The following is a 144179-nucleotide window of genomic DNA, read 5'->3' as shown; positions in this document are numbered from 1 at the left end:
TGCTAGGGATGCAGGGCAAGGACGGTGGCGTGCAAGTGGACGACGTCCTTGCGCGTCCAGGGCGTGATCACCACGCCGGCTGGCACGTCCTGGTGCGTTTTGGACACGGGCGTTCTGGGCAGGGCCGTGCAATGGCGATCGATTCAGTGGTACGGGCGTGATCCTTATGTATCATAGATGCTCAAGGACATGGAGAAACGACGAGGGAGTGGCCAGGGAGATGGGTGCCAAAGGTGGCCGGCATGGCATTGTGTAGCATGTTTTAGGGTTTCTCCTCCACTTTAATCAGCCATGCAAGTACTGGGCTAGAGGCAGGGGGTGTAGGGGAGGCTGATGATCACTTTGCCAAAGTGGTTTAGGGTCAAAACTGCTGGATAATAGCATGTATCACTTAGTCTAGAGGCTGCCGCCACTGCTTCGACGAAATGCCCGCAAGAAACTTTCTTTCGAATTTTGCAAATCTTTTTGGTGATTCTCATTTATATAAATATTGTGATGCATTGGTGGTGGTGGCACTCAATTTGGAATTGATTTGCAAGTTTTCAAAATTTGGGGTGATCTTCTTCTCTCTCTCGGGTTCCTTCTTTGCCTTCTTATTCTGGTCAACCTAGTCAACTTTAGGGAGGGTGGTCAACACCAAAGTTACTCACCTTGACATGGTCTTGGATGACCTGGCTTTAGTTGACCTTGCTTGGTTCAAGATTTGAGAAATACAGAGGGGTGAAGAGGTGAAGAAAATATTTTTGTGAGATGTGACCATTATCACATGTGTGGAGAAAATTTGATTTCTTTTGGTTTGATTCTTGATCCAAGGATGCAAAAGGGTTAGTTTATCACATTGAAGTATTTTAGAAGCCATGGGGCAAGCTAACTTGGCCTTGGTTGAGGATTGGTTATTTTACATAGAGGGTATGTGAGTGAGAGAGGGGTTTTTCCCAATTTCTTTATTTCTCCCCAATTTAGGGTTTAGTGAACTTTGTTAGGGTTCACAAAGCAAGGTTTACACATACTAACACTCATCATGGCAATTGCACAAAAGAAATCACTCATATTCATTTATATATATGTGGCCCTATATGCATAGAAAAAGTTTTTGTTAATTGCAAAATTTGAGTTTGGGGAGTTTCTCTTTCTTGTTTATTATTGTTGAAACTTGAGATGTTACACCTTCTTCCCCAACAGTTCCCCACCCTTTAGGAAAGTTCTTGATTACGTTTTTCTCCTCAATTCTTGACCCTCTTGAGTTTCCTATCTCCGCAATCCCTCCATGTTTCTCGAATCTTTTTGAGGGAAAACAGAGAGGAGATCTAGATCTACAATCCTACCAATCAAAATCCCGTTCTTGTGAGGGAATCTTTCTAGATCGAGATCTTGGAGTCTTTTGTGGATTTCATCCCTTGTTCTTCCTCTCTTATTTTCCCGGTAGCTTTAGTAGCTTTGTTGGAATTTGTGAGTGAAGGACTTGAGCATCTTGTGGTGTTTTGCCCTATCATGTGGGTGCATCGGTTTGAGTTCTCTACGGAGATTCGGTCTCATGAGAGTTCATGGGTATTAACTCTTGGGTCTTGGAACCCTAGACGACTTGTAGGCCTTTGTAGTGTTGTTACCTTTGTGGCGTGGTGGCCTTTGTGGTGTTTTTACCATTGTGGTGTGGTATCCTTCCTTGCATGGTATCCTTCGTGGCTTTGTTGCCTTTGTGGTGTGGTAGCCTTCGTTATGGTGTGGCCTTTGTGGTGTTGTTGCCTTTGTGGCGTTGTAGCCTTTGTGGCTTTGTCACTACTTTGGTCATGTGGCCTCTTGTAGCGTGTTCTCTTTTTGGAATTACTTGGGAGCCTCCAATCGTTGTTTAGTTGGCCTCAAGCTTGTGACCTTTGTGTAGTCCACTTGGGAGCCTCCAATTAAGTTGTGGAGCTTGCCCAAGCTTGTACGGGTTTGGTGACCAGCCTCAAACTTCCCTTAGTGTATCGAGGATTTCCCTTTTGGTGGGAAGGCTCGAGGAGAATACGGTGCGCCATCGTGGAATTTGGAGTGCCTTGTGCCTCCACACCGCCCCAACAAAGAGTATCACCTGCAAGGGTGTGAACTTCGAGATACATCATCGTCTCTGTGTTCCTAGGTTACTTCTCAAACCGAGATCCTTTACTCATTCAATTTACTTTGTGATAGTCTTCGTGCTTAATGTTCTATATCTTGCTCTATCACCTTGTTGCTTATCTTGCTACCATAGGTTGTTGGTGCACATAGGCAAACCTTTGTTTATAGGCTTTGTGCTTGACAAGTAAAACATAGTTTTATTCTGCACTTGTTCGAGGCCCCATCGTAGAGGTTTTTAAAACCACCTATCCTCCCCCTCCAGGTGGCATCCCAGGCTTTCAATTGGTATCAGAGCTTGCGCTCTCTTTTTTAGGCCTCAGTGCCTTGAGAGTAAAGATGCCGGCTAGGGGATTAGTGCACAATTACACTTTTTATATTTGATGGCCCAAATTATGATGTTTGGAAATTCTACATGCTTGATTATTTTAGGGGTATACACCCACATATGGTGCAAATTCTTGATATGGGTTTTTCTCCTCCTAAGGATCCACAGAATACATATTTTGAGAAGAAGAAAAACTCTTATCTATATGCTCAAGCTACTAATTAAAGTGCTTTGCCATGTTGTGAGCCATGGAGTTATCTCTTCCATCATGCCTTTCCGGAGTTCTCATGAGTCATAGACAAAGATTTGAGATATATATGATGTGTCCAAGACCATTGAGGATGATTGCACTCCATCCACTTCACCAACATGTGGTAAGACACATGGTAATGCCATGGTGAGTGGTGATGAACATTGCATTGTTGATAGTGAGGTTACTCTTGATGATGCTCCATCTCTATCTCACTGCAATGCTTAATCTTTGGACTTAAACATTTGTAGCACTAAAAATGTTTTACATTCTTATGTTGATAGTCCTTGCATATCTAAATCTCATGATGATATGCTTGATTTTTCTTGTTGCCTTGATATCCTTTTCCTCTAGTATTTTTGTGGTTAACAATGTAGAGGAACCCGAAGATACTATGGGCTAAGAAAATGTTGTAAATGGTGCATCAAGTAGTTCATCATCTTCATCGTCTCACGGTTCTTACACATGCCTTATGGCTAGGGCTTCAAATGTATCTCCTTCTCTGGAACCCTATCTATCTTGTGATGATGAGTATGGTGATATAAAAGAACTTGATGTTGCATCCTTAAACAAAATGGGTCAGTTGGTCTTCCATGCTCTTCATGAGAAGAAAGTTGATTCCTATAAATTTATGAAAATCTTGGGTTTTGCTATTGAGAGCACAAAAATAATTGAGAAAACGGAAGAGCATGAGCGTGAGTATGCCAACGAGATTGCAACTCTCTTGGTGAAACTCTTGAGGAAAAATAAACCACGAAGTAATCTCTTGAGGATACTTTTACTCTAGAGCTATATAGAGTAAAGGAATCCCGTGATAGAGCTCTTGAGGTGGCACATGATTTTTAAATTAAAAATTATGAGCTAGTAGTTTATCATGTTAAACTCCTTGAGGATTTTGAGCTTCTCAAAAATGTCTCTAGGGTCATTGAGAGTGAGCTCATCAAACTCACTGACTCACATGAGCAACATAAGGCTTCCAACCTAAATAAGCTTTCCAATTTGTCTTCTCCTTGTTCTATTATTGATGATGCGTGTGCTAGTAACTCTACTTCTTGTGAAGCATCTATCTTTAAGGATAATGTTGAGCTAAGGGCTCAACTTGCTTTGCTAACAAGCAATTATGAGAAATTTGAAGAAAGTCATGGAAAGCTCTCTATCACCCATGATGATCTTCTAGTCTCCCATGATAGACTAAAGGTAGCTCATGAGGCTATCATGTCAAAGGTAACATCTTGTGAGCTTCATGTGGACACTAGAACTACATCTCAAAATGCTATATTGCCATGTGATAGTCCTAGTAATTCATCCACTCATACTATTGGTATATCTTGTGGTGAATTGCATTTCTTGCCTTGTTTCTCTAGCAATGAAGCTTCTACTTCCTATAGTACTTGTGTTGTTACTAACCATGTAGAGCAAATCAAAGATCTCAAGGCCCAAGTCACTTCTTTGAAGAATTACTTGGTAAAGAGTCATGAAGGGAAGAGAAAATTTGACGCTATGTTGAGTGAGCAAAAATCTTCCAATGACAAGAGTGGACTTGGATTCAACTCCAACAAGAAGAATAAGTCCAAGTTCAACAAGAAGAAGAAGGGCCAAGGACAAGTCTAGGATCCAGCTAAGACTATGTGCTTCATGCATGGTTGAAGAAGAAGAAGCCTCTTAGTGAGAAGCAACAAGGGAAGCGGCCTCAAGGTGAAGTTGAAGGTCTACCTCAAGTTGAAGGAAGGCCGCTACCCAAGAAGGATCGAGCCAATGCTCCCATTGTGGATAAATCAAGTGGGAAGAAGGGGAAGAGAAGAACTTGCTACATATGTCATGAGAAGGGCCACATCTCCTCCTTTTTTGCTAATGGTACCTCATCCAATCATATCTTAGTTGATGGTGCTTATTCTCTGTGTATGGATGAGGTTAGCAATGTGTTTGCCAAATATTTCGGCACTCAAAGTGGTGTCAATAAAAGAACCATTTGGGTTGCCAAACTTATTGTGAATAACTTCTTAGGACCCAACTTGGTTGGGGACCAACAAGTAAAACTTTATCTATATGTGTTGTTGGAGGCCATTAGAGACGTGGCTATCTTATGAAGAATTAAGGTATCTTCATCATTTTAATTGCCACAAGTCAAGTCATTGGAGTATGATCTTTCTCCCATTTTTATCCATGATCCTCGTTCCGGTAACATGTTATAACTCCTTTACACATTGAAAGTTACTTGCTCCCTTTGCATGTGTTGGTTGTGTACTTGCATATGCTTGTATATGGTGTGCTTCCTACTTTCTTATATTGTGTTATCATGCTTATATTTGGTTGTTTGCACACCATGTACAATTGATCTTGTGTTGATCATATTTCATCTTGTTGATATCATAGTTAGCTCTTGTGAGAGACTAATGGACTATCCCATTTGGGGGGAGTGATATGCCTAATGCATTTCACAATCTTAAAAATGTTCATACACGAGGAATTCAAATTCTATAATGTCCATTAATTATCTCTAGTTGGTTCATATTTGCCTCTTGTATGAAAAATGCCTTTATCACATTATGGGGGAGTATTATGCTTTGTGCATAATACAATCCTAGAAAATGTGAACATTTGATGTTGTGTCACATGGAATTGATATTTTATATTATATTGATCCTATGTGACATGTTTGCTCAAACAAGTCCCAATTTGTATAAATGTTTTTTTCTTGTTATTCTTTTGGATCTTGTTTTTGAGAGTTTTTCTTGGCATGGTTTCCCACAATGTGTTCCACAATATCCATTGTGGGTAAACATGTGCTTCAAGTTATGTTATTCATTGCTTTGCATGGTGGTGTAACTAATTTAAGCCATCAAGAATCTCTCTTTGCATGATGGTTAACTATTATCTTCTACCATATGCTTTATTTGTTGTGAAGATGATCTTTGATATATTTCCAAACTCCATCGGGAAATATTTCCTAAATACCTCTTATCCTTGGACAATTGGTAATAGGGATTTCTATTTTCGTGCCCCTGGTTCGTTAGTTGTACTCAGTTTTCCCCAGCCCCTTAGTTTTTCCTCAGTTTTCCCCTCCCTCTAGTTTGAAACCCGTCGCAGACGCTCAGACGGGAGGGTTGCCGTCTGGTCAGAGGCCTTCACCGTTACCGGTGACGGCTAGGGAGCCGCGTTGGTGTTGAATTGACCGTTTCTTTCGAACTGTGTTGACTGTTGACTGGAGGAGCTCACCCAAAGCTTTCCACTCCGCCCGATACTGGAGGAGCTCACACACCGCCCCTCCGCCGCCACGCCGTCCTGCCCTCCTACCTTATGGCGCCGTCCGCCGCCGAGCCGCCCCCGCCCCCACCACCACCACCGGGAGGCGGAGAGGGCTCCGCCTCCACCAGATCTAGATCTACCCCTTTCGCGGAGTTTGTATGTCCATCTGGTGTGCCAAATGTTCGCGTCAGCCGCGGAGAAGATTGGGAATCGGAGGGATCTAACGCATGGATTCCATCTGGGTAAGCATCGTCTGCTTATGTGAATTAATAGTAGGCAGTTTTTGAGCGCCAATCGTTGTTGCTCAACTAACTGCGTTGCTTTTCGAATAGGATTGATCCAGCGCTGGCTTTTCGGCTGGTGGTTAGGCTGGATTCTAGCTTTACGCGTGATTCTAAACGCTATAAGAATGGGTTTTTCTTCCCTGCGGTGGTTGCAACCACCATCTCGTTGAGGAATTTGAAAGCTAACATCTGCGCTCAGTACAGCTGGAGCTCTGACGACGCAGTTCATTTCGAATATTTCAACAAGGAGGGAAGATTTGTTCCACTAATTTCCGACGACGATCTGGGAATTCTTTTTGCTTTGAATGCTTCTTGCCGGTTCGGTAAAACTCGTATCCATGTGGATAGGGGCCGGGCATCATCTCTCTCTGGTGCTGGGGCATCATCAGGTGGTCGAGCATCATGTCTCTCTACTGCTGCTGCCTCTTCTAACAGTGTGCGCGGCGCTCCTTGTAGGTCCACAGCAGCACCATCTGTCCCCAGTGCTAGTGGTAGCCAGATCGTTCGTACGGTCGATGTGGAGGACGATGCAGACATTGAGGATCAGCCTCCTCAAGATGATGAGGATGAGTTGATGTTTCCTGAATTGGTAGATCGATGCAGTAAGCAGGCAATGGAGGATCAATACATGGAAGATATTGCTTTTGGTGCCAGATTTGATGACACTGATGATGAAGAGAAGAACGAGAATGATGACAGCCTCGTTTTAGCCGATTACGAAGGTGAAGACTTGCCAACAATTGAGTGGAACAGGGAGAATCCCCAGCTTGTAGAAGGCACCGTGTTTCAAACGATGATGGACTGCCGTAATGCAATTACTACATATCACATTCTCACTAAGAATAATTTTGAGGTTGTTAAAAGTGAGCCAGGTAGGTTCACAATTAAATGCCCATACCCAAGGTGTAGGTTTAGGCTGCATGCATCCACAATGCGCAGAAGCAGCTTGGTTCAGGTACTACGCCAACCAGTTGTGTATTTAGATCACGGTGTAAAATTTGTTATCTATTACTGACATCCCTTATCATTATGTTTTAGATAAAGAAGAATAAGGAGATCCATAGGTGTCCACCTCTAGGGGGAGAGCCAGAGCTGAAAACAAAGCTAGCGAAGACTAGGTGGTTGGCAGATATAATCCTAGATTGGCTGAGAGAAGATCCTTCACTTGGTCCAACGACACTCGTAAAAAGGTGGTCGAGAAGTATAAAATGAAAGTACCTTACATGAGGATGTTCTATGCAAAGGAAATGGCTCTTGACAAGATCAATGGTCCATGGAATGAAAGCTTTCAGTTGCTTTACACTTTCAAAGCTGAAGTGGAGATGGCTAGTCCAGGCAGTGTTGTAGCGATAGACAAGCATACAGTTCCCTACAAATTGAAAAGCGGGAAGGTAATGCACAAGGAATGTTTCAGAAGGGCTTTTGTTTGTTTCAAATCTTGCTGGAAAGGCTTTTTGGACGGTTGCAGGCCTTATTTGGCCGTGGATGCATCAGCTCTTCATGGCAGGTTTAAAGGACAGCTAGTTGCTGCTACTGCAGTTGATGGACATAATTGGATGTTCCCTGTTGCTTATGGGGTTTTGGAGGTTGAGTCACAGGAAAGTTGGACTTGGTTTCTGCAGAATTTGCGCGATCTTATAGGTCATCCACCAGGACTTGTTATCCACACAGACGCTTGCAAAGGTTTGGAGACTACGGTAGAAGCAGTATTCCCTGGAGTGGAGCATAGGGAATGTATGCGACACTTGGTACAGAATTTTACAAAGAAATTCAAGGGTAAAGTTTTCTTGACAACCTATGGCCAGCTTCATACACATGCAGCTCTAGGAAGCATCTGTTTCATTTGGATGTGTTGTATAAACAAAAACCTGGGGTGAAGGAGTACTTGGATGAACATCATGGTAGGGTGTGGTCAAGAAGCCAATTCAATGAAATTTGCAAGGTAGACTATGTAACAAGTAACCTTGCGGAGAGTTTCAATTCAAAGGTCAAGTCATTGAAAGGGCTTATCTTTGTGGCAAATATTTGATAAGATTAGGCGGATGATCATGATAAAGATCGATCTGCGTCAAAGAATTGCATCCACAAATTATGTTGGCCATCTCATGCTCCCATCTTTGATTAAGTCTTTGCATGAGAGGGCAAAACAATTGAGGATGCAATGCGTCAGAAAAGGAATGGAGGCTGAGGTAACCTACACTGACAGTCAAAACAGGCAGTGGAGGTATCCAGTGAGTTTGGTTGATAGGACATGCCATTGTAGGGGATGGCAGATCCGTGGGATGCCCTGCATACACGCATTGTTTTTCATGAGTGTTATAGGGGGTAAAGATGGTGAAGTTGATCAGTATGTGTCAGAGTATTTCTCTGTTGCCAAATTTAGGGCTGCATATGCTATGAATGTTCCTACCTTGTTGGGAAAAGACCAATGGATGAAAGTCGACCCAGGCTTCAAACTGTACTCTCCAGTATTGACTAGACCGGCAGGTAGGCCGAGGAAGAATAGGATCAGAGCTAGTGCAGAGGGTGGTGCACCGATTCGAAAACGTAAGTGCAAACGTTGTGGAATCCCTGGACACATTGCTAGGATTTGTAAAAATGGAGTTGACCCAGCTTTTGGAATGGAAGATCAGGCGGGAGCAGAAAATGCAGAGGAGAATGAAGCAGCAATTCAACTTGAGATTGAAACAACAATTCAACATGAGGTGATTGAAGCAGCAAATGCAGAGGAGATTGAAGCAGCAGTTCAACATGAGGAGATTGAAGCAGCAAATGCAGAGGAGATTGAAGCAGCAATTGAACATGAGGAGATTGAACCGATGGATCGAGAGCAGAGGGAACAGATGGATGTAGAACGGCTTCAACCGATGAGTCTAGAGGAGAGGGAACAGTATAGTCGAGAATGCCTCGAAAGTAGTAAGGCCATGATAGAAGCTAACTTCGAAGAGTACATGGCAGAAGAAAAAGCACAAGCTTTGCAGAAGAAGAAGAACAAGAAAGAGGGCAAAAGGAAGGTAGACACCGGTAATATCCCTGGTAGGGTTACCCGGAGTAAGGTGGTGGCCCCACGAGTCACACCAGGAGCAAGAGAAAGATTTTATTCTGAACAACTAATTTGAATTTGTATGAACAATTTGTATTGTGGTTCCCTTTGTATTGGGGATCCCTTTGTGTTGAACAATTTGTATTGGGGATGCCTTTGTGTTGAACAATTTGAATTTGTATGAACAATTTGTATTGTGGTTCCCTTTGTATTGGGGATCCCTTTGTGTTGAACAATTTAAATTTGTATGAACAATTTGTATGCCACATTTAAGCCACATTTATCATTTTAGGGTTTTAGGGTTTTAGGGTTTTAGGGTTTTAGGGTTCAATTCAAAATAATTCAAAACATGGTGGAACCTTCCCATGGAGCCTTGTTATGTTACCTACAACCTAGAGAAATAATAATGGAAAAGGAAATATAGAGATATGAAGTTTTTATGCCAAAAGCTTCAAAACCACTTCCTAGTCCATGAGCTACTAGATATGAAGATGCAGGGCTTTCTGCTCAATACACCTCCCAAATACCCACTATGCTTACAAACTTTGTCCAAATGAGTTCAAATTCGTCACACTTGTGTATCTTTGAGTTGCAAACAATATCTAGTCGGCCAAAATGTAATATATTGTTCAAATAACACAATTTTACAATTTTTATGCCAAAAGCTTCAATTTCCCTTAGTCCGTTTATTATTTGGGTGCCCCTGTTTTACTTAGTGTTACTCAGTTTTCCCCTCCGAGCCCACTTGTTTTACTCAGTCATACTCGGTTTGCCCTTCCGATAAACATTTCCTCACTTTTCCCCCTCTTAGTTCTACTCAGTTTTCCTAACTTGTACTCACTGGCTTATCTCTGATTGGTCGAGATGTATGTCACACGGATCTTGGTTACTTGAAAGCTCAACGAACGCTTGCACCGTTCGATCATTTATGATCGGACGGCCTGTATCTCTCTCTCTACCACGATGGACGCATACGGAGACAAGAGCAGAGCACATACCTACCAACCCTGGCGATCGCATATTCCAGTCGCATCCTCCTCTCTCGTATTTCCTCTCTTACTACGGCGGTCGCGGCGGCGCGGATCTAACCGTGCGTGCGGCGGCGTGCGGCGCGCGGATCTAACCGTGTCGTGCGGCGGCGCGGATCTAACCGTGCGTGCGGCGGCGTGCGGCGGCGCGGATCTAACCGTGCGTGCGCCGTGGATCTAAGAGTGCCGGTGAGGATCTAACCGTCAGAAATAGTTGAAATGTCTCTCTCTGTCTCTCTCTCTGTCTCTAACCGGTGAGGATTCTATTCTCAGATCTGTTGAATGATGAAGAACACCAAGACGGCGGCCGTGCCGACAGTGGTCATCGATGCCACGAACATTGAAGCCATCGCCTACAACATCGCTTCGACGGCGCAGACCCAGCCTTCAATGTCGGAGCCTGTTGATGTCTCACTTCCGGTGCCGAGAGTGCGAATCGATGCCAAGACGATTGAAGCCATCGTCTACAACCGCGCTGCAAAGCCGCCGATCCAGCCCTCCGCAGATCCGTCGCTGATGAAGTACACCAAGACAGCGGCGGTTCCGACACTGGTCATCGATGCCACGAACATTGAAGCCATCGCCGATAACATCGCTTCAACGTTTGATGGCGCAGATGACCGTGTTCGACGCCGCAAATTGGGATAAATTATGATAAATTTGTATTTTTCAATTTCCAAATGGGATAAAATTGTTCGAACTACTACCTCCGTCTCAAAAAAAAGCTTCTCCACGTTCTTGATGTGTCCATGTACATCCGTATGTATGATTTGAATTCTATCCCAACTTGATTGGGAAGATATTGATATGTATTTGATCCGGAGGCTGGTACATGCTTTCACTTTTGGGATCCCTTCACTTTTATAAAATGTTCATGCATTCTAAAATTATCGTGCGCATTACTTAGCACAATTAGGAAATTGTACACCAAAATACAGTGCTTAGAGCCACAACAAAATACAGTGGTTAGAGCCATCTCTTGAATAACAATTCTATACTAAATCGTCTACCGAACCACATAAGCGCTAGGACAGGGATGACACCTAATAAAACTGCACGAGATGAATCTACTTTTCTCCTCTCCCATCACTTTAAGTTCATGTTCTAGATTTTCTACCACTTGATCAAATACGGCAAGATCTGTCTCAACTCTCAACTTCTCCTTGCGAATAAGCTCTGAATTCTTCTTTTCTTCCTCCACAATACGCTTCAGCTCGAATATCATCAGGTTTTTACAGGCCAATTCATCACCTAAATTGGCCACCTTCTCCTCCAAATCCATCCTCTGGCTACACCACTGGGTTGATTCATCTTGGTATGCAATGTACCATGGATCATCGGCTTGCACAGCTAATCGTAACAATAATGGAAAAAGAACAACTGAAATCACCCCAACAGGCCATGGAGGAACTTCAAATTCAACGGTAGTACAGAGAGCTGAAGCTAGATACCTGCACTTCCGACGAGGTAGGAGAAGTAGAACGTGGCCACGACATGATCGAATCCCCACCCTCGCCGGTGTACCCGCTACGACCAGACATTGAGGACTATTTCGTAGCTGCAAACTCGACTAAATTACGGGAACCGAATCGATTAGGGGCGGGGAGGCAGAAGCGGAGGTCTTACCAAGCTATACCAATTGGTGCGCGGAACAAATCCCGGTCGTCGTGGGCGGCGGATCTGCTTGCGGCGGACTTTCTGCGGTGGGTACAATGCGTGCGGACGAAACAAGTGCTGGAGCCGTGGTTGACGTGCAGCGCCGCATGATTCGTCCGACGCCGCCGGGGACAGCCGGCGGCGCGACGAGGCGCCGGCGATGGCTGCTCCGTCCGACGGTGGGGAACGAGCTGCCAGCGGTTCTCCGGTCTAGCTTAAGAATAATTAATTAGCGAACTTGTTGCTTCTCTCTATGATATTCTCTAAAGACATATATCAGAGCGGCAATATGTGAGTTTTCCTGAAAAATAGACGACCCACTGGTCATTGGCTGCACAGGCCCCACAGAGCGGCAATATATGATTTTTTCTCTCTAAATAAGTAGACGATCCCACTGGTCATTGGCTGCGGCAGCCACACAGAGCGACAATATGTGTCTTTTCCTGAAAAATAGACGACCCCACTGGTCATTGGCTGCGGAGGCCCCACAGAGCGGCAATATATGATTTTCTCTAAATAAATAGACGACCCCACTGGTCATTGGCTGCGGCAGCCCCACAGAGCGGCAATATATGTCTTTTCCTGAAAAATAGACGACCCCACTGGTCATTGGCTGCGGAGGCCCCACAGAGCGGCAATATATGAGTTTCTCTAAATAAATAGACGACCCCACTGGTCATTGGCTGCGGCAGCCCCACAGAGCGGCAATATATGTCTTTTCCTGAAAAATAGACGACCCCACTGGTCATTGGCTGCGGCAGCCCTATAGAGCGGCCCCATTTGTCATTGGCAGCACCGCGCATAAAATCATGAAATAAAACGGCCCACACGTCAGCGATAGATGGATGGCTGCTCCGACGTGTCTCCTGACCCTACCCGTCAGCACGAGACGGTCAGGGAGGAGCTGCCCCTGTGCGGCCCCACCCGGTCAGACTAACGGTCAAGGCCTCTGACCTGACGGCTACCGGCCGTTCCAGCACTTGTGCGTGTTTCAAACTAGAGGAGGGGAAAACTGAGGAAAAACTAAGGGACTGGGGAAAACTGAGTACAACTAATGAACCAGGGGCACGAAACTAGAAATCCCTTGGTAATATACTATGAGGTATATTTTGGATCATCTTTACATTGGTTCTTGTGCTTGATTTCCTTTTTCTTTGCCAAGAATTTGTCTTGTTGGTTTTACTCCCATGTGTCTTCCTTTGCTTTATATATGGACCCCTTTGTTTTACTTTAAGCTTATTAGTGTTTTAGTAGGTATCAGTAGAGAAATGGTCCCACTTTTTTGACTTTTATATTCAAATGCAAAATGCTAAATAATGCACTAATTTTTTGGGAGCTCTCTTATATTTGTTAGAACACTCTCATGTTTTGAGTATTTGACTTTGGAAGACAAACCTTTCTTTTTGGTACTTTGTGCCATCATGAAAAGTGTGGAGGGTTTGGTTTATTTGTTGAAACCTTGCTTTCTTTGGGAGTTTGTGAATTATCTCATTGCCACTATTCCAAAAATCATCCAATTTAATGATTAATCGCTACTTAGTGGGTCACTAATTAGCCGATTAACTCATTTATCGGCCAATTAATTGCTACTCAGTGGGTCACCGATTAGCCGATTAAATCATTTATTGCGCGATTAATTGGCCGATTTTCCTATTAATCGCTAATCGCCAGTTGGCCGAGTTGAAAAGGATAAACTATTTCCTCAACATTGCTCATTGCTTGATATTTTGTTTTAACTTTTTAAAATGAGATAAGTTTTTGAGCATGTGTGGTTTGTGTATCCTTTTGATCCATGCGTTTTGTATTGTTCATTTGTTGAACTTTGGGGTCAATCTTGTGTTGGTTTGATTCTTTGATATAATTTGGACAACCTTTTGACATGTCATTTTGTGTGCCATATTGTTTTATTTGGTGTTTTTTTCTAAATCATATCTCCATTTGGTTCTTGAGATTCTTCCATGCATATTTACTTTATGTATATCTTATGGCATGCTCGCTTTCGTTTTCCAATATATAGGGTAACTCCACCAAAATCCTAAATTTTCTAAGGTGTCATGAAACTCAATTTCATGTATGTGTGCACATATTTAAGTGGGGTTCGTCATATGTGGTGTAGTTCCTCTTAACTACTTAGGAACCAATTAGTTTGGGGATACTTTGTACTTGAGCTTTGTTTAGGTACAATGGGGACGCATTGGATGTTCGTATCACCCATAAGCAAGAAGTGAAGGCTAAATGATCACTGGAGACGAGCTATGATGTTTGACAAACTCATATCTACTACTCCCTCTGGTCTTTTTTAATTGACTCGAATTTAGTACAAAGTTGTACTAATTAAATCCGAGTCAACTAAAAGAGACCGGAGGGGAGTACATCACACCATTGCTATCTGGATAACAAGTATCTATCCATCATGCATTATTTATGTATATCCATTCTTGTGGTTGTATTTTGTCATGAGTCTCTATGTGAAAGTTTTTTTTTGGTTCTTGCAAAGCTTTTAATTAATGAAACTTCATTATTGCAAATGTGAGAAAGTTGAGATGAGTGCATATGTCGGGGAATAAATAATAATCATGTATATGATTCACCTAATCCCAAATATGTCAACTTAGAAATTGTATTGCATATATTTTCCTCAATATGCTCCACATGTGCAAGAAAGGTGAATTTTGCAAATTTGATTCTTTATCTTGGTATTTATTTTTGTGATACTTGTTACTTTTCTCAAAAAATCCCAACTATCTATTTCCCTTGTTGATAGTTATGATGTCTTTGATTGTTTTTGTGTTTGAAGTTCATCAATGTACAATAAGATAAAATTGAGCCTTTGGCAATTCTATCAAGCAAAGATCCTATTGGTATATTGTATGACTTTGTTTTAGATATCATGTCCGATTTATTTTTTATCTATTTTGTGTGTACATGCTTCTTTGTGGTTGAATATCTTTTTAATGTTGTCTACTTAGAGAAATTTATATAGATGAGAAATGATACTGATGGTGCTGCCGTGAAGTTGGCAATCATGTTGGGGAACCCCAAGTGGAAGGTGTGATGAACACAGCATCAAGTTTTCTCTCAGTAAGAAACCAAGTTTAATCGACCAGTAGGAGACTGGCGTGACTTCTTAAGGTGTTGCTAGCTGACTATTGGCAGGGTGCACTACCGGCGTCAGCAACAACGTGAAACCTGCACACAACACAACCAAAGTACTTTGGCCCAACTAACAGTGAGGTTGTCAATCTCATCGGTTTTGCTGAACACAAAGGATTAGACGTATCGAGTGGAAAGAGATGTTTGCAGTAATTAAAGAGAACAGTGCTTGTAGAAAGTAAATAGAACATGATTGCAGTAGATGAATTTATCAGTGTAAAGGAAAGGATCGGGGTCCACAGTTTACTAGAAGTGTCTCTCCATAAAGATAAATAACATGATGGGTGAACAAATTATAGATGGACAATAGACAGAATAAAGACCATACATGACAAGATGATTACTATGAGATTCATTTGGGCATTACAACATAATACATAGACCGTAATCCAACTGCGTCTATGACTAATAATCTACCTTCCGGTTCTCGTCCGAACCCCTTCCAGTATTAAGTTGCAAGCAACAGATTATCGCATTAAGCAATGTGTGTAAATTAAACAATAGAATTACCCTTGGATAAAACATTGTTTTTTCTCCCTAGTAGCAACATCACATCTACAATCTTAGAAGTTATTGTCACTCTTCCAGAAAACTAGTGGCATGAACCTACTATCGATCATAAATACTCCCTCTTGGAGTCACGAGCATTTACTTGGCCAGAGTATCTACTAGCAACGGAGAGCATGCAAGATCACAAATAACGTATGACAAGTATATATAATCGATCTCAACATAGTATTCAATATTCATCGGATCTCAGCAAACACAACATGTAGAATTCCATAAGGATGATCTTGATCATGTAGGGTAGCTCACAAGATCTAAACATGAGGCAAAAATTAGAGAAGACAACCATCTAGCTACTGCTATGGACCCATAGTCCAGGGATGAACTACTCACGCATCAGTTTGGAGGCGTGCATGGCGATGGAGAGGCCTCCAATGATGATCTCTCCCTCTGGCAGGGTGCCGGGAAGATCTTCAGAACCGTCCCGGGCTAGGGTCTGCATTGGCGGTCGCGACAGAACTTTTTGTGCATGGAGGCTCGGGTGTTTAGGTTTTGCTCGAGATCGTGAATAAATAGGCGGAAGGGCGAGGTCGGTGGAGCCCTGGGGGGCACACCACCCCTTGGCGTGGGCCTAATCCTGGTCGCGCCAAGGCATGGCGTGGCCGCCCTGTGGCTCCTCTTTGACCCCCCCTCTGGACTCTGTCTTTGTTACGTAAAAATATTGACTTCGGCTTTTGTTTCGTCCAATTCCGAGAATATTTTCTGTACAAATTTTCTGAAATACAAAATAGCAGAAAACATGGAATTGGCACTGTGGCATCTTGTTAATAGGTTAGTGCCAGAAAATGTATAAAAGTGCAAAGAAGTATGAGCAAATTAAAACATAAATGAATTAGTGTAAAACAAGCATGGAGCATCAAAAATTATAGATACATTTGAGACGTATCAGATACATCTTCATTTGACATCTCTTTTTATGGTCCATCTCTTTTTTGTTTCCTTCTTTGGTGGCTCCACAAAGAATGTGGTTATGAGTGATTGTTTCATTCTAATGCATCTTCTCGCACTCATATTCAGTTTTGGCACAAGCTTTGATATTTATTTGCTTCTTATTAAGCTTGTGTTCCTTTTTCGGTTTTCATTTAATATCTTATTTGAATCTTGTGTGTTGTATTGCTATGCTTAGCAATATCATTCATTGAAGACTATGATGATGCTCAATGCTCATCCTTGTATTAGTCTTATTATAATATGCTTTCTCATGCCACCCACACATCCTTTTGGTTGAGCCTTCTCTATATATTTTTCCTATTGCTTGTCACTCAACCGTTTTTTTGTTCCAAGTGGTCCTTAATCTCTTATATGTGATCTCTTGCAAATTTATGTGTTTTGAATGATAATGAGGTAGTGAGGATTCTATGGTGTGTACATCGTATTCAAATAAACATTCTAACATGTGCACGTACCTTGGGGAGCTTCCTCATTTTATTTAGAACACTCTTTTGCGGCTATCATAACTCTTTATTTCACTTGGTATCTTTTGCTTTGAATGATATTGTGGGAGTGATGATGCCATGTTTGTGCACCTTATATTTCATTGAAAATTTTCTATTGGTGCATAAACCATGGGGAGCTTCCGCATATTACTTAGATCACTCTTCTTGCTCTTATCATAATATCTTTCATTTGGTTTGTTGGTTCATTTGGTTGCTTGCTTAATTTTTTGAACTTTCTTCACCTCTTTATCATGTTTGAAATATTTGATCCTCCATATAGTTTGATATCCTCCGAGTATTCTTCATTGAATACTTGCATTTGATTCCACTCCCATTATGAGAAATGCACACCTTGTGGAGGAACTCTCACTATATTGGCCTTCTAAATTTTTCACTAATTTCGGTAGTTGGTGCCAACGGGGGAGAAGTTTCAAGGGTTTAAGGGAGTTGGTTTTATGCTTTTGTTTTGTTCTTAAGCATTTTCCTTTCATTTCTTGCATCTTTTTTGCTTTGCATAGTTGAATATTTAAAGGAAACTCCTCTAGGCTTTGATTGCCAATATATGCAAGAAATTTAAGTTAATTCACACGTGCATGTATTATGGGGGAGTTTGTTCTAAATATTCAACATGTTTTGTTCTATAAATTCCTTATATAAACCCTCTCAAATATATTGTCATCAATTACCAAAATGGGGGAGATTAATTGAAAGAACATGGAGCCCCCATGTGTGGTTTTGGTAATTTATGACAATCTCTATGGACTAATGGTTGCATTGAGTTTCTCTTATAGGTTTTGTCCATAGGCGATGCTTGAACATATGTTGGTTCCAAGGTTGCAAGAAGAAGCAAATGAAGAATATCAAGTGACAGGTATGTCTTGAAGAAGAAGAAGAACGAGTGAGATCTCATGCACATCTTCAAGACATCAACAATATGAATAATGAAGACGGTGGAGTGCAATGAAGAAGGTGCATGAAGAAGGAGGCGTGCATCAAAGAAGAGAGATGAAGATGAAGCTTTCCATCCATATGGTGGTCATGGATACATGAATATATGCTGAAGAAGAAGCTCTCCCATAGTGTAGTATGGGGGAGAAATCTGCAAGACTTCATCAAGCAAGTACTATCAAGCAAGAGGTTCCATCTTGAAACGATCAAGATCTTCACCATCTAGCTCAAGTGGAATGCGCAAGGTAAAGGTTTGTTCTTGATAGTCTTTCTCTCTTAACAGTCTATTGTTAGTGTTGGGAGACCCGACGTTTATGATAGTTGGTCGTACTATCAAGAGGGCTCTCGAATGAGTAAATTGGTCGTACCATTCGGAGAGAGATCAAACCCTTGCATGCTTTGAATCATGTTTCTTGGTTGTGCTTGGTTTTTATCCATGTGATGTTTTATATCTTGTTCTCATTCTCATGACAAGCTCTAGCTCATCGGAAACGGAATCTGTATGGAAAGCTTGTTGCATTTTTTAGTTTGAAGGTTTTATCGGTATGTCTTTTACATATATGTTAAACCTCTCTTCATTTGATTTTATCCTACCTTGTTTTACTATGACGTTTCCCTGCATAATCTTTTAGAGCTTGTTGCTAGCTTCAAAATGAGCCCAAGATCATCAAATCGGAGTCCGGATGCTGAAGTTATGGTTTTTTTTAGGTTTGGATGTTCTGCTAGCTTTTTCCGTGGGGGCGGACCATCATGCCCCTACGAAGTAAGTTGTCAACTCTTAGTTACGGTAAGTTCTCGGGTGACCCTTTTAAGGGACCCTTCTTCCCCAATGGTTCCCTACCCTTTAGGCAAGTTATTGAGCATGTTTTTCTCATCCATTCTTGACCCTCTTGTGATTCCTATCTCCTCAATCCCTCCATGTTTCTTGAATCTTTTTGATGTAAAAGAGAGAGGAGATCTGGATCTACAATCATACCAATCAAAATCCCCTTCTTGTGAGGGTATCTTTCTAGAGCTAGATTTTGGAGTCTTTTGTGGATTTCCTCCCTTGTTCTTCCTCTATTATTACCCCAATAGCTTTAGTAGCTTTGTTTGGAATTCATGAGTGAAGGACTTGAGCATCTTGTGGTGTTCTTGCCCTTGCATGTGGTGCATCGGTTTGAGTTGTCTACAACAATTCGGTCTTGTGAGAGTTCGTGGGTATTACCTCTTTGGTTATTGGACCCCTAGATGACTTGTAGGCCTTTGTGGTGTTGTTGCCGTTCTGGCGGGGTAGCCTTCGTCGCTTTGTTGCCTTTGTGGCATTGTGGCCTTTGTGCCGTTGCGGCCTTTGTGGTGTGGTGACCTTTGTGGTGGTGTGTCCTCTTGTGTTGTGTTATCTTAGTGGAATTACTTGGGAGCCTCCAATTGTTGTGGAGTTTGCATCAAGCTTGTGACCTTTGTGGATTTTTCTTGGGAGCCTCCAATTAAGTTGTTAAGCTCGCCCCAAGCTTGTACGGGTTCGGTGACCACCCTCAAGCTAGGGTCCCTTAGTGGATCGATGATTTACCTTTTGGTGGGAAGGCTCGAGGAGAATACTATGCACCATCGTGGAATTTGGAGTGCTTGTGCCTCCACGTCGCTCCAACGGAGAGTAGCACCCGCAAGGGTGTGAACTTCAGGTTACATTGTCGTCTTTGTGTGCCTCGGTTACTTCTCAACTCGAGCTCCTCTACTTATGCACTTTACTTTGTGATAGCCTTCGTGCTTGATGTTCTATATCTTGCTATCACCTTGTTGCTTATCTTTCTTAGCATAGGTTGTTGGTGTACATATGCAAACCCTTGTTTATAGGCTTTGTGCTTGACAAGTGAAACATAGATTTATTCCGCACTTGTTCAAGCCCCCAGCCTAGAAGTTTTTGAGACCGCCTATTCAGCCCCCCTCTAGGCGGCATCCCAGTCTTTCAGCTTTATTATTACCTTTAAGGAATAACTCCTTCACGCTCTTTGATGTCTACGCTCGCTTCTATTCTTGTAGACAGTGTTGGGCCTCCAAGTGCAGAAGTTTGTAGAACATCAGCAAGTTTCCCTTAAGTGGATCACCCAAGGTTTATCGAACTCAGGGAGGTAGAGGTCAAAGGTATCCCTCTCAAGCAACCCTGCAATTACGATACAAGAAGTCTCTTGTGTCCCCAATCCAATACACTTGTCAGGCGTAAAGGTGCACTAGTCCGGAGAAGAGATAGTGAAATACAAGTAATATGGATGATTGTAAGTGGTAATTGCAATCTGAAATAAAAATGGCAGCAAGCAAACATGTAGCATAACTGGTTGTAAACGGTGTTTCAATGCTTGGAAACAAGGCCTAGGGATCATACTTTCACTAGTGGACACTCTCAACAATGATATCATAATTGAATACATAAATATTATCTCTTCACTATGCTACTCTGAACCACTCTCTGGTTGGATAACAAACACAAATTCACTGCGTAGGGCTGCATAAGCCCTCCTTAAAGTTTGCATTCCCAATCTATGGATGCCCCACGCTATCACTTTGAGCATACAAAGATAGTACTAACTAGACACCACAATTCATAAGTATTTCTGTAAATTAAGCTTAAGATACAAACACGGTGTGCACACTATCACCTTCACACCGTGGGACAAGGTGTCCCCGGGGATCACATAATAAAACCACTTGAGTAGCTAGCATAATAGTTGAAGAATAACATCTACTTATTCAACTATATTACAAAGCTCATGATCACATAAAGATCACACCATGGGAGAAAGAGATAGACCACATAGCTACCGGTAAAGCCTTCAACCTCAGGGGAGAACTACTCCCTCCTCATCATGGGAATCGGCAATGACGATGAACATGGCGGTGGAGTCGATGGAGATGGCTCCAGGAGCAATTCCCCGTCCCGGCAGGGTGCCAGAACAGAGACTTCCATCCCCCGAAACTTGTCTGCGACAGCGGTGGAGCTACGAAACTTTTCGTCGATGGAGGCTGGATGATTTAGGATTTTCGCGTGGGAGGCTTCTTATAGGCAGAAGGGCGAGGTCGGTGGGCGCCAGCGGGGCCCACACCACCCCATGGCGTGCCCAGGGCCTAGGTCGCGCGAAGGCATGGTGTGGGCCCTCTCTGGCCCTCCTCCGTCTCTGCTCTGGACTTCGTCTTCGTCCCGGGAAAATTAGGAGGTTTGGCTTTTGTTTCGTCCAATTCCAAGAATATTTCCTGTACAACTTTTCTGAAATACAAAACAGCAGAAAACATGGAACTGGCATTAGGTATCTTGTCAATAGGTTAGTTCTGGAAAATGCATAAAAGTACCACGAAGTGTAAACAAAATATATAGAAATTGGTGTAAAACAAGCATGAAGCATCAAAAATTATAGATACGTTTGCAACGTATCAGCATACCCAAGCTTAACTCCTGCTCGTCCTCGAGTAGGTAAGTGATAGCTAAAATAATTTTTGAGGTGACATGCTGCCAACACAATCTTGATCAAGTTATGGTAAAAGCATTGTGAATTGGGATCAAAGTACTCTAAACATAGACATGATAGATATAATTCTAACAATAGAACTTAGCAACTATGTTACAACATGAGAAGTAACTCAAACAAAAGATCATGAATAATAGTGCACTGAAAGCAACTGTTTGTTTTTGAGCATAGAGAAAACATAGCAAAGTGGTACTCAGCTTGTCCTTTATGAAGTAGCAAAACATAAATGCCATGACACCTTTAAAGTTCAAATGGTGACTAGATACAAGTAATTTGAGAACAAGCAATAGCATAATCATGAATCAATCAATACTAAATTTTGGGACTATGCACATTATACTCAGAATGACAACTATGCTCTCTTAATTGGTGCTTAAAGCAAGAAGATGAAAACTTAGCATAAAAGTAAAAAAAAAAGGCCCCGCGCAGAGGGAAGCAAGATTACTCATGTGCTAGAGCGTTTTATTTTGAATGTAATAGAGGTGTTGAAAATATATTTTGAGAGGTATGTATGTCTATGTCAACAAATGGCATCAAATGATCTATCATCCTTTCATATAGTGACCTCAAGAGCGGCTCCCATGTAGTTCTCCATTTGCGCACCATTATTTAGGATCTCTCCATTACATAATGTGCGGAGCTTTATTTGTTTATTTTATATTTTTGTTTCGGTTGGGCACACAGTTGCCTTGCTCTTTTTGCAATACTAAGGACTTAGCACATTATTCATGCTAGTCACGGAATGAAATCATGAAAAGACAATAGACGATTCAGTACTTCCTCATGAGCTAAAACAAAACACAAAATAGGTAATAATGTTTGAAGGTTTAAAGGTAGCACACAAGTAATTCACTTTGGAGTGGCGGTGAAATACCACATATAGGTATGGATGGTGGAAACAATTGGCACTTTGGTTTTTGGTGGTTGGATGCACGAGTAGAGCTCATACTCAGTACAGGCAAAGGCTAGCAAAAGACTGGGAGCGACCAACTAAGAGAGTAATAATGGCCATAATCATGCATAGCGACAAAACATTATTAATCAAAGCATAAAGTGATATTACAAGTCAACAACTAAATGATCATAGAGGCTTTAGGTGACTGGTTTTTAGTCATAACATGATGTAAACATGTGCCAAGTCAACCCAATAAAGCATCAAAGGAGAATACCACAATATTATGCTTTTTACGATGGAAACAAAACATGGTTCTTTCGATGGCACATTATGCACTCTCAGATATTTGAGACAAGTCATGCTACAACAATAACTACTAAGCATATGATAATAATAACATCCAACATGACATGCCAAAGTCCATGCCACAGTCTAGACAAGCTTCCTTTTGCATCACTATAAAGATGAAACATTTTACTCGTCCCTAACACCAATCAACTTATTTGAAACAACTCTCATAGATAATAATCAATAAAGACCAGAGAGATAATCATAACTTAATAAAGAAAACTAACAAGCTCTGAAATAAATATTAGTGGAAAAATAGAGCTAAACGCAGTACTAGCAAAAGAGAACACTCGCAGAACAATAAGATTGAAAACTAGAGTGTTCTATGCAATGAAAACGAAGTGTGTCTCTCTCCCACACAAGAATGCTAGGATCCAACAATATGATACAGCTAACAAAACAAAATAAAACTAAATAACAAAAATAAAGACGCTCCAAGAAAAACACATAGCATATGAAGCAATAAAAATATAGGCGTCTGGAAAGATGGCCTGATGCTTTGTTGATGAAGAAGAGGATGCCTTGGGCATCCCCAAGCTTTAATGGTTGTACCTCTTGGATATTTCTTGGGGTGACATGGGCATTCCCAAGTTTGAGATTTTGTCCATACTTCATTTCATCGCATCATTCTTCTCTCCCTACACTTGAAAACTTTCTTCATACAAAACTTCACACAATTCTCATTATCAACATTAGTGCAATCAAAATAACAAATCCACTTCGGTTCAGTTCTAACATATATCAAACATTCATTAAAACATTAGCTATTATAGCAACTTCTTCAAAAAGCTCTTTCTCTTAAAAGAACTTCAAAATAAAGAGATTAAGAGGCAAATGCAAATAGTGGCAGAAATTTGTTAAAACAGAACAGCAGATAAAGATCGATTTTTTTGAAAATCTTATGTTGCTCAAATCGAAAAGTGCAAAACTAACAAAAGTTATATAATAACATGGGTCATATTCTAAAAAAATTCCAGCTCAGAATTACGTTCTGTCTGGGAATACGAATGTTTTTGGTGACAACACAAAATCTGTTTCAGGACAGCAACTTCCCCAAATCCTACTTTCTTCCTATTAGAGGCTATTATTGGCACAAAAACGAAACAAAAATGACAAGGAGAGCTTATTAAAGAGGTAATAACTTCCAAGACTCAACAAATGAAAAATTACAGAAATAAAACATGGGTTATCTCCCAAAAGTGTTTATCTTTACCGCCTTTCAGCTAGGCACGGTAGTTTGAGAAGATGCTCACATAAGAAATATGAGCTGAAGTAAAAAAGAGCATCAAGAAGCAAATATAAAACAAACTTAAGTCTAACCCACTTCCTATGCATAGGAATCTTGTATACAAATAAATCCACAAAGAACAAAGTGACAAACATAGGAAGATAAAACAAGAGTAACTTCAAAACTTTCAGCATATAGAGAGGTGTTTTAGTACCATGAAAACTTCTACAACCATATTTTCCTCTCTCATAATAATTTTCAGTAGCATCATGGATAAACTCAACAATATAACTATCACATAAAACATTCTTATCATGAGCCACATGCATAAAATAATTATTACTCCCCTCATAAGCATAGTCATTCTTATTAATTGTAGGGGGAGCAAATTCAACAAAATAGCTATCATTATTATTCTCATCACCATAATCATCAAATATAGGAGGCATATTGTAATCATAATTAATTTTCTCCTCAATAGTAGGTGACTGAAAATAACATAATCATCATTGTAATCATCATATATTGGAGGTATAGTATCATCATAGCAAATTTCCTCCTCTAAAGCTGGAGAACTAAAAAGATCATTTTCATAAAAAATAGCTTCCCCAAGCTTAGACTTTTCCATAGCATTAGCAATAATGGTGTTCAAAGAATTCATACCAATAACATTGCTATTATCATGCAAATAAAGTTCCTTAGATTTTTAAATTTTCTCTTCAAACACCTCATGTCCTAACTCAAGATAAATACTATAAAGATCTCTAAATTTTTTTCCATTAAGCCTAACTAGTGAAAATAAAAACAAGAAATAAAAAGATATAATTGCAGAATCTAAAGGAAATAACTTCGAGCACTCACCAGAAACTAGAAAACTTAGTAGCCAGAGGATGTGAGTACCTTCTACCTTACCTCCTCGACAACGGCGCCAAAAAAGCTTGATGTCTACGCACGCTTCTATTTTTGGAGACAGTGTTGGGCCTCCAAGCGCAGAGGTTTGTACAACAGCATCAAGTTTTCCTTAAGTGGATCACCCAAGGTTTATCGAACTCAGGGAGGTAGAGGTCAAATATATCCCTCTCAAGCAACCCTGCAATTACGATACAAGAAGTCTCTTGTGTCCCCAACCCAATACACTTGTCAGGTGTGTAGGTGCACTAGTTTGGCGAAGAGATAGTGAAATACAAGTAATATGGATGATTGTAAGTTATAATTGCAATCTGAAATAAAAATGGCAGCAAGCAAACATGTAGCAGAACTGGTTGTAAACGGTGTTTCAATGCTTGGAAACAAGGCCTAGGGATCATACTTTCACTAGTGGACACTCTCAACAATGATATCATAATTAAAAACATAAATATTATCTCTTCACTATGATACTCTGAACCACTCTCTGGTTGGATAACAAACACAAATTCACTGCGTAGGGCTGCATAAGCACTCCTTAAAGTTCGCATTCTCAATATATGGATGCCCCACGCTATCACTTTGAGCATACAAAGATGGTACTAACTAGACACCACAATTCATAAGTGTTTCTGTAAATTAAGCTTAAGATACAAACACGTTGTGCACACTATCACCTTCACACCGTGGGACAAGGTGTCCCCGAAGATCACATAATAAAACCGCTTGAGTATCATAATAGTTGAAGAATAAGTGAATAACTTCTACTTATTCAACTAGATTACAAAGATACTTTCACTATGGAACTGTTCGTGGATGGAGGCTAGGTGATTTAGGGTTTTCGCGTCGGGAGGCTTCTTATAGGCGGAAGAGCGAGGTCGGTGGGTGCCAGGGGGCCCCACACCACCCCATGGCACGGCCAGGGCCTGGGCCGCGCCAAGGCATGGTGTGGCCCCTCTCTGGCCCTCCTCCATCTTCGTCCCAGGAAAAATAGGAGGTTTGGCTTTTGTTTCGTTCAATTCCGAGAATATTTCCTGTACAACTTTCTGAAATATAAAACAGCGGAAAACAGGAGCTGACACTGTGGCATCTTGTCAATAGGTTAGTTCCGGAAAATGAATAAAAGTGCCATAAAGTGTAAACACAACATATAGAAATTGGTGTAAAACAAGCATGGAGCATCAAAAATTATAGATACGTTTGCAACGTATCACTCTTCAACATGATGAAAGATGCCATGAACCTCTAAATGTCGCAGTGCAGAATGATCACCTCCCACGAGCGGCAGCGTCGCAACCTTGGCCCACAAATGAGCATGAGATTACTCAAGAGGCGGGTTGTGGAGATCACGAGAGGGAGAAATCGGCATGACCCGACGATACCTATAGTCCCACTCCCGATGGCATGGACAAAGGCAGCCAAGGCACCTTAGAGGATCATGACAATCACGCACGGGATGATGTATCGCAAGGCACCAGAAGCATCTTCCTTGTGCCCACCGCTTGAAGGCAAGGTTGTGCGCGGAAATGGGTGGCCAGCGAGCATGCCCAACACGACACTCTTCCATGGACTCCCCGCTCTCCTCCATTGTCTCGCCCGCGGCATGGGCGATCGAGCTAGTCAAGCGGAAGACCCAAACATCATCGAAATATGAGCCAGGGGAAGTGGCCAACGGCCTTCGCCGTGCTAGCTCATCATCATCATCATCGTCATCAACGAAGCTCAAGGATGCAACCCAAAGCAGGTCGACGTCGCACAATCGGTAGGAAGAGGCCCTTCCTGCGCACACCAACGCAGTGGTAGACGCGTGGCTGCAGCCCACCGGAGGCAAGGGGGCCCTGCAGGCATCAATACCGACGTCGATGGCAGTAAGCTAGAGACAGCACCGGCGAGCACGACAAGGGCGCTGAGCACCTGGTTAGGAGAGGTCGGCGTCGCAGGCATGTGGATGGCCATGGCCGAGACAAATGCGTCGACATTCTCCTTCCAAAACCTCCCTGCCTGGGCCATTCACGGCGATCTAGGAGGGGCCGCCGAAGGGAGAGTATTGCTAGAGAATCATCAAAAGCCAATAAAATGACATAAAACTACCAAATTTGGGACGGTCTCATCACGTAAATACCTTTTTTTTGGGGGAGGGGGTGTGGACACATTAATAACACTTTTGGGGCAGATTGTGTGACAGGTACTAGTGATTTTGCCAATTAGCCATCTTAAACCATTTTCTGTCCATTCGTGCCCACATGTCAGGCCTACGTGACAACTGTAAACCTAACAGATGGTTTAATTTTGCAAAAAAGAAAAAAACCCCAAAAATGTATTATCTTCTCATACAGAAGTCCAACTCAATCTCCTGCATTCTCCACAAGGTCAACGCCGCCCTAAGGGACCATGGACTTTGGGGAGGAATGCCTCGGTAACGGTTTCCTGCTGTTGCGTGTGGCCGCCCCACTTTGCGGCGATGACATGGTTGCTCTTGACCCAACGCATCCATGGAGGAGGTACCATCACTGGACAACTTCCAGGAAATAAAATCCTGGCCGGTTGGCTGCAGCTGGACTTCCGAATCTTGACCTAGAGTCAGCCGAATTCAGAGAGGAAATTGGCATCAGCCTGCATCCTGCAATCGGTGGTTATCCTCCCATTTGAACTAAAATTTTGGGGAAGTCATGGCACTGTACATGCTATATTCTGGGCTTCTTTTTAACTATAATTACTACGAAGTTACATGAGCAAATTATCTCAAAGATCTTCATCCACAAACCGAATAAATTACGGCAGAGGAAGATTGGGGAATCCATCAAATACGGCTCAGCCGACTCTGTTGAGTAAACCGACGAGATGCAAGCTTGATTAATTACTTCATATATCAAAGGGATAATACGGAGTAGTTCATAAGTACGGAAAATGATACAGGTGCACTTTCATGTACAAAACCACTTGGGCATGTTAGTTTGCCATCAAATAGATGGCTTGGAATATTTGCCTAAATAATCCATCATGAAAGATGACCGCCATACTATGGTGGGCTCATGTGTAAGAACTGCTGCCGGGAGAAGCCGCAGTTGGAACTCATCACACTTTGTCATCATGGAACCACCACCTGGTCTCCTTCGGCAGGGGCGTAGCCAACAGGGTGTAAGGGTGTGGTTGGCCCAATAGTCCATAATATACGGTGAAAAAGGCCACGTAGAGTGTACATTGTAGAAAATTCGAATCGTAAATAATAAGAGTCATTGCATCTCTTTTTGGAAACATGTAGCAAAGAAGATTGCATATTCTACCTTGGCTGCTACAAAAGAGCAAATTATATCAGATAAGTAGTATTAGGTAATGCAAATTTTAATCGTGATATTTGAATTGATTATGCCCTTCCAACCTTATGAATATACTTCTAATGATTTTTTGTAAATTCAAAATTTGTACACATTCATGTTATATTTGAAGTATTGAAAAAGATATACTCCCCCGTCTCAAAAAAAGGTTGCTCAACCTTTTCTAGATACGAATGTATCTATAATTAAAATATGTTTATATACCTCTATATCTCTACTATTAAGAGCAAACTGGTGAATGCCTGGTGTCACATTTTCAGGATGGACAATAATACCCCCCACGTCACAAAGAAAACGCAACTAACAAAACAACCCATCCACGCTTACTAATCTCTACTATTAGGCGTGGACGAAGAGCTATCCACGCAAAACAGACTGAGAAAAAAAGGTAGCGAAGTGTTATCCATGCAAAACAGATAGAGAAAAAAGGGAACCATACACAAAACAGATGACTATCAAGTCTAACAAAATGGCCACGATTCTCTCACATATCCTTAGCATCAAAACAACTTATCTCTCGACCATGATGACACCTCTCCTTGCACCTACGGTCTCTCTCTTGTTTTTGTGCAGAGTCAAAGCACCGCCTTCATCTCTCGACCATGACATGGTGACCAGCGCCACGCAATGAAGAAGAAGTCGACCGCACCTCTAGCGGGAAGATCTTGTAGGGTACCAGCCACTCCAGGGACCAACCACGATCACCCAAGCATACACGGGGATCAGGAAGATGAGTGCCGACGCCCATGCCTTGCTCGCGCGGACGACGTCGCAAACGTTCGTGACCTTGATACCGCCGATCAGCACCTACTGCAACCTGATACCAGGAACATGGAGAGAAATGTGGACGCCGCACCGACGGCCCATGGCCACCACAAATTGGAGAGATGCAATCGCCCATGCTGATCGTGCGCAGCAACACCGACGTGTAAATGGCGATCACGCTGGGGAGGAGCATCCGTAGTCCACCACCGACCACCACCAAGGCGTTGTCAACGGCCAGGTCAGTCATCTAGAACGTGATCAAAGTCGTCGGTGTCGCGATTCTTCCGAAGCAGCATCGCACGATCTTTGCTTAGCAAGGCTATTGGCCGTCTAGCCGGAACATGACACTGACGAGTAGGAGGCCAGGAGCCCCCTCAACAATGCTGGGAGGGCTAGCGAGACGCGCCACCCACACCCGTCCCCAGATCTTCTTGGTGCCAAAGTGGATCATGTGGGCTGCCAGTGCCGAGCGAGCTGATGTCGAGGCAGAACTGGAAACTACCGACGAACGCGCCGCGGTGCCGTTCCTCACAGTAGACGTACGGGTGTCACTCACACTGCTACCGCACCCAGAAATCGTTGCCACATAATCCATCAGGCGGGCGACCAGCCCACCAGGCGCATCAAAACAACTTATCTCTCGACCATGATGACACCTCTCCTTGCACCTACGGTCTCTCTCTTGTTTTTGTGCAGAGTCAAAGCACCGCCTTCATCTCTCGACCATGACATGGTGACCAGCGCCACGCAACGAAGAAGAAGTCGACCGCACCTCTAGCGGGAAGATCTTGTAGGGTACCAGCCACTCCAGGGACCAACCACAATCACCCAAGCATACACGGGGATCAGGAAGATTAGTGCCGACGCCCATGCCTTGCTCGCGCCGACGATGTCGCAAACGTTCGTGACCTTGATACCGCCGATCAGCACCTACTGCAACCTGATACCAGGAACATGGAGAGCAATGTGGACGCCGCACCGACGGCCCATGGCCACCACAAATTGGAGAGACGCAATCGCCCATGCTGATCGTGCGCAGCAACACCGACGTGTAAATGTCGATCACGCTGGGGAGGAGCATCCGTAGTCCACCACCGACCACCACCAAGGCGTTGTCAACGGCCAGGTCAGTCATCTAGATCGTGATCAAAGTCGTCGGTGTCGCGATTCTTCCGAAGCAGCATCGCACGATCTTTGCTTAGCAAGGCTATTGGCCGTCTAGCCGGAACATGACACTGACGAGTAGGAGGCCAGGAGCCCCCTCAACAATGCTGGGAGGGCTAGCGAGACGCGCCACCCACACCCGTCCCCAGATCTTCTTGGTGCCAAAGTGGATCATGTGGGCTGCCAGTGCCGAGCGAGCTGATGCCGAGGCAGAACTGGAAACTACCGACGAACGCGCCGCGGTGCCGTTCCTCACAGTAGACGTACGGGTGTCACTCACACTGCTACCGCACCCAGAAATCGTTGCCACATAATCCATCAGGCGGGCGACCAGCCCACCAGGCACCACTAGACCATTGCAGCTCTTGTTCAGGACGACTAAACGCGCAACATATTTCTGCTCCACCTAGGACTCCAAGGCACGGTCGTACATCTAGGACGCAGCGCGTGGAATTGCCACAAGATATTCCCGGTTGAAATCCCCATAGCAGTTCTCAAATCTTTTACCATGAGATATGTCCAGTGTGATCACGGTGGCAAGCACCATCGGATGGGTCGAATGCATGTGCCGCATGCTGATGAAGCAGATCACAGCTACCGACAAGTTATCACCATGGCATCAGCTTCATTAATGGCTGCCTCTGGTTCGTCTGCCTAGAATTCGACGTCGTTGAAATTTGAAATGTATGTACTCCTTTCATTTTTACTTTACTCCCTCCGTTCACAATTACATTGCATATCCTGAGTTTGGGTTTTAATCAAAGTCAAACTATCTGAAGTTTGACCAAATATTTAGCAAAAATAAAAGTATCTACAATGCAAAACATATAGTATTAAAATTGTAATAAGTTATATTTTTATAATATTAGCATTTGGGATGATAAATGTTGATATTTTTTCTATATTACTTGTCAAAATTGAGAAAGTTTGACTATAAAATCCTAGAACGGGAAGTAATACAAAACGGAGGGGTTATATATAAGAAGACATCCCATTGTGTGTTAGAGCTTTGAGTAACAAAATATAAGTTATATGACACCAAAATTATCTTTACTATTAGGTGAAACGTGCAAATGACTGGCGTCACACCTCTAAAAATTACAAACCAAATGCCACCCGTAACTGATAGTCCTTATCCTTCACATCCTTCACTCCCGATAATTTTGCCTCGGTCACATCTACTTACTATCTCAACAAACTCCTTCGTGTAAATTGGTTGCAACTAACAAACCTATCGCAATTGTCCAGTCGCCCCGCTTCCCCATCCTAATCTGTCGTAGAGGGCGTTGCATATCATTTCTTCAGTTCTTCTTGCACCGTGGCCAATCGCCACTGACTATCATCGCCCTAGCCGCCGATTGTCAAGTATCATAAAGATATATTACTATCTTCCTATCTATATTACTGATATATTTATGGAAGATATGAACAAATCAAAGGTCCTTTACTTGTGTGTGCATAGATTGTATACTACATGGCGAGGTATCTGGCACTGCCCTTAGATACATATGAAACATATTAACTGCCATTTTCTCCGTAGCGAAGCACGGGCATTCTGCTAGTCTGGATAAAGTTGCAAAATATTTTTGGAGACGGAGGGAGTATGTATAGTTGCCCCACCCTAACAAAATTCCTAGATCCGCCACTGTCCTTCGGAGACCTCCCGTTGCGGCAGCTCCTCACATAGCGGTCATTATCAGCCGGGCGTTCCTCACTACAGGAATCGCCCGAGACGCCGACGGCCGGCTGCCCTCGGCGTAGCCACGCCTGGCCCTCGGCGTAGGCTACGCCGACGGCAGCCCTCGGCGTATGGCCTCGGCGTCCAGGTCCCTCGGCATAGGTAGGTTCGCCGTCGGCGTACGGCTGGCCCTCGGCGTACGTCACCTACGCCGACGGCCAGGTGAGCCCCTCGGCGTCTCTGCCCTCGGCCTGTCCTGGCGGCGCGTCGTCACCGTTAACGGCGCGTCGGCAGACGCCGACGGCCTGCCCTCGGCGTACGGAAGCGGCCCGGCGACGAACGGGGCGACGTGGCGCGACGTGGTGCAGCCAGCTGGGCGCCTACGCCGAGGGCAACCCCCTCGGCATAGAGGCAGCGGCCCGGCGACGAACGGGCGACGTGGCGCGAGCTGGTGCGTGCAAGGTGGGCATCGACGCCGAGGGCTACCCCCTCGGCATAGAGCCGTGCATGCAATGGCCACGTGGCGGCCATCCAGACGCAAGGCCTACGCCGACGGCATTGCCGTCGGCATAGACCTGACCATATGGTCCATGTCAGTGTCTATGCCGACGGCAATGTCGTCGGCGTAGGCCTTGCACAATTTTTTTCTTTTTCCAGTTCCTTTTTCTGTTCCCTGTTGCAATTCAAATTCAATTCAGCAGGTCCAGTTCATCCAAATTCATCCAAAATCGACCAAATTCGTCATAATTCACATAAATATCATATAATCCACATAATACCATACATGGTGCACATAATAGCATACAAGCGGAGAGCGGAGAGTGCCATGTCATCCAAATACATAGTAGTAGCAAGCAAACCCTAGTTCTAAGCTGACTAGCGGAGGAAGGAACCGGGTGGGGTGTGTCCGCCCACATCGTTGGCGAAACGAGCAGCCCGGGGTTGCGCTCCGGTAGAAGCTGCAGAAGAACCACCTGGAGAAGGACCGGTGTTACGCCCAGGAGAAGTCGACGGAGAGGCACCGGGAGTAGTCCTAGGAGTAGTCGACGGAGAGGGACCAGCAGAACGCCCAGGAGACCGACCACCTTCATGAACCGGTGTGACCTCGCGCCCACCCGGCGATGCCTGGTTCCCGGACCATCCCGTTCCCTACATGTTCCCTACATGTTAGCAACTTGCGAGGCAAAGAAAAGTGGTAACTACCGGTTTGGCAAAGAACTTACCTCCGGTGTGAATCCGTAGTAAGTCGCAGCGAAACCTGCCCTCGATGGCATGATAGGCATGTCCCCCGCCACGGTAACTCGAGCCGGTGGCGGTGTACCAGTAGACATAGAGATCATCATTTCCTGCAAGATAGGTTACAAGTTAGGCTTTGCAGAAATAAAGCATCAAACTGAGACTTGTCATCTACTTGCGCGAGAAGAAAGATTCAGACTTACTCCTATATACGCCATGTAGGCCGTATTCTGCCTATTCCACTGCGCAGCGGCCTGCTGATACGCTTCATTACAGGCTTCGAAGGCCGCCTCAAACTAAGGCTACAATTTCAGAAACAATGAATCTGGTCAACACTTAGCCATGTAGGAAGGAAAACCGGAAAGAGGATGAAAATGAGGAAAACTTACATCGTAGGCGGGTGGACGAGCAGGCCGTGGACGAGGCTGGGGGCTGTCGGCGGTGAGGGTATGCTTGAGACGCGTGTAGCTCGTGGCTGGGGTAGGCTTGACCGCCTTATTCAGAAAGGGGAAACGGCCATGCGGACGCCCGTGCCCCGACAGGACCAACGACTCCTCGTCGACCGGAATGCTCAAGGGGTCATCCACCTCGGGGTGACGAGACTTGACCATGTCGCAGTAGTCCTCCTTGGCGGCCTTGGCATTGCCGTAGTACTGTGGCTGGGATTGGGCTTCTTCTTCGTCCGCATCATGTCATATATCTGGGCATCATGAAGCACCACCCCAGGTGCTGCCTCGGCCACCTGCATCGCGAAAAGAAAAGTTATGCGTACCACAAATGTAACATGACGGGAAATGAAAGAAGGTCGTTCCATGTATATACATACCTTTTTCCCCTTGTAGCGGGTGTAGTCGCGGTTTCCCGCGCAGTGTGTGCCACCGGTGCCTCGGTTCTCCATGTTCCGCCTCGACACGGCTGCAAACTCCTCGTCCTCCCTGAGCCACCTCGCCCTAATCAGCTCCTCCCATGCCTCCCTATGCTACTCGGCCCACTCGGGACAAACCTGAAAACGCAATACTCAACTGAAGATAATCCAATGAAAACTTAGCAGCAATGTAGAATCTCATTGACATTTTACTCACCGACATGTACTCCTCAATGGTCATTGCCCATTCCTCCTTAGGCTGGTTACCCACAAAGTACTCCTTCCTGACCCTCTTACCCTTGTTAGCCCAGAAGGCACTAGCGGAGGTGACCTTTTGGTTGTACCACTGCTGCGGTGTCAACCTCTCGCAAGCGCCACGCAAAGTGAGACGCGCCCGCGCATCATGCTCCGGGTCCACACGGTAGAAGCACTTCAATCATGCATAAAATCAGTTGTGAAAGTCATGAGTTAGCACATTAGGGCCATCAACAATGAACGGTGCTCGAGAAGTATATGTCTTACCCAGAACTTGGTGGTCACAGCCTCAGCAGCTGTCGCGAAGCCTACGGCAGGGGCATCCTCATAGTCCGCCCAAGTAGTGGCTAGCCTCGTCTCGCCACCGGGGACCGTGCTAAGGGGAGTGTATCTGCCCGGCCAGAACTTCTTAATCAGAGCCCCAAGCAAGCTGTTAGGCACGCGGGCTGGCTTGACCTCCCATGTCCAGTTGCTGCAAATAAATCACACATTAGTACAAATGCCAAATTGATTATTATGCCCAAGATGAAAATACATGTTCGAAATTTCTGAAGTAGTACACTTACTCATCGCTCGAAGGAATGATAAGGGCCTTGTCATCATGGGTCTTCGGCTCCTTCCTCGCATCGGGGACTCTAGCTTCTCCACGAATCTTCAAGGGCTTCGGCGCACGCCCACCCTCCATCACCTCCAACTCAGCCCTAGAGTCTGACTCGTGTGTAGACTCCGTCTCCATCTCCACCTCCCCACTAGACGGACCCTCTAGGAACAACTCAGGAGCCACGTCGCCAGAAGCGGAGGGTGGCTCATCAAAGTCCATGTGTACCCCGCCGCCACCTCGTCCTCCACCTCGTCCTCCTCGTCCTCGTCCTCCACCTCGTCCTCCTTGTCCTCGTCCTCCATCGGTACCATCGTCGTAACGCGGATTGGGCACCGGGGCTCGATCACTCCGTCTAGTGGGTCTAGGAATATTCCTCTTCACCTGCGCCAGCGTCTTAAGCAAGCTCTCGGAGTCTGCCTTGCCGCTGCTCATATTGTTCAGTCACCTGCATTGAGAAGAATAAAACAGTTAAGCACAAATACATATTATATGAAGATACTAAGAATAAAAGGCACAATGCAATTAAGAAGCATGTTGACATAATAAAATGAAGATAGTAAGAATAAAAGGCACAATGCAATTAAGAAGCATGTTGACATAATAAAATGTAGATACTAAGAATAAAAGGCACAATGCAATTAAGAAGCATGTTGACAAATAAATACTAAGAATAAAAGACCCTCGCCAGCCATCATCACTCTCACGCTCACTCTCATACTCCGTCTCTTTCTCTTTCTCTTTCTCTTTCTCTTTCTCTTTCTCTTTCTCTTTCTCTTTCTCTTTCTCTGGATCACTATCACTATCACTATCTTGTGAGTACAAAGTTGAAGGGTCGACGGGTGGAGGCTCATCATAATTGTCATTCGCCTCAAGTAACTTCTCCAGCATAGATATGTCCTTTAGATCCACCACTGACTCACCACGAGTTTCTGCATCGTTCCCGAGGTCCTCTTGAACAAACAGTTCTAAAATATATTCCCCAAAGTCCTGTTCCTCTTGATAGAAAATCCCCTCGTATGTCACGGGGTCAGTGTTGTTGTAATCATCCTCAGAGGGAATCGGTAGGTTACCATGTGGCGATACCTGGAAGACGACTTCCCAACCCTTGAGTTCCGCTTTCTGGCATGGGTAGGGCAAATAATAAACTTGCTTGGCTTGGTGAGCCACAACAAAGACATCGGCACCGCTATAGGTGGTTGAAGACTTAACTTCAACTAACCCAATGGACTTATCACTTCTCTGTCCACCTATTGGGTCGAACCAATGACACTTGAACACGACGATATTGAGTTGCACGTTCGTACGATTGAATGTCAACTCGTATACACTTTGTAACCTTCCGTAGTAATCAAAGTTGTTGGCTCCTTTGGTGAAGACCCCAGTATTTATCGTTTTGGGATTCGCCCGGCCCTTCTGGTGCGTCTCTGTGTGGAAGCGAAACCCATTCACATCATACTTCTCGTACTTGGTCACCTCACGGCTACAACCTTGGGAAACACATTTCAACTCATCTATCATATCAACGTTTCTCTCACGGCCCTACAAGAACATTTCAAATTTGTTGTGTGCATTAGTTACGTGTAATAAGAGGGACAAGTCACATGTTGCAATGTAAGAGGAAAGGTTAGAAATTACTTTTTCATCAACCATGTCACAAAGTTTTTATTAATTCCGGGAGCACCCTCTTTCAGTAGAGTGTCCATCTCCGAGGTTTCGGGCAATTCATCATACGGCCACATTTCATCCGTGAATTCGCTGAAAGGAGAAAATAAGCATTAGACCGAGACGAGGTTACTAGCTGCAAAGTAATTTGTTCACCATTTTACCTTACGAATGGGATCACTTCCTCCATGTTCATAAGCACATATAGCATTATACAATCCTTCTCTTCGTTCTCCAATTTATATTTTGTTCCTTTACCAGCCTTGCCACCGGGGAATTGGAATAGTTTTAGCTTGGGGTCATTCTCGGGCACGTCGACATTGTAACGAGTGACCGGGTTATGCTGAGTGGGAACATCATCGGGATAGTACGTTGTCGCGGCATCTGCCATCTCCCGAAGGCATATTGCCTCAGCTATGCATGCTTCAATCTTGGCCTTGTTTCAAGTTATCTTTCGAATATACTTAAACTCTCTCTCAATACAGAACTGCCAACGAAACTGCACCGGACCACCCAAGAGTGCCTCGTTGGCGAGGTGCACAATGAGATGTGCCATCGGAGTAAAGAAGCCTGGCGGAAATATCATCTCCAAATTGCATAGCAACTCCGGCACTGTATATTGTAGCTTTGCAATAACCTTGGGACATATCTGCTTAGCACAGAGCGTGCGGAAGAAATGGCTCAACTGCGCAAGCACTCGCCAGACTTTCTCGGGGATATACCCTCGAAGAATCACCGACATGAGCCGCTGAATCCATATATGATAGTCGTGACTCTTGAGCCCGGTGACTTTTCCCGTCGAAAGATTAACTCCCTTACTCATATTCGAGCAATAACCATCCGGGAACATCACGACGTATTTGAGCCACCTGAGTGCCTCCTTCTTTTGGATGGAATCAAGGCAGAAGTTGGCATGCGGCTTGAACCAATTCTTTTGACGGCCAATAGGACGCTTCATGTGTAATTTTTTCCTATCACAGAGGATCTCAACATCGACTCTAGCCTTGACATTATCCTTTGACTTCCCGGGAATGTTCAGGCATGTGTGAAAGACGGACTCCGCGACATTCTTTACAGTGTGCATCACATCGATGTTATGGGGAAGTTCGAGGTCCTTGTAATACTCGAGCTTCGTTAAGGCCGCCTCATGAGTCCAGTTGTGCGTTACACCATATCCCTCAAATTGATGGCCAGTTGGCGTCGCTGCCGGCACGAGAGCACGTAGCTCGGCTTCAACAAGTGTACCATCAAACTTCGGCACATCTTTTTTTTCATGCACAACTTTGCCCTTCTTGAAGTTCTTTTTGTCTTCTCTAAACGGATGCCTCCTTTTGAGGAACTGTCGATTCGTGTCAAACGCAACATACTTGCGACCCTTCTGTAGCCAAAGGAACTCAAGCCGATGCCTGCACACCGGGCATGGCCACTTACCAGCTGTACACCATCCGCATGTTAGGGCGTACCCGGGCATGTCATGCATGGTATACTGCAACCAAACTTTCATGTAGAAGTTTTTCTTCGATGCTCGGTCGTACGTCAATGTCCCGTGGTGCCAAGAGTGGTTCAAATCTTCCACAATCGGCTGCATGTAGACACTCAAGTTCTTCCCCGGGTAATGAGGGCCTGGAATGATCAGCGACAGAAACATGGTCTTCCTCGTCATTAGGACTCCGGGAGGGAGATTGAGCGGAATAACAAACACGGGCCAGCAACTGTAATTGGCATTCGACATACCATATGGATTGAAGCCATCTGTTGCTATCGCAATTCTGACATTCCGAGCCTCGGCTGCCTTAAGCGGGTGTTTTGTATCGAAGTTCTTCCATGCCGTACCATCGGATGGATGTCCCATCTTCAACTTCTTGTTTTCGTCCACGAATCTCTTCCCATACTTGTGCCACGTCATCTGTTTGGCTATCTCCTCGTGCATGTAAAGCCGCTGGATTCTTTTTATGAATGGGAGATATCGAAGAATCGACTTTGCGGTGCTTGACTGCCTCACCTGACCATCCTTTCCCGTTACCTCTTCATACCTAGATCAAGCTTCTGAGATGGGACAGTACTTGTCCTCCGCATACTGTCTCCAAAATAGAACGCAGCCTTTCGGACAATAGTCTATCCTTTGGTAATCCATGTTGAGGTCCTTCATCATTCTCCTCGTCGCGTGCAGGCTTTGAGGCAGACAATGATCTTTGGGCAACATGTTACCAGTTGTTTTCAGACTTGCTTCAAAGCCCTCACGGGTGGTGTTGTACCGGGTCTTGTCGGCTAGACATTGGGAGATGGCATCGAGCTGAGAAATCGCGGCGCCCTCGTACAGAGGCCTCTTAGCCGTGGCAATCATATCATAGAAGGCCTTCGCGGTTGGCTCTGGTTCCTCCGGTTCTGGCGGCGCCTCCGGTTCTGGCGGCGCCTCCGGTTCTGGAGGTGGCGAATCCGGGACATCGGCATGGACGAGATCATCTAGAAAGTCTCTAATTCCATCGTACGCATTGCCATTGAGCCGCTGCCGCATCACCTCACCTCTGTCACGTTCGCGCTCATCAAAGTCGATTTCCGTGACGTACCCATGCATATACCCATATTGCAGAAGGTGTCTTTACATTTCATCCTTCCCACGACGTTGACGCTTCACGCAGCGAACACAGGGGCAAAGTGCCCGAACCAGCCCCTTTGTACCACGCGCAAACTCATTCACTAGAAAATGGGTCTTCCTTGTCCACTCATCTGTTTTCTCAGTCGCACTAACACGCTCATTGTACATCCATCCATTATCAGCCATCCTCTGCTTTATTGGGAGCCAAACCACAGACATAGCATTTATATCAAATAGAAAATTAAATGCATCATATTTTTATTTATTTTACCGGGCGAAACGCATGCATCAACCTACATCTCTACTAGGTGGGCTCCTAGCAGCCGCCGGATCCGTAGTTGGCTACGTTCTCCATGCTCTACCCCGGTCCAAGTCAGAATTTCGGCAGCACCTCCCCGCTGCTCTCCCGATACACGTCTCGGCAAAAAGCCGAGAGGATGTGCATCCGGAGAACAACGGGGAGGCGCCGCCGAAATCCTGACTCGGACCGGAGTAGAACATGGAAAACGTAGACAACTACGCATCCGCCGACTGTCCCGTAAATGCCGCAAGCGTTACGGTTCAAAATATGCGGACCACTAATGCATATTTATCCGCGTAACGCTCGCGGATGGGAAGTGACACCTAGGTTACGCAACTGGACTTGGAAAATGAATCTAGTGACATAAGAAAATGCGGAGAAGGGGAGGCGATGTTTTATCTCACCCTCGGCAGACGGAGAGAATCGCGTGGCGATATCGAACAACCGCGTGGCGAGGTCGATGGCCGGAGCGAATCGCGTCAAGATCCCGGGTCGTCACGTCGGGGTGCTCACGCCGGTGCCTATTTAAAACAATAAACAAAATACTCAATAAATAACGAACTAACTAACAAACTAAGCTAACTACAAAATAACAATTTATCGTAACTAAGAACTAACCTAACTAAGTGAATTAACCAATTTATCCTAACTAACAACTAACAAACTAACTAACTAAATTAACCAATTTATCCTAACTAACTAACTACCTAAATTAACCAATTTATCCTAACTAATAACTAACTAACTAACTAACTCACCATGCATGGAGCCGGCCGGCTGGTTTTGGTGGAGGAGACGGGGCCGGGGCGGTGAGCAATGGCCGGGCAGGTCGGGCGCGGGCGCGGCGGCGCTGAGCTAGCACGGCGGTGCGGTGAGGGGGGCTGGGGCGGGTGGTGGCGTGGCGGCTGGTGTGGCGGTGGGGCTGGCGACGCGGTGGGCTGCGGGGGGGCGGGCTGGCGGCGCGGCGGGCAGTGGGGCTGGCGGCGCGGTCGGCTGCAGTGGGGGCGGGTGGCGGCGGCGGCGCGGTGAGGTGAGAGGGCCGGGGAGGGCGGCGGCGCTGCGACCGGTGGCGGCGGAGGCGCGGGCAGTGGCGCGGCTCGGGAAGGAGGAAGGGGCACGTGTGGTGGGGGTTGGCTCGAACGGGTCCGGCTCGACCCGTTCAAGTCCTAACCCTAGGGGCTATGCCGAGGGCCAGGGATATGCCGACGGCTACCCTCGGCATAGCCGATTTTTTTGTTTTTTCATTTTATTTTCAATTTTAAATTTTATTAATGTCAATTATATTTATAAAATATATTAATATGGGTCCATTCTAAGTTGTTTCAATCTTCTACATTTCCAAGCTATGCTTATAAATTTTTTTTACCATATCTTAACTTAATATCTCCGGTAGACGAGACCCTAATTCGCGAGCCCCGCAGATCTACCCCTTTGACCGGCCTCCAATAACAGTTGACTCATGGACTTTTCTCTTACTTTGTGTTTTGTTAGGTCATTGTAACATGTAGTATCAATAATTACCCTATCTTACATCAATATTCCCTCCGGTAGACGAAACCCTAATCTGGGAGCCCCGCAGATCTACCCCTTTGACTGCATCCTATCGGGGGTCCCCCGGTGGGCATATGCCTCCATTTGAGCTTGGTTAGGTCATAGGTACATGTGGAAACAAGGATCTTCCCATATGATCTCGAGTTTCTCTCCGGTTCAACTCCGAGGGAGTTCCCACCTATACATGCATAATCTGCCTAAGTGTAGTAACCCCCTGTCCGAGAAGCCGGACACACCTGGGGGGGTAGCCTTGGATATAAAACCATCTCAAATCACTTTTGTGCATTCCATGTGGACACACACAAGTTTTGGGGCCATTCCCTAGATCCGATGCTCGATTTCCGACGAAACCCTAGTTCTGTTGACCGCGCGGTCTACCCCTTTGACTGCATCCAATCGGGGGTCCCCCGGTGGGCATATGCCTCCATTTTAGCTTGGTTAGGTCATATGTACATGTGTAAACAAGTATCATCCCATATGATCTCAAGTTTCTCTCCGGTTCACCTCCGAGGGAGTTCCCCCCCCCTTACATGCATAATCTGCCTAAGTGTAGTAACCCCCTGTCCGAGAAGCCGGACACACCTGGGGGGGCTAGCCTTGGATATAAAACCATCTCAAATCACTTTTGTGCATTCCATGTGGACACACACAAGTTTTGGGGCCATTCCCTAGATCCGATGCTCGATTTCCGATGAAACCCTAGTTCTGTTGACCGCGCGGTCTACCCCTTTGACTGCATCCAATCGGGGGTCCCCCGGTGGGCATATGCCTCCATTTGAGCTTGGTTAGGTCATAGGTACATGTGGAAACAAGGATCATCCCATATGATCTCAAGTTTCTCTCCGGTTCAACTCCGAGGGAGTTCCCCCCTATACATGCATAATCTGCCTAAGTGTAGTAACCCCCTGTCCGAGAAGCCGGACACACCTGGGGGGGTTGCCTTGGATATAAAACCATCTCAAATCACTTTTGTGCATTCCATGTGGACACACACAAGTTTTGGGGCCATTCCCTAGATCCGATGCTCGATTTCCGACGAAACCCTAGTTCTCGTTGACCGCGCGGTCTACCCCTTTGATCGCATCCCATCGGGGGTCCCCGGTGGGCATATGCCTCCATTTGAGCTTGGTTAGGTCATAGGTACATGTGGAAACAAGGATCATCCCATATGATCTCAAGTTTCTCTCCGGTTCAACTCGAGGGAGTGCCGCCCTATACATGCATAAGATGCCTAAGTGTAGTAACCCCCTGTCCGAGAAGCCGGACACACCTGGGGGGGGGTAGCCTTGGATATAAAACCATCTCAAATCACTTTTGTGCATTCCATGTGGACACACACAAGTTTTGGGGCCATTCCCTAGATCCGATGCTCGATTTCCGACGAAACCCTAGTTCTTTTGACCGCGCGGTCTACCCCTTTGACTGCATCCAATCGGGGGTCCCCCGGTGGGCATATGCCTCCATTTGAGCTTGGTTAGGTCATAGGTACATGTGGAAACAAGGATCATCCCATATGATCTCAAGTTTCTCTCCGGTTCAACTCCGAGGGAGTTCCGCCCTATACATGCATAAGATGCCTAAGTGTAGTAACCCCCTGTCCGAGAAGCCGGACACACCTGGGGGGGGGTAGCCTTGGATATAAAACCATCTCAAATCACTTTTGTGCATTCCATGTGGACACACACAAGTTTTGGGGCCATTCCCTAGATCCGATGCTCGATTTCCGACGAAACCCTAGTTCTGTTGACCGCGCGGTCTACCCCTTTGACTGCATCCAATCGGGGGTCCCCCGGTGGGCATATGTCTCCTTTTGAGCTTGGTTAGGTCATAGGTACATGTGGAAACAAGGATCATCCCATATGATCTCAAGTTTCTCTCCGGTTCACCTCCGAGGGAGTTCCCCCCTATACATGCATAATCTGCCTAAGTGTAGTAACCCCCTGTCCGAGAAGCCGGACACAGGTGGGGGTAGCCTTGGATATAAAACCATCTCAAATCACTTTTGTGCATTCCATGTGGACACACACAAGTTTTGGGACCATTCCCTAGATCCGATGCTCGATTTCCGACGAAACCCTAGTTCTGTTGACCGCGCGGTCTACCCCTTTGACTGCATCCAATCGGGGGTCCCCCGGTGGGCATATGCCTCCATTTTAGCTTGGTTAGGTCATATGTACATGTGTAAACAAGTATCATCCCATATGATCTCAAGTTTCTCTCCGGTTCACCTCCGAGGGAGTTAAGCCCCCCTTACATGCATAATCTGCCTAAGTGTAGTAACCCCCTGTCCGAGAAGCCGGACACACCTGGGGGGGCTAGCCTTGGATATAAAACCATCTCAAATCACTTTTGTGCATTCCATGTGGACACACACAAGTTTTGGGGCCATTCCCTAGATCCGATGCTCGATTTCCGACGAAACCCTAGTTCTGTTGACCGCGTGGTCTACCCCTTTGACTGCATCCAATCGGGGGTCCCCCGGTGGGCATATGCCTCCATTTGAGCTTGGTTAGGTCATAGGTACATGTGGAAACAAGGATCATCCCATATGATCTCAAGTTTCTCTCCGGTTCAACTCCGAGGGAGTTCCCCCCTATACATGCATAATCTGCCTAAGTGTAGTAACCCCCTGTCCGAGAAGCCGGACACACCTGGGGGGGTTGCCTTGGATATAAAACCATCTCAAATCACTTTTGTGCATTCCATGTGGACACACACAAGTTTTGGGGCCATTCCCTAGATCCGATGCTCGATTTCCGACGAAACCCTAGTTCTGTTGACCGCGCGGTCTACCCCTTTGACTGCATCCAATCGGGGGTCCCCCGGTGGGCATATGCCTCCATTTGAGCTTGGTTAGGTCATAGGTACATGTGGAAACAAGGATCATCCCATATGATCTCAAGTTTCTCTCCGGTTCAACTCCGAGGGAGTTCCGCCCTATACATGCATAAGATGCCTAAGTGTAGTAACCCCCTGTCCGAGAAGCGGGACACACCTGGGGGGGGTAGCCTTGGATATAAAACCATCTCAAATCACTTTTGTGCATTCCATGTGGACACACACAAGTTTTGGGGCCATTCCCTAGATCCGATGCTCGATTTCCGACGAAACCCTAGTTCTGTTGACCGCGCGGTCTACCCCTTTGATCGCATCCAATCGGGGTCCCCGGTGGGCATATGCCTCCATTTGAGCTTGGTTAGGTCATAGGTACATGTGGAAACAAGGATCATCCCATATGATCTCAAGTTTCTCTCCGGTTCACCTCCGAGGGAGTTCCCCCCTATACATGCATAATCTGCCTAAGTGTAGTAACCCCCTGTCCGAGAAGCCGGACACACCTGGGGAGGGTAGCCTTGGATATAAAACCATCTCAAATCACTTTTGTGCATTCCATGTGGACACACACAAGTTTTGGGGCCATTCCCTAGATCCGATGCTCGATTTCCGACGAAACCCTAGTTCTGTTGACCGCGCGGTCTACCCCTTTGACTGCATCCAATCGGGGATCCCCCGGTGGTAATATGCCTCCATTTGAGCTTGGTTAGGTCATAGGTACATGTGGAAACAAGGATCATCCCATATGATCTCAAGTTTCTCTCCGGTTCACCTCCGAGGGAGTTCCCCCCTATACATGCATAATCTGCCTAAGTGTAGTAACCCCCTGTCCGAGAAGCCGGACACACCTGGGGGTAGCCTTGGATATAAAACCATCTCAAATCACTTTTGTGCATTCCATGTGGACACACACAAGTTTTGGGGCCATTCCCTAGATCCGATGCTCGATTTCCGACGAAACCCTAGTTCTGTTGACCGCGCGGTCTACCCCTTTGACTGCATCCAATCGGGGGTCCCCGGTGGGCATATGCCTCCATTTGAGCTTGGTTAGGTCATATGTACATGTGGAAACAAGGATCATCCCATATGATCTCAAGTTTCTCTCCGGTTCACCTCCGAGGGAGTTCCCCCCTATACATGCATAATCTGCCTAAGTGTAGTAACCCCCTGTCCGAGAAGCCGGACACACGTGGGGGTAGCCTTGGATATAAAACCATCTCAAATCACTTTTGTGCATTACATGTGGACACACACAAGTTTTGGGGCCATTCCCTAGATCCGATGCTCGATTTCCGACGAAACCCTAGTTCATGGACCGCGCGGTCTACCCCTTTGATCGCATCCAATCGGGGTCCCCGGTGGGCATATGCCTCCATTTGAGCTTGGTTAGGTCATAGGTACATGTGGAAACAAGGATCATCCCATATGATCTCAAGTTTCTCTCCGGTTCAACTCCGAGGGAGTTCCCCCCTATACATGCATAATCTGCCTAAGTGTAGTAACCCCCGTCCGAGAAGCCGACACACCTGGGGGGTAGCCTTGGATAAAAAACCATCTCAAATCACTTTTGTGCATTCCATATGGACACACACAAGTTTTGGGGCCATTCCCTAGATCCGATGCTCGATTTCCGACGAAACCCTAGTTCTGTTGACCGCGCGGTCTACCCCTTTGACTGCATCCAATCGGGGGTCCCCCGGTGGGCATATGCCTCCATTTGAGCTTGGTTAGGTCATAGGTACATGTGGAAACAAGGATCATCCCATATGATCTCAAGTTTCTCTCCGGTTCAACTCCGAGGGAGTTCCGCCCTATACATGCATAAGATGCCTAAGTGTAGTAACCCCCGTCCGAGAAGCCGACACACCCTGGGGGGTAGCCTTGGATATAAAACCATCTCAAATCACTTTTGTGCATTCCATGTGGACACACACAAGTTTTGGGGCCATTCCCTAGATCCGATGCTCGATTTCCGACGAAACCCTAGTTCTGTTGACCGCGCGGTCTACCCCTTTGACTGCATCCAATCGGGGGTCCCCCGGTGGGCATATGTCTCCTTTTGAGCTTGGTTAGGTCATAGGTACATGTGGAAACAAGGATCATCCCATATGATCTCAAGTTTCTCTCCGGTTCACCTCCGAGGGAGTTCCCCCCTATACATGCATAATCTGCCTAAGTGTAGTAACCCCCGTCCGAGAAGCCGACACACCTGGGGGTAGCCTTGGATATAAAACCATCTCAAATCACTTTTGTGCATTCCATGTGGACACACACAAGTTTTGGGGCCATTCCCTAGATCCGATGCTCGATTTCCGACGAAACCCTAGTTCTGTTGACCGCGCGGTCTACCCCTTTGACTGCATCCAATCGGGGGTCCCCCGGTGGGCATATGCCTCCATTTTAGCTTGGTTAGGTCATATGTACATGTGTAAACAAGTATCATCCCATATGATCTCAAGTTTCTCTCCGGTTCACCTCCGAGGGAGTTCCCCCCCCCTTACATGCATAATCTGCCTAAGTGTAGTAACCCCCTGTCCGAGAAGCCGGACACACCTGGGGGGGCTAGCCTTGGATATAAAACCATCTCAAATCACTTTTGTGCATTCCATGTGGACACACACAAGTTTTGGGGCCATTCCCTAGATCCGATGCTCGATTTCCGACGAAACCCTAGTTCTGTTGACCGCGCGGTCTACCCCTTTGATCGCATCCAATCGGGGTCCCCCGGTGGGCATATGCCTCCATTTGAGCTTGGTTAGGTCATAGGTACATGTGGAAACAAGGATCATCCCATATGATCTCAAGTTTCTCTCCGGTTCAACTCCGAGGGAGTTCCCCCTATACATGCATAATCTGCCTAAGTGTAGTAACCCCCTGTCCGAGAAGCCGGACACACCTGGGGGGGTTGCCTTGGATATAAAACCATCTCAAATCACTTTTGTGCATTCCATGTGGACACACACAAGTTTTGGGGCCATTCCCTAGATCCGATGCTCGATTTCCGACGAAACCCTAGTTCTGTTGACCGCGCGGTCTACCCCTTTGACTGCATCCCATCGGGGGTCCCCCGGTGGGCATATGCCTCCAATTGAGCTTGGTTAGGTCATAGGTACATGTGGAAACAAGGATCATCCCATATGATCTCAAGTTTCTCTCCGGTTCAACTCCGAGGGAGTTCCGCCCTATACATGCATAAGATGCCTAAGTGTAGTAACCCCCTGTCCGAGAAGCCGGACACACCTGGGGGGGGGGTAGCCTTGGATATAAAACCATCTCAAATCACTTTTGTGCATTCCATGTGGACACACACAAGTTTTGGGGCCATTCCCTAGATCCGATGCTCGATTTCCGACGAAACCCTAGTTCTGTTGACCGCGCGGTCTACCCCTTTGACTGCATCCAATCGGGGGTCCCCCGGTGGGCATATGTCTCCTTTTGAGCTTGGTTAGGTCATAGGTACATGTGGAAACAAGGATCATCCCATATGATCTCAAGTTTCTCTCCGGTTCACCTCCGAGGGAGTTCCCCCCTATACATGCATAATCTGCCTAAGTGTAGTAACCCCCTGTCCGAGAAGCCGACACACTGGGAGGGTAGCCTTGGATATAAAACCATCTCAAATCACTTTTGTGCATTCCATGTGGACACACACAAGTTTTAGGGCCATTCCCTAGATCCGATGCTCGATTTCCGACGAAACCCTAGTTCTGTTGACCGCGCGGTCTACCCCTTTGACTGCATCCAATCGGGGATCCCCCGGTGGTAATATGCCTCCATTTGAGCTTGGTTAGGTCATAGGTACATGTGGAAACAAGGATCATCCCATATGATCTCAAGTTTCTCTCCGGTTCACCTCCGAGGGAGTTCCCCCCTATACATGCATAATCTGCCTAAGTGTAGTAACCCCCTGTCCGAGAAGCCGGACACACCTGGGGGTAGCCTTGGATATAAAACCATCTCAAATCACTTTTGTGCATTCCATGTGGACACACACAAGTTTTGGGGCCATTCCCTAGATCCGATGCTCGATTTCCGACGAAACCCTAGTTCTGTTGACCGCGCGGTCTACCCCTTTGACTGCATCCAATCGGGGGTCCCCGGTGGGCATATGCCTCCATTTGAGCTTGGTTAGATCATATGTACATGTGGAAACAAGGATCATCCCATATGATCTCAAGTTTCTCTCCGGTTCACCTCCGAGGGAGTTCCCCCCTATACATGCATAATCTGCCTAAGTGTAGTAACCCCCTGTCCGAGAAGCCGGACACACCTGGGGGGTAGCCTTGGATATAAAACCATCTCAAATCACTTTTGTGCATTACATGTGGACACACACAAGTTTTGGGGCCATTCCCTAGATCCGATGCTCGATTTCCGACGAAACCCTAGTTCTGTTGACCGCGCGGTCTACCCCTTTGACTGCATCCAATCGGGGGTCCCCCGGTGGGCATATGCCTCCATTTGAGCTTGGTTAGGTCATAGGTACATGTGGAAACAAGGATCATCCCATATGATCTCAAGTTTCTCTCCGGTTCAACTCCGAGGGAGTTCCCCCTATACATGCATAATCTGCCTAAGTGTAGTAACCCCCTGTCCGAGAAGCCGGACACACCTGGGGGGGTAGCCTTGGATAAAAACCCATCTAAAATCACTTTTGTGCATTCCATATGGACACACACAAGTTTTGGGGCCATTCCCTAGATCCGATGCTCGATTTCCGACGAAACCCTAGTTCTGTTGACCGCGCGGTCTACCCCTTTGACTGCATCCAATCGGGGGTCCCCCGGTGGGCATATGCCTCCATTTGAGCTTGGTTAGGTCATAGGTACATGTGGAAACAAGGATCATCCCATATGATCTCAAGTTTCTCTCTAGTTCACCTCCGAGGGAGTTCCCCCCTATACATGCATAATCTGCCTAAGTGTAGTAACCCCCTGTCCGAGAAGCCTACACACACGGGGGGGTAGCCTTGGATGTAAAACCATCTCAAATCACTTTTGTGCATTCCATGTGGACACACACAAGTTTTGGGGCCATTCCCTAGATCCGATGCTCGATTTCCGACGAAACCCTAGTTCTGTTGACCGCGCGATCTACCCCTTTGACTGCATCCAATCGGGGGTCCCCCGGTGGGCATATGCCTCCATTTGAGCTTGGTTAGGTCATAGGTACATGTGGAAACAAGGATCATCCCATATGATCTCAAGTTTCTCTCCGGTTCACGTCCGAGGGAGTTCCCCCCTATACATGCATAATCTGCCTAAGTGTAGTAACCCCCTGTCCGAGAAGCCGGACACACCTGGGGGGTAGCCTTGGATATAAAACCATCTCAAATCACTTTTGTGCATTCCATGTGGAGACACACAAGTTTTGGGGCCATTCCCTAGATCTGATGCTCGATTTCCGACGAAACCCTAGTTCTGTTGACCGCGCGGTCTACCCCTTTGACTGCATCCAATCGAGGGTCCCCCGGTGGGCATATGCCTCCATTTGAGCTTGGTTAGGTCATATGTACATGTGGAAACAAGGATCATCCCATATGGTCTCAAGTTTCTCTCCGGTTCACCTCCGAGGGAGTTCCCCCCTATACATGCATAATCTGGCTAAGTGTAGTAACCCCCTGTCCGAGAAGCCGGACACACCGGGGGGTGGGGTCGCCTTGGATATAAAACCATCTCAAATCACTTTTGTGCATTCCATGTGGACACACACAAGTTTTGGGGCCATTCCCTAGATCCGATGCTCGATTTCCGACGAAACCCTAGTTCTGTTGACCGCGCGGTCTACCCCTTTGACTGCATCCAATCGGGAGTCCCCCGGTGGGAATATGCCTCCATTTGAGCTTGGTTAGGTCATAGGTACATGTTGAAACAAGGATCATCCCATATGATCTCAAGTTTCTCTCCGGTTCAACTCCGAGGGAGTTCCCCCCTATACATGCATAATCTGCCTAAGTGTAGTAACCCCCTGTCCGAGCATCCGGACACACAATGGGGGGGGGTAGCCTTGGATATAAAACCATCTCAAATCACTTTTGTGCATTCCATGTGGACACACACAAGTTTTGGGGCCATTCCCTAGATCCGATGCTCGATTTCCGACGAAACCCTAGTTCTGTTGACCGCGCGGTCTACCCCTTTGACTGCATCCCATCGGGGGTCCCCCGGTGGGCATATGCCTCCATTTGAGCTTTGTTAGGTCATAGGTACATGTGGAAACAAGGATCATCCCATATGATCTCAAGTTTCTCTCCGGTTCAACTCCGAGGGAGTTCCCCCCTATACATGCATAATCTGCCTAAGTGTAGTAACCCCCTGTCCGAGAAGCTGGACACACCTGGGGGGGTAGCCTTGGATAAAAAACCATCTCAAATCACTTTTGTGCATTCCATATGGACACACACAAGTTTTGGGGCCATTCCCTAGATCCGATGCTCGATTTCCGACGAAACCCTAGTTCTGTTGACCGCGCGGTCTACCCCTTTGACTGCATCCAATCGGGGGTCCCCCGGTGGGCATATGCCTCCATTTGAGCTTGGTTAGGTCATAGGTACATGTGGAAACAAGGATCATCCCATATGATCTCAAGTTTCTCTCCGGTTCAACTCCGAGGGAGTTCCGCCCTATACATGCATAAGATGCCTAAGTGTAGTAACCCCCTGTCCGAGAAGCCGGACACACCTGGGGGGGGGGTAGCCTTGGATATAAAACCATCTCAAATCACTTTTGTGCATTCCATGTGGACACACACAAGTTTTGGGGCCATTCCCTAGATCCGATGATCGATTTCCGACGAAACCCTAGTTCTGTTGACCGCGCGGTCTACCCCTTTGACTGCATCCAATCGGGGGTCCCCCGGTGGGCATATGTCTCCTTTTGAGCTTGGTTAGGTCATAGGTACATGTGGAAACAAGGATCATCCCATATGATCTCAAGTTTCTCTCCGGTTCACCTCCGAGGGAGTTCCCCCCTATACATGCATAATCTGCCTAAGTGTAGTAACCCCCTGTCCGAGAAGCCGGACACACCTGGGGAGGGTAGCCTTGGATATAAAACCATCTCAAATCACTTTTGTGCATTCCATGTGGACACACACAAGTTTTGGGGCCATTCCCTAGATCCGATGCTCGATTTCCGACGAAACCCTAGTTCTGTTGACCGCGCGGTCTACCCCTTTGACTGCATCCAATCGGGGATCCCCCGGTGGTAATATGCCTCCATTTGAGCTTGGTTAGGTCATAGGTACATGTGGAAACAAGGATCATCCCATATGATCTCAAGTTTCTCTCCGGTTCACCTCCGAGGAGTTCCCCCTATACATGCATAATCTGCCTAAGTGTAGTAACCCCTGTCCGAGAAGCCGGACACACCTGGGGTAGCCTTGGATATAAAACCATCTCAAATCACTTTTGTGCATTCCATGTGGACACACACAAGTTTTGGGGCCATTCCCTAGATCCGATGCTCGATTTCCGACGAAACCCTAGTTCTGTTGACCGCGCGGTCTACCCCTTTGACTGCATCCAATCGGGGGTCCCCGGTGGGCATATGCCTCCATTTGAGCTTGGTTAGGTCATATGTACATGTGGAAACAAGGATCATCCCATATGATCTCAAGTTTCTCTCCGGTTCACCTCCGAGGGAGTTCCCCCCTATACATGCATAATCTGCCTAAGTGTAGTAACCCCCTGTCCGAGAAGCCGGACACACCTGGGGGGTAATCTTGGATATAAAACCATCTCAAATCACTTTTGTGCATTACATGTGGACACACACAAGTTTTGGGGCCATTCCCTAGATCCGATGCTCGATTTCCGACGAAACCCTAGTTCTGTTGACCGCGCGGTCTACCCCTTTGACTGCATCCAATCGGGGGTCCCCCGGTGGGCATATGCCTCCATTTGAGCTTGGTTAGGTCATAGGTACATGTGGAAACAAGGATCATCCCATATGATCTCAAGTTTCTCTCCGGTTCAACTCCGAGGGAGTTCCCCCCTATACATGCATAATCTGCCTAAGTGTAGTAACCCCCTGTCCGAGAAGCCGGACACACCTGGGGGGGTAGCCTTGGATAAAAACCCATCTAAAATCACTTTTGTGCATTCCATATGGACACACACAAGTTTTGGGGCCATTCCCTAGATCCGATGCTCGATTTCCGACGAAACCCTAGTTCTGTTGACCGCGCGGTCTACCCCTTTGACTGCATCCAATCGGGGGTCCCCCGGTGGGCATATGCCTCCATTTGAGCTTGGTTAGGTCATAGGTACATGTGGAAACAAGGATCATCCCATATGATCTCAAGTTTCTCTCTAGTTCACCTCCGAGGGAGTTCCCCCCTATACATGCATAATCTGCCTAAGTGTAGTAACCCCCTGTCCGAGAAGCCGGACACACCTGGGGGGGGGGGGGTAGCCTTGGATATAAAACCATCTCAAATCACTTTTGTGCATTCCATGTGGACACACACAAGTTTTGGGGCCATTCCCTAGATCCGATGCTCGATTTCCGACGAAACCCTAGTTCTGTTGACCGCGCGATCTACCCATTTTACAGCATCCACTCGGGTGTGCCCCGGTGGGCATATGCCTCCATTTGAGCTTGGTTAGGTCATAGGTACATGTGGAAACAAGGATCATCCCATATGATCTCAAGTTTCTCTCCGGTTCACGTCCGAGGGAGTTCCCCCCTATACATGCATAATCTGCCTAAGTGTAGTAACCCCCTGTCCGAGAAGCCGGACACACCTGGGGGGTAGCCTTGGATATAAAACCATCTCAAATCACTTTTGTGCATTCCATGTGGACACACACAAGTTTTGGGGCCATTCCCTAGATCTGATGCTCGATTTCCGACGAAACCCTAGTTCTGTTGACCGCGCGGTCTACCCCTTTGACTGCATCCAATCGAGGGTCCCCCGGTGGGCATATGCCTCCATTTGAGCTTGGTTAGGTCATATGTACATGTGGAAACAAGGATCATCCCATATGGTCTCAAGTTTCTCTCCGGTTCACCTCCGAGGGAGTTCCCCCCTATACATGCATAATCTGGCTAAGTGTAGTAACCCCCTGTCCGAGAAGCCGGACACACCTGGGGGGGTAGCCTTGGATATAAAACCATCTCAAATCACTTTTGTGCATTCCATGTGGACACACACAAGTTTTGGGGCCATTCCCTAGATCCGATGCTCGATTTCCGACGAAACCCTAGTTCTGTTGACCGCGCGGTCTACCCCTTTGACTGCATCCAATCGGGAGTCCCCCGGTGGGAATATGCCTCCATTTGAGCTTGGTTAGGTCATAGGTACATGTTGAAACAAGGATCATCCCATATGATCTCAAGTTTCTCTCCGGTTCAACTCCGAGGGAGTTCCCCCCTATACATGCATAATCTGCCTAAGTGTAGTAACCCCCTGTCCGAGAAGCCGGACACACCTGGGGGGGTAGCCTTGGATATAAAACCATCTCAAATCACTTTTGTGCATTCCATGTGGACACACACAAGTTTTGGGGCCATTCCCTAGATCCGATGCTCGATTTCTGACGAAACCCTAGTTCTGTTGACCGCGCGGTCTACCCCTTTGACTGCATCCCATCGGGGGTCCCCCGGTGGGCATATGCCTCCATTTGAGCTTGGTTAGGTCATAGGTACATGTGGAAACAAGGATCATCCCATATGATCTCAAGTTTCTCTCCGGTTCAACTCCGAGGGAGTTCCCCCCTATACATGCATAATCTGCCTAAGTGTAGTAACCCCCGTCCGAGAAGCCGACACACCTGGGGGTAGCCTTGGATATAAAACCATCTCAAATCACTTTTGTGCATTCCATGTGGACACACACAAGTTTTGGGGCCATTCCCTAGATCCGATGCTCGATTTCCGACGAAACCCTAGTTCTATTGACCGCGCGGTCTACCCCTTTGACTGCATCCAATCGGGGGTCCCCCGGTGGGCATATGCCTCCGTTTGAGCTTGGTTAGGTCATAGGTACATGTGGAAATAAGGATCATCCCATATGATCTCAAGTTTCTCTCCGGTTCACCTCCGAGGGAGTTCCCCCCTATACATGCATAATCTGCCTAAGTGTAGTAACCCCCTGTCCGAGAAGCCGGACACACCTGGGGGGGTAGCCTTGGATATAAAACCATCTCAAATCACTTTTGTGCATTCCATGTGGACACACACAAGTTTTGGGGCCATTCCCTAGATCCGATGCTCGATTTCCGACGAAACCCTAGTTCTGTTGACCGCGCGGTCTACACCTTTGACTGCATCCAATCGGGGATCCCCCGGTGGGCATATGCCTCCATTTGAGCTTGGTTAGGTCATAGGTACATGTGGAAACAAGGATCATCCCATATGATCTCAAGTTTCTCTCCGGTTCACCTCCGAGGGAGTTCCCCCCTATACATGCATAAGATGCCTAAGTGTAGTAACCCCCTGTCCGAGAAGCCGGACACACCTGGGGAGGGTAGCCTTGGATATAAAACCATCTCAAATCACTTTTGTGCATTCCATGTGGACACACACAAGTTTTGGGGCCATTCCCTAGATCCGATGCTCGATTTCCGACGAAACCCTAGTTCTGTTGACCGCGCGGTCTACCCCTTTGACTGCATCCAATCGGGGGTCCCCCGGTGGGCATATGCCTCCATTTGAGCTTGGTTAGGTCATAGGTACATGTGGAAACAAGGATCATCCCATATGATCTCAAGTTTCTCTCCGGTTCACCTCCGAGGGAGTTCCCCCCTATACATGCATAATCTGCCTAAGTGTAGTAACCCCCTGTCCGAGAAGCCGGACACACCTGGGGAGGGTAGCCTTGGATATAAAACCATCTCAAATCACTTTTGTGCATTCCATGTGGACACACACAAGTTTTGGGGCCATTCCCTAGATCCGATGCTCGATTTCCGACGAAACCCTAGTTACGGTTGGACCGCGCGGTCTACCCCTTTGACTGCATCCAATCGGGGATCCCCCGGTGGTAATATGCCTCCATTTGAGCTTGGTTAGGTCATAGGTACATGTGGAAACAAGGATCATCCCATATGATCTCAAGTTTCTCTCCGGTTCACCTCCGAGGGAGTTCCCCCCTATACATGCATAATCTGCCTAAGTGTAGTAACCCCCTGTCCGAGAAGCCGGACACACCTGGGGGTAGCCTTGGATATAAAACCATCTCAAATCACTTTTGTGCATTCCATGTGGACACACACAAGTTTTGGGGCCATTCCCTAGATCCGATGCTCGATTTCCGACGAAACCCTAGTTCTGTTGACCGCGCGGTCTACCCCTTTGACTGCATCCAATCGGGGGTCCCCGGTGGGCATATGCCTCCATTTGAGCTTGGTTAGGTCATATGTACATGTGGAAACAAGGATCATCCCATATGATCTCAAGTTTCTCTCCGGTTCACCTCCGAGGGAGTTCCCCCCTATACATGCATAATCTGCCTAAGTGTAGTAACCCCCTGTCCGAGAAGCCGGACACACCTGGGGGGTAATCTTGGATATAAAACCATCTCAAATCACTTTTGTGCATTACATGTGGACACACACAAGTTTTGGGGCCATTCCCTAGATCCGATGCTCGATTTCCGACGAAACCCTAGTTCTGTTGACCGCGCGGTCTACCCCTTTGACTGCATCCAATCGGGGGTCCCCGGTGGGCATATGCCTCCATTTGAGCTTGGTTAGGTCATAGGTACATGTGGAAACAAGGATCATCCCATATGATCTCAAGTTTCTCTCCGGTTCAACTCCGAGGGAGTTCCCCCCTATACATGCATAATCTGCCTAAGTGTAGTAACCCCCTGTCCGAGAAGCCGGACACACCTGGGGGGGTAGCCTTGGATAAAAACCCATCTAAAATCACTTTTGTGCATTCCATATGGACACACACAAGTTTTGGGGCCATTCCCTAGATCCGATGCTCGATTTCCGACGAAACCCTAGTTCTGTTGACCGCGCGGTCTACCCCTTTGACTGCATCCAATCGGGGGTCCCCCGGTGGGCATATGCCTCCATTTGAGCTTGGTTAGGTCATAGGTACATGTGGAAACAAGGATCATCCCATATGATCTCAAGTTTCTCTCTAGTTCACCTCCGAGGGAGTTCCCCCCTATACATGCATAATCTGCCTAAGTGTAGTAACCCCCTGTCCGAGAAGCCGGACACACACAGGGGTAGCCTTGGATATAAAACCATCTCAAATCACTTTTGTGCATTCCATGTGGACACACACAAGTTTTGGGGCCATTCCCTAGATCCGATGCTCGATTTCCGACGAAACCCTAGTTCTGTTGACCGCGCGATCTACCCCTTTGACTGCATCCAATCGGGGGTCCCCCGGTGGGCATATGCCTCCATTTGAGCTTGGTTAGGTCATAGGTACATGTGGAAACAAGGATCATCCCATATGATCTCAAGTTTCTCTCCGGTTCACGTCCGAGGGAGTTCCCCCCTATACATGCATAATCTGCCTAAGTGTAGTAACCCCCTGTCCGAGAAGCCGGACACACCTGGGGGGGTAGCCTTGGATATAAAACCATCTCAAATCACTTTTGTGCATTCCATGTGGACACACACAAGTTTTGGGGCCATTCCCTAGATCCGATGCTCGATTTCCGACGAAACCCTAGTTCTGTTGACCGCGCGGTCTACCCCTTTGACTGCATCCAATCGAGGGTCCCCCGGTGGGCATATGCCTCCATTTGAGCTTGGTTAGGTCATATGTACATGTGGAAACAAGGATCATCCCATATGGTCTCAAGTTTCTCTCCGGTTCACCTCCGAGGGAGTTCCCCCCTATACATGCATAATCTGGCTAAGTGTAGTAACCCCCTGTCCGAGAAGCCGGACACACCTGGGGGGGCTAGCCTTGGATATAAAACCATCTCAAATCACTTTTGTGCATTCCATGTGGACACACACAAGTTTTGGGGCCATTCCCTAGATCCGATGCTCGATTTCCGACGAAACCCTAGTTCTGTTGACCGCGCGGTCTACCCCTTTGACTGCATCCAATCGGGAGTCCCCCGGTGGGAATATGCCTCCATTTGAGCTTGGTTAGGTCATAGGTACATGTTGAAACAAGGATCATCCCATATGATCTCAAGTTTCTCTCCGGTTCAACTCCGAGGGAGTTCCCCCCTATACATGCATAATCTGCCTAAGTGTAGTAACCCCCTGTCCGAGAAGCCGGACACACCTGGGGGGGTAGCCTTGGATATAAAACCATCTCAAATCACTTTTGTGCATTCCATGTGGACACACACAAGTTTTGGGGCCATTCCCTAGATCCGATGCTCGATTTACGACGAAACCCTAGTTCTGTTGACCGCGCGGTCTACCCCTTTGACTGCATCCCATCGGGGGTCCCCCGGTGGGCATATGCCTCCATTTGAGCTTGGTTAGGTCATAGGTACATGTGGAAACAAGGATCATCCCATATGATCTCAAGTTTCTCTCCGGTTCAACTCCGAGGGAGTTCCCCCCTATACATGCATAATCTGCCTAAGTGTAGTAACCCCCTGTCCGAGAAGCCGGACACACCTGGGGGGGTAGCCTTGGATATAAAACCATCTCAAATCACTTTTGTGCATTCCATGTGGACACACACAAGTTTTGGGGCCATTCCCTAGATCCGATGCTCGATTTCCGACGAAACCCTAGTTCTATTGACCGCGCGGTCTACCCCTTTGACTGCATCCAATCGGGGGTCCCCCGGTGGGCATATGCCTCCGTTTGAGCTTGGTTAGGTCATAGGTACATGTGGAAATAAGGATCATCCCATATGATCTCAAGTTTCTCTCCGGTTCACCTCCGAGGGAGTCCCCCCCTATACATGCATAATCTGCCTAAGTGTAGTAACCCCCTGTCCGAGAAGCCGGACACACCTGGGGAGGGTAGCCTTGGATATAAAACCATCTCAAATCACTTTTGTGCATTCCATGTGGACACACACAAGTTTTGGGGCCATTCCCTAGATCCGATGCTCGATTTCCGACGAAACCCTAGTTCTGTTGACCGCGCGGTCTACACCTTTGACTGCATCCAATCGGGGATCCCCCGGTGGGAATATGCCTCCATTTGAGCTTGGTTAGGTCATAGGTACATGTGGAAACAAGGATCATCCCATATGATCTCAAGTTTCTCTCCGGTTCACCTCCGAGGGAGTTCCCCCCTATACATGCATAATCTGCCTAAGTGTAGTAACCCCCTGTCCGAGAAGCCGGACACAGCGGGTGGGTAGCCTTGGATATAAAACCATCTCAAATCACTTTTGTGCATTCCATGTGGACACACACAAGTTTTGGGGCCATTCCCTAGATCCGATGCTCGATTTCCGATGAAACCCTAGTTCTGTTGACCGCGCGGTCTACCCCTTTGACTGCATCCAATCAGGGGTCCCCCGGTGGGCATATGCCTCCATTTGAGCTTGGTTAGGTCATAGGTACATGTGGAAACAAGGATCATCCCATATGATCTCAAGTTTCTCTCCGGTTCAACTCCGAGGGAGTTCCCCCCTATACATGCATAATCTGCCTAAGTGTAGTAACCCCCTGTCCGAGAAGCCGGACACACCTGGGGGGGTAGCCTTGGATAAAAAACCATCTCAAATCACTTTTGTGCATTCCATATGGACACACACAAGTTTTGGGGCCATTCCCTAGATCCGATGCTCGATTTCCGACGAAACCCTAGTTCTGTTGACCGCGCGGTCTACCCCTTTGACTGCATCCAATCGGGGGTCCCCCGGTGGGCATATGCCTCCATTTGAGCTTGGTTAGGTCATAGGTACATGTGGAAACAAGGATCATCCCATATGACCTCAAGTTTCTCTCTAGTTCACCTCCGAGGGAGTTCCCCCCTATACATGCATAATCTGCCTAAGTGTAGTAACCCCCTGTCCGAGAAGCCGGACACACCTGGGGGGGGTAGCCTTGGATATAAAACCATCTCAAATCACTTTTGTGCATTCCATGTGGACACACACAAGTTTTGGGGCCATTCCCTAGATCCGATGCTCGATTTCAAACGAAACCCTAGTTCTGTTGACCGGGCGATCTACCCCTTTGACTGCATCCAATCGGGGGTCCCCCGGTGGGCATATGCCTCCATTTGAGCTTGGTTAGGTCATAGGTACATGTGGAAACAAGGATCATCCCATATGATCTCAAGTTTCTCTCCGGTTCACGTCTGAGGGAGTTCCCCCCTATACATGCATAATCTGCCTAAGTGTAGTAACCCCCTGTCCGAGAAGCCGGACACACCTGGGGGGTAGCCTTGGATATAAAACCATCTCAAATCACTTTTGTGCATTCCATGTGGACACACACAAGTTTTGGGGCCATTCCCTAGATCTGATGCTCGATTTCCGACGAAACCCTAGTTCTGTTGACCGCGCGGTCTACCCCTTTGACTGCATCCAATCGGGGGTCCCCCGGTGGGCATATGCCTCCATTTGAGCTTGGTTAGGTCATATGTACATGTGGAAACAAGGATCATCCCATATGATCTCAAGTTTCTCTCCGGTTCACCTCCGAGGGAGTTCCCCCCTATACATGCATAATCTGCCTAAGTGTAGTAACCCCCTGTCCGAGAAGCCGACACACACAGGGGGTAGCCTTGGATATAAAACCATCTCAAATCACTTTTGTGCATTCCATGTGGACACACACAAGTTTTGGGGCCATTCCCTAGATCCGATGCTCGATTTCCGACGAAACCCTAGTTACGTTGACCGCGCGGTCTACCCCTTTGATCGCATCCAATCGGGGGTCCCCGGTGGGAATATGCCTCCATTTGAGCTTGGTTAGGTCATAGGTACATGTTGAAACAAGGATCATCCCATATGATCTCAAGTTTCTCTCCGGTTCAACTCCAGGGAGTTCCCCCTATACATGCATAATCGCCTAAGTGTAGTAACCCCCTGTCCGAGAAGCCGGACACACAGAGGTAGCCTTGGATATAAAACCATCTCAAATCACTTTTGTGCATTCCATGTGGACACACACAAGTTTTGGGGCCATTCCCTAGATCCGATGCTCGATTTCCGACGAAACCCTAGTTCTGTTGACCGCGCGGTCTACCCCTTTGACTGCATCCCATCGGGGGTCCCCCGGTGGGCATATGCCTCCATTTGAGCTTGGTTAGGTCATAGGTACATGTGGAAACAAGGATCATCCCATATGATCTCAAGTTTCTCTCCGGTTCAACTCCGAGGGAGTTCCCCCCTATACATGCATAATCTGCCTAAGTGTAGTAACCCCCTGTCCGAGAAGCCGGACACACCTGGGGGGTAGCCTTGGATATAAAACCATCTAAAATCACTTTTGTGCATTCCATGTGGACACACACAAGTTTTGGGGCCATTCCCTAGATCCGATGCTCGATTTCCGACGAAACCCTAGTTCTGTTGACCGCGCGGTCTACCCCTTTGACTGCATCCAATCGGGGGTCCCCCGGTGGGCATATGCCTCCATTTGAGCTTGGTTAGGTCATAGGTACATGTGGAAACAAGGATCATCCCATATGATCTCAAGTTTCTCTCCGGTTCACCTCCGAGGGAGTTCCCCCCTATACATGCATAATCTGCCTAAGTGTAGTAACCCCCTGTCCGAGAAGCCCGACACCACTGGGAGGGTAGCCTTGGATATAAAACCATCTCAAATCACTTTTGTGCATTCCATGTGGACACACACAAGTTTTGGGGCCATTCCCTAGATCCGATGCTCGATTTCCGACGAAACCCTAGTTCTGTTGACCGCGCGGTCTACACCTTTGACTGCATCCAATCGGGGATCCCCCGGTGGGAATATGCCTCCATTTGAGCTTGGTTAGGTCATAGGTACATGTGGAAACAAGGATCATCCCATATGATCTCAAGTTTCTCTCCGGTTCACCTCCGAGGGAGTTCCCCCCTATACATGCATAATCTGCCTAAGTGTAGTAACCCCCTGTCCGAGAAGCCGGACACACCTGGGGGGTAGCCTTGGATATAAAACCATCTCAAATCACTTTTGTGCATTCCATGTGGACACACACAAGTTTTGGGGCCATTCCCTAGATCCGATGCTCGATTTCCGACGAAACCCTAGTTCTGTTGACCGCGCGGTCTACCCCTTTGACTGCATCCAATCGGGGGTCCCCCGGTGGGCATATGCCTCCATTTGAGCTTGGTTAGGTCATACGTACGTACATGTGGAAACAAGGATCATCCCATATGATCTCAAGTTTTTCTCCGGTTCACCTCCGAGGGAGTTCCATCTATACATGCATAATCTGCCTAAGTGTAGTAACCCCCTGTCCGAGAAGCCGGACACACCTGGGGGGGGTAGCCTTGGATATAAAACCATCTCAAATCACTTTTGTGCATTCCATGTGGACACACACAAGTTTTGGGGCCATTCCCTAGATCCGATGCTCGATTTCCGACGAAACCCTAGTTCTGTTGACCGCGCGGTCTACCCCTTTGACTGCATCCCATCGGGGGTCCCCCGGTGGGCATATGCCTCCATTTGAGCTTGGTTAGGTCATAGGTACATGTGGAAACAAGGATCATTGACATAGGCATCCCCAATGGGCCTGCCGATGATGGTACCCGGGGTTTACTGAAGGCCCATTACCCGAAGAATAAGAAGGTTCGGAAGCCCAAGATATTGTTAAGGAAAGCTAGAGTTGTAATAGGAAGCATTATTTGTAATCTTGCGGGAGGAGTTAGAAACCTACCCGGACTCTGTAACTTGTACAATACGAAACCCTCGGCTCCGCCTCCTATATAAGGGGGAGTCGAGGGACGCAGAAAGCATCGAATCGTTGTCTCTAAAACCCTAGTTTTTACACCGTCGAGTACTTTTCGGCTGAAACCTTCGAGATCTATTTGCCCTCTACATCTAACGAAACCCTAGTCTACAATCCGTAGGCATTGACAAGTTAATCCCTTGTCAATTGGCGCCGTCTGTGGGATCTAGAGGTTGCAAGGAGCTGATCTCGATGGCACGTCCAGAATCGTCGACTTCGTCGGTAGCAAGCAATGCGATGGATCGAGGTAAATAGGAAAAAACTGATCTAGTCGATTTTATTCCTCACCCGCCCTCCCGTTTGGATGCATGTGTGTATCTGGAGGAGGCCATCGTCATGACGTTCGGAGAATTCCGATTTAGCGTCAACAAGGAAGGATCTTATCGTCTCGTAGATCCGATCTCGTCGGAATTTTCAGCGATCGATTCTAACTTTTCGACAAGTGATGAAGAGTTTTCGTCGCCACGTTTCATCGACACCAAGGCAAGCGAAAAACTCGCCAAGATCTTCAGCGACACGTCCTTCGGGTCGACTGCGGACTCCTTTATAAGCAGCGACTCCGACAGCGTCGACAGCTTCATCGACAAATCTGTTGCCATTGGAAAGGTCTTCACCAATCTCAATGATGGTGTCACCAATCCTGATAAACATCAACACCCAAAATATCATCAAGTCTATGCAATCGAGGAGGCAAGTCGAGCAGAACCAGAGACGTCAGAGGCTTTCGACGACTTGGGAAATCCATACGTCGATCCCGCTGATCTCACAAGAGGCTTAGGCACTAAATACGTCGGGTCCTCACCTCGCGAAAGAGTTCAACTCCCGCAAGCAGCGTGGGATAGAACCGCAAGAGCCATGAACGGTACAGAACCAATGACTACAACCGCTACTGTCGAAGAATTACAGGCCTATCAATATAGACTTGCTCGGGTGAGTAGGGAGCTGGAAAAACAAACAGCTTCCCTGAACAGAAGAAAGGAGGCAGCTTCTGCGTCAAGTAGGCGAAGAGCAGAACTAAGCCGACAATCAGGAACAACGGGAGATAGTCATAGAGAAGCTCGAAGGAGAGCAAGATCTCGACCGCAAAATATACCCGAAGCAGAAAGGGAAAATCTGGTTCAAAATCTCGACATGTCCTTCATGACGATTGACACCAGGGGAAATATTATCCCTAAGACACCAGAAGCTGGGTACATGGCTACGCAAGCTTACATCCTCGCGTCCAGACCACCCCCTGGAGATCCGAGAGAAGCGCTATTCAACATGGCAATGGCGGGAGTTGGAGTCATGGGAACAGCATTCACAGCTACACCTCCCGAAGGAACTGTAAGGCAAAATAGTCCACGACCTACCGCAGCAGTTCAAGATCCACCAAGAACAAGTGGGGCAAGAGATACGGCGACTCAAGCAAGGGTAGACAGAGCACAACAAGAAAGAAGAGAACATCGGCATTTACCAGAAGTTGCCGATGAAGATCTGTGCGGGCTTCCGTGCTTTATGAGACGAGTCCGAAAAACTCGAGTACCATCAGGGTTCAAGCTACCGGAAAATTTCAAGAAATTCGACGGTCTACAAGATCCAGAAGATTGGCTTGTGGACTATCTCGAGATGGTGAAGTTAATAGGAGGAACTAGGGCAACAGCCATGCAGAGCATCCAAGTACATCTAAGTGGAGCAGCACGTTCCTGGATAAAGAAACTTCCACCAGGTTCCATCGACAACTGGGATAGTTTCGAGGACGTCTTCGTGAGAAATTTTCGATCTACCTGCAAAAAACCAGCTTCATTGGAAGAGTTGAGGGCGTGCAGACAAAAACATGATGAATCTATGAGAAAATATATACAGAGGTGGAACATCATCGAAAACTCGGCAGAAGATATATCTGACGAGAGAGCAATAGATGCGTTCGTAGCAGGAATTCGACGAGCAGATTTTGTCGAGGACCTAGGAAGAACCAACCCAAGAACAATATCAGCATTGATGGAAATAGCAAACAAGTGGGCAGATGGAGAAGATGCTATACATAACAAACGACACAGGTCGCCAGAGGAGGACCGCAGTCGAAATTTTCAAAATAGAAGGCGATTTTCTCGCCAGTTCTACAATAATGATGCTCCTGGCCATATATCAGCTGGGTTCCGAGGAAACCCTGGAGGAAGCAATCAAGATAATTACCAAAGAGGTAACGAGCAACAAGGTGATAACAGAAGTGACTACCGCGGTAATAGGCAAAATAATGGACCAAGGTTTCAGAGACCATTTGTGTCTCCCGAAGAAATGATGAACGGACCATGTCAGATGCATTTTTTCCTTGATAGTAATGGGAAGAGGCAATCGGGACATCTGCAGAAGGATTGTCGAAATTTTCAAGCAATGCTGCGAGCCGCAGGAATGGCCAATACCCAAGCGATGACTAGAAATCCCCAGGGGCCAAGGAGCGAGATACATCTTCCACCTCCTCCCGCAATTACAGATGAGAATCGGCACCAGCTCAGAATAGCGGCAGCACCACAACCACCTCCGTATGTTGATCCTAATTCTAATGGCGCAGTCTTGATGATTCAGAAAGCTAAGCCATCTAACAGGGCGCAGAAAGTAATTTCGCGGCAAGTATTTATGGCAGAAAAGATGCCTCCACCAACAGTCGAGTATCTAAATTGGTCAGGACAGGATATCGGCTTCACAATTGCGGATCACCCGCAGCAGGTTCCTCGACCAGGGCAATCCGCACTTATCTTACCCGCAGTAATTGCTGGCTTCGACGTGTCGAGAGTCTTCATAGATGGCGGCAGCAGCTTAAACCTTATGTATGCAGATACATTAAGGAAGATGAACATATCCCTGGCAAATTTAGCACCAACTGATACACGCTTTCATGGGATCACGCCAGAGAAACCAAGTTATCCGCTGGGCAAGATTAATCTCGACGTTCAGTTTGGAACCCGAGAAAATTACAGGATAGAGAAATTGGAGTTTGAAGTCGTGGATTTCCCGTCGCAATATCATGCTTTGTTGGGACGACCAGCGTATGCCAGGTTTATGGCAGTACCTCATTACACGTACTTACTGTGGAGGTTGCCCGGACCCAAGGGACCAATCACAGTTAAAGGAAGCTTTGCGTTAGCTGACAAGTGCGACAGAGATTTTCATCAACTATCGGAAACCTTCGGGATGCAAGCAGAATATATGGCGCCAAGGCAAACTGATTACAATGTTTTGCCAGACACAGGGAGGCCGCTCAGGGAACCAACCTTTAACGCAGCGAAGGATTCAAAAGAAGTACAAATCCACCCGACGGACCCGAAGAAAACGACATCCATTGCAACAAATATGGACCTCGCATAGGAAAGCGTGCTCGTCGAGTTCCCCCGTGAGCACTGGAAAATCTTCGCATGGTGTCCAGCTGACATGCCAGGAGTACCCAGGGAACTTGCCGAGCACCACCTCAACTTGGACCCTCTCGCGAGACCAATCAAACAACCCTTGCGGCGTTTTTCGGAACCAAACCGCAAAGCTATGCTATCAGAAATAGATCGACTCAAGGATGCTGGTTTTATCAAAGAGATATCTACAGAAGCCACATGGGTAGCTAACCCAGTGATGGTGCCGAAGAAACACACGAAAGTCCTTCGCATGTGCGTCGACTTTACGTGTCTCAATAAACATTGTCCTAAGGATCACTTTCCCCTCCCAAGGATCGATCAAATCATCGACTCCACGGCAGGATGTGAACGTCTTTCCTTCTTGGATGCATACTCTGGTTATAACCAGATCAGATTAAAAGAAGATGATGAGGCCAAGACAGCGTTCATAACACCTTATGGCGTGTTTTGTTACAAAACAATGCCCTTTGGTTTGAAAAACGCGGGAGCAACATATCAGCGGATGATGCAGAAGTGCCTTGCAACACAGATTGGAAAAAATGTACAAGTCTACATCGACGATGTCGTGATAACATCAATGAAAGGGTCAACACTGATCAAAGATTTGAAGGAAACCTTCGACAACCTTGACAAGTTTTGCCTTAAGTTGAACCCGGCAAAATGTTCCTTTGGCGTTCCTGCAGGAGAACTTCTTGGATTCTTAGTATCAGCAAGAGGGATTGAAGCTAGTCCCGAAAAAATACAGGCCATCGTAACTATGAGGAAGCCAACAAAGTTGAAAGAAATACAACAGCTGACGGGGCGAGTCGCAGCTTTAAGCAGATTCGTCGCCAGGCTAGGAGAAAAGGCGCTGTCGTTCTACGCATTGATCAAACAAGGGGAGAAATTTCAATGGAACGAGGAAGCAGATAGAGCCTTCGAGAACCTCAAGTGCACAATTTCGACACCACCAATTTTGGTAGCGCCTAAAGAGAAAGAACCTCTCCTTCTATACATTGCAGCCACACCCCAAGTGGTTAGCACGGTTTTGGTAGTCGAGAGAGAGGAAGAAGGAAAGCTCCATGGAGTTCAAAGGCCAATATATTTCATCAGTGAAGTACTGTCACCTTCAAAACAGCGGTACCCTCAGTACCAGAAACTGGCGTATGGAGTATTTACGACAGCAAGAAAATTGCGACACTATTTTTCGGCGCACCCGATAATAGTGGTCAATGAAGCCCCTCTGTCAAATATATTGAACAACCCAGAAGCTACGGGTCGTGTCTCCCTTTGGGGAATAGAACTTTCCCCTCGGGACATCACGTATGAAAAAAGAAAGGCAATAAAATCGTAGGTCTTACCGGATTTCATCGCAGAATGGATGGAGCTACAAAATACGGGGCCTCCAGATTTATCGATAACCTGCACTATGAACTTTGACGGGTCCAAAAGGTTAGAAGGCGCTGGAGCAGGCGTGATATTGGTATCACCTGAAGGCGACAAGTTGAAGTATGTCTTGCGAATGATGTTCCCAAACGCGTCTAACAATGAAGCAGAATATGAAGCTCTCATACACGGGATGAAGATGGCAAAGGCTTGCGGTGCAACCCGACTGAAAATTTTCGGCGACTCACAGTTGGTAGCACAGCAAGTTATGAACCAATGTGATGCAGTCAATGAGAGCATGATAGCATACAAGGAGATGTATAATGAGCTGGAAAAACTGTTTGATGGATGCGAGGTAAACCACATCAGCAGATTGAGCAATGATGAAGCCGATGTCCTTGCAAACATCGGGTCACAATGTCTCGCGATCCCTCGAGGCGTGTTTTTTGAAGAAATAAGCGAGAGATCAACAAAGCCAATGAAAACAAAGAAGAAGGAGAAGGAAGAAAAACCTTCAGACGTCACCAAAAAATCACTGGAAGAAGAAGAAGAGGAACAGGAGCTAGTCATGATGGTGCAAATTCCATGGATGCAGGCATACATATCATACATCCTAAGGAAAACAATACCCGACGATCCAGTTGAAGCAAGGCGAATAATTAGGCGATCTAAAGCTTTTACTGTGGTAAAAGGGGAGTTGTATAAGCGAAGTATCTCAGGTGTGCTACAGAGATGTGTCACACCCGAAGAAGGACGGATCATCCTGAAAGATGTACACGAAGGAATATGCGGGCACCACGCAAGCAGCCGCGCTATCGCGGCCAAAGTCTTCAGTTATTGGTTAACAGCAATTGAGGACGCGAAGGAAATAGTGCGAACTTGCGACGCGTGTCAAAGATTCGCCGCCAAACCTCATTCTCCGGAAGCAGAATTGATGCCAATCCCATTGTCTTGGCCCTTTGCTCAGTGGGGTCTCGATATGGTGGGAAAACTACACAAAGCTTCGCCAGGTGGATATGAGTATATGCTCGTTGCTGTCGACAAATTTACTAAATGGATAGAAGCAAAGCCGATAAATTCACCGGACGGCACGTCAGCAATCAAGTTTGTGAAAAGCATCGTTTTTCGATTTGGAGTACCTCACAGCATCGTCACAGACAACGGCAGTAACTTTACTTCCAAGGAGTTCAAAGCATATTGTGCAGAAGTAGGCATCAAACTGAGTTTTGCGTCTGTCGCACATCCACAGACCAATGGTCAAGTCGAGAAGGCCAACGGCATTATCTACAATGGTATCAAGAAGCGCTTGTTGGGACCATTGGAAAATGCTCGACATACTTGGCCAGAGGAGCTGCCAAGTGTGTTGTGGAGTATTCGAACAACACCAAACACGGCGACGCAGGAGACGCCGTTTTTCCTGGTCCACGGAGCTGAAGCAGTATTGCCGATAGAAATAGAACATGATGCTCCAAGAGTTACAGAATACAATGAAGAAACTTCGAGAAAAGCCTTAGAAGATGATGTCGACGCACTTGATGAAGCTCGAGATGAAGTCCTATCACGAGTTGCCAAGTATCAACAAGACCTGAAAAACTACCATAGTCGACGACTGCGACCGAGGTCTTTCCAAGTTGGCGACTTGGTTTTGCGACTAAATCAAAAAAGTCATGAAAAACTCGAGTCACCATGGCTTGGACCTTACATAGTCACAGAGGTAATCGAAGGACGAGCATACAGACTCAAGGACAAGAAGACGGGGACTGCTGAGCCAAATCCTTGGAACGTGGCACAGCTCAGGCGTTTCTACGCCTAGATGCCGAAATATAGTCTCCTCTGTAAACATACAATGTACTGAAACGCTCGCGAGTTTTCATACGCACTCTTTTCCTTTTTCGGGGCACCGAGTGGGGCCGGGAAAGGTTTTTAATGAGGCGGGCTCGCGGTGCTGCAATATAATAAAGATAGTGGAATTATATATCTTTTCGACAGGCTCGGGGGCTCTTACCCAGAAGATACAATATATATATCTCGCTTTGGTATAAAGTACCTCGCCAAATAAAACTACGTCGCAAAATAGCAATCAACAGAAAAGCTCAGGGTTCGCACCCGCAAAAATAGTGTACAAATATAAATTATCTTGCCCTGGGACAACCTCGCATTATAACAAGAGAAAAATATCGCCATCAAAACGCCCGGGGGCTTGGCACTGAAAAACAGAAAAATAGTAACTTTACAATATAGATTATGTTTACTACACACAAGATACAATCCTCGGAGCAACAAAACTTCAAGAGCTACCCAGTATATTATCTATCGTCAGCCGTTCATTATTTACAGCGCGAGTACTATGTTCCGCATAACTGCCTTTTACGAAGAATTCAGCGTCCAGTCGAAGAAGTTCATCCATCATATCTTCGGCAACAGGAGTCACAACGTCATCATATTTGCCGAAGTTCCTTTTTCTCTTCGCCATCTTCGCCAGACATTTCGGAACAATTTGACTCATATCTAATTTCGGACAGCAGATTTTTATCATAATCATGGCGAACCTCGCGCCAGCAGCTAATTGGGCTCGCACAAATCCATGGATTCGAGGAGCATCTCGAAATTGTTCCATCAGAGCGGGAAGCGTCTCTGGCATCTTGTTACGTGGAAACATGGTCCCGTAAACTAAAGACAAGGTCCTCGTGCAAAAGTCGAGAAAATCGCGGACCTGAAGAGCACGATCTTGAAATCTGACGATTTGGCGAGTCCGTTCAGGTGTGCCTCAAAAATTTGAACCATGATCACGTGCAAGCCTCAGAAGAGCATTAGAACGAGCTTCAACACGTTCATCTTCCGTAGTAGCATTCAAAAAGGCACCTATTTCGATAAAATCAGCGGGCAACAAGAATACAAGTAAAAAAGAAAGATAAAGTGTGACAAAGATACCGAAGCATACCTGCCATATCCAAGCTAGCATCTGTTAGCAGTTGAAGCATGAAATTTTCTCGAGACATAGCTGCAGTAGCTTCAGCAATGGCGGCATCTTTCTCGATTATAGCATCTTGAGCTTGTCGGAGTGCTACTTTTTCCCTCTCAGAGGATTTCCGAGATTGTTCCATAAGCATAATTGATTGCTTCTTCATAGACTGGAGCTGTTGTTGAAGCTCTTTCAAATCTTCTGCCGAAGTCTTACTCGCAGAATCTTCGACCAAATTAACAGCGACATGGGTTTTCTTCGAAGGAGGCGAAGGAAAAACCTCGGAAGGACCAGGAGTTGACGTATAGTTGTCAAAAATTAACTGGAAAAAAGAGAAATTTCGACATCAATCATTGAGCAAAGATAGATTTCCATTCATTCCCATAATATATACATGTCTATTACAAAAGAAGGACCTCTAGAGACCTACTGAAGCAGTCATCGCCAACAACACTATGGCAACAGTGCCAAAAGAAGGAGATAAGCTAAAAAAGAAAAAAGCAAAGGGGCATTCAACTAGACCTCCGGCTTTGATGAGCTAGGAGTCGAAGATGGCTTGATCCCGAGATAGGACAAGATTTTCTTCGTATTGGGTTTTGCCGCCTTGATCAGTGATCGCCATTTTGGCTGTTCTATCTGCTCCGTGTCGCCTACTTTCGCCCAGTCGATAGTTTGCTGACTATCAGCAACCAAGGCAACAGTGTTTTCAACAGCGACCTTCATATTTTCCTGGCGCATCTTCAGCCCAAGATCTTCTGGTGGATTAAAGCACTTAGCCAGAGCAAGGAAAGTTGCGGGTTCCTCTTTCTTCGGGAAGAAGTAGGGGAAGAGTCGCGACAACCCTGCTTTAGCTTGATCAATGACCTCGCGTGCTTCTGTTCCATGAAATTCAAGGAACGAAACGGCGTCAAGAAGAGGATCATTGTCGGGGTCTTCCAGTTCAAAGTCTTGACATGTTCTATCTGTCAAGATAAAAACTTAATGATCAATAAACGAGCGAAAGAAAGAAAGTTCAAGGGATATGAAGTGGTTCAGATACTTACTGACAAAGCGACGATTTTGCGTCCTTATGCGCTTAAGGACCGCTTCCTCGCGAGCAGATTGTGCAGCTATATGCTCACTCAGTGAAGTCTCGGCATCATGAAGTCTCTTCCTAAGATCTTCGACACCAGCAGCATCAGTCTTGGCTTTGTCAGCCTCTGCTCTAGCTTGAACAACATCTGATTCGGCCTTCTTACGAGCCTCTTCACTTTGTTCTAATTTTTGAGCAAGAGTATTGGCACGCTCGTTGACCTCTGCCAGTTTTTCTGCCAAGAAAGCAAAATTTAGTTAAAAACATCGACAGCAAAGGAGTAAGAAGGCAGGTGCAAAAAGAAGCAGCAAGGCTTTACCTTCAGTCTTACTGGCATATTCACGGTACCCAATGAATTGGGCACTGATACGAATAAGTTCTTTGATCATAGGCTGTTAAAAAAAGAAAGGGACAAAGAAAGAAAATGTCGGTACAAGAAAAATATAATGGCACACAGAAGCAAACAGAGGAAGTATAGATAGTGACAAGAAAATTAAGAACTCACATCATCCAAGAGAGAGTTAGAGGAGCTACTCAATTGGAGAGTAGGCTCCAGGATTGTTTCAGTCCTTGCCCTTTTCGGTGAAGGAGCAAGGGGATTTGGAGGAGGAGTAGAAGCACCAACGTTTTTGTTGAGGAGGCGAGGATTCCTCTCCTTCAAATGGCGGTTCCGAAACAACTAGAGTATGTGACGTACTCGTTCGAGCAGCCACATCAGCAGCTGGTACTTCTTCCTCATCATCACTACGATAAAATGTTGGTAGCATAAAAAGCAAGATAGACAAAAATCTTCGAGTAAAAAAAAAGAGAAAGAGAGGGGACTTACGAACTGATGAGGCTCTCAAGGTATGGATCATAAGCTGCCTTCTGATGCGAAGGAACAGCTTCTTCGGGTTTGGAGGTACCGGAATCTTCGACATCATTCCTTTTCCTTTTGTTCTTTGGAGAAACAGCAGGAGGAGGAGATTGTGCCGATGCAGTGCCTTCAGAGGCAGCTTCCTTTTCAATAGATCCCGCAGATTTCCGAGAATCTGCGGGTTCATTCACAAAAGAGGGGGCATCTTGGTTGTCGTCGGTAACAACGGCCCTTTCCTCGACTTCTCCATCTTCAGGAAGGGGAGGAAGCGAGACAAGATTTGGATGGTTCTATATAAAACAGGGGAAGATGTCAATAAAAAGGAATTACAGGAAAATAGCAAGGCAATAACAAATCAACCGACAAAAATTACCTCGGGAAGCGCATTGGTGGCGCTGTACGGTTTTACACGACAGGACGAAGGGACAGAATCTTTTTTGCTGAGAGAAGAGATTTTTCGGACAAGCTTTTCTAAATCCTTGACCTCCAAATCCACCGACAGCCGATCTACGTCCTCGTCACCAGCATACTTCCAGAGAGGATTTTTACGAGCACAAGCGGCTGCACTCTAGTCCTAAGAAAATAAGCCGTGATTTGGATACCAGACAGCTCTTTGCCGCGAGTATTTTGCAACTCGTGGATACGAGCCATCAAGGTTTCTGTCGACGCCTTTTCTTCTTCGGTAGCCTCTGCGTCCCAGGAGCGGCGGCGAAGGATTTTTTCGGCGCCATCAAAAGGAGGGATGTTGTCTTCAGCACATCCGTGGTTCTCCTCCTGAATATACAACCACTTCTTGCGCCACCCTTGAACTGAGTCAGGAAGTTTGACGTCGAAGTAGTCGACAGTGGGCCGAACAGAAATTACAACGCCGCCTATATTATAGGCGACATTGGGCGAGCCATTACGGCGGCAGAAGAAAATGCGCTTCCATAACGCCCAGTTAGGCTGGACGCCAAGGAAGGCCTCGCAGAGGGTGATGAAAATGGAGATATGGAGGATTGAATTTGGCGTGAGGTGGTGGAGTTGCAAACCATAGATAAAGAGCAGTCCGCGGAGAAAAGGATGAATGGGGGCGGAAAGACCGCGGATGAGGTGGTCGACAAAACTTACCCGGTACCCCATTGGAGGGGTTGGGTAGCTCTCCTCACCGGGGAAGCACAGAGCGTTGGGCTTCTTGCTGATCCCCAGTTTCTTCAGCATGTTGATGTCTTGGGTGGAAATCTTCGATCTTTCCCACTCCGCCGTCCCCAGATCCACGGCGGCCATGGAGGACTCCGGCGTGTTGTGCCTTGTCAATCGACGCGGTGGCATCAACAATGGCGTAGGGTTTGCAGCTTGGAGACAAGGAGCTTAGGTGGTTGTGGGTCGCAGGAGCAAATTTGCAGATGAGAGCAGGAGAACGGCGCGAGCGGAAGTGCTCGAGGAGGAAGAAGAAGATCTTATTTAAAGGTGCGGTCAAGCGGCGGACCGTTGGATAAGAAAAATGTGTGGCAGATGGTAGCCACGTGGACACGAGGGTAAAAAAGTAATTCAACATTAAAGAAATTACGGTACGTGCGCCAGAAAAAGCGGAGGACGTGTGTCCCCCACTTGCACGACGTGTCAAGATAGTGGATCAATTGGGCCCGCAAGGCAGCGGGAGAAGACTTCTCGAAAAATTTTGACTAGCAATCGTGGCTATCGTCAACAATAACGTCACCTTGGCAGAAGGAAAAATTCGACTCAACAGCTTCATAAAAGGCGACATGGAAAATAATGCTGAGCCTTTGATCAAATACAAGTTTTTGATCAAATGCTCGGGGGCTACTTTGGAAAAATGAAAAGATCAAGAAAAGCAAAATAGAAATGGCATGAGCCTATGATCAAATACAAATATTTGTTCATAGCCTCGGGGGCTACTCCCATCGGGAGCGCTGTTCGCGCACCCGAGAAATTATAAAACTTCGGGAGAGAAAAAATATATCGGCATAAAGCATGGAGCCTACAACCAAGCACAAGTCCTTGGCTGTAGCCTCGGGGGCTACTCCCATCGGGAACACTGTTCGCGTGCCCGATGAAATCATAAAAAACAAGAAAAAAAGAGGAGAGAAAGAAAAAGAAAGAATGCAAAGAAGAAAGATAGAAGAGCCAAAGAGTATATTTCGAGTTATAAATAACTCTGCATATACTCCCATCGGGAGAAAAATATAAGTCATCTTTGACTCAATAAAATGTGCCATTCCAACAGCCGAATAAGCACTCGACAATATATTCTCAGAACGCCAAAGTTGCGATCAATTTCTGAATGCCGCAGAACTTTGCGAAGGTAAGACCCCAGATCCGTTCTGTGAGGCGTGGCGCCGTCTCTGACGTCGGTTTGCTACTTTTATCCGTATCAACAGATACGAAGAAAAATCCTAACGGACGCGTTAGGTACCCGATAAATATAACTGGGACTCGACAGAATGGTAAGACCTTAAGCGGCACCTGTCGAAGTTTGCACCAGTATCCCGAGATCATGTCCAGGGACGTGATTTTGAAGTAGGTTTTTGCGGATTGCCACTAGAGCAGTTAACTAGTACCTGATCCGTCAGATGAACTAGCCCCAACTACCATTATCCCTGCACAATATAGAAACTTATGTGAAGAAATATAGAAAGGTTTTTGAATTGTCGAGTAAAAATAAACGGTGGAGATTTTCCCTGACTCTACGATTCAAGCAAAATCTCGGGGGCTACTGACATAGGCATCCCCAATGGGCCTGCCGATGATGGTACCCGGGGTTTACTGAAGGCCCATTACCCGAAGAATAAGAAGGTTCGGAAGCCCAAGATATTGTTAAGGAAAGCTAGAGTTGTAATAGGAAGCATTATTTGTAATCTTGCGGGAGGAGTTAGAAACCTACCCGGACTCTGTAACTTGTACAATACGAAACCCTCGGCTCCGCCTCCTATATAAGGGGGAGTCGAGGGACGCAGAAAGCATCGAATCGTTGTCTCTAAAACCCTAGTTTTTACACCGTCGAGTACTTTTCGGCTAAAACCTTCGAGATCTATTTGCGCTCTACATCTAACGAAACCCTAGTCTACAATCCGTAGGCACTGACAAGTTAATCCCTTGTCAATCATCCCATATGATCTCAAGTTTCTCTCCGATTCAACTCCGAGGGAGTTCCCCCCTATACATGCATAATCTGCCTAAGTGTAGTAACCCCCTGTCCGAGAAGCCGGACACACCTGGGGGGGTAGCCTTGGATATAAAACCATCTCAAATCACTTTTGTGCATTCCATGTGGACACACACAAGTTTTGGGGCCATTCCCTAGATCCGATGCTCGATTTCCGACGAAACCCTAGTTCTGTTGACCGCGCGGTCTACCCCTTTGACTGCATCCCATCGGGGGTCCCCCGGTGGGCATATGCCTCCATTTGAGCTTGGTTAGGTCATAGGTACATGTGGAAACAAGGATCATCCCATATGATCTCAAGTTTCTCTCCGGTTCAACTCCGAGGGAGTTCCCCCCTATACATGCATAATCTGCCTAAGTGTAGTAACCCCCTGTCCGAGAAGCCGGACACACCTGGGGGGGGGGGGTAGCCTTGGATATAAAACCATCTCAAATCACTTTTGTGCATTCCATGTGGACACACACAAGTTTTGGGGCCATTCCCTAGATCCGATGCTCGATTTCCGACGAAACCCTAGTTCTGTTGACCGCGCGGTCTACCCCTTTGACTGCATCCAATCGGGGGTCCCCCGGTGGGCATATGCCTCCATTTGAGCTTGGTTAGGTCATAGGTACATGTGGAAACAAGGATCATCCCATATGATCTCAAGTTTCTCTCCGGTTCAACTCCGAGGGAGTTCCCCCCTATACATGCATAATCTGCCTAAGTGTAGTAACCCCCTGTCCGAGAAGCCGGACACACCTGGGGGGTAGCCTTGGATATAAAACCATCTCAAATCACTTTTGTGCATTCCATGTGGACACACACAAGTTTTGGGGCCATTCCCTAGATCCGATGCTCGATTTCCGACGAAACCCTAGTTCTGTTGACCGCGCGGTCTACCCCTTTGATCGCATCCAATCGGGGTCCCCGGTGGGCATATGCCTCCATTTGAGCTTGGTTAGGTCATAGGTACATGTGGAAACAAGGATCATCCCATATGATCTCAAGTTTCTCTCCGGTTCAACTCCGAGGGAGTTCCCCCCTATACATGCATAATCTGCCTAAGTGTAGTAACCCCCTGTCCGAGAAGCCGGACACACCTGGGGGGGTAGCCTTGGATATAAAACCATCTCAAATCACTTTTGTGCATTCCATGTGGACACACACAAGTTTTGGGGCCATTCCCTAGATCCGATGCTCGATTTCCGACGAAACCCTAGTTCTGTTGACCGCGCGGTCTACCCCTTTGACTGCATCCAATCGGGGGTCCCCCGGTGGGCATATGCCTCCATTTGAGCTTGGTTAGGTCATAGGTACATGTGGAAACAAGTATCATCCCATATGATCTCAAGTTTCTCTCCGGTTCACCTCCGAGGGAGTTCCCCCCTATACATGCATAATCTGCCTAAGTGTAGTAACCCCCTGTCCGAGAAGCCGGACACACCTGGGGGGGTAGCCTTGGATATAAAACCATCTCAAATCACTTTTGTGCATTCCATGTGGACACACACAAGTTTCGGGGCCATTCCCTAGATCCGATGCTCGATTTCCAACGAAACCCTAGTTCTGTTGACCGCGCGGTCTACCCCTTTGACTGCATCCAATCGGGGGTCCCCCGGTGGGCATATGCCTCCATTTGAGCTTGGTTAGGTCATAGGTACATGTGGAAACAAGGATCATCCCATATGATCTCAAGTTTCTCTCCGGTTCAACTCCGAGGGAGTTCCCCCCTATACATGCATAATCTGCCTAAGTGTAGTAACCCCCGTCCGAGAAGCCGACACACAGAGGGTAGCCTTGGATATAAAACCATCTCAAATCACTTTTGTGCATTCCATGTGGACACACACAAGTTTTGGGGCCATTCCCTAGATCTGATGCTCGATTTCCGACGAAACCCTAGTTCTGTTGACCGCGCGGTCTACCCCTTTGACTGCATCCAATCGAGGGTCCCCCGGTGGGCATATGCCTCCATTTGAGCTTGGTTAGGTCATAGGTACATGTGGAAACAAGGATCATCCCATATGATCTCAAGTTTCTCTCCGGTTCACCTCCGAGGGAGTTCCCCCCTATACATGCATAATCTGCCTAAGTGTAGTAACCCCCTGTCCGAGAAGCCGGACACACCTGGGGGGGTAGCCTTGGATATAAAACCATCTCAAATCACTTTTGTGAATTCCATGTGGACACACACAAGTTTTGGGGCCATTCCCTAGATCCGATGCTCGATTTTCGACGAAACCCTAGTTCTGTTGACCGCGCGGTCTACCCCTTTGACTGCATCCCATCGGGGGTCCCCCGGTGGGCATATGCCTCCATTTGAGCTTGGTTAGGTCATAGGTACATGTGGAAACAAGGATCATCCCATATTATCTCAAGTTTCTCTCCGGTTCACCTCCGAGGGAGTTCCCCCCTATACATGCATAATCTGCCTAAGTGTAGTAACCCCCTGTCCGAGAAGCCGGACACACCTGGGGTGGTAGCCTTGGATATAAAACCATCTCAAATCACTTTTTTGTGTTCCATGTGGACACACACAAGTTTTGGGGCCATTCCCTAGATCCGATGCTCGATTTCCGACGAAACCCTAGTTCTGTTGACCGCGCGGTCTACCCCTTTGACTGCATCCAATCGGGGGTCCCCCGGTGGGCATATTCCTCCATTTGAGCTTGGTTAGGTCATAGGTACATGTGGAAACAAGGATCATCCCATATGATCTCAAGTTTCTCTCCGGTTCACCTCCGAGGGAGTTCCCCCCTCTACATGCATAATCTGCCTAAGTGTAGTAACCCCCTGTCCGAGAAGCCGGACACACCTGGGGGGGTAGCCTTGGATATAAAACCATCTCAAATCACTTTTGTGCATTCCATGTGGACACACACAAGTTTTGGGGCCATTCCCTAGATCCGATGCTCGATTTCCGACGAAACCCTAGTTCTGTTGACCGCGCGGTCTCACCCCTCGACGGGATCCCATCGGGGCTCCCCCGGTGGGCATATGCCTCCATTTGAGCTTGGTTAGGTCATAGGTACATGTGGAAACAAGGATCATCCCATATGATCTCAAGTTTCTCTCCGGTTCAACTCCGAGGGAGTTCCCCCCTATACATGCATAATCTGCCTAAGTGTAGTAACCCCCTGTCCGAGAAGCCGACACACTGGGGGTAGCCTTGGATATAAAACCATCTCAAATCACTTTTGTGCATTCCATGTGGACACACACAAGTTTTGGGGCCATTCCCTAGATCCGATGCTCGATTTCCGACGAAACCCTAGTTACGTTGACCGCGCGGTCTACCCCTTTGATCGCATCCAATCGGGGTCCCCGGTGGGCATATGCCTCCATTTGAGCTTGGTTAGGTCATAGGTACATGTGGAAACAAGGATCATCCCATATGATCTCAAGTTTCTCTCCTGTTCACCTCCGAGGAGTTCCCCTATACATGCATAATCTGCCTAAGTGTAGTAACCCCCGTCCGAGAAGCCGACACACCGGGGGTAGCCTTGGATATAAAACCATCTCAAATCACTTTTGTGCATTCCATGTGGACACACACAAGTTTTGGGGCCATTCCCTAGATCCGATGCTCGATTTCCGACGAAACCCTAGTTCTCATTGACCGCGCGGTCTACCCCTTTGATCGCATCCAATCGGGGGTCCCCGGTGGGCATATGCCTCCATTTGAGCTTGGTTAGGTCATAGGTACATGTGGAAACAAGGATCATCCCATATGATCTCAAGTTTCTCTCCGGTTCAACTCCGAGGGAGTTCCCCCCTATACATGCATAATCTGCCTAAGTGTAGTAACCCCCTGTCCGAGAAGCCGGACACACCTGGGGGGGTAGCCTTGGATATAAAACCATCTCAAATCACTTTTGTGCATTCCATGTGGACACACACAAGTTTTGGGGCCATTCCCTAGATCCGATGCTCGATTTCCGACGAAACCCTAGTTCTGTTAGATCACGCGGTCTACCCCTTTGACTGCATCCCATCGGGGGTCCCCCGGTGGGCATATGCCTCCATTTGAGCTTGGTTAGGTCATAGGTACATGTGGAAACAAGGATCATCCCATATGATCTCAAGTTTCTCTCCGGTTCAACTCCGAGGGAGTTCCCCCCTATACATGCATAATCTGCCTAAGTGTAGTAACCCCCTGTCCGAGAAGCCGGACACACCTGGGGGGGTAGCCTTGGATATAAAACCATCTCAAATCACTTTTGTGCATTCCATGTGGACACACACAAGTTTTGGGGCCATTCCCTAGATCCGATGCTCGATTTCCGACGAAACCCTAGTTCTGTTGACCGCGCGGTCTACCCCTTTGACTGCATCCCATCGGGGGTCCCCCGGTGGGCATATGCCTCCATTTGAGCTTGGTTAGGTCATAGGTACATGTGGAAACAAGGATCATCCCATATGATCTCAAGTTTCTCTCTGGTTCACCTACGAGGGAGTTCCCCCTATACATGCATAATCTGCCTAAGTGTAGGAATCCCGCCCTTTTTTCCCGCCCACCCTTTCCCGCTGCTTCTCTCCCGCCCTTTTTTCCCGCCATGATTTCCCGCCAAGTTTACCCGCCCACCCTTTCCCGCTCATTCTCTCCCGCCAAGTTTTCCCGCCCACCCTTTCCCGCCCATTCTCTCCCGCCAAGTTTTCCCGCCGTTTCAGCCCCTCGTCGGCCTATATATAGCCATGTCTTCTCCACTAACAGCACCAGCAACATTTCTCTCCTCATCACTTCTCTCATCCAACAGCACCACAAAATCCTCTGAGCTGAGCTGCCGCTGAGATGGCTCCTCGTCGCCGTAGCAACACGGGCTTCATCGGCGTTCGCCTGCGGCCTGCGGGGCATTTCGAGGCTGAAATCACCGCCGGTGGAACGCGTGTGTGGCTCGGCACCTTCTACACGAAGGAGGCTGCTGCCCGAGCATACGACGTTGCGGCTTGGAGGTTTGGCCGGCCGCGCCACGAAATGAACTTCCCGGAGGTCAGGTCTCTGACGGAAGCTCAGAGTCTCTCTACTGAGCCGCTACTTCGCTCACAGGGTGAAGCGCGGCGGTACAGGGCTGGCCAGCGGCGGATTGATACCACCGAGGCGGACGAGCAGTTCATGGCACAATGGCGCAAAGACCATCCCGGAGACGTCGAGGCAATGCGCGCATTCTGGAAGGACAAGCAGGCGTACAGGAGAGAGAGGAGGGCGGGAAAGCGGCAGAGGAAGGCCGAGGTTGAAGCAGAGTACGCCAAAGGAGAGGCGTCGACATGGGGGGAGAATGATGAACGGTGGTCGTGGAACCTCAAAACAACCGCTTCAGAGGACACCCCCAGCGAGGATGAAGATTTCGACTTCTCTGATTAATATGTGTGTGTGTCGAGTCCGTGTGTCTAGCGGGTCATGCGTCGACCCAGTGTTAAGTGCTTTGTTCGTGTGTGGGTGTAGTTTCTTTAAATGTTTTGGTTTGTGTGTGGGTCTAGTTCTTTAAGTGTTTTGGTTCCTGTGTGGGTTTAGTTTCTTTAAGTGTTTTGGTTCCTGTGTGTGGGTGTAGTTCTTTAAGTGTTTCGGTTCGTGTGTGGGTCTAGTACTTTAAGCGCTTTGGTATGTGTGTGGGTCTAGTTATTTAAGTGTTTTGTATCGTGTGTGGGTCTTAAGTTCTTAAATGTATCACTTTTCTCTCCAGTTCACCTCCGAGGGAGTTCCCCCTTATACATCCAGAATCTGCCTAAGTGTAGGAACCCCCTGTCCGAGAAGCCGGACACACCTTGGGGGTAGCCTTGGATATAAAACCTTCTCAAATCACTTTTGTGCATGCCATGTGGACACACACAAGTTTTCCAGCGATTCCGACGCTCCGGTGGTCTGTATCTTGGAAAACCCTAGGGCGGGCACCCCGCAGATCTACCCCTATAGCTTTCTCCGTGCGAGGGTTTACCAATGGACTTTTTTACTTGTTTTGCTTTGTTTAGGACATATGTACATGGAAACCATAGGTTGGGCATACTTTACCATAAAATAGGCTCCGTTTGAGCCGTGGCGGGAGTTTCCACATACGAGATCCTGGATTTTACCAAGTGCTAGCCCATGCATGCGGAAATCGTCAACGCCGGGTACATGCAAGGTTAGCCAAACCTTACATCACAATTGTACACATATGTTATGGGCATATGCAAGTTTTCCAGCGATTCCGACGCTCCGGTGGTTTGTATCTTGGAAAACCCTAGGGCGGGGACCCCGCAGATCTACCCCTATAGCTTTCTCCGTGCGAGGGTTTACCAATGGACTTTTTTACTTGTTTTGCTTTGTTTAGGACATATGTACATGGAAACCATAGGTTGGGCATACTTTACCATAAAATAGGCTCCGTTTGAGCCGTGGCGGGAGTTTCCACATACAGATCCTGGATTTTACCAAGTGCTAGCCCATGCATGCGGAAATCGTCAACGCCGGGTACATGCAAGGTTAGCCAAACCTTACATCACAATTTTACACATATGTTATGGGCATATGCAAGTTTTCCAGGGATTCCGACGCTCCGATGGTCTGTATCTTGGAAAACCCTAGGGCGGGGACCCCGCAGATCTACCCCTATAGCTTTCTCCGTGCTAGGGTTTACCAATGGACTTTTTTACTTGCTTTGGTTTGTTTAGGACATATGTACATGGAAACCATAAGTTGGACATACTTTACCATAAAATAGGCTCCGTTTGAGCCGTTGCGGGAGTTTCCACATACAGATCCTGTATTTTACCAAGTGCTAGCCCATGTATGCGGAAATCGTCAACGCCGGGTACATGCAAGGTTAGCCAAACCCTAGGGCGGGGAACCCGCAGATCTACCCCTAGGGTTAGGGTTAGGGATAGGATCCGGGTGAGGTTTAGGGTTACCAAAATGTTCGCAAAATAGAAAGTTGGCCCGCAGAAGCGGGAAACCCTAGGGCGGGAATGGCCTCGGTTAGGGTTAGGGTTGGAGTTAGGGTTAGCAATGGAATTTTTCCTAAATGTTTAAGGACATATGTACATAGATAGCAGAAGTTCGGCCTAGTGGCTCCGGTTGACCCGTCTGCGAAGAGCGTCACCCGTGGGACCTACATATATGCAATGCATCGTCGAATTCTTAAAAAATAGAACCTTTTTTACATAATTCATACTAGTAAATAAATAATAGAAACATAATATAAAGTAATATGAGAGAGAAAAAAAAGAAAAAAAAGAAAAAAAATCCTATATGCCGAGGGTGGCCGTCGGCATAGGGGGGCCATGCCCTATGCCGAGGGTAGCCCTCGGCGTCTAGCCTGACGCCGTGAGCGCGCCGTCGCGTCGCCGATGGAGCAGCAGCTACGCTGGTGCCTACGCCGAGGGCCAGGTTGACGCCGACGGCTGCCCTCGGCGTAGCATCCTCTACGCCGACGGCAAGTGTACGCCGACGGGCGTCTTCCGGCGCTGCCCCGGCGAGGCCGTACGCCGACGGCCCCGATAAAAAGCCCTCGGCGTAGGGTTTGGCCGTCGGCGTATCCCACCATTCCTGTAGTGCCTGCAACCAATATGTATTAACTAGATGGTCATCAATGTGAATGGGAGAGGATGCAGAGGAGCTGTGTAACCTTCGCCGGTGAACTTGACAACATAGACAAGATGCTGATGCATACAGAACTGACCGTCATTGCTGGCGACCATGAGTCATACAATATATCTGCAGACAAGTGAACCAACAGAAACTGGTATTTCAGGGATTGTGGCACATCAAAATACACCGTTCAGCTCATCGAAATATGACAGCTGTTGAATAAAAGACACGTTGACAAATACATGAGAACCCAAACTGAAAAGTGTATCATATTATTGTTGGTTATGTTCAAAGGATCCAACACAACCTTGAAGGCTTGAATAGGTTTCTAAATGATGCATAGGAAGAAAAGGAATTCAAAAGCTAACTGATATAGCCTGCCATTACATTAAACAAGCTAAGATACAAAAGGGACTGGATGCTCACCAAACCTCCAGATATCTATTTATCTTAGAAAGACATGAATATAGTGAGCCATCTCAGCTTATTCTGTTTGACAAATTTAACATAGAAATATTATAATGTAAATTGGTCAAAGTTGAGCGGAATTATGTAAGAGCATCTCTAGCAGAGCCCGTAAAAGGGCCAAAACCGAAAAAATAACCGCCAGTTTACGGGTTCGGGCTGAAAATTAGCGCCCATCAGTAACCGTAAACTAGGCGAAACTGAAAAAAATTGGGCCGAGACCGAAACCTATACTCGCCTGTATTTGTAGGGGCCGACATAGCGAACCGAACGCAACCCAAACACAATCAAACACAATCCATAGTTTGCGCGCGAGGGAAGTTTCAGCTCCTCCCAATCGCCGCCGCCAATCTGCGCGCCCTCACCTTCCTCTGCACTGCCGTCGTCCGATTTCTCCACCATGAGTCTCGAATCGACCCAGACGGACGCCATTGCTAGCTCGCAGGCCCCGCCATCCTCTCCCGTGGTCGCCGGAGCTTGAAAGAACATCTCTCACATTATGTTTTGTGTGTTTGATGTCAATATATATGATACACTTATGTTTGTTTAAGTGGTACAGGGATTACATAGATATTTATTCATGTGTGTTGGATTTGATCGTCTGTCAAAAGAATTCAGAAAAAGTTGGCCAGGCCGGATAATCCGGGCCGGATATTGTTGAAATATCCGGCCCCCTGTTTTTGGCTAAGTCGTCGAGGTTTTGCAGCTCAGTATGGGGGCCGGACATTTGCCCGGATAATGTCCCGGTATTGTACCAGGGCCGGATTATCCGGGCCGGATATTTTGGAAATATCCGGCCCCCTCGTTTTTGGCTAAGGACTGGAAGAAATGTGGCTCAGTACATGGGCCGGACTTTTGGCCGGACAATGTCATGGTTTTGTCCCGAAGGCCGGATTATCCGGGGGGGGGGGGGGGATTATCCGGCCCTTACTTAGGCCGGATTATCCGGCCCTCCGGAAGCAGCAACGGCTCATTTTCGAGAGGGGGTATAAATACCCCCCTTCTTCTTCCTTGGTTGCTTGCTCAATCATTATCCAAGAAATCTGCCAAGCCACCTCCATTAGAGCCACCTCAAAGAAAGTCAAGATTTGCAAGATCTCCTTCCTCCCCCAACCAAAGCTCTTGATCTTTGGAGATTCGAAGGAGAAGAGACCGATCTACATCCTCACCGAAGCGTTCTTCATTTCCCCCTCTCTTGTTTGAGGGATCTCATGCTAGTGTTCCTATTTGGTTCCCTAGTTGATTTGTGTTGATGTATTGTTGTTGATTGTTGTGTTGTAACAGATTTAGGAGCCTCCAATTTGGTTGTGGATGTGTGCCCCAAGAACCTTGTAAAGGCCCGGTTTCCGCCTCGAGGAAATCCCTTAGTGGATGTGGGCTAGGCCTTCGTGGCGTTGCTCACCGGAGATCTGAGTGAAGCCTTCGTGGCTGTTGGTTTGGCTTTCGTAGCAACCACACTCCTCCAAACGTAGACGTACCTTCTTGCAAAGGAAGGGAACTACGGGAATCATCTCCGTGTCATCGCGTGCTCCACTCTCGGTTACATCTATCCTATTCTCTATATATTGCTTAGATATATCTTGCTTAGTTGTTAGCCTTGTCATATAGGTAAATTCACTTAGTTGCATATCTAGAGAATTTACCCCTTGTGTCAAGCCTAAATTGAAAAAGAACTAAAAATTGGTTAGCACCTATTCACCCCCCCCCCCCCCTCTAGGTGCGGCATACGATCTTTTCAATTGGTATCAGAGCCTCGGCTCTTATTTCGGGCTTAACCGCCTAAGAGTATGCCGGACGAGGAGTCCTCGGAAGGGGCCGCCAAGATGGTCTCCGTGGAAGACTTCAATTCGTTGAAGTCCTCCATGGAAGCCCAAATGGAAAGCATGAAAAAGATGATTGCCGAGCTTTTGGCTCCGGCCCTTCCCAAGGCTCCTAGTGTAGAGGTAAAAGCCACGGGTGCGTTAGATAAGGGAGAGGCTTCGGACCTACCCTCATCTGCCAAACCCGTGGAAGGTGGTAACTTAAACACTATCAAATCTCCCATTGCATCTCCTAGGGGAACCGATGGGAGTGAGTGCTACAATCGAGTACCTCCACCTTTCCAATCACCCGATATACCGGTTCCCCATCCCCATTTGAACATTCGGGGCGACCCACCTAAGTTTTCTATTGAAAATTTCGATACTTCGCAATTTGAGTTCCGCTCTCATGTTTGTAGTGCCTCCAATGAATTATGGAGAATCATCATGGTGGGCTTCAAGCCATACAACCCCGACAATTTGACTAGAAGAGAAGCGGTTGATAGTCAACTCAACAACACCGCCTTGCACATGATTCAATCTAGTGTGGGGACGAAGGAATTGCATCGTGTCCGGAACTACACCACCGCCAAGGAAGCTTGGGATGGTTTGACCGCTAGTTGCATTGGAAGTGAGAGCACAAGGAGGAACAAGTATAATGCTCTCAAGAATAAAGCCGAAGGATTCTTGAGGCTACCGGATGAAGATCATGAGGACATGTATGGAAGACTTCTCACCGTTGCCGATGCCTTCCGGCTTATTGGTGCCACCCACATAAATGACTCTTGGATCAAGGAGAAGTACATTGAATGCATGATGCCATTTGTACCGATTGATGTCAAGACTCTTGTGGGGAGGGAATGCTATTCCTCTCTCACCTCTCAACAAGTCGTGCACGAGATGCAAGCTCTCAAGGTGCTTGAGGAAGCCTCTCATGATTCTCGCAATCGTGCTCTTGGGATGGCAAAAGGTTCCAACCTTGCCTTGGTGGCCAACTCCGTCGATGAAGTGATTCCTCAAGAATCTTATAGGGCATCTTGGAGCATGACCTATCCGGAAGATTTGCAATGCCACTACCATGACCACATGGCCTTCCATGCAAAGTCGTTTTGGATTGATCCCTCCAAGGCCAAGGAAGACAACATCAAGAGGAACAACAAAAGTGGGTTCACTAGCTTTGGTCCAAAGACAAGATCATGCTACAATTGTGATCACAAGCGCCACTTCATTGCCGAATGCCCCTATGAGAATAGAGAGCTTCATAATGGGAGGCCCATTCCCAAGGACAAGAGCAAAGATTCAAAGGGCAAATATTCAAAGCCCCTCAACAAGAAGTTCTACAACAACAAGACCAAGAAGGGCAAGAGGCCCTCAAGAGTTGTGCTAGTAACAAGGGAAGAATATTCTTCCGATGAAGTTGAAAGTTCTAGTGGTGATGAAGATGAAGAAAGCTCAAAGGAATTGGCCGCCATCGTCACCACCAACACCCCCTCTTCATCTCTCTTTGAATCTCCCAATGAGAACCCTCATATCAAGAATGCACATTGCTTCATGGCAAGATCCTCCTTGGACACACCTATTGTGCTATCAACTCAAGAAGAGTATACCTCCGGAGATGATGATGTTGATGATGAAGAAGATGCAACCTCTAATGGATTGGTCGCTCTTGCCTCCCTCTCCACCAACTCTTCATCACCAAGTGAATCCCTCAATGAGGTCATTCATGTGGAGGAAGAAAGTTGCCTTATGGCTAAATCCTCCGAGGTATCATCCCCTAACCCCTCTATGCCTAACTTATCTAGTGATCTAGGGGTTGATGATGCTAGTCTAAAAGTGAAACAAGAAATGCTAGAGTTTGATGATTTCATTCTTAACCTACAAGGTAACACTAAGAAGCATGTTTCTAGCCTCATGGTTCGTATAGCTCAACAAAGTGATATGCTTGAGAAAAAGGGTCAAATAGAGAGAGAAGACTCTCTTGAAATACATGCTCTTAAAAATGCTCTTGAGGAAAGTCAAGAAACTATAGCTTCTCTTGAGGAAAGGCTAGAAACTCTTGAAGAGCCTCAAGATAAAATTAACAAGCTCACAAAAGCTAGAGATCTTGCTAGGGCTAAGTCTAAAGTGCTTAAAAAGGAAAAGGCCCAATTTGAGGTTGATCATGAGAAACTTGTGAAAGATCTAGATGAACTAGACAAAGCTCACAAAGCTTTGAAGAGTGAATTCACTCTCTTATCCAAGTCTTATGAGCAACTTCAAATTAGGCTTGCCTCATATGATGTGCCTAGCTCCTCTACTCCTTCATGTGATCATGCAAATGTTATTGAGGAAAATGCTAGGTTGAAAGATGAACTTGCTAGGACCTCCTCTCCCCAAAGTAAACTTTCCTTGGATGATCTTTTGAGTAAGCAAAGGTCAAACAATGGGAAGGAGGGACTTGGTTTTAATTCCAAGGCTAAAAAGGCAAACAAGAAAAAGACCATGCCCGCACATGAGAAAGCTAATGGTGAACCCCGAAAGGGCAACACCATTAATGATGATGGTGCGGGAATAGATAATCCTCACTATGTTCTCTTCAAAGATTATTATGGTGATGTCTATGCTAAATATGTTGGTCCTTATGATGGTTATGTTGCTTGGTCTATTTGGGTTCCAAAGACCCTTGTTGCTAACAAAAGAGGACCCATTGAAAAATGGGTACCTAAATCCAAGAATTGATCTCATGTAGGACTATGCCGCCGGAGGTTCAAAATGGGTACTTGATAGTGGATGTACAAGTCATATGACCGGCGGCAAGAACCTCGTCAAGGAGTTGAGGCCTAACATAAATGATATCACCGTCTCCTTTGGCGATAATTCTACATCCGAGGTATTGGGTTTTGGCAAGGTTGTGGTTGCACACAACATTACTCTTGTGGATGTCATGCTTGTCAAAACCCTTGGTTACAATTTGCTTTCCGTTTCCGCCCTTGGCAAGATGGGTTTCGCCGTCTTTATTGATAATGATATTGTGGTCCTCTTGTGGAGCAAGACTCTAAAAGTCGCATTCGTTGGGTATCGCGAACACAACTTGTATGTGGTGGACTTTTCGGGGACCACCACGTCAAGTGCGATGTGCCTATTCGGAAAGGCGGACGTGGGTTTGTTGTGGCATCGCCGCCTAGCCCATGTCAACATGAGAACTTTGCAAAGTCTTCACAAGGGGAACCATATTGTGGGACTAATGGAAAATGTGTCTTTTGCCAAAGATCGTGTTTGTAGGGCTTGTGTTGAAGGCAAAATGCATGACTCTCCGCATCCAAGCAAGACCATCATCTCTTCCAAGAGGATCTTGGAGCTCCTTCATGTGGATCTCTTTGGTCCCGTTACTCATGCAAGTCTTGGTGCGAAGAAACATTGCTTGGTGATTGTCGATGACTACTCAAGATACACTTGGGTCTACTTTCTCAAGACGAAAGATGAGACTCAACAAGTATTCATTGACTTTGCTACCGAGGTGCAACGCCAACACAACCTCCTCATTATGGCAATAAGAAGTGACAACGGCTCCGAGTTCAAGAACTACACACTCAATGATTTTCTTAGTGATGAGGGGATTCGTCATCAATATTCCGCTGCTTACACCCCTCAACAAAATGGTGTTGCGGAGAGGAAGAACCGGACTCTTATGGATATGGCGAGGTCTATGATGGCGGAGTATAAATCCCGCTATAACTTTTGGGCCGAAGCCATCTCCACCGCTTGTCACTCCTCCAACCGGCTCTATCTCCGCAAGGGCTTGAACAAGACTCCATATGAAATACTCACCGGGAACAAACCTAATATCTCATACTTCAAAGTGTTCGGGTGTAAGTGTTTCTACAAAATCAAAGGGGTTCGTTTGTCTAAATTTGCTCCTAAAGCTTTGGAGGGTATATTTGTTGGTTACGGTGCCGAATCTCACACTTATAGAATCTTTGATGTATCCTCCGGGATTATCATTGAATCTTGTAGTGTGAAGTTCGAAGAAAATGATGGCTCCCAAGTGGGGCAAGTTGATGTTTGTGCAGGTGATGAAATACCTCAAGATGCCATAGTAAGAATGGGTGTGGGATTTTTCCGCCCCATTGAGGGACACGGTGTGGCGTCTCGGGAAGAACTATGCTCTACCACGGTGGAGCCCTCATCTTCTCAACATCAACAAACCCTACCTAGTGAAGCAAATGATGCACCAACCAAAGAACATGAACAAGACCCTCCCTCTTATGTGCAAGATCAAGGACAAGATCAAGGTCAAGATCAACCAATCATTCATAATGGCTCCAATGAGGATCCAATCAACTCTTGCCCTTCTCCTAACATTGTTCAAGATCAAGCACTTGAGATTGAGCAAGCCCAAGCAATTGAGGAAGCTCAAGTTCAAGGTCAAGACGGGGACCCAAATGATCAAGTTGATCAAGTGACACCTCCAAGGCCAAGAAGAACCAAGGAGGAGATCGAGGCCCGTCGTTTAGCAAGAAGAGAAAGGACCCTTGAAATTCGTGGACACACTCATGACAAGGTCCTTGGTGATGTTCGAGCAAAAGTCTCCACAAGAAGGCAATTGGCTAACTTTAGCAATCATCATGCTTATATCTCCGTAGTGGAACCCAAGAAAGTATTTGAAGCCCTTGAAGATTCGGATTGGGTGGAAGCTATGCATGAGGAACTCAACAACTTCAAGCACAACAAAGTGTGGACCTTAGTAGAGAAGCCAAAGGAGTGCCGCAATGTTATAGGCACTAAATGGATTTTCAAGAACAAGCAAGATGAGTTTGGAAATATTGTGAGGAACAAGGCAAGATTGGTGGCTCAAGGTTTCTCTCAAGTTGAAGGAATTGACTTTGGAGAGACCTATGCTCCCGTGGCTCGTCTTGAGTCCATCTGTATCCTTCTTGCTTATGCTTCGCATCATAACTTTAAGTTACAACAAATGGATGTGAAAAGTGCTTTTCTTAATGGTCCTTTGCATGAAGAGGTGTATGTTAAGCAACCCCCGGGGTTCGAGGATCTCAACTTTCCTAACCATGTCTACAAGCTTGATAAAGCTCTTTATGGTCTCAAACAAGCTCCTAGAGCTTGGTATGAGCACCTTAAGGAATTGTTGGTAGACCGTTGGTTTGATGTTGGGCTAATCGACCCCACTCTTTTTACTAAGAGGGTCAATGGGGAGCTTTTCGTTTGCCAATTATATGTTGATGATATTATATTTGGCTCTACTAACAAAGCTTTCAATGATGAATTCTCAAAGCTTATGACCGATAGGTTTGAGATGTCTATGATGGGAGAGATGAAGTTTTTCCTTGGTTTTGAGCTCAAGCAATTGAGAGAAGTAACCTTCATCAATCAAGCAAAATATCTCCAAGACATGCTCAAGAGGTTCAAGATGACCGAGTTGAAGGGTGTGGCCACTCCTATGGTTACCAAATGTCATCTTGCACTAGATCCCAATGGTAAAGAGGTGGATCAAAAGGTATATCGCTCCATGATTGGATCCTTGCTTTACCTTTGTGCATCTAGACCGGACATAGTGTTGAGTGTTGGTGTGTGTGCAAGGTATCAAGCTTCTCCTAAGGAGAGCCACATGATAGCTCTCAAAAGAATCTTTCGATATTTGGTTGATACCCCAAGATATGGTATTTGGTACCCCAAAGGCTCAAGTTTTATTCTCAATGGATACACCGATGCGGATTGGGTGGGTGACAAGGATGATAGGAAATCAACTTCCGGGGCTTGCCAATTCCTTGGTAGGTCCTTGGTGTGTTGGTCATCTAAGAAGCAAAATTGCATATCTCTCTCCACCGCCGAAGCCGAATATGTTGCCGCCGCAAGTGGATGCACTCAATTGTTATGGATGAGGCAAACTTTAAAGGAATACGGTGTCATTTGTGACAAAGTGCCTCTATTATGTGACAATGAAAGTGCCATCAAGATTGCCTATAATCCGGTGCAACATTCAAGAACGAAGCATATTGAGATCCGGAATCATTTCATTAGGGATCATGTTGCCCGTGGTGATATTGAGCTTATCTATGTTCCTACCAAAGATCAACTTGCCGATATATTCACGAAGCCTCTTGATGAAGCAAGGTTCACTTATTTGAGGAATGAGCTAAATATCATCGATTCAAGGAGTATAGCTTGACCATCTTGCAAACACACCTTCGTCTCAAAACTTTATTTGGTTTAGATGTGGGCATGGAAATAGGGGGAGTGCGGTTTAAATTATTGAGCTATCCCTCCCCCCATAATGCCAACATTAAAGATTTCATTCTCGTTATATCATATGTTGATATGTGAGCTTAAATGATGAGTATTGGTTTGGACCCAAGATATATCTTCGCGGTGCCATACCATAACACTCATATATGGTGGCCTAGGCCACCACACTCTTCTTCGTGAAGAGTTGGAGTTGTTTGGTTTTTCATTGGATTTTATTGACATCTACATGTTCTTATGGGAAATCACTCTAGTTTGGCCTTATTCGCTCATACCTTGCAAACTTGAGTGACCATGTACCATTAACAGTTTGTATCTTCTAAAACCTAAGCCTACTCTCTCCTATAAGCCATTTCCATCTTGCTCATTTGTCATGTTTGGTAAAAACTTGGAGTTTGAGGTTTTTCGGTCGGATGATCTAGGGTGCTCCATCTTATTGGTAAACTTGCACCTTATATGTGACGTGATACTTCATTACATCATATATGGGTCTTGCAAATAACCAACGAAAGATGGGCCGGATTCCCGGTGATTCTGGAATTTTCCAGAACCCCGGATAATCCGGCCCCAGGCGACCCCGGAATATCCGGCCCGGCCGGATTATCCGCCCTAAGCTAGGGCCGGATTATCCGGCCTGGGCAGATCTTGAAAGGGTTGAGGTCGAGGCCGCAGGGGGCAAAACGGTTCATACCTTCCCCCCACGCGCCTCTCTCCTCTTTCTCCTCTCAAGGCCGCCGGATCTCCTCCTCCTCGCCGGAGACGCTCCGTCCGCCCCCTCTCGGAGTTCTTGGGTGGATCGGGTGCATCTCCTCCCTAGCTACCGTCTCCTCCAAGCGGTTTCCACAATGGATGTGGGTATGATTCACAATCTCTAACCCTAGATGTTGTGTTTTATATGTGCTATTTTCTTGGTGGAATTGGTGTCTAGTTGTTCCAAATCACGTGTAGTGTACTCCTCTTGCATGCTATGAGGCCGATCTAGTCTTAGACAAGTTTTTGATTGGAAATCTGCACATCTCGCACGGCCGGATTATCCGCCCCCCGAGCAGGCCGGATTATCCGGCCAGGCCGGATTATCCGCCCCCAGGGGACACCGGATTATCCGGCCTGGAGCTTCATCGCCGCTGCAGTTTTGCTTCAATCTATCATGTCTAGATTTGTACCGACTTATAGCATGTTTCTCGAGTATATTACTATATCTTACATGACTTATGAGCATTACCTTCTCTTTGCTACCCGCCTTTGCTTCTCACAGGTGGTGCTTCTCGGGGTGGTCGGAGACGCCAAAGGCATGATCGATCTAGTGACGAGTTTGCACCCAATGCACCTCGCAAGTCCGTCTCTTCAAGACGGAAGAACAAGGATGTGAGGGAGAACTACAAGGCCATGGATCCAGTTTCTTATTCCGCTATCCGCTTGAAGAACTGGTATGAAGATGTTCCAAGGGATGAAGAGATAGAGGGCAGGAGATACTGGTGCATGGAGCAAATGTACATTTACAAGGACATCTATGAGCCCATGAAGAATCTGAGACCCATGCAAGCTATTGATGTGGACATTCTGACTGCAAACGATCACTTTGAAAATGCAATCTGGGTAGTTGGAAGAATGGGCTTGAAAGATATCATGAAGATTCAATGTGACTATAGCCCAGATTTGGTGAAGCAATTCTTTGCCACTTTGGCAATCAAGAATGATGAGGAACGCACTATGGAATGGATGTCTGGCTCCACTCACTGCAGTGCCACTCTGCGTCGTTTTGCTGGTATTCTTGGAGTTCCTATTGATGAGGGTCGTCGTCTTCATGGACCACAACAGACAGATAAGAATGCTCTTGCGAATCTCTATACCTCAGCGGGTAGGATTGGTTATACTAAGGGGCTGCTCCTCATATACAGTCAGTTGCTCCGGTTCTTTCGGGCAACCATTTGCCCAAGTGGTGGTAACAATGATGCTCTCCGGGGAGTCCTTGTGGACCTTATGCACCTCAGCTATAAGTGTGCTCGTGATGGTGATGAGGTGCGGGACTACACTCTTGATATCATGGACTTTATCTTCCATGAGATCCGTGATGCCATGGTCTCCCGGACCACCATACCTTATGCACCCTACATCCAGCTTCTCATCAACAACTCTGTGACTGTGAGTGAAGATTTGAGTGGGTATCCGTTTGTGAAGCACCATGTCAAGAAGGCCTACAAGCTTAAGCCAGTCTCCTCAGCTGTACCTGCACCTGACAGTTTCATGGGTGCTGCTCGTTCTAGTGGTGTTGCTCCTGCTCGTCATCCTGATGTCCCGGCTATGAGGAAGCAAGTGACCCGGCTGAGTTGGTTTCAGCGTCACATCCTTTGCATGAACATTGAGATCCATAAGGAGAACTATGCAGCTAGCCGTGAGCGTTCTGAGATCAAGCATACTCAGGCGGTTATTCTACACAAGCTCAGTGGTGATCAAGGTCCCCCGCCTCAGCCTCCAGCTCACCAGGGATACAGTGGATGGCACTCTGCACAGGTTCCATGGAGTGATCTTGATGATTGCCTTCAAAGGTCCAACACCTCTCGTCGCTCTCCGGATGCTCCTGACACTGATGAAGAGGAAGAAGAAGAAGAGGTGCAAGAGTCCGATGATGATTATGCCTCCGAGTGATCCCCATGGGGCGAGTAGCATCGCGCTTGTCCCCTTTTTGGCGTCTCGATGCCAAAGGGGGAGAAGCGTTCTATTAGGAACTCTCTCGGGGATTTGCATGGTGTGGGCACAAGCATATGCGTTTTATCACTCCTTTATTGCTTGTGTTCCTTTTAGTTGAACTATTTGCTTTGGTTGTGTTCGTTTCCATTTAAAACTATGTGCTATGTGGTGTGAGACATTGTTATGGTTTTCGGATTTCTCTTTGTTGAGATCAAGGATATTACATTATGTGTGATGCTATATCTCCGTATTATATATCTACACATGGGTATGATCTCTTACATCCTATCTCAACTTCATATGTGTCAATGTCTTTTGTTAGAGCTCATGTTGGATATCTCTTGTGTTGAGGCACCATACTCCTATGTGTTGTGTATTTGTATTCAAATGCAAATTACTTATATGCACACATGTAGGGGGAGTGCCTCTATGGTTTGCCATCATGCTTGTCTCTATAGTGATTCTATTGCAAATCCGTATATTGTCATCAAACACCAAAAAGGGGGAGATTGAAAGAACATCTCTCACATTACGTTTTGTGTGTTTGATGTCAATATATATGATACACTTATGTTTGTTTAAGTGGTACAGGGATTACATAGATATTTATTCATGTGTGTTGGATTTGATCGTCTGTCAAAAGAATTCAGAAAAAGTTGGCCAGGCCGGATAATCCGGGCCGGATATTGTTGAAATATCCGGCCCCCTGTTTTTGGCTAAGTCGTCGAGGTTTTGCAGCTCAGTATGGGGGCCGGACATTTGCCCGGATAATGTCCCGGTATTGTACCAGGGCCGGATTATCCGGGCCGGATATTTTGGAAATATCCGGCCCCCTCGTTTTTGGCTAAGGACTGGAAGAAATGTGGCTCAGTACATGGGCCGGACTTTTTTTAAAGAGAAGGCCCTTGGCCCAGCTTTATAAATAAAGCACACGTCATAGTAACGATACAACACACGCCCCGAAGCGAATAGTCTGATGCCTTAGTTATTACAAACCACACAGATGCCAACCAGTCTATGGATAAGATGAAAGAACGTCAAGCGACTACAAGAAAGCGGAAGGTGGCGGCCATCCCATCCCGACCATCTGCATCATCCACCGTCATCGTCTCGGAGTCGCCGATGAAGTCTCCTAACCTCGTCCAGCGCCGCGTCCAGCAGCGGCAAGTCCCTCTGTCTGACCAGAACCCTCCAGCTCTGCATATGAATAGACATTTTGAAGATGGCGTCAGCTGGGTTGTTGATCAGGGATCCCTCTATAGCTAGCTTGTTGCGGATGTTCCAAAGGGCCCAGCTCTGAGCCGCGAAGGTATACCACGCTAACCTACGGAGACGACCCGAAAGCCCGTTAACAATGGCAATGAAATCCGCGGCCCCTGCCGGGTTCCAGGTGCAGTGCAGGAGGTCCCTAATCCCTGCCCACATGAGTTTGGCGATATGACACTTGAAGAAGATGTGATCGCAAGTTTCCCATTCCCCACAGAAAGCGCAGCTGCCATTGGAGGGGCCCCTGCGCTTCACCAGCTGGTCCCCTGCTGGTAGCCGACCCCTGATGAGTTGCCAGAGGAAGACACGGATCTTGGGCGGCACCCTAGTGCGCCAAACCTCTTGGAAGTGCGCAATTGCCCCACCCTGGGACAGCTTGCAGTACATCGAGTTGGTGGAGTACTCCCCGGAAGGCTCCAACGCCCAGCGGACTTCATCCTCACCCTCCAGAACAGGGTTAAGATCAAAGATCCTGCAAAGGTTCTCCCATTCCACCATCTCAGCGAGACCAAAGGAGCGTCTGAATCTGATCCGCCAGCCATCGTTGTTGCGGACACCTTGCACCGTAGCGAAATGGTTGTCGCAGCAAGCGAAGAGCCTTGGGAAGGTCAGACGCAAGGGCCCCGAACCCGTCCACCAGTCTAGCCAGAAATAGGTCCGCCTCCCATTGCGAACCTTGTGCCTGGCCCCCATCTTGAAGTACCATTTAATCTTTTGGATGGCATTCCAGAACTGGGAGCCCTTGGTGGGCACCTCCGGGGAAAACAGGTCATTGTCCCCCAGGTATTTGGCCCTTAGCAGGTCTGCCCACAGCCCCTCGCTGTTTTGGTAGATCTTCCAAATCCATTTTATCATGAGAGCGATATTCATGGACTTCGAGTTCAGGATACCCAATCCTCCAAACGCCTTAGGCTTGCATACCGTAGCCCAGTCAACCATGTGGTATTTGCGCTTAGTGCCCACTCCCTCCCAAAAGAAGCGGGAACGATGCCGATTCATCGCCCCATGAGTCGCATCGTGCAAGAGGTAGAGCCCCATTGCAAACAATGGTAGGCTAGAGAGGCAAGAATTGGTAAGTTCAAGCCTCCCAGCGGAGGCGAGGAACAGACCTTGCCAAGGTTCCACCCGATGGCCCACCTTCTCTGTGAGGAAGTTCCAGTCCGCCACAGAGAGCGGCTTGTCGCTGACAGGGAGGCCAAGGTACATAAACGGCAAGCTCCCTAGCTTGCAGTTTAGGGCGTCGGCTACCCTAAGCCGCTCGCGGTCAGTGACCCCTGTCACCATCACTTCACTCTTCGCAAAGTTAATTTTGAGCCCTGACATGTTCTCGAAACAGAGAAGCAGCAGCTTAAGGTTAGCCACACCAACGTCCGAGGGATCAAGGAGGATCAGGGTGTCGTCAGCATATTGGAGGTGGGTAACGCCCCCTGGAATAAGGTGTGGCACCACCCCCTGGAGGTGCCCCGACTCACAGGCCCTAGTAATAATGGCCGCTAGAGAGTCCACCATAAAGTCGAAGAGAATCGGGGAGAGAGGATCCCCTTGTCTCACTCCCCGGGCATTTCGGAAGTAGCCGCCGATGACACCATTGACATTTACTGCAGTCTGGCCACCCGAGACCAACTGCAGGAGTCGGTGAACAATCATGGGAGAGAAACCCTTGCGGAGAAGTACCTCCCTCAGGAAGCCCCAGCTCACACGGTCGAAGGCCTTCTCAAAATCCAGCTTAAGGATGAGTCCCTTCAGCTTTTTGACTCTCAACTCATGAGCAATCTCGTGTAGGGCCAGCACTCCCTCGTGCAGGCTTCTACCTTTGATGAAAGCAGTTTGGCTACGGTCAATAGATCTAAGCGCAATTGGAGCAAGACGAGTGGCGTATGCTTTAGCAATGAATTTGAAAACAACATTGATTAGCGCAATAGGCCTAAACTGCTTGATGTTATCTGCGCCTTCGGTTTTAGGAATAAGGGAGATCACCCCGAAGTTGAGGCGGGCAACGTCGATCCTCCCGAGGACAAAATCGTTGAGCAAGCAAAGGATGGGGGCTTTAAGAGTTCCCCAGAACATCTTAAAGAAGAGGACAGGGAAGCCATCCGGGCCAGGAGCCGAGTCCTGCTTCATGCCGGCCAGAACCGCATCCAGCTCGTCACCAGTGAAGGTAAGTTCGAGGTCCCTATTCTCGTCATCCCGGACCCTTTTGTCAACCGGCCAAAGGTTGTGGGCGAGGGAGAAGGCCCTCACTTCCCCCTCAGTGCCTAGCAGGCCATGGTAAAATTGGTAGACGTGACCCATCATGTCCTCTTGGGCGGTGAGCTCGCCCTCGTCAGTGATAAGTCTGGGAATCAAACATTTCCTTCGCCTCCCGTTGGCGAAGGCGTGAAAGTAGGCTGTGCAGGAATCCCCTTTGAGGGTCCACTGGAGTCTGCTCCGCTGCCTCCAGTACTCCTCTTCCAGCCCATCTAAATGGACCACCTGGTCCTCAAGGAAATAGCGAAGGGCCCACCCCTCCTCATCAAGCCCCGCCGAATCCGCTGTCCTGTCCAGCTCCTGGATCTGGCTGATGAGGTCGACCCTCGCCTGACGACGCAGCTTGCCCAGATTAGCACCCCAGCCCCGGAGGTGCTGCCTAAGGCACCTAGCAATACATTGCCAGAGGTCCACGCTGCTGCGATGTGGCCCCATCGCGAGAATGCAGTGGTCAAGCTTGTCCTTGACCAATTGCTCAAACCCGGCCACCCTAAGCCACCAAGTCTGAAAGATAAACCTCGCAGGCCTCCGGAGCCCCTGCTCACCATCATCAAGGAGGAGAGGATTGTGGTCCGAACCCACCCTCGTGACCGCCAAAAGAGAGCAAAGCGGGAAGATCTGTTCCCACGAGGGTGAGACAAACACCCTATCCAGGACGGAGCGAACTGGAGAGAGCCGCTTGTTGGTCCAGGTAAACCTAGAGCCAGTCCTATTAATCTCCCGTAAGGACATTGAAGCAATAGCATCATTGAACTGGCGCACCCTAGGCCAGTTAATGTTAAAATTGTTCTTGTCATCCGCCCCCCGGATGAGATTGAAGTCGCCCCCCACGACTAAAGGGTAGCGGCAAGCTAGCACCTCCAACACTAGTTCGTCCAAGAACTCTCCAGACCTGGAGTGGTCAGCAGGGCCATAGACTAGAATACAAGTCCAGATTAACCTCTTGCAGCGGTGGTAAATGTCTGCGCTAATGAAATATCTACCTTTCCTCCAGGTCCCTACCTCGAAGGTGTCGTCTCTGAACCCCAGCAGCATCCCCCCGGATTGGCCGTTAGCCGGAACCCAGTTCCAATTGAATTGGCCGCCCTGTTCAAGGCTCCGAAGCTCAGCAGTCGAAAAATCCTGTTTGACCGTTTCTTGGAGACCCAGAATGTCAATTCGCTCATGTTGCATATAGTCCCGTAGTTGGGTGCGACGCCCTCGTCCCCCAAAACCTCTCAGATTGTAGAAGAGGGCTCTCATTTCTTTGCGCGGCGCTTGTACTGCCTCGTGGAGGCAGGCCTCACAGTTGCCTTAACACATGAGCGAATTGGGCGCGACCTTGACGCGCCAGATCCGCCACGCCGAGCGGCTGACGTCGAGGCCCCTGCCTCCGCCAAGACCTGGTCCGCCGTGGCCTCCCCTTGGGCCACGGACTGGTTTGCGGCCACCTCGGCAGCTGCCGCAGCCTCGGCTTCCCTAGCCAGGCGACAGGCGGTCTCCGCAATCGCAGCCTGAACTTTCTCCTTAGCCCTGATGATGGATAGGGCCTCCTCCGGCTCCCCCGCCGAGGGGTTAAACACCAAGCAGCTATCTAGGACTACAGCGGAAAGATGCGAATCAGGTAAGAGGTCAAGGACTGCAAAATTGTTACCTTTTTCCTTGCCGATGAGTGTCGTCTTCCCCTCAAGGTTCTTCTCCGCGGTGAGTTGCTGCGCCCTTGCCAACGCCGAGGTCCCCGGCGCGGCAGCCGAAGTCCTAGCGCTCTTACGCACCGCCGAAGCTGGAGTGGCCGGCGCACGCCTGGAGTAGATGGCCTTGGATCGCAGGCCCTGGGCCAGTGGCGTGGCCACCACCACCTCCTTCAGCAGATCAGCAGCGTCCCTCCCCTGCACCTCCAGCACTTCCTCGTCGGAAGCGTCGGCCGCCTCCACCTCCACCGGACTGAAGGCGCTCGGAGGGGAGGCCTGCGCCAGCCTCGCCACCTTGGCCGGCGGACCCTCCGCCCGCTGGCTGTCGTCCACCCACGAAGGCAGCGGGTCAGAGATGTGGGAGTCGAGCTCGCCAGACTCGAGCGATTCCTCCAGCGAGCCAAGGTCACCTCCCGCCACGCCTTGCGGAGCCGCCGGCTTGGACTTGGCAGCCACCAGGAGATGCAGGGCAGGGGGAGCATCGGCTTCAGCGTTGAGGTTGGACCCATATTGGTCCAAAGGCATACCCAGCCCAGCTAACTGCTGCGTCCCTGCCGACTTCGAGCCAGACGGGCCCGTGGCACCCCCGGCCAAGCAGGGCTGAGCCACGCCCTTGTCCGTGTCCTTGTCTTTGCTGCCACGACGGCGTCCATGCTTGTTCCACTCGCTGTCCGAGGAGAGCTCGTCGGAGTCCTCGTCGTCCAGGTCCCGGCGCGGTGGAGGCGGCGGCGGACCCCCCGTCCCCGGTGCACCGCGCGGCGGCGCCTCAGCTTGCACCCCAACGACATAGCCCTCGCCATTCACGAAGACTTGAACCGAGCCTTTGATCCTCTCCGGGTAGCGGCAGTGGAAGCGCATGCGGATTGGCTCACGGTCACTTTTCTGGATGGAGAGGTCGTCCACATCAATCGGCCTCCCGATCATGGTGAAGGCAGCCATAAGGCGCTCCCTCACCCGCAGGTCCTCCGGCACCCCTGTGAGGCGGACCCAAGTCGAAGGAAGGACCAGACTCGGCCTCGGAGCCAGGAAAGCCTCCCTAATCTCAGTGTCAGTCTTGCTAAGCGGAAGGTGCAGCTTCCCGCTTCCCGTGCTCAGCTTCAGGGTTTGGCGAGTTGGGAAGACCACGGAGAATTCCGAGTCCGTGAGTTTGCAGACCTGCCAGTCCCACAGCTCATCAACAAGGTGCTTCAGTTCATCCGACAGCTGCACCGCAGAGAGAGGAGCGGCACCGAACTTGATGATGGCGGAAAAGACCTCGCCTTTGCCCTCTCCACCCCGCAGCGGTGCGACGTCGATGTTGTAGAAGCCGCCTCCCGTGATGGCGTGCCCCATGGTCTGCAGCCGCATACCCTTGCCCCGTGAAGGACAGTTCGCCGACGAGTGTCCCTCCCCGGAACACACGACGCAGAGCGGGTCGAAGGAGCAGTCAGATTGGAAATGACCCTCCCTCCCGCACTTGAAACACTCACCCGCCGGAGCCCCTGCTCGAGCTGCAGGGAGTTGCTTGGCCTTGCCCTTGGCCTGCTGCTGCTGCTGCTGCTGACCGTCCCCAGATGAGCTACCCGCAGCCTTCTTCCCCTTGTACTTGTACTGTTGCCCACGCTGGTTGCCTTGAGGGAGGCGCTCGCCTTGCGCCGGTGGCCCGGAACCCCTGTTCGCGTAGCCATCCCCACGGCGGCTGGCCAGAGCCTCCTCCCGCCAGCGCTGCTCCTCCCACCACGGGGGCGGGGGCCCGTAGTCGTCGTAGTCACCCCTGCCACGCTCCTGGTCACGGAGGGACAGCTCCCCCTCCTGGGAACGGAAGTTGCCGCCCCCCGCGCCCGCATCCTGCCGGCCGTCCTGGCGGCCGGGCCCGTCGATGTAGCGGAAGCCGCCACCATCTTGACGCCCGCCGCCACCCCCATCTTGACGCCCGCCGCCTCCGCCGCCCCCAACTTGCCGTCCGCCGTTGTCCTGACGCCCTCCGGCCGCACGCCCTCCACCGTCCTGCCGGCGCCCGCCTCCTTCAGCCTCGCGACGCACCCCGGAGCCCTCGTCGTAGCGCCTCTTGCGCCCCTCATCGTAGCCGCCCGCCATAACCGTAGCCGCGAAGGAGCGGTACAGCGGCGGCGGATCCGGAGTGCGGCGGAGGAGACGGTGACGCGGAGCGAGAGGGTCAGAGAGGCGCCGTCTCACTTCTTGTTGTCTAGCAGGAAACCCTAAGGAAGGATCAGTTTGCCCCGTCGGAATCCAGAGCCATCTAAAGATGGTGGCCGAGATAGGGCCAGACGGGCTACGCGGCCCGCGTTCCGCCTGGCAGGCCGAGACCTCCACAGATGGGCTGGGCCAGGCCAAGTCTAGGCCCAAGGGTTGCAAGACCCCTCCTTCCAGCCCTGAAGGAGTGGATGCCACGTCATCCACGGTCAACGGAGCTGGTGCCGGGCCCGCCCTGTCCCCCACCACGCCCCCGGATTCGAAATTCAAACTCACCGGAGAGGCCGCCGGAGGCGCCGCCGGAGAAGTCCCCAGGGCCGCCCCAGGGACCAAGGATCCAGCAGCCTCCAACGCACGCACAGGCAAAGGAGCCGCACGCCCAGGAGGCGCAGACCTCAGAGACGAGGGTGCGGGCCCCTGCCGCCGACCTCGCCGGAACCCCGCCGCGTCTCCCAGACGCCTGAAGCGCGGAGGCGCCGAGCCGCCGCCGCACCTGGAAGGCCGCCCGCCAGGGGCAAAGGCCGAACGCTTCGAGGCCAGGAGGGAGCCCCCAAGCTCCACAGCCCGGAGCACGAAGTCCTCCAGAGTACAACGGGCCGGTGGCCGGCGCAGCCCCTGCTCCGAATCCGAGCCGCCGTCTTCGGAGCCCTCAGAGGAGAGGGACGGCACGTCGCCGTCCACACCGGCATCCCGCGCCCAGAACCTGCCCCAGTTCCTCCCCGCCCCTGGGGAAGGCACCGAGATCAGGGGAGGCGCCCTCCACACCGGCGACGCACGGCGCCGCGCCGAGGAGCGGGCCGACGCCGAGCCGTCGCAAAGATCGCCAGAATCGCCTTCGTCGTCGCCAGAGAGCATCCTTCGTCGGCTGTGGAGATAACTTTCCAAATATGCTTGGACATGCTCCGGGCCGGACTTTTGGCCGGACAATGTCATGGTTTTGTCCCGAAGGCCGGATTATCCGGGGGGGCGGATTATCCGGCCCTTACTTAGGCCGGATTATCCGGCCCTCCGGAAGCAGCAACGGCTCATTTTCGAGAGGGGGTATAAATACCCCCCTTCTTCTTCCTTGGTTGCTTGCTCAATCATTATCCAAGAAATCTGCCAAGCCACCTCCATTAGAGCCACCTCAAAGAAAGTCAAGATTTGCAAGATCTCCTTCCTCCCCCAACCAAAGCTCTTGATCTTTGGAGATTCGAAGGAGAAGACACCGATCTACATCCTCACCGAAGCGTTCTTCATTTCCCCCTCTCTTGTTTGAGGGATCTCATGCTAGTGTTCCTATTTGGTTCCCTAGTTGATTTGTGTTGATGTATTGTTGTTGATTGTTGTGTTGTAACAGATTTGGGAGCCTCCAATTTGGTTGTGGATGTGTGCCCCAAGAACCTTGTAAAGGCCCGGTTTCCGCCTCGAGGAAATCCCTTAGTGGATGTGGGCTAGGCCTTCGTGGCGTTGCTCACCGGAGATCTGAGTGAAGCCTTCGTGGCTGTTGGTTTGGCTTTCGTAGCAACCACACTCCTCCAAACGTAGACGTACCTTCTTGCAAAGGAAGGGAACTACGGGAATCATCTCCGTGTCATCGCGTGCTCCACTCTCGGTTACCTCTATCCTATTCTCTATATATTGCTTAGATATATCTTGCTTAGTTGTTAGCCTTGTCATATAGGTAAATTCACTTAGTTGCATATCTAGAGAATTTACCCCTTGTGTCAAGCCTAAATTGAAAAAGAACTAAAAATTGGTTAGCACCTATTCACCCCCCCCCCCCCCTCTAGGTGCGGCATACGATCCTTTCAGAGCTTCTGCCGCTACACCAACCACCCCGGCGACCATTGTGACCCCCGCGGACGTAGCTACCACGTTCTCGTCGACGAGCATGGTCAAGCGGCAGCGCGCGGGAACGCATCTGGTCCCCGAAGCCGGTGCGCGGCGGCCACCGCTGATGTCCCGGCAGTTGCAACGAAGCCAAAGGCATCCCGCACGAGACCGAAGAATTCGGCGCCCAAAAGGACGAAAGTGAAGGCGACGCCGAGCTGTGGTGCTCCACCTCCATTCCCCTCCCTGCCGACGTCGCCGCCACCTGAAGCCAACGCGAATGTCGCCCAGGACGTGCTCGACGACGGGTCAACAAGGTACAAATTAGAACTCTTCCTCGGTTTTTCATTGCGAGTAGATATTGAGGCCGGTACTTTTAGGAACGACAAAACCTCGTATATGGAGATGTTGGATGAGGTAAACATTACCCCACTTGCTCCGTTCGTCACTGGGATGGGCGGAGATGAGTACGACACGGATGAAGGGGAAGAAGGGGCCGAAGGGGAAGAAGATGAAGGGGACGAGGGTGTGGTGGAGGTGGAGGCCGATGGAAAGAGGAAGAAGAGACGGGCGAAAAACTACACAAAAATAGAAGACACCACCTTGTGACGAGCTTGGGCCGTCATGGGGATGGATGCAGTCTCTGGCACCGATCAAACAAGGAAGCGTTATTGGCAACGCATCGAGGACAAATTCCATAAACTGATGCCGCACGTTCGCCATCATGTCGATCGCACGTACTGATCCCTCCAAGGACGTTGTGACGCGATCAAACTGGTCGGCCTGCAGCCGGTGGGCAGCAGCAATGGACCAAGTGGTGTCCAATCCTCCTAGCGGTGCAACTGTGGACGAATATGTGAGTGAATATGCTCTCATATTTTATTCGTATCATTGTAGTTTCGCTTTAGTGACCATTTGACGATTTGTTGTTTGGTTTTGCAAATGTAGGACCGCATAGCCGATGCGAGGTAGAGAGACATGGCCGGCAGCAAGGGCAAGAGCTTCACCATACGTTATTGCTTTGATGTGCTTCAACACCTCCCCAAGTGGCAATTGAGGGACAAAGAAGTAGCACCCAAGAAAGCTGCAATGGTTGCGCTCGATGACACCGAGAACGAGAAGGAGGGCCAGAACGTTGACAAGCCGGAGGGAAACAAGAAGACCAAGGAGAGGCTCAAGCTCGAGTAGGAGGCTGCATTGTTGAGGGACAAGTTTGATCAAATGATGAAGTCTAAGGAGGTGATAGCGGCCAAGACTTTGGAGACCAAGCTTTTCATCATCGAAAAGAAGGAAGTGAGTCTTGCCAAGGTTGAAGGCAACCGAGAGGAAGCAAGGAACAAGGCCAAATTGGAGGAGATGAGGATCAACGTGAAGAAGGCCAAAGCAATGAAGTAACTATTGGCCGAAGAGAGGGAGATCATGATGATGAACACAAAGGACATGAATGAGCAACACTGGGGTGGTGGAAGGAGGCCTCGGCGAAGATCATGGAGAGACGACAACTAGCTCGTGAAGAGGCAAGTGGTGGTGGCCCGGTGACTCATGGAGGTGGTGGCGATGATGGTCACAGCGGGCCAACCTCGATTTGATGCCGACGGTGAGAGTAGATGGTGAACTACGGACTATTTGCTATGATTGTGTCATTTCATGTCTGCATTATGAACTATGCATGAATTGTTTGCATTTGATTGTGTCATTTCTTTGATCACATGCGAAGTCTTTGATAAACCCTATATTTACGGGTTCGAAAGCCGCTGGCGCAGAACAGAGTCCATAAACAAAAACTGTAAAACATGTTTCTGTTTTACAGTTTTGGTTTACGGGCTCTGTTTCTGCGCCAGTCATTTTACGACCCGTAAACACGAGTTTAGTGAACTGAACTCCAAGTTTTCAGTTCGTGTTTTTACGAGCTCTGCTAGAGATGCTCTAAGCCAGGACTTGTAACACATGGAACGTATTAGTACATTATATCAAGTGTGTTAAAAAGCAAATACTTATTTCAGAGAGAGAAAGAAACAAAACAACCGTAGTAACTATTGACATTTGGCAACATCAGTTGTAATATATGCATACTTAACTTTCATGCTAGTCATGGTTAATCGAACTAGGTTCACAAGTGGACATAGTTTGATAATTTTGAAGAAAATGTTTGTCCATTTGTGAGGCGCAGTAAAATGGACAGGTTACATGATTTGCCTATAAACACATCTTCTTTTAATCTCTTTTTTGGGCTACATGTACTTTTGCTAAATATGACATTTCCGCAGGCATATTGAGCTGTAATTAATAACCATAAAATTATTTATTTCATCGAAGCAAGGCCAGCAAGCTCAGCGATACACTACTGCATGATTCAGTTCATCGGTATCTTTGGTTTATGTTAGGATTAACATGGTAACATTGTACTGGACAATCAATTAGTGATGGTATCCATCCATTCCATAAAGGGGCACTACCGGAGTACTGGTCGAATGCAAAGCTATGAAGATGAAAACTATACGGTACCCCCATGAAGTGCAAAGTGTTCGCATGGTTGGCCCTGAGGTATCGGCTGTGGACATCGGAAAGGAGGGCGAGGCATGGGCTCCAGGAGCATCCAGATACGTGCTATACATGTCTGCAAGTGGAGGACAACGTTGATCATATTCTAGCCCTATGCCCATAGGCGAGACAGGTGTGGTGCAAGGTCATACGGAGTGCGAACCTTCGAATTGCAGATCCGGGGTACACGGGGAACCTACAGCGATGGTGGATGGAGACCCTCAAGCGAGTGCGGAGGATCGACATGAAGCGCTTTGACTCGATGGTCATCAGCACGGCGTGGATGCTTTGGAAGCAGAGGAATGTGAGGGCTTTTAGAAATGTGAGGGAACAGAAAACGGTAGACCAAATATTAGTGAAGATTAGAGAGGAGTTCCACCTCTGGGAGAGGGCCAAGAGAGGAGGGAGGCTAGGTATAGCGAGAGAGTAGGCCTAGGCGGAGGGAGGTGGTGTGCGTGTGTCTCATCACTCGTGTGCTTTCTTGTACTTTGTTTTGCTGCTTCTTCTTCTTCTTCTATAAAGATAAGGCACGCTTTTCACGTGCTCTCGAAAAAAGAAAACTATACGGTAGAAAACTGTCCATCATAATTCACAGGTAAAATTGCCATGGCAATGAGCATCTGCATAAAGTAGTGTAAGATGGTCAAAATTTTATAGGATGTTTTTTTCTGCATGCCCATACATATGATGGTCAAACATAGCGTTGATTGCCATCTCATCGTCGACGAGACCAGACCTTGCTCTATCTGATCATGTCGTCCGTGGTCACTGGTCAGGGATTTGGTAGCGGCGGGCGGGAAGGACCGAGCAAGCGTGATGAACTGATCATGTCGTTAGAGATCAGCGACTCGTCGACAGCGCGGATGAATCCGGAGCAAGCATCGCCGACAAAGATTGCGTCGCCTACGATGCCCGATCAAGCCCAGGAGTTGTTCAGCTCTAGCGTAGTGATTTATTCCAGGAAAAATCCAATACTCCCATCTATTCATCGCGGCAGAACGCATCAGGTGCGCTCCTGCAAGGCACCGCACGGCTGCGTTGATGCTTGGCAGGATGTACTAATGTTTCGCCTTCGGGGCGATAACCATAATCATCACGCCGTGCGCCTGCCGGACTCGGACGCATGCAACGCCCTCCTCCAGCATATGCAGGAACACCTGAGCTGTATCCGCGGCGGCGCCGGCGCCGGCCGAGCACGATTTATGAGACGACGTCCGCTGGCTAGGGAGCGGTTGATGTACCTGTCGCCTTTTTATCAGTGCCTTGGCTTGCCGTACGGGCAAAGGAGTTCATGTCGTGCTCGAGCACAGTTATTGTCGGGAACGACCGGTTTTTCTGGTAAGATTTTAGCATGGAACAAAGGAACGTCCGGTTTTTCTGATGGACAAAACATTGGAAGGCACCGGGAGGCCCGGTTGCAGATCAGAAGGCACTGGGAGTCCCGGTTTTTTTACCGACAAAAATTTGTTCCGTTTTTTTTAACCTACCAACATCACCTATCCCTAACTTACTTGTAGAGACAAGTAGAGCCATCCAAATATATGGAGGCCTCTAGCGGGCGGCCGCATGCTGGTTGGTCGACCTGAGCGGTCAACCCAAAAAAGGAAAGTTCCCTGCCCAAGTGTTCTATCGCTTCATTTATTTCCTTTCTTCAAGCCTATTTTTTCTTGGACGCGAGCTCGCCAAGGTACCTAGCGGTAGCGGCAGGGCGGGATCCCTCCCACGGGATCTCCCTCCGGCGGTCCGGCCATGGCCACGGCAGAGCGAGGATCCCTCACCAGCCGCTCCTTGGTGACGGCGTCCTCTCGCCGGGCGCAACCCCGAGTCACCCGGTCCGCCGTCTGTTTGCCCCGCGCTGGCATCGACTCTGCTCGCCCTGGCCGCCGTGATCCTGGGCGCCAGTGCCGCTTCGACTGGCCGTCCTCCGCTAGGGAGTCCCATCAGAGCTGGTCGAATTCGAACCCGCGCCGTTGTTGTCTCCGATTAGCGCCCCCGTCTTCGTATTCGGACTCAGTCGGCCTGCGTCTTAGGCGTGACAGAGCCCCCGCACGAGCAACCCGAGCGCCTGCGGTAGGCAACCGGAGCTCGCCGTCCTGGGCTCTTCCAGTGTTCGTGTGTAGTTACTGCTTCTGCAGCCTGTGGCACACCCGCGCGCGGCGGCGGCGCAACCTCACTTTGCTGCTCCCATGTCCCATGGATGGTTGGCTGGTTGTGTGCATCCAGAGAAAGAAGAAGAATAGGTGGGATGCACAAATAGGCTGTTGCCTAATATCGTACTGTACACTAGTAATAGTTGTTGCTCAATTTCGTCGATTAATGATATATAGTTGCTCAGTTAAAGACAGTTTGTTGCTTAACAATGTTATGAAGTTGTCCAGCTATGCTCTGAAATTGCTTATTGGCTGGCTCTCGGAATAGGCGATGTTGAGTGTTGATAGGAGGAAATAGAGACATGGCCGTCGGGTCTCAAGTGTTGTGTTGTTTATATTTGTAAGATTGTTGCCTGATAACAAATAAAAGTCACCCAGTTCTTCCAATTTGTTGCCTAACAGCGCATAGTCACTAACCGTGACTTCAAAGCACCGCTTTGTAATTTCATGTAAGTCTACAAACATTATGCACCAAATAAGCGACTTCATTTCAATTGAAGTCAACAGCATTTGTAGGCAACTTTACAACATCGGTAAGCAACCTATCAACATCGGTAGAAAACATTCCAACATCGGTAGGCAACTTCACATCATTAGTAGGATATTTTGGTGTAATTGTAGACAACGTATTGATATCGAAGACGACTTAACCACATCATTAGGCAACTTATTGATACATGTAGACAACTTTACAGCAGCGATATGCAACTTCGCAGCAGTAGACAAATTTGTATCACCAACAAGCAACTTTGGTATAATTGTAGGAAAATTATCGACATGGTTATGTAACTTTACTAGAACGGTAGGCAACTTCACAACTTCTATAGGCAAAACTCGCAGCAACGGTAGGCCATTTTGATGTAACTATATGCAAATTATCGACATGCAGTGCTAGTTTATAGGCAATCATGCCTCCATTTTGTTCTGATAGAAACTACAGCTTGGTCAGGGAGGTGAGGAGAGAAGCCAACATCAAAGAAAATGAAGAAGAGAAGAGGGGTAGGACGAACGCCACCACATTGCCAAAGAGGAATGGAAGGAGAGCACCGCCTCATCTCCATGAACTCGACCAACACCTTCAACTCCCCCACTGCCAGCACCTGTCAGACCGTTGGTCACCGCCACCCGTGGCCGACGTTGCTCCCACGTCGCCTAACCACCCCGCCCTGGCGAAACCACCTCCTCCGCCCCGTCATGCATCCGCCGATCTGTCCCCACCCCAGGCCATCCCTCTAAGCCCCCACCATCTCCTTCTCCACGCGTTAGCAACCCCCACCTACACCCTTAGCCGACAACCCTGCACCCACACCTCCCTGAGTTTTTCTTCCGAGCCTCCGTCGGCGCCGCTGCGATGAGCCACGCCGGCCCCATCTCCGGCTCGGCCATGGCTCGTCGTTACCTTCTCCGCCATGCACAACCATGGGATCATCGACCGCGGCGAGTAGGTGGTAGTGCGGCAGGGAGGTATTATGGCTGGATGGACAAGAAATGAGAGAGGGAGGACTATGGGGAGAGGATCAGAGGTAGAAGAAGAGAGATTACATGAGATGGTTGGAGTGGGGCCCACCTAGTGAGGCATGCAGCATGATCGAACGTGGACACGGTCACCTTGTAAGGAGTCGTTTCACTTATCGACATGGACATGCAACTTTACAACATACGTAGGCAACTTCATATATACAATAGGAAAATTTGCATCAACATTACGCAACTTCGCATCACGGTAGGCAACTTTAGTGTAGCTATAGACAACTATTGGACATGTGAAGACAACTTCAAAACATAGATAGGCAAAATTCATAGTAGCGGTAGGCCACTTTGGGGTAGCTCCGTAGCTGTATGCATCTTATCGACATGTGACAGGGACATTAGGCAACTTTGTTACAGCAGTAGGCAACATTAGGAAACTTTGTTGCAGTGGTAGGCAACTTCAAAACATTCACCGCAGTGGAAGGCAACTTCACCGCGTCGGTAGGCAACTTCACTGCAGTGTCATGCAACTTTGTTTCAGTAGTAAGAAACTTCACAACATTCACTGCAATGACAGACTACTTTGTTGCAGTAGTAAGCAACTTCGCTGCAGTGGCAGACAACTTCACCCCGTCGATACGCAACTTCACAACATTACAATAGCGGTTGGAACTTGACAAAACCCTAGGAATCATCACATCTTATGTCCTCCGCTGCCACCATATTTGGGCGCTACCTTCCAAAATTTTCGACACATCGGTAGGTCAACCACGCTCCACCCAGCCATGGAGTCTTCCTCACAACTTTGTTGTATGAGTTGCTTTAGACCATTTCTATGTTGCCTCCAAAATTGTATCCACCGAAGCACTCAACGACATCCCCGGCCACCACCCCACAACGCCGCCCCCGGCCACCATCCACACTATATTGCTATTACAACGGTAGGCAACTTAACATTAACACGATGCAACCTGAATGCAGTAGTAAAGAACTTCATATCAGCACTAGAAATATTTTCCGCAACGGTAGGAAATTTTAGTTTAGTAGTAGGAAAGTTCATATCAATACTAGGAAACTTCATATCTACAGTAGACAATTTTACAGCAACATTAGGAAACTTTAGTGCAGTAGTAGACAACTTTACTGTAAAAATAGGAAACTTCACGTTAGTAGTGCGCAGTTTCATATCAGCGGTATGTAACTTTACTGTAGCGATAGGAAACTCTACCGCAGCAGTAGGAAACTCTACCGCAGCGGTCGTTCTTGTCCATTGCCCTTGCCGTCTATATGCGTCGAAGTCCCGACCGTTGGCACCGGCGCCAACTCCACCCCGTCACGCCTTCCTCTTGCCAGTCTTCACCATATCTTTCCTCTCATATCCATTTGTAGGTACAAGTTGCTTGAGCTGTTACTAAAGTTGCTTCTCTCAATGTCGTTTATCGGATTATAGGCAACTTCGCAATTCGCCGAGGAAATAGGGGTTTTCGCAATAGCGAAAAAATACATTATTGGGATAATTTTTAGGCAACAAACTAACATAATTGAGCAACTCTTATTAAGTGAAGTAATTGAGTAAGGCAACAAATTAATAGAATTAAGCAATTAATATGTGCAATTAAGCAAATAATATCTGCAATTAAGCAAATTACAACACACCCATATACTAGACACTACGGTTCAGAGAACAAGCAAAATTACAACACGACAAACCAAATGAATAGTAAAACTGAGATGCAGAGCATGGAGCCAGATGCAGCGGATTAGACTCCCCGACCGCACACCACACTGCCTCCTGTACAAGAACCAGCGGCCGTCAACCTCGAGGTCGCACCTCCCTAGGCGGAGCAATGGTATCTAGTACAGCTCTGTAGGCATCGAGGGCGGGCGTAGACTCTGGCGAACAGCAGCGGCCGTGCACGGGAGTTCCTACGAGAGGCGGCAGCCATGCATTCGTAGGCAGCAGCAGCGGCCAGACGTGAATAATTTGGCCGGGGAACGCCTGTGAAGCGTGTGAGGCTACTGGGGGAGGCGCGCCCGTGCTCCCCAAGAAGGCGCGTGGCTCGCCGTGGCTCTCGGAGATGCTCGGCGGCGCTTGTCGAGGCTGCCGCAAGGCGCGACACTACTCGTCTGGGAGGCGTGCGGGCTGCCGGGAGGCGTGACAGTGCTCATCTCGGACCTGCAAGGAGAGGGGCGAGCCGCGCCAGTGAGCAGTAAGGGACCTCGTTGTTGATCTGGATCAGGCGACGAAGGGGTCACGGGCGGCGCGACGAGCAGCAGCTTCCTCATGGGATTCCGGTAGCCCGGTGTGGTGGATCGCCGGGCGGGGGCAGCGGCGCGCGGCGGCAGCGCCTAGGAGGGCAGAGCATGGGCAGCGGCGCGGCGCGATTTGGGGTGAAAAGTGGGTCAGAGTGAGGTTGGAGACGAAGTGAGTAGGCGTTGCTTGTCGCGTAGCGTGTGTGCCCGCAGCATCCGTCTGGCACGCGCCCGCTTGGAAGAATTTGGGCAAATATATTGAGTCAACTTTGTGGCAAGGGAGTGGAACAAAATTACGTAACTAAATTAGGTGTTTTCTGGATACAAGTCGTTTACCAGCAGTCCAGCTACTAGCAATGGAGGGGTTGTTGACTTGACATTACTTTTGATTGGTTTCCCAAAGTCCCAATGGCATTACTATATAGCACTACTAGCTAGCTAGCTCCACATGTACACAGTCACAGATCCACATCTCGTCTCCATCCGGCCATGATCGATATGCTAACCAGCTGGGTTTCTACTGCAGCGGCCCTGGTGCTGCTGATCTCGGTGCCGGCTGCCGTCTCCGGCGATCTGCCGATGATGATAGGGCTGCCGGCCTGCAGCACCACCTGCGGTAACGTGAGTGTGCCGTACCCGTTCGGCATGGGCCCTCGTCGCTGCTACCACTCCCCGGGGTTCAACCTCACCTGCGACTACCCAAGCAATGGCAAGCCCCCGCGGCTGCTTCTCGGCGACGGCGCATTCGAGGTCATCCATATCTCCCTCGAAAACAACACAATGCGCGTCGCTAGCCTCGGACTGCAAGACATCAACGTGAGCGACTCCGGCGGCCGGTACAGCTGGAGCCTCGGTGGGGTGCCACTGCCGTTCATCCTCGAGCAGTTCAGCAACGAGTTCATCCTCTCTGGGTGCAATGTGCAGGCGACGCTGCTGGCGAACGGGAGCATCGTCAGTGGATGCGCCTCTTTCTGCGCACTCACCGTGGAGACGCAGATCTTGGGGCTGTACGAGCACGACGGCAGTAAGACCTGTTCCAACATCGGCTGCTGCCAGTCGTCTATCCTAATGGGTTACGAGGCCTACGACGTTGAGCTCAAACGGCTAGACCGAGGCCTGCCGGTAGAGAACCTGATGAATAGCGGCGTGGACGTGCTGATCGCCGAGGCGGGTTGGTTTGACGAGAAACTGGCCATGGATCTGCATTCCCCAAACCTAGAGTTTGTCTCGCGGAGGAAGACCGGTCTGCTGGTCCCCGTGATACTACACTGGGCGGTGCCGCATGGTGAAGCATTCACTGACTACGACAAGCGACCATGCCCTGCCGACGCAGCCCGGGCCACCTGCAAGAGCGTTAACAGCCAGTGCAGATACGTGGGACAATCTACGCTCAGAGGGTATTCGTGCCAGTGCAAGGAGGGCTACGACGGCAACCCTTACATCACCGCCGGATGTCAAGGTATGCATTCTGAACGAGACGTAGTTAATTATGCCTAGCCTTCTGTTTTAATACTCCCTCGCAGATCCATAAAAATATGTCATGGTTTTAGTTCAAATTTAGACTTAGATTTAGCAAAACCAATAATTTCCCTGTACTTAGATATCAACGAGTGTGATCGGAAAGAAGAACATAGGTGCTTCGGCGACTGTGAGGAATTGCCCGGGACATTCCGGTGCAGATGCCCCGAAGGGTTCCAAGGCAACTACACCATACCCGGCGGCTGCTTCAAGTCCGTGAACCCAGGTATGATTACCACCGCCGCCTAAAATTTGCAGAGCACTAGTCACTACGGGAAAAACGCTCGTTGCCGTGCAACCACGTTTTGCCGTGTGCTCGCGCACGGCAAAGAATACTTTGCCGTGCGAGGTAAACAGAAAACGCACGGCAAAGACGAACGCACGGCAAAGAGGACCTACGGCGCACGGCAAAGAAAAAGCGCACGGCAAAGCCTCAGCAAAGCGCACGGCAATGAAAGAAGGCACGGCAAAGAGAGGAAGGCGTTGCCGTGAGATGTCCTTTGCCGTGCGCCCGACCCATCCGCACGGCACAGGCTTCTTTGCCGTGGGCTGTGCACAGACTCGCACGGCAAAGGCTGCTTTGCCGTGCACATTTTCCTTTGCCGTGTGCCTTGTGGTATTTTCTTCTTTTTCTTTCTATATTGTACTTATTTTAATGCTTATATTTTATTCTTGAAATATGACAAGTACCACATCTTGATTAATGAATGTTTATACTATATTTTTGCAATACGACAAGTACTCTAAATCCTTACTCCCCCTCCAACATATCAGGGTTTCGGCGTAAACAAACCGCGTTCGGGGAATCTTCCAAGTGCTATCGCCTGAAAGAGAGGAATGCCACACAGCCTTGCACCATTTGGTGAATCACACCTTCCAACACACTTTCACACATATACTAGGTCCACATGCAAGTGTTGGTGGCATTCCGGTGCTCCGGCGGTCGTTCCCCCCCGAAAACGGCGGTCTGCGTGCCTCGGGGGGTCTACCCCCCTAGATTTCACCGCGCGAGGTTCCACCAACATACTTTTTGATAGGTTTAGTTTTGTTTAGGCCATATACACATGGAAAGCTAGGTTTGACACACTTTGGCACACTATAGCCACCGGTATACCCGCAGCGGGACACTTCAGCCTACAAGTCGAGGAATCTTCCAAGTGTTATCGCCCGAAAGAGGGGAAGCTCACACATGGGAGCTATGCCTTGCACCATTTGGTGGATCACACATTCCACCACACTTTCACACATATCCTAGGTCCACATGCAAGTTTTGGTGGCATTCCGGTGCTCCGGCGGTCGTTCCCCCCCGAAAATGGCTGTCTGCGTGCCTCGGGGGGGTCTACCCCCCTAGATTTCACCGCGCGAGGTTCCACCAACATACTTTTTGATAGGTTTGGTTTTGGTTAGTCCATATACACATGTAAAGCAAGGTTTGGCACCATTTGGCACACTATAGCCTCCGGTATACCCGCAGCGGGACACTTCAGCCTACAAGTCGAGGAATCGTCCAAGTGTTATCGCCCGAAAGAGGTGAAGCTCACACATGGGAGCTATGCCTTGCACCATTTGGTGGATCACACATTCCACCACACCATACCCGGCGGCTGCTTCAAGTCCGTGAACCCAGGTATGATTACCACCGCCGCCTAAAATTTGCAGAGCACGAATTAATATCATAACGCTAGAGTTCATATTAGTTAATTCTGGCATCCCATCTATATATGTGTGTCTGCTTGAAAAAGGAGTTTTGCATTGTTTCTCAGGTCACTCTGGTTTAATCATTGGTCTGTCGGTTGCTAGTGGCCCATGCATGCTAGTTTTGGTTCTTGGCACACTCCTAATAATCCGCGAACTTAAGCAACGCAAGGCAAAGGCATTGAGACGGAAGTTCTTCACTCAAAACCGAGGTCAACTGTTGAAGCAGTTGGTATCTCATAGGTCAGACATCGCAGAGAGGATGGTAATTCCGTTAGAGGAGCTACAAAAGGCCACCAACAATTTTGATCAAACTCGCAGGCTCGGTGGGGGAGGGCATGGCACTGTCTACAAAGGGATATTATCAGACTTGCATGTTGTAGCTATCAAGAAGTCAAATATTGTGGTCAAGAGAGAAATCGACGAATTTATAAATGAGGTTGCCATACTGTCGCAAATTAACCATAGGAATATTGTAAAGCTCCATGGATGCTGTCTTGAGTCAGAAGTCCCCTTACTGGCCTATGAGTTCATCTCCAATGGGACCCTTAGTGACCACCTTCACACGGAAGCACCAAGATCACTACCTTGGGAAGAAAGGTTAAGGATCACAACTGAAATAGGCAAAGCTCTTGCTTACCTCCATTCTGCTGTTACAATCCCTGTAATACATAGAGATATCAAGCCTTGCAACATACTTCTAGACGATGCCTTGACAGCAAAAGTGTCAGACTTCGGAGCTTCAAGGTACATTCTTGTGGATCAAACAGGGGTAGTGGCAACAACTGCGGTGCAAGGAACTATAGGTTACTTAGATCCTATGTACTATTACACAGGACAACTAACGGAAAGTAGCGATGTTTATAGCTTTGGAGTTCTCATCGTTGAATTGCTTACTAGGAGGAAGCCATCTTTGTATATATCTTCAGAAGGCGATGGGCTTGTCATGCAATTTGTTACACTACTTGCAGAAGGCAATCTTGCAAAAATATTGGATCCTCAAGTTGTGGAGGAGGGAGGTAACGAAGTCAAAGAAGTAGCTACTCTAGCTATGTCGTGCTTGAAATTGAGAACACATGAGCGACCAACCATGAGACAAGTGGAGATGGCATTGGAGGCTCTCCAAACACCCAAAGAAGTATGTAATGGCTCCTCAGTGATTTGAAGACATAAAAAAGATGAGGACAGATAATCGGAGGAACAAGCAGGAAGGAAGCGAGCAGGCGACAAAGCCTAGGAAAAGGGCTTGTGTTATCCGCGAGATTCCATCGGTCGTTTTGCTTGATTGTGACTAAGTTTTGATTTATGCTGCAATCCTGCTATTGTTGTTAGTTGTTCAATTGCTGAATCAGTTTGTATCTTGTATGAATTTTCTTTTGTATATCTCTTTTGTATTATTTATATAACTAGCCACGTGGCACTCAATGTGTCTGAGAAATAAATATATGGTTCTATGAATATTAAAAATACTAATTTCTAAATGGTACAGTATTATTTTATTCTACAGCCACTACAAAATTTGGTCATGGTTCACATAGTTGCTGGACCATAACCATAAGAAGAAATTCATGGTATATAGATGGTTGGATGAATTACTAAGGTTGGTCTTGCCTGACCTGTTATCAGACGTGGCAAGAAGATTACCGATGAAGTAACATTGGAGGCATGTAGATATACATGGTTAAGAAACGCTTGCCCATGAGCCTCAGTGTCTTCTATAACAGGTGCAGTCCAACGAACACCTTTTATGTGGTTTGATCTGATTAGTCGCCAGGCAACTTTTTTGCTCACTCTCTTATTGTATATAAATATATAGATAATACATAATACATTTCTATATGCAGCTTTATTTTTCGATTCATCTTGTGCATTTCCTTCATCACATGGATGAGCGCCTCGTTTCTCAAGAGCATATACATGAACATCTACCCAAGTGTTATTTCAGGAAAGAGAACTGTGACCTATTGTATCCTCAACCATATGCTGTAAATCAAGCCATACCTGTTCAACCCCTTTGCTCCAGTCACCCAGATATCTTAGCATTCAGCGGAATGGGCCTACGCATTAGCACACATTGCGTGCTAGATATGCGAGCGAGTTGTCAGCCAATTTCACTCCAGTTACCAGCCGAATCATGCCCTAGAGCCAGCCAAATTCAGAGAGCAAACTAGCATCAGCCAGCGGCTTGCAAGGCTGCAACCTGTGGGCGGTGGTTATCTCCTCCCATTTGTGCTAGAATTTTGGGCAAGGCATTGGCACTGTACGTGTTATACTCTGGTCCAGATTCCAGGCTGGCCATCTCACCGTGCAGGCGCACACAATGGAACCACACTGCACGTGCACAGGAGGGCTTCTTTTTAACTCAAAGACATATAATTACTACAACATTGCATGACCAAATTATATCAAAGATCTTCATCCATAGACTGAGTAAATTACGGCTGAGGCGGATTGAGGAATCCAGCAAATACAGCTCAGCCAACACCAGACGACTTGAGTAAACGGGGACGAGATGCAAGCTTGATTACTTCATATATGAAAGGGATAATATGGAGTAGTTCATAAGTACGGAAAATGATACAGGTGCACTTTCATGTACAAAACCACTTGGGCAGGTTAGTTTGCCATCAAATAGATGGCTTGGAATATTTGCCTAAATAATCTTTCATGAAAGATGTCTGCCATACTACGGTAGGCTCATGTGTAAGAACTGCTGCCAGAAGAAGCCACAATTGGAACCCATCACACTTTGTCATCATGAAACCACCACCTGGTCTCCTTTGGAGACCTTCCGTTGCGGCAGTTCCTGACATAGCGGTCATTATCGGCTGGGCGTTCCTGCAACCAATATGTATTAGCTAGATGAACATCAATTTGAATGGGATAGGATGCAGAGGAGCTGTGTAACCTTCGCTGGTGAACTTGACAACATAGACAAGATGCTGATGCATACAGAACTGACCGTCATTGCTGGCGACCATGAGTCATACAATATATCTGCAAACAAGTGAACCAACAGGAAACTAGTATTTCAGGGATTTTGGCACATGAAAATACACCTTTTCAGCTCGTCAAAATACATGAGAACCCACTCTGAGAAGTGTTCAAAGGATCAGACACAACCTTGAAGGTCTGAATAGGTTTCTAAATGACGCATACGAAGAAAAAAGAATTCAAAACCTAACTGATATGGCTCGCCCTTGCATTACACAAGCTAAGATACAAAAGGGACTGGATGCTCACCAAACTTCCGGATATCTGTATTTATCTTAGAAAGACATGAATATAGTGAGCCATCTCATCTTATTCTGTTTGATAGATTTAACATAAGCATTACTACCTCCATCCCAAGGCTTAAGGCCTATATTTTTTTCAGACAGTCAAACTATGTTAAGTTTGACCAAACTTTTAGAAGAATTTATGAACAAATATAATATTTTGTAGAATTCACGGTAGCACACTAGCACATTATAGCAATTGTGTTAAAAGCAAATGCATATTTCAGAGAGAAAAAGAAACGTAACAACCATAGTGACTACATTTGACAACATCAGTGGTAATATATGCATACTTAACTTTCATGCTAGTCATAGATAATCATGGTTCATAAGTGGACATAGTTTGGTAATTTTAAAGAAAATGTTTGTCCAGTTGTGAGGCGCAGTAAAATGGGCAGGTTACATGGTTTGCCTATAAACACATGTTCTTTTAATCTATTTTTTGGGCTACATATTCTTTAACTAAAATATGGCTGTAATGTAATAACCATAAAATTATTTATTTCATCGAAGCAAGGACGGCAAGCCCAGCGGTACACTACTGCATGATTCAGTTCATCAGTATCTTTGTCTTATGTTGGGATTAACAAGGTAACATTGTACTAGACAATCAATTAGTGATGGTACCCATCCATTCTATAAAGGGGCACTATAGGGGTACTGGTCAGATGCAAAAAAAAAATGAAGATGAAAACCGTATGGTACAAAACTGTGCCATCACAATTCACAGGTAAAACTGCCATGGCAATGAGCATCTGCATAAAGTAGTGTAAGATGGTCACAATTTTATAGGATGTTTTTTCTGCATGCCCATATATATGAGGGTGTTGACAAAACTAGGGAAGACTGTAGTTACTATACTTGATCAATAATTTTTTTTAGTTACCCAGCAGAAGAATCTTAAAAAATAAGTATAGTAGGTTTCATCTAGAGACACATATTTAATGTCTTAATCTCCATCTAAAGGAAACTCATGTTTGCCATCGGATGAACTATAGATTCTGGATTTGACAGGATAGATCACAACATGCCTAATAAGCTCATGTGATAGGATATTTTTGCCTATTAACACTATATAGCTCCAGCTCCAGGTTAATTAATCCAAAGACTATATGAACAGACCCAACAACATGACATCAAGGTGAGTGTCCCATTCCCAACTAGGAACATAACGACAAATTTGCCGAGCAACCTGTCAAAAAAGTAGCAGCTGTGTAGGTTAAGTGGCCAAGCCGGTTTAGAAAATTAAAACAATCAGACTAATCTGTTATCTTAAATCTGAGCCATAGCATACTTTGCCTTGACGGAGGCACTTCTATGAATGTGTTAGAATAAATATGATAAGAATGGCTTCAAAACAAACAACACGCACACAAAATTCATTATGACACGAAAAGGATAGGCAACGAACTTCCACATGCCAACCAATCATGCAAAGCATCAAACATAAAACTAATCAAATATCAACAGGAAGTACACAACAATTATACCTAGACAGATGTGCCCGTTGCTGTAAATATGCGGATGCATCGGCGCCGGATTCATGAAAATAACCTGCACCAGAAACACCCATCAGACCATACCAACCGAAGTCCAAGTCCGACGCACGAGGTACGAACGAAAGAAAGTACTAGCACGAAGAAAGGCATCTCTCACCTGCGGAGCCTCCATGGGATAGTGCTCCGGGAAGTCCACCTGCAGCTGGTACTTCTCGCCAGCATAGAGCGTCCCCTCCGCCCCGGACACCTCGATGACCCACCTTTTGTTTCGTCACCCAGCACGGTTTTCATATATGCTTTTTGTTTGGTGTAATATTAAAACAGATAACGAAAAATGCAGAGAAGATGAATTTGGTTGAAAACGGTGATAACGTGCATAAACTGTGAATCGCCCGCGAGAAGCTCACAGCTGCCGAGCCGGAGCACGCGGAACCGGTCTCGGATTTGGCAGTAACTTGATCAGGTTGGAATTTATCACGCGCGTGGTTTGACCATATACGGAGTATACAATGATAATAACAAAGGCAAAAACAAAAAAGCAAGCGGCTGAAGTATGGTCTACAACGGGAGAAAGAAACGAGATTGGATTGGTCGGAAAGGAAGGAAGCGGGGGAGAAGTAGGGCAGAAGGGGGGGCAGGCACCTCTGGAGGTTGTCGGAGACCTTGTAGTTGAAGCCGCCGGGAGGGCTGGCCTGCCACTCGGCGAGCTCCTTCTGGAGCCGATTGCAGGCGATCTTGCTCAGCATCTGCACACACGGACACGCCCGACAAATATCAGCGGTAAGCACGAGCAAGAAAGTCCGGCGGAATCGGGCGGGCGGCGAATCGGAGGGGGCTGGATCGGACGGGGATCGGGGAGATCGGAATGGGAGGAGGTGGGGTTAGGGTTTGGTACCTTCCGGGAAGGGGAGGAGGAGCTCGTCATGGGGCGGGCGGGCGGGCGGTCGCCGAAGCCGAAGCCGAAGGGGAAAGGTGCAGGCGCAGGGGGAATAGGATGGATACGTGGGGAGTGCGCGTTGGCGTATCGGTGCGGTGGGGATGCCGATGGAGGAGAAGACGAGGCGAGACGAGGGGAGAGTCAAGTGGCCCTCCTCGCCGGCTAAACTTCTTTTGAACTTCCACCGAATCGATGCTGATTCTCTTGGTTCGTCTCCTGCAAATTGGTTTGTTTTATGTTTGTTTGTCGTGCCGACACACCAAATGAAATTGTACGTATTTCATTCACTGTTTAATTGGCGTCTTGTCTGTGACCTTTGCTATCTGATGATACTAGTAGGAAAGAGACAAGTTTGAGTTTACCTTTCTCGGTCAGGTCATTGTCATCAAAAAGAAAAGAAAGGTTTGGGTGAGATTTGGACTATTCATAATCTTTACAAAATGCACACCTGCTTTCAAATCCACTTAAAAATATCTATGCTATTGCTTAAATTTGGATGTATCTATATATATTACTAAATAATGTTTAGATACACCGAAATTTAGATAAAGTTATTAAGATACGTTGTTTCGTGGAACGGAGGAAGAACCAGTTTGTCTGCCAAATCACTCGATAAGAACCCGAGGGATACGGACCATCTTCTACTCGTGTGCCCTCGAGCCCGGGAGGTTTGGAGGTACTTTCATCGCTACTTTGACACCCACGGCACTGTTTGCTTCTCCAACTTCTGGCTTTCGCGATGCTACACATATGAGGAGGCCACTATAAACACAGTGATCGCCTGGAATATCTGGAAGCGGAGGAACATACTCACCTTCAATGGTGTAGCGGAGCCCCTCTCCCTGGTTGCGAGGCGTTGCATTGAGGGTATTAGGCTTTGGGCCTACTATTGTAATACCCCTTCCTCTTCCTCCCTTCTAAATTATTGGTGTAACGGCTACGATCCGACTTGAGATCTAATGCGCTCTTTTTCCTCTATGCCCTCTAAAAACTTGTAATGCCCCTGTAAATCTCTTTTTAAGTGTTGTTAATATGAGTTCAAGCTGGTGTAAGCCCGTCGTAGCCTAGGTAAAAAAAACCTAGGGATGCATGTCACTGTTGCCCGGAGGATACCACCGTTGCATCTTGCCCTAGCCACTGTGTCCAGCTGGGAAGATGATAATCTCATTACGGTAGCATCAAAAGATTCATCAAGGTATATCTTTGCTACCATGGGGCACAAAGGAAGGGGCGGGGCAGCACACGTGTGCATCGACGTCTTCCCCACAACCTCAAGTGCTCGAGAGAGTGAAGAGAGCAATAGGTGTACAAAATAGAAAAAAAAACATATTCTTTGAAAGTATGTAGATTATTTTTTTTACGAAAACCCCATATTCTCTTAGCCATATGCATTTCTAACAGATTGCATAGAAAAGATGGTTCTTGATGAAGCGCTTTTCCAATTCATGATTGAAGAATACAAGGGAAATATATTGGCATTTTAACATTTGTAACAATATTCTCACATACATTTTTCATATCATTACTTCTTATGTGATAAAAAGGGAGTTTCGTTTATTTTTCGTGGATCCATCTATTTGTCTTTTCCAAGGTCATTTTCTAGCCTCTAGGGTGGAGTTCATGGATCCATACTTAAATATGTATGTACTTCATCAGTTTCAAAAAGAAATGTTGAATATTTCTATAAGTGCACCATATAGTAAATCATGTCTATATTATTTAAATTTAAACAAAACTGCGATATCTAGTACTTTCTCTGACCACAAAAGAATTCAAAGATGATGGACAGAGGGAGTACTAGTTTAATTTGACATACTAATATAATCACGAAAAAGGAGGACGGCGAAGGTAAAGTTGTTCAGATTCCATTCTTGCCCATAAGTTGGTTAGGGATGGCCCTGGTCCCTAGACTTCGCAAATATGAGATGTTGGAGGAAATTGTACTAAACTGCCTTTTCTTAGACGAGTTATACCAGTGGTCTTGGAGTAATGATGTTGTTCCAAATTCCAATTGCTAACAAAAATACAGTTTTTAAAGGACCTGACCAAACAAAGGGAGCTCTTTTGGACATTGTCTTTGTATGGGTCCCGAGTGGAACCCTGCTAAAGCTGACGTGGCACCAAAAATAATGATGAAAGAAGGTAATTAGGAGCGATCCCTGCGCCTGTCGCTTCTTCCTCCTCCTCTTGGCCAACACCGCCGCCGTCCCAGTCCGCCGCCGACTCCTCCTCTCCTCAGCCATCTCCCTGCCCCACACCGGCGTCGCGTTCTTTCCCTCTATCGTTCCGCCGCCTCCTCCCCACTAGGCCACCGCCGCCGCGCTCACCGTCGACCCTCGCGGCCCCGGCTCCGGCTGCCCCGCGTTCCCGACGGCCGTTCACCGGCGCCGGAGAGGGAAGCAGCGCCACAACTCTCCACCGTCTCGTACCTTCCCCTCCACGGGGCTGGCGAGTAGACGGCAGGAGCCGCGCCACACCAGATTTCTCCTGTTGATACGGAAGCCCTAAGGTAAGTCTTCTGGGGATCGTTCTACAAGTTCCGTTCTTTGCTGTGAACAACCAGACCTGAATGCTATACCTCGATCCGTCCGGCTTGCGTGATCCGTGTTCTAATTGCAGCTTCTTTCCCCCGAGATTTTAGGAGGTTCTCTGCCCCCGTGTGCTGCTCCCGAGTAGTGTTCCTGACTTTCTTGATCTGGCTCTGGTCAGTGGTCCGATGAATTAGGTAGTGTGCTTGCGTAGCGTAGGTCCCAGGTGAGAAGCCCGGCCTCCTGGTGAAATTTTTTGTTAGAGTAGGCAATGCCCTGTTTCGGTTTCGTAGAGGCTGTAAAAACGCAGCATCGAAACTGTGGATGCGCAATTCAGATCTCTTGAATCTGTTGGGACCTGTCAGGCTAGAATGGTATCTTCATTAGGCCAAAATGCGTGTGTTACATTATGCCTTCTCCATGTCTGCAAGAGACTCCAACTTCGATTTGCTGCTTGGCTATTTTTGTTTTTCCTTTGAGAGTGTATTTTGATGTATAAGCAGGACGGCGTGTGAATGGCTCAACCTTCTGTCATTCTAGCGACTGCAAGTTATGATCACACAATCAGATTTTGGGAAGCCAAGAGTGGCCGCTGTTACCGCACCATTCAGTATCCAGACTCGGTGAGTGTTTGCTCTGGGTTCTCATTTTCCTTGCAACTTTGTAGATGACTACAATAACTATTTAACAACTACACAACCAAATTCTATTGCAAAGATTAAATTTTGTTCTATCTGGACCAGTTTTGTTATCATTCTTGCTTTACTTGGATAGTTCTCCATACACGTATATGTTTTCTTCGAGTTTTGTGTTGTCTGGTCACAATTCATAAATTCTATTTTCTATGCTACCAAAGTAATGAAGTGTACATATAGTCAGCTGAATGGATGCAAACAGTAATTTTCTAGATCAATGCTTGGGCTTCCTCTGCTTCAAGACTAAGCTGCACACTTACTAGCAATTTCATGCAGTGTATGCCTGTTGATAATCTATCTTTTGCAGCAAGTCAATCGCCTTGAGATAACCCCAGACAAGCGATTCTTAGCTGCTGCTGGCAATTCCCATATCCGCCTTTTTGATGTTAACTCAAATAGCGCACAACCGGTATGTTACATGTTCTCTAAAACCAACCAATCTGGGCCAACATGTTTCTATTTCTTATTTAATCAAAATAAACCTAACAGGTAATTAGCTATGATTCGCATACTAGTAATGTGATGGCCGTGGGATTCCATTGTGATGGCAACTGGATGTACTCGGGTTCTGAAGACGGCACTGTGAGAATATGGGACTTGAGGTGAGGTTTCACATCTTATTATGTTGCTTGGCTTCAGATCTTTTTTTCCTTGAACCCACTGTTCTTCTAAAAAAGTTTTTCTCAAATAGTTATTTAGCTAGATAGATAATCCAAAGCAAACCCATCTCTAGGTGCTACTATGCAGTCTCGCAGCATGTTTGACTCAGTGTTGTCGGTGCACTAGATCTAATGGGATTTAAGGGTCAATCGATTGAACTTGTTTAGGACATCCTATGAAAAAATTCTCTCTAAATATGGTCCATTTGAATCTCATCAAATAGCTGATTTTAGAGTTAGCGTGATACTCGGAGTCGGAGTGGTTTTTTGTGCAACAAATTGTGGTGTTGAAGTTGAAATTTGAACTAGATACTCACCCTTCTAGTAATATCCAGTGTTTTTTTGTTACTGATTTTCCAGCCCATGATTCATACTATGTTGTTTATCCGAGTCTTTATTCTTGTGCATGTACGGTTTCAGGACTGCCACTTGCCAACGAGAATATGAAAGTCGTGCAGCGGTCAACACCGTGGTCCTGCACCCCAATCAGGTTAGAGTATGCTCTGGCTGATCTTAACCATTTGTAGTTTTCATGATCCAAGTACTGAATTGAATACTACATTTGATCATAAGATTGTTGATTATCTATAGTTATTTGTGTGTATTCTATTTAAAAGATCATGTTGGTATTGGTTGGATTCTTGGATCACTTAATGACGTTGTAATGCATATCTGCTAACAACACTGCATTCTTAGCTGTTTAACTATGTTTTCTTTGCCCTGAGAACCACATACTGCCAATAGGGTGGCCTGCCATTGAATAGCTCAGTCTGCAAATCCCATTTGGGATACGATTCGATTAGGCACATTGTTGTTGGCACACACGAACACTGATTGCTACTGACATTTGGATGAAATTATTTTATCTTTTTCAAAAAGAACTGTACTTGACTCTTGTGTACTAACACTGTTAGCATTGATTAATGTTAAAATTCTTATTTGTATCATCTGTTCATATTTAAATGTTTTTTTAATTCCAACATTGTGTCCCCAATCTTTCAGAAAGAACTAATATCTGGCGATCAGAACGGAAACATTCGTGTCTGGGATTTGGCTGCTAATTCATGCAGCTGTGAGTTGGTAAGTTACAATATTTCAGACTTTAGGTACAGCTATATATAAAGTAAGATGTAAGAACACAGTTCATGTGTTGGTTCCATTTATTCAGGTACCAGAGGTTGATACAGCTGTAAGATCTCTGACAGTCATGTGGGATGGGAGTATGGTTGTAGCTGCAAATAACCGCGGGACATGCTATGTTTGGCGCTTACTTAAGGGCACTCAGGTCAGTCTGTCAGCTGACCTACCTACCATTACACACTCATGATTTATGCATTTTCAAGCTGATGAAATCTTTTACTTAGACAATCACCAGCTTTGAGCCACTCCATAAGCTGCAAGCCCATGATGGCTACATTCTGAAGTGCCTGCTTTCACCTGAATTTTGTGACCCTAACAGGTACATAATTGTCAAAATGACTAGTTTTCAGTTTCCTCATTCTTCTAACATAGCATTGTTTTGTACGCTGCTTCCTAGTTCCCAGTCATTCATTTGCCAAACTGCATTTGATTCTCATGGAATTCTTAGTAGTACTTATTTACATCTCAAATAATTATTCATTTACATAGTTATTTCTGGGCTACTAAGACTATGTAAATGATTCTTGGGTTTCATGTGACATGGTATTGTTTGTAGGTATCTCGCAACTGCATCATCAGACCACACTGTAAAGATTTGGAATGTGGATGGCTTCAAGTTGGAACGCACTTTAGTTGGTAAGTTTCAGAATCTTTTCCTTTAAATTTTCAATTAAAAGGTGTCAATTTTGATGTGATGGCCTGAAACAATGTGGGTACTCAATTTTCAGGTCATCAGCGTTGGGTCTGGGACTGTGTATTCTCAGTAGATGGTGCTTATTTGATAACTGGTACGCACTAACTGCTCACACCATGCAGCCCATTCATCTGGTAATCCATTAGTTACCAAGCAATTTTGTATTGTCTTGCAGCTTCCTCTGATACAACCGCAAGATTGTGGACGATGTCAACCGGAGAGGCCATCAGGGTGTACCAGGGGCACCACAAGGCAACCGTCTGCTGTGCTCTCCATGACGGGGCTGAATCGGCGCCCTCATAAGCAATAGCGCAACGTGATGTTCTGTACATATTTGTTTGATTTGAAGACAGCACGCCCTGCTGCTAGATTTTCAGGGCCTTAGCAACTTGAGGACATTTGATTGCTGTAGTGCATGTAACAATGTATATGCAGGCAGCCTTTTGGGCTGTGTGCGAATGATTTGTATTATTATTTACAGTGGTGGATATTCTTGCACAACCGAAATAATATTATGTTACTGTCGTCCTTGGTTCTGCTTTCCACATGCAAGTTGGAAATGTTCCAAACTGTCTGTTTTTGCTTGGTTCCTCTTGCAGAATGTTGCAAACTGTACAGTTTGTTTGAAAATAACACGTAACAGTTGGTTTTATATTCTTGAACATTTGCAGCGTGACAGAGTATCATCAGTTTGTACGCCCTGTTTCTCTTAGTCATTTGGTATCTGAGACGAAGCTCAGTTTCCACACGCAATAGGTCTTTCGGGCTTTCCTCTAGCACTAGTGCGAGCAACATGAGCTTTCATGATACGGTTACCTCAAAAAAAACATAAGCTTTCATGAGACGGTAATAATCTTGTCGCCACAGCAACTAACACTAGCTGTTGCTGACCAGTTCTGGACATGCTCGGTGGCCTGGAGTCGACATGCAATGCATGCTGATGACTGATGAGCAGCATGGAATTATAGCATAGGATGCGTAAACGATGGAACAGCAAATAATCTTTCTATATTGTGTGCATCAGTGGATTTTGTTTGCATCCTTTGTAAGCGTTTACAGGGGCGACGTGGCACAAAGGTGAAGCCATCCTCTAGTTTGAGTTGAGTCTTATTCAGGTTAGCCTAATTAAAAAGACCACGATGAGACGGGGTTGGGCTATAGTGGGCTGGGCGAGTCCTTATTTATTCCTTTCGAGAGACGCACTCGCCCCAGGAGTTTCCAGGATGGAATTGCAATCGGCGCGCCGCCTCAGGCGATCGCCGCCGCCGCATGGTCCACGGACTTCTGACCGCATCAGCGCTCTCTCCGACGACATGATCCTTGTGATCCTCTCGTGCCTCGGCAGCGTCCGCGCCGCCGCGCGCACGGGCCTCCTCTCGCGACGGTGGCACGGCCTGTGGACCCGCCTCACCGATCTTGTCTTCCGCGGCGATGTGTCCGACAAGATCGAAGCGGCGCTCGCCGGCTTCTCCGCCTCACCCGTGGTATCTTCCATCGACATCCGCTTCCCAAGAAGACATAACCCCAACTCGTTGCTGCACGCCGCAACGCTGCTCTCACCGGCGGAGCTAGTGTTCATCGTAAGGACACGGATTTCTTAATGCACGGATGCCCCGGCATCGTACTGCCTTGTTTCCACCGCGTTACTTCGATGGATCTGGACGTTGGGTTGATCAGAATAAGCCCGCCGCCGGCCGGCGAGTTCCCCGCGCTTGAGAATCTGTCCGTCGCTGGCGTCATCCTCGACCTCGGCACGTTGCTCAGCCGCTGCCCGCGCCTCCGGGTGCTCGGTGTCAGTGTCACCTTCCGCGGTGTCCATGCTCCCCGTTCGGTCCATGCAGCGCTCGCGACGCTCGAAACGGCGGTTGCAGTGCTTGACCTCACCATGTCCCTCCTCGGCGTCGAAACTATGTGGATTAATGATGGATTTGAGCCCCTCCTCCGGCCATGGCGAGGCTATCACCGCGGAAGCTTATATTCAATCAGGATTCCGGTCAAGGATTTGGCGGACTCTGACCGAAGCTGACCTGCCCTGTTTTCACTGTGCCACGTCGATTGAGATGAAACTGCACACCACCGTCCGCTTCACACCACTGCCGGATGGCGAGTTCTCGGCGCTCGACAGGTTGTCCTTGTCATGGCGTTGCAGCATCCTAGACCTCGATTCTTTTGTCAGCGGATGCCCGCGCTTGCGTGTGCTCAAGGTGGCTGTGGCTACGGGCGACATCACGGTACACTCGGTGTCGCTGCAGGAGCTCTATGTCTCCAGTAACACGGAATGCCACCGCATAGACATCGCCGCGCCTGTGCTTAAGCAATTGGAGATGAGCGTCCAGGCTGGTACCGGAAGGGAACTCAGTGTGTCCATTTCGGTGCCAATGGTTGAGAAGGTCTCATGGTTGCGCGAGTACACAACATCAGCTCTTATGTTTGGTTTTTGGCGTCTCAAGTGGGCGAGACTAGAGAGTAGGCAAGAGGAGGATGACTATCTGTGCACAATCTATGTATTCCATTTACCCACTGAATTCTTATTTGTTTTATCCATAATATCTTGTCAATCCTGTTTTACAGGGTCGTATGGGTTCAAGGCCAAACTTTGCAAAAGAGATGGACAAACTTCTAATTACCAACTTCTCTGTGTTGGACCTAAGTCTCCATACATGTGGGCATATTTTTGGAGCACTCATATTGCGTATTCTTAGGATGGATCGGATTCGTGTCGCCACAGAAAAGCTTAAGATTTCCATAATGCAGGGGGGTGAGGTAAGTTTTCACCATGCTTAGTTATACTATGTCTTGCATGTATACTGTTAGCAGAATCTTAATTTCACACAGTATATATTAATTCTTTCTATTCTGGAGCTCATAAATCAGTAAAATATTATAATAGTACTTGGTATTTTCTTATGAAGAGACAAGCATGCCCAAGAAGTTGTCCTTGTGGTAAACCCAAGAATTGGAGTAGTCAAAGTATCTCCTTGCCACATCTCGAAGAACTGGAAATTATTGGCTTCAATGGGGAGGATCACGAGCAAGATTTTTTAAGGTTTATATCCAAATGCTCCCCAATGCTTAAAAGAGTGGTTGTCAAAGGTTCTGCCACTAAAATCTACAATTGTTTCTTGCCAAATCCTTCTGTGAATTGCTATCTCTATTCCATCCGTGGTGAGCTGGTTCAGCAACAATCTGGTCAGCATACTTCTTAGACACAAAAAGATTATTTCGTATGAGGGAGATGCAGAACTTTATTTGTTATCCTTTCCTAGCATTGTTTATAACGATGGAGATTCAATGGAAGATGGAACATATAAGCAAATTATCATATAATTTAATTTGAATAAACAATTGATAAATCGTGACTATGTAAACAATAAGAAAACTAATCATGGAGACTAGTAGAGTAGATAAACAAATCGTACCTAGAAAGAATAAACTGATCGTATCTACCATAGAAACAAGAAGTAGAAACTCTAGCAAGAACCAATAAAGAGAAAGAACAAACACGTACGGTTGGGTAGCAGCAAAAGATGTGTCGGCTGCAGCGGCAGGGTCGGTGTCATCTGTCATGTTGAGATTGCTGAAGAGGTCGTTGACGCGCTAAGGCGCACGACCAAATTCCTAACAATTCCCCACAAAATCTCATTGGCGTATTAAATATCATTATTCAGAACATTGTTTATACACTGGTGCGTAGTGGAGACTGTTAAGTTGAACTTCCACTAAGAACTTTATACTACACTACTTTGCAACTTGAATAGTGGACTATGCTTTGAACTACAAGTAATCTACACACTACATTCACACAGCCTAGATCGATGTTGTGAGGATGCAGGCTTCCCCGCGGTGTGCAGCTTATATGTGATACTCAAGGGCCTTTCATGAGTTTATTAGATAGCACCCAACTCTCACGAATTGTGATGTTTGATAGTCAGATTCATATAGGTGTGGTATTTAGAAGTTATCCAGGACAACATCTTTGCTTAACTAAGCAACTCAGAACATATTAATAGAAATATCAACCTGGCATTAAGATTAGGAGAGTATTGCATCTTCATGGAGAGGTAAATTCAATGTAGGGATACTCTCCTCCCAGCTAACAAATAGCTTGTCTCCTAACTCTATTTCACGGGCCTCGATCACATATAGTGGGTTATCAGTCTAGACAACTAATAGTGTGGGTCTCAAACCCATCTCCCTCGATGCATTCTCTATCACATTGTGTGATATACCTTTATGAAGAAATCTGCAAGTTTCTAGCTAGATGTAATCACCAGATCAGCAACACCACCACCACACAGCTCAGCCTAACCAACACCATACTCCAACGCGGCGCCACCATTGCTCCAAAAGAACAGCACCAAATCACCCCCACCACCGGTTGCCCTTGGTCCCTACTAGTTCTAGGATAAAATTTTGGTGGAAAATCAGCCTAAATATCCTCAAAATCGACACAACCGTGAGTATTTTTTGGAATACTGAGAGAGAAAGTGAAGGCGGGAGGAGGAAGAACGAAGAGTGGGGCGCTGCACAATTTATGATGTCTACTGGACCATTTCGGCGTCGGGGTGTCTGAAAGGCATTTTCAGTGTCGACGCGGCCTAAATAAGGCCACCGCTCATCGGTGGATGGGTAGGCCAGGTGATGGGGCCAATCGGCGCAGGCATGGCCAGCATGCCTGCTTGGTGTTGCCGTGGCCGACAAGTGCTGGTTGGCATCGCTGCGGCCGAGGCCGTTTTATTATCGTTAAATCCTAGAACCGTATATAATTATAGAAATAAATAAATAAAATATTATCTTTACTACTACTCCCTCTGTCCCATAAAAAACTACGCAGGCTCTATTCAATTGCGATTTTACAAAAGAAAAACATCCCAAATTAAAAACGTTCTGTAATAGGTTCAATTCAAGACATCATCTTCCCGTCCAGACGACTTCGCGCCGCCGCTCCTCGGAGAGAGCGTCTGATGCCACAGCTCCCTCACCGAACGCAGCTCCCTTCATCGTCCACCGCCGTCAGATCGTCGAACACAAACATCATCTTCAAGAGCTTGGATAAACTGTTTGTATGTCATTAATATCAAGGAGGTTCGAGTCACCGTGATGTTGAGGGATCTGCTTGACGTTTCGGGCTCTGCAGCAGTGGTATGCATGTGGGGGCGGCAGCACAGGTGATACGGGGCGACCTTCGGTCTTCACCGCATCATGTGCTTCATCGCCAAGACGGCACGCTAAGGTGAATCCTCTCCTTTACGCGTGCCTCGAATCGCCTATTTGGGACGATATACTACTTCATACTCCGACATATCTTGATGATAGGAACTCGACGACAAGTACGGAGAGAAGAGAGGATGCCATGGAGACCACGCAAGGCCGATGTCACGGCGGCATGGAAGAGAAGGAGAAAGAGGAGCTGTATGCTCCAGGCCGGAACTTCCGCCCAGACATTGTCAAGACTGAAGATGCTCACACAGCAGAGCTGTGGCCGGAACTTCCGCCCCTGATGGTCGGAACTTCCGCCCGACCGGAACTTCCGCCCTCAGGAGCCAGAACTTCTGCTCCATCGAACCTCAGCCAGATGTCAGCCCCCTTTGGCTTGTAACTTACCCCTTCATCCCCTTACCTATAAATAGGCACCTACCCCCACCTTCATGAGGGAGAGATGATGTTTAGATGAATTGGCTTATGCCTCTATTATCCCTTAGTGGATTTGGGAAACCCCACCTTAGATGATCCATCTATTGTATCCCTCCTTATCCGGATCTTTTCCATTCTAGTAATTCTATCAATTGAGAATCTCTTGCTTTGCAACTCTATTCTTACTTGGTCTTTTACTCTTTGGACTTCTATTTGGATTTGTCGATCTTTTGCAAGAGATTCTACCTTTGGTCTTTCTCTCGCACTTCTATCGAGTTAGTGGTTCGGGCCAACGAGGATAACCGATTTGTGTGTGTGCGTGTGTTTGTATCGTGTTCTTCGCGTTCATCCACTTCCCCGCGAATCCCCCTCCGCAATCACATTCACCCGGGTCAAACCGTGAAGATTGGGCACACCCTCGGGCTTAGCCCGCATCATATGGTATCTGAGTAAAGGTTGCCACGGATTTGACCCTCCGATTCCACCAATTTTGCCCAAAAATTTCCCCAAAATTTTTTCCCGAAAAAATAGCTCGAATTTGGATCTCATAATTTGTTGCGTTGTTTGTGGTTTTGGTCCACAGATATGTTGTCTTTGGTGTTGATCTATCATCCCTCCAATTTTCAGCCGTCAATTCCACCTATTCCCCACGAAATCCGTCGATTTTTGCCCCATTTTCCGCCCCGAGTTCGTGCAGTTCATCGTCCCAGATTCAGATCCAAAAATTTCTGCATTTCTGGAAGTACCGGCCTGTGGTGACCCTGCATACCACTGCATGTTGTAGTATGCCAGTCGTTGATATAACATTCACGAAGTACCATTCTGCAAATATTACATCCCTCAGAGTAGTACAACAGAACATAGCAGGTCCATAACTCATCATTTATTATTACAAGCATAATACACATATCGTCTCGGAGCTCCTCTTGGGTTCTAAGAGGGATACTCCTGGGTTCGAGGCGAACCCAACTTAACTTACAATATAGAAGTTTCACTAAGTTATACATTTATTCTCTCGAGCAGCAAAGTATTAAGAGTTCGGGCTGCTCGACTACTACTAATACTCGATACTTCTAGGCTTGATCTCCTCCGGAAGCCTCCCCGGTTCCGTAGACTATGAGGTAGTCTACGCCTTCAATACCTCCAGAGAGGTCTGGTTCTTCATAGCCGATGATCTCAGCTCCTTCAGGGTTGTCGTAGTCCTCCTCCAGACGATTCAGACAATCTAAGCAAGGGATTTAAGAGTGGGATGAGTACGAGCGTATTCAACAAGTTCATTATAGATAAGAGGTGTGTAATGCACTAGCTACGATATTAGACCAGAAAGTCTAATACCAATGCAGGTTTTGGTAAACATTTCTTCAAGAGATTGCTTTTATTTCAAAGAGCTATGTCCGTCAGCCTTCACCGGTTTACTAGAACTTCATGGTGCTCCTTTCCGGCCACGTTCGCAGTTCCATATCCCGGAACAGGGAGTGACAGGTCACAGTTCTTTACACTCTGCAGAGGTGTGTTGCTTTACCCATAAGAGATCTTAATCTTGGTGCCAACCGGGCAGCTTCCCCGTCCACACTTCCTTCGGTGTGAGGCCCGGTATAAGGTCTAGCCAATCATGTTCCTCCGCTACCTCGAACACCCACCCTTTGTTGCATGCCCCGACCCTGGGTCCTCGCCGGTCCCATTATTCCCACTCACGGGTGGACCCCGACCACGACGACAGTCTGGGATTGAACCAAACTCCTTCGCCGGTAGCTGCAACCCATCATAGACCGCAATACCGTGGGGACTTAAGGCTTCCCCAGCCTACCGCTTGTTCTTCGGGCGACAAGTGTCTACGGACAATGCCGTGGGGACTTAAGGCTTCCCCAGCCTACCGCTCGCCCCCAACAGATACAAGTGTCTACGGTAAAGCGCATTCGTTGATGAACGAGAGGTGGAAACACTTTTGACTACTCCGTCCCACTCCGGATCTTATGGTTAACACGGGTATTATGGCACAAGAATCACTGGCGACATTTGTTGTTTAATCCTAGATGGATATAAACCCTTGCAATGGAACCTCCACCATATCAACACAATCCATGGTTCCATTGCCCACCACATAGTCATATTCATAGTTATGAAAATAGTGGTTTTGGTTTTTATGCAATAGTGATAACCATAGTACTTTGCAAGTAATTTGATAAAGATACTCAAATGACATGAGCAAGTGATGAACTTGCCTGAACACTGCAAAGTTTTGCAGTTGGATGGTGTGGACTGACCCTTGTCCTCTGTTTCTGAAAAATAGCATCATTGTCCGATAAGGGCAATGGTTAAAGAAGCAATTATGCATGATTCCAGTTTTAGGGTTTGTCCCCCCCTTCCGATGACATTATTATTTCATGTAAGAGGTTAATACTAAGATAGATTTGGAGATACTCTATTTAGGGTAAATACAACCTTGAAATATAGTCAAGGTGTTTTTAAAGTCCAATTGCATTAATGGACTTATTTTCATTATTGAAAATAATATATGTGATTTAAATCATTATTTAAATCATCAAATTAAGACTTATTCTTAATTGTCTTCAAAAATTCTCTTTGATATTTTATTTAGATAGAGAATTTTATGCTGATCAGTTTTCATATTTTTAATTATTTTTTTAGAGCTTTTAAACATTTCTTATGTAATTTCAAAGTTTTTGTTTTTAACTAATCTTGTGAAATGACCAAAATGCCCTTGGGCCCCACCTGTCAGGGTGGCCCAACGGGTTGAGTCTAACCCGAGCCGCACCGATCGGCTCGGTCGGACCCAGTCGCCCCCTTCCTCACTCTCTCTCGCGAAACCCTAGCTCCTTGCGCTCCGGCGACTCGCGCGTCGCCGCCGCCTTCGCCGAATTTCTCTGGCCAACTCCGGCCATCGATTGATAGAGAAATTCATAGACCTAGGTAGGATAGGAAAATTGATAAAGGGAATAGAGATGATGATAGAGATCGGCTACGGACCTTCTAAAAGGAGAAGCAATAAATAAAAAAGTGCTAGGTTTGGATTTGAGTGAGATCCCGGATCGGTAGCTTCAGATATCACCGGCGAGATGGGGTGCATCTGAACCGCCATTCGACGGCGCTTCAGATCCACCACGCCGATTTGTTCTTCGTCGCCTTCTTGTTTCGCCTCCCACCCTTCTGCTTGTCTGGCCGTGGGGATCCACGGCGATTCATCGCCGCCGACGATCCCGGCGTCGTGGCGCGGCCGTGTGCCTCGCCGTGGTGATGCTGGGGCTCTAGCGCCGGCGGCGCTGGCTGGCTGCGGCCTGGCGCTGCCGTGGTCGGCCCGTGCCGCCGTGCCGCCATGGGCACGCTGCGGTGCTTCTGCTCCAGGTGTGTGCGCCTCCCTCTCTCTTTTGCCTGCCTTACTTCTTCTTGTTCTCGCTCTAGCCATGGCTCCTCCTCCTGTTGGAGATGCCGCAATGCCGTGCTGTTGCTGCTGCTGTGGTATGCTACTGGCTACTGCTGCTGAGCTTACTGCTGCGCTCTGCTTGTCGTGGCCATTGCTTTTGTGGCCATGCCTGTGCTTGTGCTGCTACTGCTGGTTGATGCTAGCTGCTATGGCTGTGCTCTCTGCTGCTGCAATTGTGAACTAGTGGCTGCTGCTCTACTCTCCATGGCCTAGCTTAAGCTGTGCTATCTTTGCTATGCATGCTTCTGTGCAATTTTTCCAAAGCCATGTGCTTGCTTATGCTTGCATTTCTTGCTTGAAACTATCCCTGTGACTCTGTTCTTGATGCTACTTCTGCTAGATCATCAAGTGTATTCAATTACTTGCCCTGGCTTAATTACTGTGTGTAATTCTTGCAATTTTGCAAGAGCCAGTGCTCCTGGTGTGCTATCCCTTGTGCTATAATACATGGAATTGCTCCATTGAACCTGTTTGTTGGCTAGGCAGCACCATCCAGTGATGGTGTGCTTTTGGATACAATTGTGTTTAGCTCATTTGCTTATCTGTGATGCAATTCATTATGTAATATGTCTGTTTAATTCATATGGTCAATGTATTGATGCTAGAGTTGGTTCTAGCATGCTTTAGCAAGCTCTGGTGATCAAGTGATCATCAGCTGCTTGTTTATTGCTTGCTTTACTCACTGCCTGTGCCTGTCTGGTGCTTATCCTGGTGACTGTGTATCACCATGCCTTGTGCTGGTGCAGGCTTTGCCTGATCAAGTGTCTGCTGTTGCTTGCAGTGATCCTCTGGATCATTAGCAAGTGTCTATACCACTGGTTGCTTGTGTATTTCAATTGTCTGTCTAGTCTGGCTTGATCGCATGGATAATTGGATGAACTGTAATTCAGTGATCATTCTTTTCATTGATTTTCTTGAGCTAGAGGGATGCCAACCATTTGTTGGGAACCCTAGCTCACTCTGAACCCTCTGGGTGATGATGGGTGGCTTTGTTGGATGGTTTTGTGGTTGAGGTGGCCTCAACAGCAACTCTTTGCTGTTCAGGAAGCTCCCACCCCCTTGTTGGCTTGATGTGTATGGACAATTGCTCTTTGGCTTGACCATATTTGGTTGCCAGATGCTTTTGATGTTGACAAACATGAATAGACACTTGATAGTCTATCTGTCTGATGGTGTAGTGGTCATAGGTGCTAAGTGAATCTGGCTAGCTAGATAGGACCATCTCCTTGCTGGATTTCCTTGGTTATGCCACTGGTTTGGCATAACCAATGTTCCCTGGGTGATTTCCTATTGGTTTCTCTTATTTTTGCTTGCACCAATTGACTAGTAGCCATATGATGACTCACACAGGGTTTCTACCCTTTTCTGTTGATGTGATGAATGCATGTGCTTATGATATGAGCAAAACTGTGGCTTGCTCATGATTATCTGTGTATACCTCACTCCAGCTCCTAGAAAGGTTGTTGGTGTAGAGGATTTCTTCTGGTTTGGTTGGTTTGCTTGCCCTGCTCCTCCTTGCAAGCTTGTGATGCTTGGTTAATTTCTGTGGTTACTGGAATAGGTTGAACAGCAGTGGTTGTTCTTCCTGTTCTTGCTGTTCTTGCTGTGTTCTTACCCTGGTGCTGTCTATCGATGAACTGATGATTCTAGCAGTGGAAAAGGTTTTATACCATCCTTCTTTGCTCTCCTGGTCGACAGCTTAGCCTGGCAACACTTGGTGACTCACTGGCTTGTGTGTGTGTGCTGTGCTGCATGCACCCATGGTGACTTGTTGTTGGGCATGCACACTAGCTGTGTGAGCAGCTAGTGTGTGTGTGTACCAGGGGCTTGGTACCTGGCTTGGTGAAAGGATCAGCTCGGCAGAGCTGTGATGTTATCCACCAGATTCTATTTTCTTTGCTAACCTGCCAAGTGGTTTTGCCACTTGGCATAACTTCTGTTATTTGTTTGTGTTTGTGTGCAGGGACTTGGAGATGATCAAGATGAGACTCAAGATCATCTTGATCAAGGAATTCATGAAGATCAATTGTAGTTTAGGAAATATCATTAAGTTGTAATCTTTCTCTTTCTTTTTCCTTTTATACAATTCATGTAATATGTTGTAATATTTCATATTTCATTTCTGGATATTGTAAAGACAATGTATCTTGTGTGTTTATCAATAAAGCTCCAATTTTCTCTATTGAGCTTTATATAATAATTGTTCTATTTATATCTTGATTATTTATGATTTTTTAATGAATTACCTCAAATTTGAATTATGAGATATTCATTTGATGTTTGAATTTGAAATTCAAATTCAACTTAGGTTTGAATTCAATCATGCAACTTAATTTAGAATTCAATCATGCAACTTAAGATTGTGATGCATCTTCTCTTCTCTCATCTCAAAACTCTAATCTAGTTAAGTAAGAACAAGTTCATCGCACTCTCGAAACCCTAACCCTGTAAGGTGTCGAGAGAGAAACCTGTTCCCCTTCGATGCAGTTTTGTTTTAAAAACGCGAAATTTCCCCGTAATTTACAATGCAATGCACATCCCTTTCTAAAATCTACCCCTCGATCGTCTCTAAACCTGGGACATTACAGCCTTTCCCCCTTAAAGAAAACTTCGTCCCGAAGTTGTGGTTGTAATACCTGAAGAGTTCGGGGTATGTTTTCCTCAGGTCTTCCTCCTTTTCCCAGGTGGCTTCCCTCTCGGGGTGATGCTTCCATTGTATCTTGCAATATTTTATAGATCGATTCCTGAGTTGTTTCTAGTTCTCCTCGAGAATCTTCGCTGGCTTCTCGATGTAAGTCAAGTCTGGTTGTAACTCGAGCTCTTCATGTGATACTGGTTCATCTGGGGTCTTCAAACACTTTCTGAGTTGCGACACATGGAATACGTTGTGAACCTGAGATAACCTTCCCGGTAGTTCCAATTCAAAGGCTAACCCTCGGTTTTGGCTCAGAATCTTGAAAGGTCCGATGTATCTAGGGCTTAACTTTCCCTTTACTCCAAATCTCTGAAGTCCTTTCATCGGGCTCACCTTGAGATATACCATGTCTCCAACTTGTGGCTCCCATGTTCTTCTTTTCTGATCGGCGTAACTCTTTTGCCGACTTTGGGCTATCTTCAACCTATCTCTGATAATGTCAATTATTTGTTGCTTTTCCTTGACATGATCAAGATTGAACTCTTTGCTTGCTCCGGCTTCATACCAACATATCGGTGATCTACACTTCCTTCCATACAGAGCTTCGAATGGTGCCATCTTGATGCTGCTTTGATAGCTATTATTGTATGAAAACTCTGCTAATGGCAGGTGCTCCTCCCATGATCCTCCGAAGTCTAGGGCACAAGCCCTAAGCATATCCTCTAGAATCTGGTCAGTTCTTTCCGTTTGTCCACCTGTCTGAGGATGATAGGCGGTACTATAGTCCAATTTGGATCCTAAGGCTTCGTGTAGTTGCTTCCAAAATGCTGACGTGAACACGGATCCTCGATCCGACACGATCTTCTTGGGCACTCCATGTTTACTCACGATATCTTTGATGTAAAGATCGATGAGTTTCTCTCCTTTATCTTGCTGATTTACCGCTAAGAAGTGTGCACTTTTCGTCAACCGGTCCACGATTACCCATATCATGTCCTTCTTTTTATTGGTCATGGGTAGTCCGGTGATGAAATCCATTCCTATCTCCTCCCATTTCCATTCAGGAATGGGTAAAGGTTGTAACTTTCCTGCCGGACTCTGGTGTTCAGCTTTCACCCTTTGGCAGGTATGGCATTCCGCCACATATTGTGCTATTTCTCTCTTCATATTGTTCCACTAGAATAGCTCCTTTAGATCCATGTACATCTTTGTACTTCCCGGATGAATGGAGTATGGTGTTTGATGGGCTTCCCGGAGTATTACTTCCTTGATTTCAGCAATATCCGGAACACAAATTCTCTTCTGGAACCATAATGATCCCGATTCTCCACGGTGAAATTCTGATGGTCTTCCTTCATCTATCCTTCTCATCTCCTCTACGATGAATGGATCATCCAACTGACCCATCATTATTTCATTCTTTAGGTTAACATTTAGCTCATCAGCTACTTGTAAAGCCGATAGTCCTTCATGAGCTTCCTTCTCCCAAAGTTGTATTTGGGATTGGCTTATTTCCTTCCTCAATTCTGGTGATATCTCTTGTTCCACTCCTCTGGTGCTCTTCCTACTCAAGGCATCTGCTACAACATTGGCCTTTCCTGGAGTATAATTGATGGTCAAATCATAATCCTTGATCAGTTCAAGCCATCTTTTCTGCCTCATATTGAGTTCCTTCTGAGTGAAGAAGTATTTGAGACTCTTATGATCTGTATAGAGCTCACACTTGGCTCCATAGAGAAAATGTCTCCATGTTTTAAGTGCAAATACAACTGCTGCTAATTCTAAATCATGTGTTGGATAGTTCACTTCATGAGGTCTGAGTTGTCTTGATCCATAAGATATCACTTTCCGATCTTGCATAAGTACGCAACCCAATCCATGCTTGGATGCGTCACAGTACACGGTGTAATCCTTGCCAACTTCAGGAACTGCTAACATCGGTGCCGTGGTGAGTTTCTCCTTCAGAGTTTGAAAACTCTTCTCACACTCCTCTGACCACACGAATGGTGTGTTCTTTCTTAACAGCTTCGTCATTGGTCCTGCTATCTTGGAGAATCCTTCAATGAATCTCCGATAATATCCTGCCATTCCTAGGAATCCTCGGATTTCCTTGACAGTCTTGGGTGCTTCCCATTCTAGAACTGCTGCTACCTTGCTCGGGTTAATAGCTATTCCATCTTTGCTAATGACATGACCAAGAAATTCCACTTGATCCAGCCAAAGTTCACACTTGCTAAATTTGGTATAGAGTTGATGTTCTCTTAGTGTTTGCAACACTAACCTCAGATGTTCAGCATGTTCTGCTTTGTCTTTGGAATAGATCAAGATATCATCAATGAATATGATGACAAACTTGTCTAGATATGGCATGAAAGTCTTATTCATGAGATTCATGAAAATTGCTGGGGCATTGGTTAATCCAAAAGGCACTACAAGGTATTCATGATGTCCATACCTTGAAACAAAGGCAGTTTTCGGAACGTCTTCCTTCTTGATCTTTATCTGGTGATAACCGGATCTTAGATCAATTTTGGAAAAGACTCCCGCGCCTCTAACTTGATCAAATAGATCTTGTATTCTTGGAAGTGGATACTTGTTCTTGATTGTCACATTGTTCAAGTTCCTGTAATCTCCGCACATCCTTCTTCCTCCATCTCTTTTATCTACGAAGATCACAGGTGATCCCCATGGTGAAACACTTTCTTGTATAAATCCTTTCTGTTCCAAGTCATCCAATTGCTCCTTAAGTTCTTTCAACTCCTCAGGCCCCATTTTATATGGTGCTTTTGCAATCGGAGCTGTTCCTGGAATTAGGTCGATAGTGAATTATATCTCCCTATCTGGTGGCATACCAGGTAATTCCTTAGGAAACACATCCTGAAATTCATTTACTACAGGTATATCTTCCAATTTCACCTCCTTCATGTTGTTCAACTGTAGCTCAACTTCAATCTGTGTATGCTTGTCTCCTTGGTAGATCATTCTACTTTCATCGGGGCTTTTCAAAGACACAGTCTTGTTCACACAGTCGATCAATGCTCCGTTAGCTTCTAACCAGTTCATACCAAGAATGACATCAATGTCCTTCATTGGTAAAATGAACAGGTCTGCGTCAAACTCGCATTTATTGATCATGATGACTTGTTTTTGTTTAGTATGGGTTACTACTATCGTTCCCCCCGCGGAAAGTATGGTTATGGGTGTATCTAACTTAGTGCAACTAATCCCATGTTTGATGATGAATTGCTGAGAAATGAATGATGTAGTTGCACCAGTATCAAAAAGTACTTTGCCAGGATGAGTGAGTATCTGGAGCGTACCTATCACTGCCTGATCGGAGTTAACCACCTCCTCCAGGCTGGTGCAGTTCAACTTGCCGAAGGGTTTCTTGTTCTTCCAGTTCCCTCCGGTGTTTCCTCCTCGGCTACCTCCTCCTCCTGATTGTCCTCCTCCAGTATTTCTCTTGGGGCAGTCCTTCAGCATATGCCCCTCCTGGCGACATCCAAAGCATATTATCCTTGGCTTTCTACAATCCTTGGCAAAATGCCCTGGAAGTACGCAGCTTCGGCAAACCGCTTGATTTGCAGTCTGGAATGCTTGGTTCCTCCTGCTATTGTAGTAGTAGTAGTAGTAGTAGTAGTAGTAGTAGTAGTAGTTGTTGTTGTTGTTGTACCTTGGCTTGAAACTCAAGCTGGTATTGGGCTTGTTACTGACAAACCTCTTAGGCTCAAACTTGGCCTTCTTCCTCTTCTCCTCTTGCAGCTGTTTAAAGTCATCTTCAAGAGTGATGGCTGCATCCACCAACTCTTGGAACTCAGTCGCTCTCATCATACGGAGCTGTACCTTGAACTGGGGACTTAACCCCCGCAAGAACCTCTTCTTTTTCTTGTCCTCGGTGTTGACTTCTTCAACCGCGTACCGGGACATCTTTGAGAATTCCCTGACATAAGTCAGGATGGCCTTATCCTTCTGCTCGATACTTTCGAATTCTCGACGCTTTAGTTCCACAATGCTTTCAGGGACATTGGATTCCCTGAACTTCCTCGCAAACTCTTCCCAAGTGAATACTTTTCCAGCCGGATAAACGGCTACGATATTGTCCCACCATGATGCGGCAGGTCCACACAATAAGTGTGTAGCATAATGCACCTTCTCCTGGTCGTTGCAACCAACAGTATTGAGCTTTCGCTCGGTGTCCATAAGCCAGTCTTCCGCGTCCATTGGCTCGGGCGCGTATGCAAAAGATATAGGCTTGGTATTCTGGAAGTCTGATAAAGTGACTCCCTGATTCTCGGGTCTCTCCACCCTATTCTGTTGCAGCAGCTCCTGGAAGAATTTATTCTGCTGCTCCAACGTTACACGTTGTCTCTCTTCCACCATCTGCATGTACTGGACGAAATTCTGCTGCGTCATGGGTGGTGGTGGTGGTGGAAACTGATTCCTGGCTGCTTCATCAGCCTCTTCCTTCTGTTTCGCCTCGCGCTCCATGCGCTGTGCTTCCGTCTCCTCTCCTACCGGTCCCGACATAACCCCCTAGTTCTGCAACACAAGATGATACTCATAATTACTCCATGCGCAAGTTTTCTGAGCTCAACTTTGTGCACAGAACTAGTCACGCAATGGAAATCAAGAAGCAAATCCAAATCATACAAAACATATACCATGTATATACATACTTAAGTGGTCTTATTACAATACTCAGTGACGTTGTGAGTATGCAAACTCACTTATTGAAGTATATGTACAAATTTCTACAAATATTACATACTATAATACACGTGGTACTTGTGTATTATAGTCTCGCCTCCCTTGGTGGACTCTAGTCGATCTTCACTCCCGGTACATCCCAGGCTTCCATCCGGTCGAACGTGTCGTCCTCCTGATAGAACCTGGAACATAAGGTCTTCCCGTCGGCTGGTAGTCAGAATCAGATGATGATCCTAGGGAGAAATCAGTGTTCACAAACTGGTCAATCAGTGCATCATAGTCCACCCATCGGGTGTATTCCCCTGTGGCTCCACCATAGGTGTTTCCAACATTCGTATCCGACTCAACCTGTGTAGGATACCCTCCATCTTCTTCCTCAGTCCACGGATAACTCTGGTGCTGGGTTGTGGCGTCCTCATTCATCTCCCCGTCATAATACACTGAAGTACTATGAGTTCCAGTATCCGACCCCCAACGCCAACCCATGGAGTTTTCTATAGGAGTCTCGGAACGCTGATTGTTTCCGGATTCCTCTCCACCCTCATATCCCCTATAGGAACTACTGAGATAGTTCCCAGGTGTAACGGGTGTAGTTTCACGCTCAAGAGGATCAATACTAATGTAGTCACCAGCTGAATAAACTGGTGTGTGAACCACATCCTCCATGGTTTCCTTCCCCTTGGTTTCCTCCTTGGGTTCAGTGAACTCCTCTAGCATTGTATCAATTGCTCCCGTCAAATGACGGTTCAACTGAAAGAACAATGATAGTAAGTTACGGCTATTGTCCATGTATTTTGCAGCTTCTACTGGTTTGCGTTTTGCAAATTTGAAGTGGTTGAGCATGGGATCATCTTCCTCCTCCATATGAGGAATGTGGGTGAATTCGGAACCCATAAGCTCTTTCGTCTTATGCTCCCGAATATCGGTTATGGCTCTCATAACGGCTATATGGTAGGCTGTGTTGATAGTTCTGGCTTCACCTGCTGGCATTACTACGCTCATTCCCAAAGATTCGGGAAGTCGCAGCCCTACCCTACACTTTGCCAATACAGTACCATCGTAGTACATGTATTTCTTTACTTGGATCTGGGGATCACACCCAAATTCAAGTAACATGGCACGTAGAATATCTGCAAGTCCTCCTTCATATTCACTCAGTGTTGAATCCATCACTTTCACGTTTCGTCCCGGACGTGAACTTGCCATTGTTGGCTGTAGAAATAGAAAGAATATAAGATTAGTAATAATGCATCATAATAGAGATAATAAAGAATTATCGCACTAAAAGATATGATTGTTATATTCTCAATTGAATATACACCATATTTTTAGAGAATTCTTTACTAGTCCTATTTGACTCCTAACGTTCTGTCCCATTTACTAGGTTCCAACCTAAGGTCAAAGCTTTTGCTCTGATACCAACTGTGGTGACCCTGCATACCACTGCATGTTGTAGTATGCCAGTCGTTGATATAACATTCAGGAAGTACCATTCCGCAAATATTACATCCCTCAGAGTAGTACAACAGAACATAGCAGGTCCATAACTCATCATTTATTATTACAAGCATAATACACATATCGTCTCGGAGCTCCTCTTGGGTCCTAAGAGGGATACTCCTGGGTTCGAGGCGAACCCAACTTAACTTACAATATAGAAGTTTCACTAAGTTATACATTTATTCTCTCGAGCAGCAAAGTATTAAGAGTTCGGGCTGCTCGACTACTACTAATACTCGATACTTCCAGGCTTGATCTCCTCCGGAAGCCTCCTCGGTTCCGTAGACTATGAGGTAGTCTACGCCTTCAATACCTCCAGAGAGGTCTGGTTCTTCATAGCCGATGATCTCGGCTCCTTCAGGGTTGTCGTAGTCCTCCTCCAGACGATTCAGACAATCTAAGCAAGGGATTTAAGAGTGGGATGAGTACGAGCGTACTCAACAAGTTCATTATAGATAAGAGGTGTGTAATGCACTAGCTACGATATTAGACCAGAAAGTCTAATACCAATGCAGGTTTTGGTAAACATTTCTTCAAGAGATTGCTTTTATTTCAAAGAGCTATGTCCGTCAGCCTTCACCGGTTTACTAGAACTTCATGGAGCTCCTTTCCGGCCGCATTCGCAGTTCCATATCCCGGAACAGGGAGTGACAGGTCACAGTTCTTTACACTCTGCAGAGGTGTGTTGCTTTACCCATAAGAGATCTTAACCTTGGTGCCAACCGGGCAGCTTCCCCGTCCACACTTCCTTCGGTGTGAGGCCCGGTATAAGGTCTAGCCAATCATGTTCCTCCGCTACCTCAAACACCCACCCTTTGTTGCATGCCCCGACCCTGGGTCCTCGCTGGTCCCATTATTCCCACTCACGGGTGGACCCCGACCACGACGACAGTCTGGGATCGAACCAAACTCCTTCGCCGGT

The 144179-nt window shown here is 47.2% G+C and overlaps 3 protein-coding genes across 4 annotated transcripts; 2 read left to right on the top strand and 1 right to left on the bottom strand.

Moving 5' to 3' along the window:
* Nucleotides 1–27761: 27761 nt before the first annotated feature.
* On the bottom strand, nucleotides 27762–119781 carry LOC127293453 (ubiquitin-conjugating enzyme 15). Of its 2 annotated transcripts, XM_051323080.2 has the most exons (7): nucleotides 119582–119781; nucleotides 119329–119432; nucleotides 118844–118946; nucleotides 118678–118741; nucleotides 81943–82031; nucleotides 31825–31878; nucleotides 27762–28021 (listed from the first exon to the last, which is right to left on the bottom strand). In XM_051323080.2, the coding sequence occupies exons 1-7, from the start codon at nucleotides 119609–119611 to the stop codon at nucleotides 27980–27982; spliced, it is 486 nt and encodes a 161-aa protein (XP_051179040.1). In that variant the 5' UTR covers nucleotides 119612–119781; the 3' UTR covers nucleotides 27762–27979. The 2 variants fall into 2 exon arrangements, with proteins under 2 accessions (XP_051179040.1, XP_051179038.1); XM_051323078.2 differs by lacking the exons at nucleotides 27762–28021; nucleotides 31825–31878; nucleotides 81943–82031 and adding exons at nucleotides 116420–116747; nucleotides 116818–116906 and having other exon boundaries at nucleotides 119582–119742.
* Nucleotides 111209–115315, top strand: LOC127293454 (wall-associated receptor kinase 4-like). The gene is made up of 3 exons (XM_051323082.2): nucleotides 111209–112155; nucleotides 112297–112440; nucleotides 113978–115315. The coding sequence occupies exons 1-3, from the start codon at nucleotides 111276–111278 to the stop codon at nucleotides 115072–115074; spliced, it is 2121 nt and encodes a 706-aa protein (XP_051179042.2). The 5' UTR covers nucleotides 111209–111275; the 3' UTR covers nucleotides 115075–115315.
* A 1972-nt stretch (nucleotides 119782–121753) lies between the features above and the next one.
* On the top strand, nucleotides 121754–125867 carry LOC127293452 (target of rapamycin complex subunit LST8). Its single transcript, XM_051323077.2, has 11 exons — nucleotides 121754–122132; nucleotides 122655–122774; nucleotides 123154–123255; nucleotides 123336–123448; nucleotides 123926–123995; nucleotides 124508–124585; nucleotides 124674–124790; nucleotides 124870–124964; nucleotides 125202–125281; nucleotides 125374–125433; nucleotides 125515–125867. The coding sequence occupies exons 2-11, from the start codon at nucleotides 122667–122669 to the stop codon at nucleotides 125640–125642; spliced, it is 951 nt and encodes a 316-aa protein (XP_051179037.1). The 5' UTR covers nucleotides 121754–122132; nucleotides 122655–122666; the 3' UTR covers nucleotides 125643–125867.
* Nucleotides 125868–144179: the final 18312 nt, after the last annotated feature.

The sequence above is a fragment of the Lolium perenne genome, chromosome 4 (assembly GCF_019359855.2).
Source record: "Lolium perenne isolate Kyuss_39 chromosome 4, Kyuss_2.0, whole genome shotgun sequence".
Classification (NCBI taxonomy): domain Eukaryota; kingdom Viridiplantae; phylum Streptophyta; class Magnoliopsida; order Poales; family Poaceae; genus Lolium; species Lolium perenne.
The sequence above is the reverse complement of the archived record's forward strand: the minus strand, read 5'-3'. Positions and strand labels throughout refer to the sequence as shown.

Coding starts and splice junctions, on each gene's coding strand:
- LOC127293454 (XM_051323082.2), top strand. CDS start 111,276: ATGATGATAGGGCTGCCGGCCTGCAGCACCACCTGCGGTAACGTGAGT. Junction 112,156..112,296: donor CATCACCGCCGGATGTCAAG/GTATGCATTCTG, acceptor CCCTGTACTTAG/ATATCAACGAGTGTGATCGG. Junction 112,441..113,977: donor CTTCAAGTCCGTGAACCCAG/GTATGATTACCA, acceptor ATTGTTTCTCAG/GTCACTCTGGTTTAATCATT.
- LOC127293453 (XM_051323080.2), bottom strand. CDS start 119,611: ATGACGAGCTCCTCCTCCCCTTCCCGGAAG. Junction 118,742..118,843: donor ATCCCATGGAGGCTCCGCAG/GTGAGAGATGCC, acceptor TTTCTGGTGCAG/GTTATTTTCATGAATCCGGC. Junction 82,032..118,677: donor CAACGGGCACATCTGTCTAG/GTATAATTGTTG, acceptor ACTTGTCTGCAG/ATATATTGTATGACTCATGG.
- LOC127293452 (XM_051323077.2), top strand. CDS start 122,667: ATGGCTCAACCTTCTGTCATTCTAGCGACTGCAAGTTATGATCACACA. Junction 123,996..124,507: donor TGGTCCTGCACCCCAATCAG/GTTAGAGTATGC, acceptor CCAATCTTTCAG/AAAGAACTAATATCTGGCGA. Junction 124,586..124,673: donor ATTCATGCAGCTGTGAGTTG/GTAAGTTACAAT, acceptor CCATTTATTCAG/GTACCAGAGGTTGATACAGC.